Source organism: Panulirus ornatus, chromosome 68 (genome assembly GCF_036320965.1).
Source record: "Panulirus ornatus isolate Po-2019 chromosome 68, ASM3632096v1, whole genome shotgun sequence".
Lineage (NCBI taxonomy): Eukaryota > Metazoa > Arthropoda > Malacostraca > Decapoda > Palinuridae > Panulirus > Panulirus ornatus.
Window position 1 is genome coordinate 13,604,492 of NC_092291.1, and position 144,179 is coordinate 13,748,670.

Genomic DNA, 144,179 nt, shown 5'->3' on the forward strand with positions numbered 1-144,179 from the left:
ACATACCTACACAGCTTTCCATGGTTTACCCCGGACACTTCACATGCCTTGATTCAATCCACTGACAGCACGTCAACCCCGGTATACCACATCGCTCCAATTCACTCTATTCCTTGCCCTCCTTTCACCCTCCTGCATGTTCAGGCCCCGATCACACAAAATCCTTTTCACTCCATCTTTCCACCTCCAATTTGGTCTCCCTCTTCTCCTCGTTCCCTCCACCTCCGACACATATATCCTCTTGGTCAATCTTTCCTCACTCATTCTCTCCATGTGCCCAAACCATTTCAAAACACCCTCTTCTGCTTTCTCAACCACGCTCTTTTTATTTCCACACATCTCTCTTACCCTTACGTTACTTACTCGATCAAACCACCTCACACCACACATTGTCCTCAAACATCTCATTTCCAGCACATCCATCCTCCTGCGCACAACTCTATCCATAGCCCACGCCTCGCAACCATACAACATTGTTGGAACTACTATTCCTTCAAACATACCCATTTTTGCTTTCCGGGATAATGTTCTCGACTTCCACACATTTTTCAAGGCTCCCAAAATTTTCGCCCCCTCCCCCACCCTATGATCCACTTCCGCTTCCATGGTTCCATCCGCTGACAGATCCACTCCCAGATATCTAAAACACTTCACTTCCTCCAGTTTTTCACCATTCAAACTCACCTCCCAATTGACTTGACCCTCAACCCTACTGTACCTAATAACCTTGCTCTTATTCACATTTACTCTTAACTTTCTTCTTCCACACACTTTACCAAACTCCGTCACCAGCTTCTGCAGTTTCTCACATGAATCCGCCACCAGCGCTGTATCATCACCGAACAACAACTGACTCACTTCCCAAGCTCTCTCATCCCCAACAGACTTCATACTTGCCCCTCTTTCCAAGACTCTTGCATTTACCTCCCTAACAACCCCATCCATAAACAAATTAAACAACCATGGAGACATCACACACCCCTGCCGCAAACCTACATTCACTGAGAACCAATCACTTTCCTCTCTTCCTACACGTACACATGCCTTACATCCTCGATAAAAGCTTTTCACTGCTTCTAACAACTTGCCTCCAACACCATATATTCTTAATACCTTCCACAGAGCATCTCTATCAACTCTATCATATGCCTTCTCCAGATCCATAAATGCTACATACAAATCCATTTGCTTTTCTAAGTATTTCTCACATACATTCTTCAAAGCAAACACCTGATCCACACATCCTCTACCACTTCTGAAACCACACTGCTCTTCCCCAATCTGATGCTCTGTACATGCCTTCACCCTCTCAATCAATACCCTCCCATATAATTTACCAGGAATACTCAACAAACTTATACCTCTGTAATTTGAGCACTCACTCTTATCCCCTTTGCCTTTGTACAATGGCACTATGCACGCATTCCGCCAATCCTCAGGCACCTCACCATGAGTCATACATACATTAAATAACCTTACCAACCAGTCAACAATACAGTCACCCCCTTTTTTAATAAATTCCACTGCAATACCATCCAAACCTGCTGCCTTGCCGGCTTTCATCTTCCGCAAAGCTTTTACTACCTCTTCTCTGTTTACCAAATCATTTTCCCTAACCCTCTCACTTTGCACACCACCTCGACCCAAACACCCTATATCTGCCACTCTGTCATCAGACACATTCAACAAACCTTCAAAATACTCATTCCATCTCCTTCTCACATCACCACTACTTGTTATCACCTCCCCATTTACGCCCTTCACTGAAGTTCCCATTTGCTCCCTTGTCTTACGCATCCTATTTACCTCCTTCCAGAACATCTTTTTATTCTCCCTAAAATTTACTGATAGTCTCTCACCCCAACTCTCATTTGCCCTTTTTTTCACCTCTTGCACCTTTCTCTTGATGCTATCAAAGGAAAATGTGAGACTGCAAGAAAAATTTTGTCTTTACCTTTCAAGGTTTACACATACAATTGGGCATTTTCATACTTAAACATGCACATGAATCAATGTAGGTAAGCTTAATGGTGGTTTTGTTGCTTATCACCATCTTTCATGTGTGTCATTGACATTGCTAGGGGCATGGCATTCATCATATGTCAGGCAATCTGTAAAACTATATCATTCAATCCAGAACACTGACGTCTTGAGAATGCAGCCTTGGGTCTATTCATATATCTGTATTAAATGCAATTCTAGCACTGTTACCTCATTGTTACATTATAATTTCTGGTTACATACCAGTGAATATCAAAACAAAGGCTTAAACATCTATAATGAGTTTACAAACATTAAAAAAAAATGAATGTAAACTGATGAAGCCTTTAAAGGCATCAAGTATTCCTAATAAGAGGCAGAAAATAGAGGCCAAAAATTATAGTGCTACCCATTATACTGAGGATAGCACTATACAGGGGTATAGTGCTATACCCTCACAAGTTATACTGAGGACTGTGGATGACCATGTTGTGGTATGTATTGTCAATTAAATCATAAACATGTTTGGCACTGGCAGTGAGCAACTGAGAGTCATTGACACCCAGGACAAGCTGGTGCTGTTTCACTGTTATTTATCCTTATATCTTAATATTCACATTTGAATATGAAAAAGAATTACGCGAGATGGGCAATTATCAGAGCTCATGCGCCCAGAAGCAAGATGGGTGAGGGAGAGAGGCATAAGTTTTGGGAGGAGCTGAGTAGTGTGTCACCAAATACTGTGCAAGGGATCAGGTAAAGTATCAATGATGAGTGATTTGAGTGCTAGAAAGGGTAATGTAGCAGTTGTGGGTATAACTGGGGGAATGGGATACACACCAATGTGAATAAAAATTGTGAAAAGTATGCGAAGCTGTGTGCCAAAAAAGGCCTGGTGATTGGGAACACAATATCTGGTTTAAAAAGAGGGACATACATAAGTATGCATGGGTTAGTAAGAGAAATGGCAAGCTGGCATTAATGGATTATGTACTAGTTGGTGAGAGGCATGCAAAAGAGAGATTCTTGGATGCGAATGTGCTGAGAGGGGCAGCTGGTCAGATGTCTGATCATTAATGCACTTGGTGGAGGTTTGAGGGGTGAAGGTTTGTAGAAAGTTTTGAAAAAGAGGAAATGAAATGGATGAGAAGACAATGGTAAGAGTGAGTGACCTTTGAGAGGAGGCTTGTGTGAAGAGAAACCAGGAGAGATTGAGTGAAGAATAGGAAAAGGTGAGAGTAAATAAAGCTAGAGGTAGAGGGTGAGGAATGGGAAGTATTTAGGGTGACAATCCTAACATGTGTGACATGCAGGTAGGTGGTCATGTGAGAAAGTGTACAGAGTGGTGGGATGATGAAGTTAATTTTGATGAAATTTATAGAAAACAATGAATAGCTACATTCTTTATAAAGTAGAAATTATAAACTTTTACTTATGATCATTAAAAAATATTAATTTCTCTCTCACAATGTGATTTCATACAAAAATATTGATCATCTATAAAAGTTTATTTCATAGTAAATCAGTATGAAGTCTTCAAGATCATTCTGGATAAAAAATATTTGTACCACAATAAGAAAAGATTTTGTTGAAAAACATAAATGTATTTGGCACTAGCATAAAGTACATTCTGGGACCCTGAGTGGGTAGGATAGTCATTCAGCCTAAGCCCTGTGAGTGTGAAGATATGGCAAAGGAAAACGAACAGACTGAAGATGGATGAAGTCTAAGGAAGATATAAAACTGGGAGTAAATGAAAATAAAGGATGGTAAGCTGTGGCAGTATGGGTACCAGGAGAAAAGGCTGTGATGGGAAGAGATTACTTTGGACTGATGTGAGTTAAGGTGAGAGCAAGTATACAAGATTGTAAAATGTTACATGGCTAAGGAGGAGTAGTACTACGCAGCTATAATATAAGAACTGTTACATTTGATATTGACATATGAGCAAAAAATATGTATCACTCACTAAAAATGCATATACTTTTATTGGTATTTGAAAAATACAGACATTTAAAAATCATTACTCTGAAAGATTTACATCAAAATCTTTTCTGAAAAATAAATAAATAAATGTACAGTATTTTCTTCTGCATGCTATATTTTTGGATTTTCTTGTCTACAAAGTTACAAAGAAATTTTTCTAAAGTTAGAATACAAACCAGGTAAAGTCATAAGATAATGGTTTCAACAAGGCACATTAAAGTGTTTCCTTGTAACACTCCTTGAGAACTACACAACACTGGTTATCTATATTTGAACATCAAGACCTTCATATTTTGGTAAAACAAATCTTGTTTTACCTTATAAAATCTATATCAAAATACAAGAATAATCCTACTATCTAATTCAACCAAATATGATATTTTGGTACTTCAGTGAAAAATGCACACAATTATACATATTGTTTTATCATTTAATTTAGCTTACTGCGCTGCTCAGTCTCACATCAAATTTTCTTTGTAATTTTGCATTTCTGCATGATACACACTGAACAAACTACATATGCTAAGTGTTCTTTTCTAAAATTTTGGTCTTAATACTAAAACCCTGCTATTTCTCCTGGCAAATAATACCTAATCCCTGCAACATGTATGGTTTTCATTCTTAAAACCTATTCTATATGGTTTTAACACAAACTGCACTGTATGTAAGCTTACAATTTTTTATAAGGAAAAAGAAATCGTTTAATTTCTTGGTTTTCCATTTCTCATACAATAAAACAATATCATTAAAAAAGCCTATAAAGAGGAATTGTTACTATATGCCCCTAGAACAGCACTAGTATCAACATAAGAAAATCATCTAGATTACACAAATTAAGTATTTACTTTCAAACATGTAATTATCCATTATATGCCCTTCATAAAGCCTGCCTGATACATACAAGCATACTATCATCAGCCACGGTAGGATGGTCAGTATTTCATAATTTAAAGCACCAAGAAACATGGGAGGGGACTTGAGTACACTGACATTATGACAGTATGAATGTTATACAAGTGGAAAAGGGATTCTAATTCCAATAAAATCTTCATTTAGATCCACTTGGAAAAATTCTTATTGTAAACAATAATGGTAATAGCAAAATCGATAACAGATTTAATTTCCACTCTTGTTGTGTTCACATCACTGTTTGAGATGAAATGTATATTCTAACAGATAAATGGCTAAGCACCTCAGACCTCATCCTTACCTTGCTGGCTATATGGCATTCAAATATCATGCATGGTTTCTCATTTGCTAATCTAATAAGTTTTGTCATAAAAGTTAACTGGAAATTAGGCAAAATTCTCTTGTCTACAAGGGTCATACAAGGGACACAGTCACATCAGCATTAGCACACTAGTGCTAGCATTATGAAGGAAAGAATAAAAAAATCTTGATATTCCTGTACAATTATTCCTGTATGAATTACTGAATGTATTTCTCCTCTTTTGCATTGATTTTAATATAATTTTTCATTCACATTCTAACACTAACCTTCCACCATAACAAATAGCAACAAAATATTTGGTCAGTGATAAGAGATCCTAACATAAATTGCCCTTTCATCCTTCATGACACAACTCTAATCTCTAACCCCTCTATCAGCATCCCTTCATTTATACACAGCAGCAAATCAAGGGCTTCAAGAATAATATATAAGACTGGAAAGCATCTCAGCAAGGAAGATACAAAATCATCAAGTCAAGAATAATACCGAAGAAAATGCCAAAACGTTACCTGTCAAAAACATACAGAAGTCCATGAAAATATTACACAACTTATTCAAAGTAAAACTCAATACTACAAAGAAATATACTTGGAGTAACTGCAGGAACAATACAGTTGAGGTTAATCCCTGATGGACCATGGATATATCATTATTTAAGGGGCATGACAGAGGAGAGAAATAGTACTATTCCTCAAGCAAGTCATGGTAAGCACTATGTGCTTGTACTGCCTTTCTGGCAAAATCTCATCATAGGTGCTTATAGGCATCATAACATTTAACTTTCATATCAATGAGTATACTAATATTTGTTTGTTCATAAAAGAAGGGTGAATATGAAGCAGTGTCTGATGATATTGTCAGTATGAGTGGAATGAGTATGTTGCAGTGCCTGGAGACAAAACAAACATAAGGGAATGCAGGAAGAATGGGCTGAATATGTGACAGCGCCTGGACATACTGCAGTGATGAAGTGAGCATGTATGAGCAGGCCAGGTACATAGCTATGTCTGAAGATAAATGGGGGATGAAGCATGTCAGTATAAAAAGGGCAAGTATATGGCAATGTTGAAGATAAATGAAAGTTGAAATATAGAAGTACAAGTAGATGAATAAATGGCAGTGTTTCTATATACACAAAGGATAGAGTATAGTGTTACGAGTTGTACAAGTATCCGATCATGTAAGAAAATACTTGGAGGATAAAGCATATCAGTGGGAATGGCATAATTCTGGGGCAGCATCAAAAATTACAAAAGGTGAGATGTAAGTGTAGCTGATGCACACATCAACATCTGGATACACAAAGGAAATAAGGTGGCAGTATGGGACAGTGTCTACAGTGTCTAGAGATAAGAAAACAACTGGAGAGTTTACTGAATATCTCATATGAAACTCCCTGCAGTGGAAAGGAATTAACCTTCAATAGCAGCAATATTCCAAATAATGTCTAAAAGTATAAGTAACTTTATATATTAGATCACCTTAAATTAATAATCAAATGCAAAATGAAATGTTAGTATGTTCACAAACCATCATTTGGAAACTTTTGGTTTGAAATGATTAGACTATTTCAGATGAGGTAGTAAATGTATGAACAATTAGACTGACATTCAGAGGAAAGCCAAATGTTATACCTAGAGTGAAAAAAAATTTGAATGTAAATATAGGTACTCCACAGTAAGTAAAATATAAAATAAATCTACAGAAATCTGTTAAAACTATTATTAACCTAGATATATTATAAAAGTAATCCTGCCTCTCTAATGGCAAATTCTGCATTTCTTACAATTCAAGTGAGTTTTATGAACTATCCACAGACACATTCTTCATCATTCTATATTACCTATAACATGAACAAAAGTTATGCTTTTCTTCAAGAATTATTCATTATTATCCAAAATCAATGAAGGATACAATCTATTTCCTAAGAGCTTTACAAAGAATAAAAATATGTATCAACTATAGTACAGGAGGCTTCATAAAAAAGTTGCATTAATGAAAACTATGCATTTATTGTACATATCTGTGCGTGAAACAATTCATCCGTGTCCACAGCTGAATTGTTCATATCTTTATAGCTTTAATTGTATCATTCAAAAAGGTTTTATAGAATTAGTGAAGTCAGAGGTAGTTAACAAATACATTGTTCTCTGAAAAGCAACTGATCCACCAACCTGTATTTCACATAAAGTGGATTTTTTCTTTTTTGTGAAGCATTTAAAACATGTTCACAGCACCATTTCTAAAAGGTTTGTACATATCATCAGCAATAGTTACCTTGACAATCATCATTATACTGGTATAATGCCAGGCCTTTACCTCCAGGAGCTTCAAGCTGCACTACAATCAGTATCATGGAAAGGAAGGACTCCTTTGGAGTGAAAATTCTCAGATGAGATTGTAATCAGATGATAGATTCACAATGATATTGAGATTGTACTCTGATGATAGATTCACACTGACAGAGTGACTTTTCATTTTTGGCATAACCATAAGCTGGCAGAGTCCAGTAGTTCCCATTTATCTACAAACTGCATATACATATTTTTTTCATACATATTCGCCATTTCCCATGTTAATGAGAAGGGATGGAAGCGGGGGCTGGAAGTCCTCCCCTTCAGTTTCCACTTTCCCAAAAGAAGGAACAGAGAAGGGAGCCAAGTGAGGATTTTCCCTTAAAGGTTCAGTTCTGTTCTTGATGCTACCTCATAATGTGGGAAATGGTAAATAGGTACAGAAAAAAATTCATAGACACGTGTGTGTGTGTGTGTGTGTGTGTGTGTGTGTGTGTGTGTGTGTGTGTGTGTACAAATGTTTATGTATAGGTCTCTGCCTCCTTGAAGTTCCAATGCAAATGAAAAGTCACCTTAGGTGTATCTGTATCATCACAAGCTGGCAAAACAAAGTACTGAACAGTTTCATCAGAGATCTCACTCCAAAGCAGTCAATTCTGTCCCTTGCAAATAACAAAATAGCCCCTGGATTCTTCACAGGGGTCCTGGGATTATAATATATCTATTTATATTTATCATTTATTTTTTTTTTTTTTTTGCTTTGTCGCTGTCTCCCGCGTTTGCGAGGTAGCGCAAGGAAACAGACGAAAGAAATGGCCCAACACATGCCTTGATTCAATCCACTGACAGCACGTCAACCCCGGTATACCACATCGATCCAATTCACTCTATTCCTTGCCCTCCTTTCACCCTCCTGCATGTTCAGGCCCCGATCACACAAAATCTTTTTCACTCCATCTTTCCACCTCCAATTTGGTCTCCCACTTCTCCTCGTTCCCTCCACCTCCGACACATGTATCCTCTTGGTCAATCTTTCCTCACTCATTCTCTCCATGTGCCCAAACCATTTCAAAACACCCTCTTCTGCTCTCTCAACCACGCTCTTTTTATTTCCACACATCTCTCTTACCCTTATGTTACTTACTCGATCAAACCACCTCACACCACACATTGTCCTCAAACATCTCATTTCCAGCACATCCATCCTCCTGCGCACAACTCTATCCATAGCCCACGCCTCGCAATCATACAACATTGTTGGAACCACTATTCCTTCAAACATATCCATTTTTGCTTTCCGAGATAATGTTCTCGACTTCCACACATTCTTCAAGGCTCCCAGAATTTTCGCCCTCTCCCCCACCCTATGATCCACTTCCGCTTCCATGGTTCCATCCGCTGCCAGATGATCCACTCCCAGATATCTAAAACACTTCACTTCCTCCAGTTTTTCTCCATTCAAACTTACCTCCCAAATGACTTGACCCTCAACCCTACTGTACCTAATAACCTTGCTCTTATTCACATTTACTCTTAACTTTCTTCTTTCACACACTTTACCAAACTCAGTCACCAGCTTCTGCAGTTTCTCACATGAATCAGCCACCAGCGCTGTATCATCAGCGAACAACAACTGACTCACTTCCCAAGCTCTCTCATCCCCAACAGACTTCATACTTGCCCCTCTTTCCAAAACTCTTGCATTCACCTCCCTAACAACCCCATCCATAAACAAATTAAACAACCATGAAGACATCACACACCCCTGCCGCAAACCTACATTCACTGAGAACCAATCACTTTCCTCTCTTCCTACACGTACACATGCCTTACATCCTCGATAAAAACTTTTCACTGCTTCTAACAACTTACCTCCCACACTATATATTCTTAATACCTTCCACAGAGCATCTCTATCAACTCTATCATATGCCTTCTCCAGATCCATAAATGCTACATACAAATCCATTTGCTTTTCTAAGTATTTCTCGCATACATTCTTCAAAGCAAACACCTGATCCACACATCCTCTACCACTTCTGAAACCACACTGCTCTTCCCCAATCTGATGCTCTGTACATGCCTTCACCCTCTCAATCAATACCCTCTCATACAATTTACCAGGAATATTCAACAAACTTATACCTCTGTAATTTGAGCACTCACTCTTATTCCCTTTGCCTTTGTACAATGGCACTATGCACGCATTCATTTATATATATATATATATATATATATATATATATATATATATATATATATATATATATATATATATATTGTGAAAGAAAGTTAAGAGTAAATGTTTATAAGAGCAAGGTTATTAGGTACAGTAGGGTTGAGGGTCAAGTCAATTGGGAGGTAAGTTTGAATGGAGAAAAACTGGAGGAAGTAAAGTGTTTTAGATATCTAGGAGTGGAGCTGGCAATGGATGGAATCATGGAAGCGGAAGTGGATCATAGGGTGGGGGAGGGGGCGAAAATCCTGGGAGCCTTGAAGAATGTGTGGAAGTCGAGAACATTATCTCGGAAAGCAAAAATGGGTATGTTTGAAGGAATAGTGGTTCCAACAACGTTGTATGGTTGCGAGGCGTGGGCTATGGATAGAGTTGTGCGCAGGAGGATGGCTGTGCTGGAAATGAGATGTTTGAGGACAATGTGTGGTGTGAGGTGGTTTGATCGAGTAAATAACGTAAGGGTAAGAGAGATGTGTGGAAATAAAAAGAGCATGGTTGAGAGAGCAGAAGAGGGTGTTTTGAAATGGTTTGGGCACATGGAGAGAATGAGTGAGGAAAGATTGTCCAAGAGGATATATATGTCGGAGGTGGAGGGAACGAGGAGAAGTGGGAGACCAAATTGGAGGTGGAAAGATGGAGTGAAAAAGATTTTGTGTGATCGGGGCCTGAACATGCAGGAGGGTGAAAGGTGGGCAAGGAATAGAGTGAATTGGATCGATGTGGTATACTGGGGTTGACGTGCTGTCAGTGGATTGAATCAGGGCATGTGAAGCGTCTGGGGTAAACCATGGAAAGCTGTGTAGGTATGTATATTTGCGTGTGTGGACGTATGTATATACATGTGTATGGGGGTGGGTTGGGCCATTTCTTTCGTCTGTTTCCTTGCGCTACCTCGCAAACGCGGGAGACAGCGACAAAGCAAAAGAAAAAAAAAAATTGTAACCTATATGTTTACAAAGATGTTAAAAAAATATGTACATAAATTTTGGTATAACAATCAACTGTTTCACAAGAATGTAATGTTAAGCTTGCAAATATCTTGATTTTCCAGGATTTTTATTTAGTATTCACCTCAGCTACAACTTTGATTCTGGAAGAATTTATGTCAATTAATAAAGAACCAATAGTATATAAAACTTAATCTTTTAAGGTCATCATATATGTTTCACAAACATTGGCACTAAGCTGTTTCTGAAAATCTCACCTTAAAAAAAATTCAACAGACCTATCATGAATATTTCAATATTATCTTACATACATTACATGCATTTAATCAAATCTGGCCAAACTCAAAAGAGGTTGTTATGTAGGAGGGCAAAAATGGATATGTTTGAAGCTATAGTAGCACCAGCAATATCATATGGATGCAAGGCATGGTCTATAGCTAAGTCTTTGCAAAGGAGGGTGGATGTGTTGGAAATGAAAAGTCTGAGGGCAATAAATGGTGTGATGTGGTTTGATCAAGTAAGTAATGTGGGGGTAAGAGAAAGGTGTTGTAATAAAAAGCGTGTGATTGAGAGAGGTGAAGAGGGTGGGCTGAAATGGTTTGGACATATGGAGCAAATGAGTGAGGTATGGTTGACAAAGAGGATATATGTGTCAGAAGTGGAGGGAACAAGGAGAATGTAGATGACCAAATTGGAGATTTGGCATTTTGATGGGTACTCACCAGTTGAGTGGAAAAAATATGGATAATGGATGTGGAAACATTGTCTTTGTTGCCAGTAATTGTTTTCTAACCCACTGCTACTGTACTTACTGCACTCAGGAATTCTGGAAGCTCCAGAAAGTATCTGATGCTCTTACAGTCAACTACCAGAAGTATATCATACTGTATTCAGCACATTAGGAGTCAATCGGTTAATATTCTCATTTTTCCTTATCCATTTTCATCACCTTTAAAACTTTATTTCCATGTGTGGCAAGCTTTCAAGATGAATAAATGTTCAGGCTGCAACATTACTAGCCATATGATAAAATCCTTCCTTATGCCATAATATAAACACACTTCAATATATAATTATGTTATAATCTTCCATTTTCCACAGATATATGTTGTGTCATTTTCATTATTCATATCACAAATCTATATACATTATCTATATATAATATCCACTGATGCCTTGCATCAGATGAATGGAAAAAATACAGGCAAAGGATGTGGAAACAATGTCTGAGTTGCAAGCAATTATTTTCTGACTCACTATTCCCATACTTACCACAGATGGAATTCCTGGAAGCCATAGATTGCACATGGCATGCTTGTAGTCAACTGCCAGAGGCACACTGTACTATATACAACACAGCAGTTAGGGGGTTAACATCCTCATTTTTTGCCCTATTCATTTTCTAACCAATATTCTAATCTCACTAAAGCCATTTCCACACCATAGACTCTCTCCATCCATGTAAACCAATGTTTCATTCCCATAAATCATATCATAAAACTTTCCAGCTGACATACTCTACCATACCTAAAACTTGTATCTTTACCTCCATGAGACTTTCCTCATAGTGCAAATAAGCTGTTTACCTTCAAACAGCTTCTCAATATTTTGCCATTTCTTCATCTATCTTTTCACATCACTTGTCCTTCATTAATAGTGTTACATCTTCATTTACATATTTGTCTGACTTATCTTGTAAGCCTGAGATGAAACTCTTCACTTCATTCCATTCAGAAGTCTCACCCACTTTTAGTCTTCTCCTCCAGCACAAAGCTTATAAGTTTTCCTTTCTAATGACATATACAAATTTCAGCCTCTTACACTTCACTTCCCTATATGGACTTGTATCTCTTTTTGAAAGAAGTTTCAGGTAAGAAGCTTTCATGCAGGACCACATGTACACTTTGAGGTGAATATGAGCAAAATCTGGGTCCCCAGCCAAAACCTTGCAGGAATGCAAGAATGTCAGGAATGCTTGGCTTCCTAAAATAGACTTGTTACCCTGCTAGTCACATTTTCATGTACACCAAGTACATCAGCAAACTGTCTATTTTTTCATGAGCCATTCCTTTTTGCAATATCATAAATCCATGTGAATTCATCATTCCTCACTTTATCTGGACTCAAACAACAATCTCAAAATATATTTGAACCACATGCACTCAATGAGTCAAGACACTGTTACTCAAAAAAATTACACAGAGCACAAAAATACCTTTTGATTTCAGGAATACTTCTGCATTCCTCTTGATACGAAATACCATTCCTTCTCAAAAGATCTTGGAGTGTTTTGATGTATACATCTTGGGCATAGCTGTAAGTGCGGTACCTTTCCACCTCTTGCTCTGCAAGATATCTGTTTTGCTGCTCCTCAAGCAATCTTTTTTCTCCAGCCCTCTTAACTTTTATCACCATTGCTGAATGAAAAATACAGAATATAAGGTTATAAATTAAAATGTATGGTTGGAAAATGAACAAGCACAGTTGGGACAATAACATACTTAGCAACTAAACTTCAACCAAAAATACAAGACATAAGTGCTTAATATTCACATCATAACTACTTGTTACTAGTAACAAAGAGGGATATGTGTAAGTAATGGATAACATAAATATAGCAGGGATTCAAAAGAACTTGGCAGAGCAGCTCAAATAAAAACTTACCATTTTGTATATGAACTACTCTCCACAGCCGCAGTACTATTATGAGACCAACCCCAGTATGGGCATCATGGGAGTGAAGGTAAACAGCATCAAGGAACAAAGCCACTATTACAACAATGGCATCAAATACATCTCCCTGAAAAGTGATTCTAAATTACATTCAGGCCCAAAATACCATTAAATTCATGGATGAGTGGTCCACCACATCATTTCCTTACAAAACCAATAAGTAAGTTTGCTATATAAACTCCACTAAAGGCTTCATTCTGGTAAGCAACCCAATGCAACAATATATGAATATTCATTTCTATGTCAAATGAGATAGCATGAACGACTGAATTCCATGATCAAGGTCATCTGATTACTGCTACCTCACTGAAGCAGGAAACTGCGATCAAGTATTATAATAATAATAATAATAATAATAATAATAATAATAATAATAACAATTTTTTTTTTTTTTTTTATACTTTGTCGCTGTCTCCCGCGTTTGCGAGGTAGCGCAAGGAAACAGACGAAAGAAATGGCCCAACCCACCCCCATACACATGTATATACATACGTCCACACACGCAAATATACATACCTACACAGCTTTCCATGGTTTACCCCAGACGCTTCACATGCCTTGATTCAATCCACTGACAGCACGTCAACCCCGGTATACCACATCGCTCCAATTCACTCTATTCCTTGCCCTCCTTTCACCCTCCTGCATGTTCAGGCCCCGATCACACAAAATATTTTTCACTCCATCTTTCCACCTCCAATTTGGTCTCCCTCTTCTCCTTGCTCCCTCCACCTCCGACACATATATCCTCTTGGTCAATCTTTCCTCACTCATCCTCTCCATGTGCCCAAACCACTTCAAAACACCCTCTTCTGCTCTCTCAACCACGCTCTTTTTATTTCCACACATCTCTCTTACCCTTACGTTACTCACTCGATCAAACCACCTCACACCACACATTGTCCTCAAACATCTCATTTCCAGCACATCCATCCTCCTGCGCACAACTCTATCCATAGCCCACGCCTCGCAACCATACAACATTGTTGGAACCACTATTCCTTCAAACATACCTATTTTTGCTTTCCGAGATAATGTTCTCGACTTCCACACATATGTTGATAATAATAATAATAATAATGGACTGAATCAGGCATGTAAAGAGTCTGGAGTAAACCATGGAAAGGTCTTTGGGGCCTAGATGCAGATAGGAAGCTGTGGTTTCAGTGCATTACACATGACAGTTAGAGACTTAGTGGGAATGAATGTGGCCCTTTTTTGTCTGTTTTCCTGGCGCTACATTCCTGAGGCAGGGGGTAGTGATGCTGTTTCCTTTGGGGCGTGGTAGCAACAGGAATGGATGAAGGATGAATGTATGTATATGTCTGCATATGTTGATATGTATATGTATGTATATGTTGATATGTATATGTGCGTATGAGGGTGTTTATGTATATAAACGTGTATGTGAGTGGATGGGCCATTCTTCGTCTGTTTTATTCATCATACTCAATTGCTGTTTCCCACATCAGCGAGGTAGCATCAGGAAACCTAGCTTCTGCCAGGTACCCAATTTATTATCCAACCCATAGGGGAATATAAACAGCTGGATTGACTGTGAACCAGATGCTGCAACAAGGATTCAGTCCTAATGCACTCAACCCCAGGAAACTTGTAAATGCATCATGGTCAGCAATGCTAGCCAATACACCATGGAGGTCCATAAATGAAATACTGAGGATTTGAAAAGAGTAAGCCATCAAAACTTAAAAAAGTGAAAAAATATATATATATATACAAATTTCCTTGGGTAATGGGACTCATGATGTCAAAAAAGGAGGTAGCTAGGCGTATGTTGGTGGATGGTAGACTCTAGGTTAACAGTGGTTACGATCAAAGATCAGCACTACGTTGGTTTCACATAATGAGGATAAGTTGTTTTTGCCAGAGATATTTTACTATGGAGCTTGTTTCTCTCTTTATTCTTATATTTTTAGGCAAAAATGTAGGCTCTGAGCATCTGAAAAGTATGTGTTTTAACAGACTTTTTACCAGACCACAATCATGTGGTTCTCCAAACAAAGCCATCCAATTCAAGGTGAGAAGGTTGGCAAACACACACCTAATAATGCCATCAGATATTAGATTATTTTTCAAAAAATTAGCATTATAAACACAAAGACTACTGGTTTGCACAACATGGTAACACATTTAAGGGAAGTGGCAAAGATATTCACAAGTTCATTCAGGGTCTGAACATTGAATACTTTTCAAAAACAACTGCACTGATGCCAAAGGCAAGAAGATATAATAACCCTTTAGTAATAATTGCAGTATTGGTTTTGAAAAGAATTTTTCAAACAGATTTCCAGGATGTATTGGCCTTACTTATGTCCTTGCAATTAGTATGACCGTGGTATTATCAACTATGTTCATCTATCTTACTGACTGGAATTAGAAGGCTTTATCAGGAGCACTAACTTATCATGGACAAGTGAGGAGGTTGGCTCAAAACATGTGGCATACCTAACCCAAGTAATTTGTGGCTCTAATGTCCAAAAAAAGTTAAAATCTACTCTACTGAAATTCTTAATCTTTATTCAAAGCCTATCTACTCATTTCAATTACTTTCCAAAACTCCTGTCTGCCTATTTCCACATACTCTGCCTAACTGTTCATTACAATTCTTCTCCAATATACCAGTCACTGCTTATTTCCATATATTCTGATGTCATATATTCAACAACAATGGACAAAATATCTATCAGGTTTTTCTCTACACTATGAAAGCAAATATATATACAAAACTGTTACAATATAGTAATAATTAATGAAATGAAACAAATAAAAGGTGAAAGCTTATGCCACCAAAAGGTTTATCTTCATTAGCCTTAACAGGAACTAAAATCATATATGTGAGAGCTCAATGCAAAGCAACAAAAAAGTTTAAGTACATAAGCTAACATGCATATAAAGAAACCTAAAAATACTACTATCAAGAGTTCTAAAAAAAAGTACATATTTCATATTTCTGTGCTTTAACAGTGAAGAATGTAGTGTACATACAAGCCTTAGATTATTGCTGGCAACAGATCTAAACACTAAAAAAGAATATGTACTCATTCTGCATTACTTTGTGAGTGAAGAAATCAAACTGGTATGCATATATCTTGAGTCCTGTTTCAACAATGAAGAGTGCCAGAACACTAAGGGAGAGAGTGTGCAAAACAAATGGTATGGAAGAGGAAGCCCCATTCATCTCCAGGTCCAAAAGCAGCTCTGTGATAACCAGCATTGTGTCCACTACCACCAAGGCAACCACTAGTACCTATCAAAAAGTAAACAAAAAAATATTATACAATCTATATGTGCACCTGATCACACATCCATGCATACGTTTGCACACAAACACATACACACAAATCTGATGAGGTCTGCATGGACTTGATGAAGTCTCTCCATATGTGCTCAGGGAATGTACACATTTGAAAGGCTGTTGAAAAAAGTCATGGGGAAGAGGTTGAAATGCCAAGGGTATGGAAGAAAGAACATGCTGTGCCTATTTTCAAGTATGGAGATCAGGAAATTGCAGTGAACTTCATGCCAGGATCTCTAAAAAATGTGATCAGTAAACTGCAAGAAAAGATAAACAGAAAGCAAATGAATTTTCTCTTGCAAAAGGGAACAAAACTGAAGTAAGAGGCAACACAGGTTCAGCAAAAAGAGGTTATGCATAACAAATCTTTTAAACTTTCATGATGGAATAAGCTCTGTTTTAGATGGATGAACAAACTGTATGATCTTTGAGAGCTAGATGGCACCTGATGCTGCCCTACACAGGAGGCTGTAAACAAGTGGATCATCAAATCAGCAAGAGGAAGATTCCTTTGATATTGTAAATCATCCTAGTGGTAAGCAGAAAGGACCTAAGAACACATCATATGAACTTTTTTTTGATTGGGTTGGGGTTACCAATGGTGTGCCACAGGGATCAGACTAAGGGCCATTAATGTTCTTTATCTATGTAAATTACATACCAGAGAGACTAGACTACATTCACAGATGATGAAAAGGTCATGAAAGAAGTGCAGAATGCACATTAACTCACAAAGGAACTTAAACAAGATCCACAGTTGGTCTGATATATGGCTGACGAAGGTCAAACCAATCAAATGTATAGTAATGAAGATATTGCCAAGTGAAAAAGGCCCTCACAAGACTACATTCTGGTATGAAATGGGGGTAGACATTGCACCTAACCTATTACCATGACACCAAATGAGGAAAACAGTAAAGGAGGCAACCAGTTTACTGGTCTTTATCATTTACATCTGCATTTCAAGGACAAGGAAAAGGAGACATTCAATGTGCTAGTAGCAAGCTATATTAGACCTTAATTAGAATAATGTGTGCATCTCTTGCTATGTCAGCTCACTTGAGGAAACATAAAGATCTAACAAAGAAGGTCCAGGGAAGGGAAGCAAAGATGACACCTAAAATAACTGAACTGAACTACAGGGAGAGGTTGGAGGTTAAAATATACCCATTTTGGTAAAGAAATGAACAAGGGAGACTTGATGACAAAATTCAAGTTTCTAAGTCAATGTGACAATAAAGATAGTCCCGAGGAGGGCAACAAAGATGATACACTAAGAAACATAGCTCACTTACAGGGAAAGTCCTGATGTTATAAAGCTGCCCATCATGGAAAAGAGAGCACGAGGTGACTTGATTACAATCTTAAAGTATATGAATCAATTCAACAATGTCTACAGTGAACATTTCTTTAACAGATGCACAGATAGAACAACCAGAGGTCACAGCAAGAAACTGAGGAAGAAACAAGTTAGAAAGGAAGTAAAGAAGTACTTTTACAGTATCAAAGCAGTGGACGAAGAGAAGAATCTCAGTGATGTACCGGTGGTTTCAGACAGCATACAACTTTAAAAAGGTGTATGATAGTAGAGAACGTTCAAGAGATGGAGCCCCATGAGTATAGAGCTTCCTCTCTATACTCTACAAATATTAAGTAATTACAGCCTATTGCCAGAACACCAAATCAGAAAAACTATTAAGGAGGCAAATCATCTGTATGATATAAACACCACATTTTAGTTTACGGATAAGAAAATGCTTAAACTATCAGAGCACATATGAGACCTAAATTACAATATGCATCTCAAATTTGGTCACTTCTCTTGAAGGAACATATAAATTAGATAGAAAAGGTCTAACAAAAAGCATCAAGAAGAGAGGCTTTCAAGCCTCTGAATCAAAGGGACAATGTCAAGAGTAGACATTATTCTGAACTCAGCAAAGAGAGACTGATAAGTCATGGCAAAACAACTAAGCAAGAAACGTACAGTATCTGAAAGATGAATACAATAAGCTACATGATGATACTGTGAGTGCAAAGAGTAGCTAGAAAATGAATGTTATATGATAATGAAGAAAGTTTATGCAGCAATAAACTTTTATGAAAATTTCTGTTAGACCCTAAATTTAGTCTGGTGGGGTCCAAAGGGTCCTTTAGATACTGAAGTCCATTAGAAAGGGGGTTTACTGTATCATAAATGAAACATCTTTCATATTTAGCGAAAAAAAATCCTTCTGAAGTTCATTCACTTCATATTTCATCCATTATTTGCAATAAAGTTAAATTTCTTGGATTCTACCTTTTCTGAAGTAATGCAGCTCATTCCTGAAAAGGTCTTATAATGCCCCTAAAATAGTACTTCTGATTTTCTAAAATAATTCTGCCTTTCCATATGCTTTCAAAGGCAATGTCCCATTTACATTTTATTAGTCATCTCTCTTTTGCCCTTGATTATCACCAGCAGGTGTCTGGGTATGGGAATTGGCAAGGTTTCTCAAGAATTCTACATCCATGTTTGGTGTCCACAGGGTCTAGATCTCCTGGATGATACGAAGCACTGATAAGGTGTTGCAGAAAGCAGCAACCTGACTGTGCATTCTGAGCATCCAGTGCACTTAAGAAATCTCAAGCATACCCACATTTTCTTGCTTCCAGGCAAAAATTCAGGCTTTCTCCACCACAGAAATGTAGGAGCTAACCATCATAAAGCACAGGTGGAAGAAATGCAGCCCCCAGAGATGAAATTCATAAAATGAACTGGCAGCCTGGAAGAGTAAAGAGAGAAAATGATTCTCTCAAGATGGCTTGAAGCACACTGATGTGGGGTTGACGGTACTCACACCATTATAAACACTAGTCTCTGTGACTAGATGCATGATGAAAGCATCATATGCTTGTACCCATAATAAACCTTAGCTGCATATTGCTTTTGAAAATATATGAGGAAGGACAATGTTTTTTGCAGACTTTATATCGCGTGTTATAAGTGGAAAACAAAATATTCTAAATAGATAATGTTCTCTCACATCTTTACCATATCCATCTCTGTATCCTAGAAGTTTGATTGTTTAATGATTGACATTAAGGGTACCTGACATCGAGTGGAGCGTATAAAATGCTGCAACTGCTGTCTCACTGAAGTTCGTGATCTTAGGGCAATACCATCCGAGGAAGTTGAGTCAAGACTAAGAGTGTCCTGTAGTCCCCGAGGAGGTTCATCATCTGTTCCTTCTCCACATTCTAACTCACTTTTGTTTCTTTCCATGATCTTTTCCTGAAAAAAATTACAGTTCATTCTATACTTCTGCCATTTTAAACAGCAAGAACATCCTGCAAAAATAGTAAAAGCTATGTATAATATGTTGCATGCAGTAACACACAGCTACAGCTAAAGGATATGTTTCAAAGAACCTAAATGAAATCCTGGGGATTCAAATCAACTGAAGTAGCTCCCTGTAAAAGGCAATATGAAAGGATAAGTGAAAGGGTGAGTTGAAGACTGATTAGAAGGAGTGGAGAGAATGTATGGTTTCAAAAGAAAACCAAAATGGTGCAAGTATATATAAAACGTTTGCATCAAGTTGTCCACAAGTTGCGTATGAATATTCTAGAAGCAAGAATTGCTGTATGTGGAACAGGGACAAGAAAAATGGGCTAAAAAAGGGCATAATAAATCTGTTCTTCACAGGACAAAATTTAAGTGATAAGAATAGGATAAGTAGTCTGCTTCAATTGACAAAACAGTTGAATGAGAGTTTATCAGTTTTTATAACAATATGCAGGTCATCGTATAGTCAAAGACTTCATATGTATGTGAGAAAGCACAAAAGATAAGAGGTGATACAATGAGAAAAGTATACAGCTCTATCAGCTCTAGCAGAATGTAAGGAATCCACTGCAACCATTTTCATCAAAATCAAACAACTACAATTTATGCATCTATCATCTCAAAAACTACCTTTGTTTCAGCTTATATCATTCTTATAAGCATCAATAATGTATACTGACTAGAAAGGTATGCCATGGAACACTAGTGTCCTTTCAGTTCAGAATAAAACTCTGAAGTAAAATAACACAAAGGGCATTAGTATTGTTCGGGAATATCAAAAGCTCCTGAAATGAATTCCAGGGACAAAGATGCAATTTTCTTTATATTAGGAGCCAAGTTCTAATCAAGTTAAACCCTAAAAGGGAGGGGGGGGGGTGCTCAGGTAAAATACAAACAAGTTATAGGTCTTAAGCCATTCACTTCTTTATATCTTCAACTATTCAGTTTCTTAGATGCTAGGAAAAAGCTTAAAGAGTATATGATCTAGACTTTTCAATGTGACCACGATTAAGTTCCATGTTATGTGCAAAGACACAATAAATAAAAGCCAATAAGAGACTCTAAAGGTGAAGTATGATGCCATGGAAATGCCATTAGCAATTTTTACTGATAAACATGTGAAACTACTTATTTCACTCAGAAGAACAAGTTCTGATAGGCATTATAGATATCTGAAGCAATTTTCTCATTCAGCATAAGTTTCGTGAGAGAAATGAACGATCAAAGAAACATAATCTAACGCAACAATGTAGCCCAACCTATGTAAATGCAGGAAGGAATTCTTTCAACAAAGTAAAACAGTCCATTACATTATTACTCTTGTTAATACGTCAATAAAGAATAGCACACCTTTGCAATGCCATCACTTAAGTAAATGCACCAACCACTCACAAAGTAATTGCTATAATTACCGTTGATGAGCTTTAGTTATGCAGGTATAAGTATTCAGTTACACAAAGAAATACTTTGACACGTCTGCTGCACAAAACAGCGACTGTACTTCAAGACCTATAATTAACTTGTCTAAATGTGCACCTGCGTACTTAAATGTTTACCTCCAATATTTACTTAAGCTCTTACGTATCTTTGATGTATGAAGAACTATTGGAGAATAAATATCTTTTACTATTCAAAGGATATTTAAATAAATTCCCTTGGAATAATTCAACATAATCTTTTCAATACCATTTGTACTAAATGGCTTTCCGTTGTTGAAGATTTAATGTATATGAATGTGTTAATAGCCACACTAATTATATTAATAGAATGTCTATCCTCAAGTTTCTGTTTTTCATTTCTTACAAGAACGAAACTTAAGACGTCATACTTGACATGATATGTTTATAAACAAGACGGTGGTTGCCTAGCACTGGGTTATACAGGGTCACATTTTATAAAAAAAAAAAGATTTCTATTTGAGTAATGAATTAAATCGTCTTTTTTTTCTAATCTAGCCTTTTTAATTTATCTGTTCCTTTCCAAGTTTTCACATACAAAATATGAAAGTTAAATCAAGGGCTTCTCACAGCCGAACTCGAGAGTTGTTTGACTGGTTAACTGTCGAGTCATTCAAGTAGATTATGTACGTGGCTGAGGTATAGTATTATATCCCAGAGAGTTAAGTCAATTCAAAATATGCCTGCACTTTATATATATATATATATATATATATATATATATATATATATATATATATATATATATATATATATATATATATATATAATGTGCATGTTTTTTACTCATATTTCTAATTTAGTCCACTCTATTTAGGTTACATTTTTTCATTTCTATTTTATCCTCTTTCAGGTGCTCTTTGTAATTTCTCAAGTAGCATGTTCCAGTTTGGATTAATGACCAGTTTCTCATATTTAATTCCAATTCCAGTTTTCAATGGGTAGAGCAGGAACATATTACTTAAAATATAATTATGCACATAACCTATGACCAGTGTTTTATATTTTCTTTTTGCACAGTAAATAGCATCCATTCAAACCACTTACGTACACAAAATACTTACAGTTCATCCAGTCCTCACTTATGCCCGTTATATCATCCAAAATTTCCTTAGCCTTAATTACTTCCCTCACTGAATCTATTCATTTCTACAGCAGTCTTGTCTCTACTTGCATTCCCAATTGTTTGACTGTCACCTTGAATAGCCTATCATCTGTGGTATCTATGTTATACATATAATTACCATCCAGAAACTTTCATTTGTGCGTACTCCTTCGCATCCTAAACCCAATTGGCTGTTTAGAAATAGGAGGTTTGTATATATGGTTTTAACCTTAAATTCTAATCTTACACAGTAAATACTATCTTGCATATATCCCCAACTTGTGCCACTTGTGACAAAGTAAATTTTTTCCCCTACTCCTACAATGTTATAGAATAATTCATTTGCACACTACCTTGAATCATGAGATCAGACATACATTTACCTTCACATAGCCAACCATTAAAGGTGAATCAGCCATGCAGCAAATGAAGTTGCATCCCCTGACCCATCAAAAAACATAGGCCTACCACATAGATGTAGGAAAAATAAAAGCCCTTCAAATTGGGCGGAGTGAAAGACAAGAGGATAAATAGAACCAAGAAAACAGTTTATATCAGCTTAAAGTTAGTGGCAATGCAAGAAGAGTTGGGGAGATCAACTACCAGGAGGCACTTTTTAGGAGGAGGCATTTGAGGTACTAAGTTTTATGATATAGCCCATCCAGCAGCAACCAATGTATGTCATTTTTTTTGTGTGCAAGAATTGTTCGGTGGAGCTATAATTCACAATATTAGGATCATGCATAGTTATACGCCCATCTGGATCTGTCAGACCCAGGCCTATCAGGAACTTAATTTGGCTTTGCCAACTAAGCTCATGAAACCCTTGCAGTCAGAATAAGTACTAATCGTTCCTTTTTGAAAATTGAATGCATACCAGTATGTTGTATGGTTCAGTATTTTGAATGTGGTCAGACTCCTGTAATTTCTTTTTAATTATGTAGTTTGCTTGTTGAATGAGATTGTGAAATACAGCACATTGTTTTATTTGGATTGTAGCTTATCACAGATCAAAGATATATTCGATATATTCCTTTGGCATAGAATGCGAAGGTGGAGTTTACAACGATTCTGGTCATGGCTTCTGTCACACTTGGGCTTTACTTGTGTCACTCCAGTGGACTGCCAGATTCTGGAAACAGCTTCAGCCTTACAACAGGTATTTTCTTAGATTAAAGATTTTTTGGTCTGTAAGCTTGTTTATGATTCTATAATCATGTTATTTGTAACTTGATGTACTAGATTAATTTAAAGGATACAGTTATAGTGGTACGGAGGAATAAATATTATGAATTAAAAAACATATTCAGTTGGTTTTACAAAAGATCATTACAAAATGAATTGAACTTTTTAAAATGCTATTTGCATATATGGTGATAAAGAAGTAGTGGATTCTACCTGTCAGACAGCAGAAACATTACTTCTTCTCCCCAAAATTTATTTCAAAAGGATTATTTACCAAGATTCATTTGATAATGTAAGCCTCTGCACCGTAGTTTCAGAGATAATCATTATTGATTATCAAATGCTGTGGTATCTCATAGCATGTGTTAAAAGATCTTGATTGCTCTCAGATGGCCTGAAAATATACAGTGCTTTTCATAACTATATAGTATTTTCTCTAATACAGTTTTTCACAAGTTTAAACTGTATAGCCCTGTGATGTTCTGAACATTTAATCCCTTTGGTGCACAGATGAATTTTTCAGTCTTCTGCTGTGTACAAAAATAAGTTTTTATGAAAATGTTCTCTGTAATGTGAAAATATAATTGTTCCATAAAAATCATGTACCATTTTGGCTATTACATTGCAATTTTTTCTGTTAAAATGAAACCCTTTTTTTCTTATGCTGGAAAAGGTAAGAATTTTGGTTTTATGAAAAATACATTATTTCCTGGATTGACCAATCCTAAATAAGGTTGGTATGGATGCAGCATGGCTGTTGGGATTGTGGGTAGGAGACTGAGAGTCACCAGAGAAGTGCACAGCTGCCAACTGTAGTCACTTGCAGATTGCTAAGGCCTCCAGGCAGCTCCAGCAACTCATCCTTTGTTTGGGTTGCCAGTTATGGCCAGCTAACAGAGCCCACTAGATGCATAAATCTCAACTTGTAGCAAGAGATTACTCATGTAGCTTGGAGGAAGTGGCACCTTCCTATATAACAGTAGACTGACATCCATATCACACTGAAATGGTTGAGCATCGTTTATTTTCTCCACACATTTTGCTTACATGTGTGCCATTATCACTGCTTCAAGCTCTGGAGTTTTATGGAATTTATCTAGCTCTGTTATTGGGTCCCTTAAAAGAATAATGAAGAGTAGAGGAATAAGTATGGAAGTGAAAAAAAAGGGATCAGTAGAAAGCATAGACCTCCCAAGCCTGACCTGTGCTGCCAAAACATGAACATGAGTCATAGAGATCAAGAATTAAGGCTGTGGAAATGAGCTATTTGAGAGAGGCATGTGGTATGACAAGATGGAATGATGAAAGTAATGAGGGTGTGTATGAGAGATTTGGTATGGCAGGGAATGCAAAAGGAATTAATTTGGGAGCATTAGAGAACCTGAAACTTAATACTTTGAGGTAGTTTAGGCACATAGAAAGAATGCAGGGCAGGGAGTTTATAGGAATGTATGAAAGTATGATTAAAATGGTTGGTATGAGAGGAAGACCACCTGTGACAGGGAAATAAGGGAAATTGAGTGGTAGAGTACTGGAGGGAGAGAAATAGGGGAAGAGTGCATGGAATGGTGTATGTGAGGGAGGCATGTAAGGGCAGGGATAAGTGAAGCCTCTTTTGCCATGGCCACCCCCTTGATGAGAGTTCCCAAAGGAAAAGTGCATCAGAGATATAGAGATAGATACACATTTCTATTAGTAGCAGTCATTCCTTTTACCTAGGAATTCTTATGCTGTGGAAGACCTGTTGTTAAAGTTACTGTATTTCACTGATAGTTATGCTAAACCTTAGGTGAAAATTCTGTTCTAGCAGAGTGCCAACTTTGCTTCATTTTCATGGTAAATTTCTGCACCTTTAGGTTTTTATAAGTTTACTGTTTAATGTTTGATTTGATTTTTTTTTAATTCTTGTCATGATGATCACAAAGTCTCACAGTTTTATGGGAATTTTTTTTCTATTAATGTAGGTCTTTTGCTATAGGATTTTGTCTTGGTGTTTACTTGCTTGATGTTTCACAGCACCCAAGTTAGAAAACTATTTCACTCATAGGAAGCATGATTTTGAAAATCAGATAACTAATTTATAACTTTTAAAGACAGGCACAATATTAAGAGATGACAGAACTCTAGCATATTTTTATGAGTTGCAGGTTCAAAACAGTTTTACTTTTTCGAAGTTATTTTTTTCTTTCTATTCAGTAAATTGGCTGTAGATTGGAACCATGTCTGTTGCAAATCATTATTGTTTTATTAAAGTATTAAGTAAATCCAAGGATTTTTAGGGTAAAGTTTGCTCTCCCTGGATTGTCACTGCTTGATTGATAAAACTATAGATGTGATACTGAAATTTTTAGTTAATTTTTCTTATTTGGTATAATTCATACATTTTCAGAAAGAAGATGAATGTAAGGGAGAGGCAGACACTGTTAAAGCAAGTAAGTTGTAAATAATTATCAATAAGAATACTACATTCAGTTTTGTAAAAAAAGAGGATTATTTCTCATATACTACAGTGCCATTGCGTTGAGAAAACTTTTGTTAAAAGTGCAAGATTCACTTATTGTGCTGTGATAAACTAACTGTATTCTAGAGAACAATATTCTTATGTATTTTTTTCTGTACCATCTTTTAGTAGGCTGAGGTTTCATAGCTGAGAAAAAATAGTGAACCTAAAGAGCTGAATAGACTGTATGAAAAGAGTACTAAAGAATATAAACACCTGTTTTAACTTAAAGTTGAATGTTGGTCAGGATAAGTAAAATTTGCATGAAAATATGAAATAAATAAAAAAAGTTACCTAAACAGCCACAGCCTTTTAAAACAGGCTCAAAGAGAAAAAAAACAGACAGAACCCTCTGTGAACTCAGAAAAGAAAAAAATTATTTGCAAATGCCTCAAACCATCAGATATTGGAAGTTAAATTGATGTCCATCATGAATAATATCTGACACTCTGGTGACATGGACATCTTGATAGGAAGAATTAGGGAATCAGCAGTTACGACGGTGTGCTGGTAATGTGCAACACCTTACCTAAAAAAAAAAAGTGGGGGGGTGCCCCTTAGGAGGTCTATTATGACTGTGGAAGAGGACATTTACCCAAACAGAAACTCTTTGGAGTGCAGCGTTACCAAATTGTTGGGGGAGGCTGAAAAATTAAATTTTCTCTAAATATTCTTAAATACTCTCCAAAGGATGCAGCAAAAGCAAGTTCTGGGACTGCAAGGCAGTCACAGCCTTTGCATAATCCAGACCTTTATTATTGGGGAGCAAGAGAATTTTTCCAAGTACTCTAGTCTATTCCCAACCATGTAGAGATTGTCTGGGAACTGAATGGACTTTGTCTTGGTTGTGATAAAACCTGTTGTATGAAATATCTCAAATACTTAAAATTCATATTTGGCACATTGTACTATTTAAGGTTCCTAGACCATGAAATCATTAGTTTGAGGAGTAGGTCTGTGACTCCTCTGGAACAAAAATCATGGGGCTTTGCATTTATGTAATAGGCATCACCAGGAACTGCAGTATAGATGTTTCCATATTGAATGACATGCAAAACTCATTCTGGGTTGTTTTGGAATTTGGTTATAGGCAACCTTAAAATTGAGACTGATTGTCCAGAATTCTAATTCAAACTGTTAGATGCTTTATAAAGCTGTCATCTTGAATTTTCCATTCATAATGCAGATGTTCAGAAGAATTGATATTAAAGTAATGCTTTTCCTCTTTTTTTTTAATCTGGAATGCAAAAGGAGAATAAAAAATTGGCCCCACTGCAAAATCTTTGTCACATTTTCTTAACATCTCTTCCAAGTAATCGTATACCTTAAGAGTTTGGGGTGTTGTGGAAACTTCCCAAGACAAAAGTTGTTGAGATTTCCAATTCCACCCCCTGACACTTGAAGGTAATGGATGCAACCCTTGACCAGCCAAAAGCTATTGTGAGGAACTTTTACTTGAAAGTCCAGGTCGATGGCCCCAAAGGGGATGTCTTAAAGGGGATCTTTGCCTTTGGTAGAAAAAGATTCTGATGAACTTTTTTTAAGGAGATAATGAATGGAGTGATGAAGATGTCTTGGATAATTTCCTTTATTTTAAGAGTAACAGAATCACCAACTGACAGCCTCTTCCTCTAAGTAAGTTAATCAGAAACAGGATTAATAACAAGGATATCTTAACATTACTGGTTCTAGAGGATCTAACTTTATGGACCTTCTGAATAGCTTCATGTGGAAAGGGGGAGTCACAGAATGTAGAAGACTGGAATAACTCCTCTCAATCACTGTTCTCAAGGGAAGTCATACCCTGTCCCCTGCACTCTTGCTAAAGTATCAAAGCCTGCACAAGAACTTTTTCGCAATGAAATGAAAGTTATTCTAAATCATGCAGTATGACTCTCCCAGTGAGCTCCAATCTAACTGAATGTTCAGTCAAAGAGGCATAGCCTTCACATAAGGCAGAAATATCTGAAGAAAGATTAAGTAGACTGTCCTGCATGTTAAACAGGAGAATGAATCAATTAACAGGTGAGTTAAGTGACTCCAAATTTTGTCCTCTAGCTCTGGAAATGCTCTCAAGATATTTAAGTCAGATTATAGCATTCCCATTTGCAAAGGTAGCTTTAAACAATGTCAAAAAAGGAATCAGATTTAAACATTTCATGGGACCCTTTAGCATGACAGGATTTGCTAGAAATTCCTCCATACGAAATAGGTAACCAGAAAGGTTGAAGAATAGCCTTTGCCTTTCCCCAAAGGCAGATCTGGCAGTCTGGGTTCTTGGTTATATTCTCAAAGCAAAAACCGAAGTCACTGGGATAGAACCCAGATGACAAAGACGAGAGCAGGCGACGCTCATGCCTGGGATAGAAACCAAGGGTTGAAGCAGTATCTCTGTTATGCAATAATGTGATACTGTTCTAGTCTCTACCTCTAAAATAATTTCCCCTATATGGGACTCAGCTTAAAAAGCCTCAAGAACCTGAATGATCAAATGCCACAAACACATGCAGTACAGAAAAAACAGATGGGGGGAGACTGAAGGAGTGAGGTAAATATGTTTGAAACCTCTGCTTCTCTCCCTTTTCTCAGAAACTACCTGCCAGTTAAGCCTTTATAAAAACCAATTATAAGAAACAATCAGACTTGCAAACACAATTTCTTCCATTCACAATGGCAAACATCCTCAAATGGATATGTAAGAAATTAAGATTTATAGGAAACTGCAAGGTAAGATTGGGTGGAGGGAGAGGTGTGGCCACTAAGTGAATCTGCAGTTCACCGAAACAAATAGTCTAACATTTGCTTTCTTCCTCAATTATCAACTTTACTTAGTAGCCAAAGATGATTTAATATACAACATAGACAACTTAAACATGGATAATAAGAAGCAAAAGGGAGAAATACTAATCTTAAAAAGAGCTAGCAGTCCTGTTTGGAGGAGCATAGTTCATATGCCAAGACCAAGGACAGCAGGGGTTGGTATGGTCAAGAGGCTACATGATGGGAGGTACTCACTGATAGAGGCAACTTAAAGTGAGGAAATGGCCCTAGTCGAATCATAATTCAGTCAGTGAGTATGCTAGAACTGGAGTTCATGCCAATTACATGGGGTTGAAATGATCAGACCCCAATCTTATACACAAGTAGCATCTCATTTTTTCATGAACAGACCACAAGAGAGCAGATAATTTTCTCCTTAATCATCCTCATAATTCTGAATTGTCTTTCTAGTAAATGTCACTTTCCTTTCATTTTCTTTGTTCACATATCATGAGATCCTTACTTCTCTTGATTAAAGAAAAAAAACAGCAAGCCATTTGTTGTGAGTGGTTAGCATGTTTTGAATACTGTAAGCTTACTTCATGACCAGTACAGTTAGTTTATCAGCATTCAGTTGCTTACCATTAAATAAATAAAAGTGCTTAGAGTCCTGTGTTAAACTATATGCACATTAGGAACTGGAAATATATGCTTGGTTACATCCACTTTATATTTACTTTGTAAATTTTTCAGGATTCGGAAAACGCCATGAGCTCATCATGTTGTTATTCCTGGGATTTGCTGGTGTTTATGCCATGCGAGTTAATCTGTCTGTTGCCATTGTTGCTATGGTGATACCCAATCCTCACAGTCACACAGAAAGTAAGCAAGCTGATGATATTTGTCCACTACCTGTGTATCAGCAGGGAAGTAATGTCACATCAGAAAATGTAAGTATCTCTTGATTTGAATTAGAAAAATTATTTTAGATATTTTGCTTAATTTTTCCATTTTTTTTTCTACTCTCCTGATTATGGCAAGGAGGTATATAAAAATGTTTATCTGAGTTATAATGAAAATGTTAGTATTTTTCTTCAGGTATTTTTGATAACCTGTTCAAACTTTCAAGAAGACACACATCTTTTATTTATCTCATTCGTGAGATAGTGGTTAGCATCACTGATTATGAATCATGTAAAGGCCAACTAAAGTTCAAATCATTGGTGGGGCACTTGCCTCACAGCCAATCCAGCTGTTCATCCTACACTTGGAAGTGACTGATTAATGGGCAACTGCCATAGGCAGCTTTTTCTCTAACTCTCTTCAGTATCTTCTTACATGACCTCTCATCACCTCCTGCAGACCATACTGTGGAAGTTTCTCATATGCAAATGACCTCACAATCACATCTCAGCACCTGACACTACTCAAGGAACAACAAACATGCAACAATATACATCATGAAATTAGAACACTGGCTCACTCAAAACAGAATATGTGCATCACTACAGAATTCTAGTAGTGCTCTATTAATCTTGGACATGAATCCAAACTCCACCCTCCTATCACCCTGAATTGTCTGTCACTCCCACTCAACAAAACTCTGGCCACACTAGGAATCATGTATGACACACACATGACATTTACTCCCCATGCCACAGATATAACACCAAGGTCATAAACAATCTAAACATCCTAAGAATGCTTACTTCTACCACATTTGGACAAGAAAAAGATTTGAAAGTATCCTCTACAAAAAAAAATCATCTGCTCCACTATATGCTGCACATCGTCTGCTTGGTCATCCATTCTAACAAAAGTGAATATGATAAAGCTGTAAACCACAGATAACAGACTACACAGAAAAATTACCAGCTTCCTAGCAACCACATGCATCCAACACCTGTACAGCGAAACAAATATACTTCCCGTATTATCTCCCCTCAATGTGTTGGCTCTCAGTTCTTTTCCATCTAAACCTCTCCACAACCAACCATCAACCCCAAGGAGAAATAAAAAGTTTACTTCTGCTATGGAGTTCAACAACCTACTGTAAGTATGACATATATTCTGTATATGCAGTGAGAGCATTATTCATAAATGTACACATGAAAAGAAATATACTGACTGTCATTACCAAAAACCTCTTCATCATCTATAAAATGTTCTAGTATTGTGTAAGGAAGCAAAATCAGCCACTAAAGCTGTGCAATAAAAGTAATAAGACTACTAAAAGTATCAGTTTTGTTTTATTGTTATCAATGTGCAACTCCTGTAGTAAACTATAGTTGTCTATCAGAAAATCAATTTGCCGACTGGCTACACTGGAGTGAAGACATAAGTGGAGGGTAATGTATTCTCTTTTTTACAAAATACTGTATCTCTGAACATTTTGTGGAGTGTTTTATTTAGGTGTATTCTATCTGTAACAGTGCATGGTGAGGCTGAAATTAATAACTGAGATGATCTAGTAATATTTTGTGTGGGCCACATTACTTTTAAATGTGGAAAGAATATTTGCATGTCTGGAGATTAATATTTTTTCTCTTTCTGCTAATATTCTCATTATACAGTGAAAAGATCAATGAATTCATCAAGTTTGTATGGATACATCATTATATTTCATCTCATGTCAACTGACAATTAACTAAAGAAATTTCTTCACAGAGAGGAGAATTTAATTGGGATGAACGAACCCAGGGAATGTTACTTGGGAGTTTCTTTTATGGCTACCTTTTGACCAACTACCTGGGTGGAAGACTGGCTGACAAACTAGGAGGACGTCTAATCTTTGGTGTTGGAGTGATACTCACAGCATTACTTACTATGATTTCACCTCTGGCAGCCAGACATTCTATTTTTGCATTTGTCATCATACGCATATTGGAAGGAATGACTGAGGTACATTTCATTATTAACTTTTTGAGGAAATTTTGATATTAACCACTGAGTTAAATTCTTTTCATCATTCCACCACCTCAGTTCCCCCTTCTCCTTGTTTCTTCCACTTCCAACAGGTATACCCTCTTAGCCATTCTGTCCTGTCTCATCCTTTCCATGTGTCGAACCTTTTCATTGCTACCCCATTAGTTCTTTTATGAAAACTTTTCACTACTGCACTTCTCTCTTACCCTATTATTTCCTATTTGATCAGCCCTCCTCTGCACATTTCATTTCCAATACATCCACCTTCGACTGTACTTGGTTTATATAGGCCTATACCTCACATCCATAAAATACATTACAAAACTTTGCCCTCACAGGCAATGACTCTTTTTCAACATACTTCTCAACATGTTCAGAACCTTTGCTTACCCCCCAGTGACTCACTTCAGCTTTCATGGCTCCATTCACTGCCATGTCCACTCCAAGTTATCGAAAACACTTCGCTTCCTCTAGTGTCTCTCCATTCAAACCCCGCACTCCAACTAACCTGTCTCTATTATAAACCAAATAACCTTGCTTTATTTATATATTTATTATTACCTTATTATTCAAATTATTATTATTATTATGCAGTCCCGGGAACTTCTCGAAAAGGTTCTATAGCTATAATACGAGGACCATTTATTTAGAGGCTCCTACTGCTCTGAGGTTGTGTTACACTCAGTAACATGGACTGTTGTTTGTTTGTTCCTGGCACTATCTTTCTAAGGCAATAGAAGCAATCTGGTTAAAAAAAGAAGCTTATGAATATTAGCATTAAAACTTTGTAACCGATTCAACAGGACAAAAGCCATTAGGCCACTGGTATTTGGATTGAATTATGGATGAGAAAGGAGAGGAGTCAGTTGATCCATTTCTCTGTGAAATCAGTTCCCAGAAATGTTACATACTTGGAACATTGCTGGAATGTTTCCATTGCAGTTTGGACAAAAGGTCATGTTAGCTATCCAGAAAGCAAAGCATTCTTTGTGAAGGTTTCAGGAGTTAGCTTTTATTGTAGTTAAGTATTATGATAATTGGATCCCTTCAATTAAGCTTGCAAAATTTTGAAAGGATGACATGATTTCAACTTCTTTCTAGGGTGTGACCTTTCCTGCCATGAACGTTATGGCTTCATATTGGATTCCTCCCCAGGAACGTGCACGTTCCCTAACACGCATTGTAGGAGGTACGTTTTTATGCTTCTATGTTTTCTGTTTTAATCTGTGTTTATGTATCATGAGACTTTTATGTATCACAGTACAAAAAATGTATTCTCTATCTTTTTCAACAGTGTTATGAATCAAGTCTAGTGTGATGTAAAGAGATATAACCTTTCAGATAGACATACAATTATAGTGTGATGTTAAGAAAGTATAATTTAATCAGTAGTCAGGACTGTATGTTACATATTTAAGCTAAGCTGTTGTAGTATTGCAGTTATTTTTCACAGTAGACCAAAAAGTTCCTTGACGTAATGCCTTCATGTAAACCAAAATCACCACAACTGATATTCACCAGTTCTCTTATTGAGTGGTTTCATGTGTTTTCCTGCTTAAATGCAGGAAGAGTAGTCCATGACAGATAAACAGATCTGATAATATTTTTCAGGATGCCAGATTGGAACTGTGGTGACTCTGTCAGCAAGTGGGTGGCTCACTCAAACAAGTTGGGGATGGCCATCTATATTTTACATTTTTGGATTATATGGTCTTGTTTGGGGATGGTTCTGGTTCAGATATGCATCTGACTCCCCTGATGACCACCCCACCATCTCTGTTGCTGAAAAGCTTTACATCAAACATGGCATTGGCGAGCACAGAAGGAATGAGGTTAGTTTTTTCCTAACTTTTGAAGGATACAAAAAAGGCACTCCTGTTCAGTCAAGATAGTTAAACTCTGACACAATAGCCTTATTTACCCCAAGAGTATATCAGCCTCTTCCCAGGTATTGCAATCCATTTTACAGAAAATTAGAGTTTGTAAATTAGATATATATCGGGTCATTCACTTCATACTGAGAATGCATTGAGATTGCACAAAGCTCATACCTTATACACAAACCAATTGAAAGTGACAGAAAGCTTTCCTTTTCATACATCAGGATACTGTAATGATTATACAAGATATGAGGATTTAGAGCCAAAGTTTTCCCAACTGATTACAGATCTAATTCTGTTAGATCAGCTAGTATACATATTTCCATGAATGCTGTTGTCTTTCTGCTTAGTTAAACATGAGTCCTTCACTCTTTTGAAAGCAGAAAATTGATTCCCACTGAAGATGCTGCAATTAAGTTGATAGAGCAAGGCTTCTATGTTCACGTTTTTTTCTACATAAGTAAGATATCTCAGATGCAGATGTGTTTTGGCACTGTATTTTAGCTTCATATGATTATTAAACTTGATTTTTTTTATTCTTCATTGATAGGTAAATTCTTTTTTGTGTGTGTTTCTGATTATAGTATTAGTATTGTATTATGTATTAAAATGCTTTTCACTCTTGTACGTTATATCCATTTCAATAACAAGTGTCTTGATGTACCGTGGCGATCAATTTTGACATCAACCCCATTCTTGGTGGTGATTGTGGCACACATTGGACACAACTGGGGTTTCTACTGTCTGCTTACAGAGCTTCCCACATACCTCAAGAACATCCAGCATTATGATATGAAGCAGGTATATATGTATGATTACCTTGGCATGTAAACCGATTACTGATATATTGATTGTTTGGCCACTGTTTGCAGCACTTGTACTTCTCCAGTAAACTGCATGATTTGGTATGACTTTGTCATGAGCATCTTTTATGTTGTATCTTGAATGTAACTCTTACAGTGCACATAAACCTGTATCTACTTCAAAATGTTTTTAAGAATTTTCTTCTTTCACACATCATTTCTTCATACTTCTTAACTCTGTACCTACTACATCTTACATCTCTTTCACAATTACACATCTCAGTTCTCTTTTTATTGCTGTACTTTGTATGAGATAGTCAATAAGGCTTGAGCTATTTTGTAGTTAGATTTCTTTCATGTCAAACCTGCTTTTTCTTTTAGACATCATAGATATGTTCAATCTGTCTTTTGTTCAGTTTCAAAATTCCATTAATATTTTTGATTAATAGCTTCTTAAGTCAACAATATACATGAATAGACTTTAAACAAAGCTATATTCATAACATAGGTCTGATAAACAAAGCTAAATGGCATTCTCCATTTCCATACTTACTTTAAACAAAGCTATATTCGTAACATAGGTCTGATAAACAATGCTAAATGGCATTCTCCATTTCCTTACTTTTCTATGCTAACTTAGATGCCTGAAGTGAAATATTCCAGATTAATTGCTTAATTTGGTCCTTCCGTGTGATTTTGCTTTCATTTCCCCATTTCCATATAATTCTACAGTGTATAAGGTACTAATATGCCAGCTATTATATAATGGAAGAGCGATCACTTTTTCCCCTTGTTTACCAGCTGTTGACACTATGATTTTTCAAGTATGTTTTATTTCATTAGATATACTTTTACTCCACTCTAATGATCTTATCTTTTTCTTTTAACAACTCCATAACTCCTCATAGTTATTCTCACCTATATAAAGTATAGCTACTGTTCCTTATATATGAATTCTTTTTAAATACAGATGATGACTGGGGCATAAATTCAATCATGCATGGCATGAATTCAGCATAAATGCTTCCAGAGAAGCATGTACTTAGATATAAATTAGAAGATTGATGGTATTTTTGCACTACTTATTGACTTGATTTTCTATTTCCATCTTCAGAGAAATCTTAAATTCATCATCTGTATAGGTAGGTAGCAACCAACCAGGGAAGTATGATATCAGAAGAGTTAGTGCTGGCTCACTATGGAGCCATCACTTCAGTGGCTGTCATGTTATATTCCTCTGACCCAGGTAGTTATGTTATCTTTCTGCCTCACCTACACATGGCCTACTGGCATTCTGTCCACAAACATACAATCTCTCCTTATTACACAAAACACTTGACAACAACTCGCATAATTCAATTCAAAACTTTAGAATTTTACCGCGGTGAGCACTATGCACTAGCCCTGCCTTTTGCCAAAATGGCAGGAGTAATATATGGAAGTAGTAGGTATGAGTATTACGTAGAAATGTTAGGTGGGAGCATTAGGCAGAAATGATAGGTTATAATATTAGGTAGAAGTAGTTGGTAGGATCATTAGAAAACACTGCACTAGAGTTGCCCTCTGCCAGTTGCCAATAAAGAGTGAGGCACAAAAGGCAACACTAGAGTTCACCAGTTATAAAGACTCTTTTACCATGGCCACTACCTTGAGGGTGTACCTGACTCTTTTGCCGTGGTCACCACCTTGAAGGAGTGCCCAAAGGGAACAAGCGTCAGAGATGTAGATAGATCTGTATAGCAATATCATGGTTACTGTTCCCTGATATGCTGTAAAGAAGTGAATAATTCTTTTATTTTGGTTTTGAGACTTTATTGTTGTGGGATTTTATATTTCCTTAATGATATGCAAAACTCCTTTTTAAGTTCTACTCTTAATCTGGCTTCCCACTTGTAACTTAAGCCTTCTTTCCTATTCACCTGTTCTTTTCAGACTTGCATATCAAAATCACAATGCTCGAAATGAAGTAGTATGAGTAAATTTCATAGCTGGCACTTTTGTGTTCTTGTGAAAAAGGATGAGTTAGTTTTGCACCAACTCCATAGTTCTATCAAACATTTGTATAGAGAATTTTTGCCTTCAATAATGCCAAATGTCAGTCATACTTCTTTGTTCCATATCTTAAATCATTAGTTAGGGGTGTTCAAAATCTCATTTTTCAACTACCTATTTTTGACTCCATTGAGTTATGAGTCACAACGGTATGAAAAGTGCTAATGAAGTAAAGTCCATCTTACATTCTCTCAGCAGGTTGTCACTTTGAACTACATAAATACGAGCACTAGACCTTTATATAACATACCCCCATTCTTGTATTACCTGTTAGTGCACCTGCATCAACCCCAGTTGGCCACTGACTTTTTTTTTTTTAGGCTGTCTTATTTTTTTTTTTTTTTTTTTTTATACTTTGTCGCTGTCTCCCGCGTTTGCGAGGTAGCGCAAGGAAACAGACGAAAGAAATGGCCCAACCCCCCCCCCCATACACATGTACATACACACGTCCACACACGCAAATATACATACCTACACAGCTTTCCATGGTTTACCCCAGACGCTTCACATGCCTTGATTCAATCCACTGACAGCACGTCAACCCCTGTATACCACATGACTCCAATTCACTCTATTCCTTGCCCTCCTTTCACCCTCCTGCATGTTCAGGCCCCGATCACACAAAATCTTTTTCACTCCATCTTTCCACCTCCAATTTGGTCTCCCTCTTCTCCTCGTTCCCTCCACCTCCGACACATATATCCTCTTGGTCAATCTCTCCTCACTCATTCTCTCCATGTGCCCAAACCATTTCAGAACACCCTCTTCTGCTCTCTCAACCACGCTCTTTTTATTTCCACACATCTCTCTTACCCTTACGTTACTTACTCGATCAAACCACCTCACACCACACATTGTCCTCAAACATCTCATTTCCAGCACATCCATCCTCCTGCGCACATCTCTATCCATAGCCCACGCCTCGCAACCATACAACATTGTTGGAACCACTATTCCCTCAAACATACCCATTTTCGCTTTCCGAGATAATGTTCTCGACTTCCACACATTTTTCAAGGCTCCCAAAATTTTCGCCCCCTCCCCCACCCTATGATCCACTTCCGCTTCCATGGTTCCATCCGCTGACAGATCCACTCCCAGATATCTAAAACACTTCACTTCCTCCAGTTTTTCTCCATTCAAACTCACCTCCCAATTGACTTGACCCTCACCCCTACTGTACCTAATAACCTTGCTCTTATTCACATTTACTCTCAACTTTCTTCTTCCACACACTTTACCAAACTCAGTCACCAGCTTCTGCAGTTTCTCACATGAATCAGCCACCAGCGCTGTATCATCAGCGAACAACAACTGACTCACTTCCCAAGCTCTCTCATCCCCAACAGACTTCATACTTGCCCCTCTTTCCAGGACTCTTGCATTTACCTCCCTTACAACCCCATCCATAAACAAATTAAACAACCATGGAGACATCACACACCCCTGCCGCAAACCTACATTCACTGAGAACCAATCACTTTCCTCTCTTCCTACACGTACACATGCCTTACATCCTCGATAAAAACTTTTCACTGCTTCTAACAACTTGCCTCCCACACCATATATTCTTAATACCTTCCACAGAGCATCTCTATCAACTCTATCATATGCCTTCTCCAGATCCATAAATGCTACATACAAATCCATTTGCTTTTCTAAGTATTTCTCACATACATTCTTCAAAGCAAACACCTGATCCACACATCCTCTACCACTTCTGAAACCGCACTGCTCTTCCCCAGTCTGATGCTCTGTACATGCCTTCACCCTCTCGATCAATACCCTCCCATATAATTTACCAGGAATACTCAACAAACTTATACCTCTGTAATTTGAGCACTCACTCTTATCCCCTTTGCCTTTGTACAATGGCACTATGCACGCATTCCGCCAATCCTCAGGCACCTCACCATGAGTCATACATACATTAAATAACCTTACCAACCAGTCAACAATACAGTCACCCCCTTTTTTAATAAATTCCACTGCAATACCATCCAAACCTGCTGCCTTGCCGGCTTTCATCTTCCGCAAAGCTTTTACTACCTCTTCTCTGTTTACCAAATCGTTTTCCCTAACCCTCTCACTTTGCACACCACCTCGACCAAAACACCCTATATCTGCCACTCTGTCATCAGACACATTCAACAAACCTTCAAAATACTCATTCCATCTCCTTCTCACATCACCGCTACTTGTTATCACCTCCCCATTTGCGCCCTTCACTGAAGTTCCCATTTGCTCCCTTGTCTTACGCACCCTATTTACCTCCTTCCAGAACATCTTTTTATTCTCCCTAAAATTTACTGATAGTCTCTCACCCCAACTCTCATTTGCCCTTTTTTTCACCTCTTGCACCTTTCTCTTGACCTCCTGTCTCTTTCTTTTATACTTCTCCCACTCAATTGCATTTTTTCCCTGCAAAAATCGTCCAAATGCCTCTCTCTTCTCTTTCACTAATACTCTTACTTCTTCATCCCACCACTCACTACCCTTTCTAAACAGCCCACCTCCCACTCTTCTCATGCCACAAGCATCTTTTGCGCAATCCATCACTGATTCCCTAAATACATCCCATTCCTCCCCCACTCCCCTTACTTCCATTGTTCTCACCTTTTTCCATTCTGTACACAGTCTCTCCTGGTACTTCCCCACACAGGTCTCCTTCCCAAGCTCACTTACTCTCACCACCTTCTTCACCCCAACATTCACTCCTCTTTTCTGAAAACCCATACTAATCTTCACCTTAGCCTCCACAAGATAATGATCAGACATCCCTCCAGTTGCACCTCTCAGCACATTAACATCCAAAAGTCTCTCTTTCGCGCGCCTGTCAATTAACACGTAATCCAATAACGCTCTCTGGCCATCTCTCCTACTTACATAAGTATACTTATGTATATTTATGGCTGTCTTATATGGTGACATATTTCCCCAACAAATGAGTGCTCCTGTGCACTTATATATCCATTTTGGACAGACATTTAATCACCTTAAGAAATGCATGGCTTTCTTGGGGCAAAAATTAATATTGTACCTTGCCTCTTCAGAATGGAATATTGTCAGCTGTGCCCTATTTAGTGATGTGGCTATTTAGTCTGGTATATTCATCCATCATGGACCATCTTCTGGAGAAGGGAATTTTCTCTACGAAGCAAATCAGACGGTTTTCTATGGTTGTTGGTAAGCAACTGCACTGTATTGTTTGTATAATTTTACTATCATTGTATAATTTTACTATCAGTCACTTTTCACTGTTGTTTAAGTACTTTTCAAACATGTTCTTGATCAGAGTAATAAAATTTAAAGAAAAAAATGTGAATGATTTTGAATAGTTTAGGTATGGAAGTATTAGGTTCATGTTAACCAGACTTCTCATGTCTGGAAACAAAGACTACTGTTACAAACTTATGGCCAGGCCACTTTAACAAATTTGTTACACACAAATGGCAACTTTTATGAAAAAAAATCATTACTATAATATTTGAAGTTGGTTTACATAGTGTGGATTCTAGTGCAAGTTTAGGAGATTGCTAAAATGCATGTTGTATCTCAGGCAGATGACTTGTGACAATTTAGTGAGCTGGAACCCATAATACAGAATTCTGATATTTTGTCATTGTATCTTTTCCCCACCTTTTCTACTTTTTGCTAAAACATAGATTCCCAAGTATTTAATTGATGGACACCAGACTAGTTACCTCAGAGAGAAATTGGTAATAAACTGACTATAGTCATCGTCAGTCATCTTTATGTAAATTCAAACCATATTAGCATGGCAATTTTTACTGGTACATCATGTATAAGAAAATACTGATCAATATTTTTTATTCAGTGTAGTTAGTATTTTCCTTAACATTGGTTTTTAGAAACATTTTCTTAATACTTATTTGCCTTTTTCCATGTTAGTGAAGTAACACAAATAACACAAAAAAATACATTTGCTAAACTCCACTCTAGCTGTCATTGCATAATTGCTTCAAAATAAGAACCCCACTATCCATAGCCACTTCATATGTCATGGCTCAGCCCACTGACAACACATAGCCCCCTAAGTGCCACATCACTCCAGTTTGCTCAGTCCCATACATGCTCCACACCATTTTGCATGTTCTGGCCTTGAATACTCAAAACATCTTTCACTCCATCCCCTGATCTAATCCTTGATCTCCTCTTTCTCCTTCCACTTTTGATGCACATACACTTTAAGTCAATCTCTTTTCACTAATCCTCTCCATTTCAGAACACCCTGCTTTGGTCTCTCAAATATACTCCACATACGATCACACCTCTCTTTCAAAATGTCATGCCTTTATTGATAAACCCTCCTTGCAGCAAATCTTGCGCTCAGGCATTTTTTTCTAGCACATCCACCCTTTTCTGTACTTTTGCCTTCAAGGCCCTGGATATGCATCCATACAGCAATGCTGGGACTACCATGCCATCAAAAATACCCATCTTTGCCCTCACCAACAGTGACCCCTCTTTCTACATCTTTTTTTTTTTTTTTTTTTGCTGTCTCCCGAGTTTGCGAGGTAGCGCAAGGAAACAGACGAAAGAAATGGCCCAACCCACCCCCATACACATGTATATACATATGTCCACACACGCAAATATACATACCTACACAGCTTTCCATGGTTCACCCTAGACGCTTCACATGCCCTGATTCAATCCACTGACAGCACATCAACCCCGGTATACCACATCGATCCAATTCACTCTATTCCTTGCCCCCCTTTCACCCTCCTGCATGTTCAGGCCCCGATCACACAAAATCTTTTTCACTCCATCTTTCCACCTCCAATTTGGTCTCCCACTTCTCCTCATTCCCTCCACCTCCAACACATATATCCTCTTGGTCAATCTTTCCTCACTCATTCTCTCCATGTGCCCAAACCATTTCAAAACACCCTCTTCTGCTCTCTCAACCACGCTCTTTTTATTTCCACACATCTCTCTTACCCTTACGTTACTTACTCGATCAAACCACCTCACACCACACATTGTCCTCAAACATCTCATTTCCAGCACATCCATCCTCCTGCGCACAACTCTATCCATAGACCACGCCTCGCAACCATACAACATTGTTGGAACCACTATTCCTTCAAACATACCCATTTTTGCTTTCCGAGATAATGTTCTCAACTTCCACACATTCTTCAAGGCTCCCAGGATTTTCACCCCCTCCCCCACCCTATGATCTACTTCCGCTTCCATGGTTCCATCCGCTGCCAGATCCACTCCCAGATATCTAAAACACTTTACTTCCTCTAGTTTTTCTCCATTCAAACTTACCTCCCAATTGACTTGACCCTCAACCCTACTGTACCTAATTACCTTGCTCTTATTCACATTTACTCTTAACTTTCTTCTTTCACACACTTTACCAAACTCAGTCACCAGCTTCTGCAGTTTCTCACAAGAATCAGCCACCAGCGCTGTATCATCAGCGAACAACAACTGACTCACTTCCCAAGCTCTCTCATCCACAACAGACTTCATACTTGCCCCTCTTTCCAAAACTCTTGCATTTACCTCCCTAACAACCCCATCCATAAACAAAGTAAACAACCATGGAGACATCACACACCCCTGCCACAAACCTACATTCACTGAGAACCAATCACTTTCCTCTCTTCCTACACGTACACATGCCTTACATCCTCGATAAAAACTTTTCACTGCTTCTAACAACTTGCCTCCCACACCATATATTCTTAATACCTTCCATAGAGCATCTCTATCAACTCTATCATATGCCTTCTCCAGATCCATAAATGCTACATACAAATCCATTTGCTTTTCTAAGTATTTCTCACATACATTCTTCAAAGCAAACACCTGATCCACACATCCTCTACCACTTCTGAAACCACACTGCTCTTCCCCAATCTGATGCTCTGTACATGCCTTCACCCTCTCAATCAATACCCTCCCATATAATTTACCAGGAATACTCAACAAACTTACACCTCTGTAATTTGAGCACTCACTCTTATCCCCTTTGCCTTTGTACAATGGCACTATGCACGCATTCCGCCTATCCTCAGGCACCTCACCATGAGTCATACATACATTAAATAACCTTACCAACCAGTCAATAATACAGTCACCCCCTTTTTTAATAAATTCCACTGCAATACCATCCAAACCTGCTGCCTTGCCGGCTTTCATCTTCCGCAAAGCTTTTACTACCTCTTCTCTGTTTACTCAGTGCAAACAGGACATTTGCCCCTCACCAGCCCCATGGTTCTCTTTAGCTCCTATAGTTTCATTCACAGTATGTCCACTCCCAGGCATCTAAGACAACTCACTTCCTCCATGTTCTATCTACTTAAACTAAGCTGTTGCTCTTCCCTACTAAACCTCATTACCTTACTTTTGTTCACATTAACTCTTAGCCTCCTACCTTTGCACACTCTTCTCAGTACAGACCCTGGCTTCTGCAGTTTTTTAATTAAGTTTGCCACCAGAGCTTTGTAATGTGCAAACAGCAGCTGACTAATCCCCCAGCAGATTGTAAAGCCACCCTTGTCTCAAAAAGTCTCATATTTACCTTCCTTACCACCCCATCCATAAACAGATCAAACAGCCATGGTGACATCATACATCCTTGATGCAGATCCTTCTTCACCTGGAATAACTTACCTCCTCTTCCCACATGCACAAATGCCTGGATTCATTAATTTACATGTTCAGTTATTTCCTGTGTGGTGGGTAGCGATAGGAATGGATGAAGACAAGCAAGTATGTATATGTACATGTGGATATACATGTATGTATATGTTGATATGTATAAGTATGCATATAAGCATGCACGTATATAATTGTGTATATGAGTGGAAGGGCCATTCTTCATCTGTTTCCTGGCGCAACCTCAATGACGTGGGAAACAGCGATTAAGTGTAATAATAAAAAAAAAAAAAAAAAAAAATATATATATATATATATATATATATATATATATATATACATATATATATATATATATTTTTTTTTTTTGCTTTGTCGCTGTCTCCCGCGTTTGCGAGGTAACGCAAGGAAACAGACGAAAGAAATGGCCCAACCCACCCCCATACACATGTATATACATACACGTCCACACACGCAAATATACATACCTACACAGCTTTCCATGGTTTACCCCAGACGCTTCACATACCCTGATTCAATCCACTGACAGCACATCAACCCCGGTATACCACATCGATCCAATTCACTCTATTCCTTGCCCTCCTTTCACCCTCCTGCATGTTCAGGCCCCGATCACACAAAATCTTTTTCACTCCATCTTTCCACCTCCAATTTGGTCTCCCACTTCTCCTCGTTCCCTCCACCTCCGACTCATATATCCTCTTGGTCAATCTTTCCTCACTCATTCTCTCCATGTGCCCAAACCATTTCAAAACACCCTCTTCTGCTCTCTCAACCACGCTCTTTTTATTTCCATACATCTCTCTTACCCTTACGTTACTTACTCGATCAAACCACCTCACACCACACATTGTCCTCAAACATCTCATTTCCAGCACATCCACCCTCCTGCGCACAACTCTATCCATAGCCCACGCCTCGCAACCATACAAAATTGTTGGAACCACTATTCCTTCAAACATACCCATTTTTGCTTTCCGAGATAATGTTCTCAACTTCCACACATTCTTCAAGGCTCCCAGGATTTTCGCCCCCTCCCCCACCCTATGATCCACTTCCGCTTCCATGGTTCCATCCGCTGCCAGATCCACTCCCAGATATCTAAAACACTTTACTTCCTCTAGTTTTTCTCCATTCAAACTTACCTCCCAAATGACTTGACCCTCAACCCTACTGTACCTAATAACCTTGCTCTTATTCACATTTACTCTTAACTTTCTTCTTTCACACACTTTACCAAACTCAGTCACCAGCTTCTGCAGTTTCTCACATGAATCAGCCACCAGCGCTGTATCATCAGCGAACAACAACTGACTCACTTCCCAAGCTCTCTCATCCACAACAGACTTCATACTTGCCCCTCTTTCCAAAACTCTTGCATTCACCTCCCTAACAACCCCATCTATAAACAAATTAAACAACCATGGAGACATCACACACCCCTGCCGCAAACCTACATTCACTGAGAACCAATCACTTTCCTCTCTTCCTACACGTACACATGCCTTTGCACCTCGATAAAAACTTTTCACTGCTTCTAACAACTTGCCTCCCACACCATATATTCTTAATACCTTCCACAGAGCATCTCTATCAACTCTATCATATGCCTTCTCCAGATCCATAAATGCTACATACAAATCCATTTGCTTTTCTAAGTATTTCTCACATACATTCTTCAAAGCAAACACCTGATCCACACATCCTCTACCACTTCTGAAACCACACTGCTCTTCCCCAATCTGATGCTCTGTACATGCCTTCACCCTCTCAATCAATACCCTCCCATATAATTTACCAGGAATACTCAACAAACTTATACCTCTGAAATTTGAGCACTCACTCTTATCCCCTTTGCCTTTGTACAATGGCACTATGCACGCATTCCGCCAATCCTCAGGCACCTCACCATGAGTCATACATACATTAAATAACCTTACCAACCAGTCAATAATACAGTCACCCCCTTTTTTAATAAATTCCACTGCAATACCATCCAAACCTGCGCGCAATGTAGCACCAGGAAAACACAACAAAGGCCACATTTGTTCACACTCAGTCTCTAGCTGTCATGTATAATACACTGAAACCACAGCTCCCTTCCCACATCCAGGCCCCACAAAACTTTCCATGGTTTACCCCAAACGCTTTACATGCCCTGGTTCAATCCATTGACAGCATGTCGACCCCGGTATACCACATCTTTCAATTCACTCTATTCCTTGCATGCCTTTCACCCTCCTGCATGTTCAGGCCCCGAATGCTCAAAATCTTTTTCCCTCCATCCTTCCACCTCCAATTTGGTCTCCCATTTCTCCTTGTTCCCTCCACCTCTGACACATATATCCTCTTAGTCAATCTTTCCCCACTCATTCTCTCCATGTGACCAAACCATTTCAATACACCCTATTCTGCTTACTCAACCACACTTTTTATTACCACATCTCTCTTACCCTTTCATATATATTATCCCTGGGGATGCGGGAGAAAGAATACTTCCCACATATTCCCTGCATGTCATAAAAAACGACTAAAGGGGGAGGGAGTGGGGGGTTGGAAATCCTCCCTTCTCGTCTTTAATTTACCACAAAAAGGAATAGAGAAGGGGGCCAAGTGAGGATATTCCCTCTAGGGCTCAGTCCTCTTTTCTTAGCGCTACCTCGCTAACGCGGGGTGGTGGCGGGATTGGATGAAGGCAGCATGTATGAATATGATGTATGAATATGTACATGTGTATATATGTATATGTGTGTATGTATATGTATGTATACATTGAAATGTATAGTTATGTATTTGTGCATGTGTGTGCATTTATGTACATATGTGTATGTGGGTGGGTTGGGCCATTCTTTCGTCAGTTTCCTTGCCCTACCTCGCTAACGCGGGAGACAGTGACAATAATAAAATAGATAAATAATGAGATGGCCTTAAAGCTTCATTTGCCTATTCTGTCTCACCTAACAAAAAATTTACAAGTTTAATTATGGAAACTTTTTTCCTTATTAGATGTACCTTTTCTTGGCTTCATTCACTCATACTTGAATATAATGTATTAAAGATACAGTTCATAAAACTAGGTAAGTCAAGTGGAGTAAATAGGAATAAACATAGTAAACATGTCACAGCATATGCTGCCACATGAGTGAGCAGGTGGCAACATGCATTGCCAAGGGATTCATAGCTCTCAGGTTCAGAACAGATGGCAACATGCATTGCCAAGGGACTCTTAGCTCTCGGGTTCAGGTTCTGAACTACATAATATGAGTCGTCAGCCAGTGAAAGATTGCGAAGTTACGGTACCAGGGAGAAATTCTCCATTTGCCATTCAGCTTTGTGTCCTAGAAATGCAAGAAACAGCATAACTCGTAGAGAAACGGCAAAGTCTTAGTACTTTCAGTGGCTCTTGAGCACTTGACTGTGTGGAATGGCTAGTAATGAAACCATGACTAGATTTTCAAAAATATCATAATACTTTGGTTTTGGAAACAGCTTTCTTCATTTGGAGAATTGATAAAAGATTCCAATAATTTCTGTTGCAGCAAACTACATTCCTATGGTGTCAGTACTACTCGTCCCTTGGGCAAAATGTGATGGTCGGCTAGCAGTACTTCTCATTTGTGTTGCTGTTGGAGCAACAGGAGCTTCATTATGCGGAATGCACTGTGCATTCCAGGTTAGTTAGTTTATTCCATGTTGTATCTTAAATGATAGTGTAAATTATGAACAAGAAACAGTTAGATAAAAGGCAGATACAGAAAACAAACAAATAGGTGTTTTAAGGATTACTAAAGAAAGGCTTGAGCTTCAGAGAAAATTCAATACTAAACTTAATATACATAAAAGGATGCTCTGGAAAATTACTGAAAAATTTGACAAGCAGCAGAGTTAAGAATTTTGTGACATAAGTGTAGAGTTATAGCACATGTAATAAATAATAAATAAGTGTACTGCTACCAAAACCAAGGAATATATATATTACATTATATTATATTTATTTATTTTATTATACTTTGTTGCTGCCTCCCGTGTTAGCGAGGAAACAGACGAAAGAATGGCCCAACCCACCCAAATACACATGTATATACACACACACGCACATACATACCTATACATTTCAACATATACATATATATACATAGAGAGGTATACATATATACATATGTACATAATTCATACTGCCTTTATTCATTCCTCATTCCTGTTGCCACCACGCCACACATGAAATGACAACCCCCTCCCCCCTCACACGCACGAGGTAGTGCTAGGAAAAGACAACAAAGGCCACATTCATTCACACTCAGTCTCTAGCTGTCATGTATGATGCACCAAAACCATAGCTCCCTTTCAACATCCAGGCCCCACAAAACTTTCCATGGTTTACTCCAGATGCTTCACATGCCCTGGTTCAATCCATTGACAGCATGTTGACCCTGGTATACCACATCATTCCAATTCACTCTATTCCTTGCATGCCTTTCACCCTCCTGCATGTTCAGGCCCCGATCGCTCAAAATCTTTTTCACTCCATCCTTCCACCTCCAGTTTGGTCTCCCACTTCTCCTTGTTCCCTCCACCTCTGCACATATTCTCTTTGTCAATCTTTCCTCACTCATTCTCTCCACCTGACCAAACCATTTCAATACACCCTCTTCTGCTTACTCAACCACACTCTTTTATTACCCACATCTCTCTTACCCTTTCATATATATTATCCCTGGGGATGCGGGAGAAAGAATACTTCCCACATATTCCCTGCATGTCATAAAAAACGACTAAAGGGGGAGGGAGTGGGGGGTTGGAAATCCTCCCTTCTCGTCTTTAATTTACCACAAAAAGGAATAGAGAATGGGGCCAAGTGAGGATATTCCCTCTAGGGCTCAGTCCTCTTTTCTTAGCGCTACCTCGCTAACGCGGGGTGGTGGCGGGATTGGATGAAGGCAGCATGTATGAATATGATGTATGAATATGTACATGTGTATATATGTATATGTGTGTATGTATATGTATGTATACATTGAAATGTATAGGTATGTATTTGTGCATGTGTGTGCATTTATGTACATATATATGTGTATGTGGGTGGGTTGGGCCATTCTTTCGTCAGTTTCCTTGCCCTACCTCGCTAACGCGGGAGACAGTGACAATAATAAAATAGATAAATAATGAGATGGCCTTAAAGCTTCATTTGCCTATTCTGTCTCACCTAACAAAAAATTTACAAGTTTAATTATGGAAACTTTTTTCCTTATTAGATGTACCTTTTCTTGGCTTCATTCACTCATACTTGAATATAATGTATTAAAGATACAGTTCATAAAACTAGGTAAGTCAAGTGGAGTAAATAGGAATGAACATAGTAAACATGTCACAGCATATGCTGCCACATGAGTGAGCAGGTGGCAACATGCATTGCCAAGGGATTCATAGCTCTCAGGTTCAGAACAGATGGCAACATGCATTGCCAAGGGACTCTTAGCTCTCGGGTTCAGGTTCTGAACTACATAATATGAGTCGTCAGCCAGTGAAAGATTGCGAAGTTACAGTACCAGGGAGAAATTCTCCATTTGCCATTCAGCTTTGTGTCCTAGAAATGCAAGAAACAGCATAACTCATAGAGAAACGGCAAAGTCTTAGTACTTTCAGTTGCTCTTGAGCACTTGAATGTGTTGAATGGCTAGTAATGAAACCATGACTAGATTTTCAAAAATATCATAATACTTTGGTTTTGGAAACAGCTTTCTTCATTTGGAGAATTGATAAAAGATTCCAATAATTTCTGTTGCAGCAAACTACATTCCTATGGTGTCAGTACTACTCGTCCCTTGGGCAAAATGTGATGGTCGGCTAGCAGTACTTCTCATTTGTGTTGCTGTTGGAGCAACAGGAGCTTCATTATGCGGAATGCACTGTGCATTCCAGGTTAGTTAGTTTATTCCATGTTGTATCTTAAATGATAGTGTAAATTATGAACAAGAAACAGTTAGATAAAAGGCAGATACAGAAAACAAACAAATAGGTGTTTTAAGGATTACTAAAGAAAGGCTTGAGCTTCAGAGAAAATTCAATACTAAACTTAATATACATAAAAGGATGCTCTGGAAAATTACTGAAAAATTTGACAAGCAGCAGAGTTAAGAATTTTGTGACATAAGTGTAGAGTTATAGCACGTGTAATAAATAATAAATAAGTGTACTGCTACCAAAACCAAGGAATATATATATTACATTATATTATATTTATTTATTTTATTATACTTTGTTGCTGCCTCCCGTGTTAGCGAGGAAACAGACGAAAGAATGGCCCAACCCACCCAAATACACATGTATATACACACACATGCACATACATACCTATACATTTCAACATATACATATATATACATAGAGAGGTATACATATATACTTATGTACATAATTCATACTGCCTTTATTCATTCCTCATTCCTGTTGCCACCACGCCACACATGAAATGACAACCCCCTCCCCCCTCACACGCACGAGGTAGTGCTAGGAAAAGACAACAAAGGCCACATTCATTCACACTCAGTCTCTAGCTGTCATGTATAATGCACCAAAACCATAGCTCCCTTTCAACATCCAGGCCCCACAAAACTTTCCATGGTTTACTCCAGATGCTTCACATGCCCTGGTTCAATCCATTGACAGCATGTTGACCCTGGTATACCACATCATTACAATTCACTCTATTCCTTGCATGCCTTTCACCCTCCTGCATGTTCAGGCCCCAATCGCTCAAAATCTTTTTCACTCCATCCTTCCACCTCCAGTTTGGTCTCCCACTTCTCCTTGTTCCCTCCACCTCTGCACATATTCTCTTTGTCAATCTTTCCTCACTCATTCTCTCCACCTGACCAAACCATTTCAATACACCCTCTTCTGCTCTCTCAACCTCACTCTTTTTATTACCACACATCTCTCTTACCCTTTCATTACTTACTCGATCATACCACCTCACACCACATATTGTCCTCAAACATCTCATTTCCAACACATCCACCCTCCTCCACACAACCCTATCTATAGCCCATGCCTCGCAACCATATAACATTGTTGGAACCACTATTCAATCAAACCTACCCATTTTTGCTTTCCGAGATAATGTTCTCACCTTTCCCACCGTTTTCAACACTCCCAGAGCTTTCGCTCCCTCCCCCACCCTGTGACTCACTTCCGCTTCCATGGTATATCTCTATACACGAAAGACCAAAGAGGACTGGAAAGGAGTCCCACTCTAATTTGGGAGTAATCCCAATGATAATATGTGGGTAAATCCATCATCTGCCCCTAAGGACTGGGTCATTTTGTGCTCACCACCATCTCCTCATCAGATGAACACTTATATCAAAGATCTAAAGCCTCTCTGTATCCAAATGAACACAGCTGTCATTATCTGCTCTGTCTTTAACCCAGCAACTTACACATGTATTGAAATTAGATCATGGGCTTTCCTTGAAAATATAATCCTTAAATGGTTCTTATGATGATGCTCCTGTAGAAAAATGTCTACTTGTTAAATAATAATTTAATTTTTCCATTTTTTCTTTAGATATCTAGCAGCTTAAAGAGGTCTCTTCCATTGCCAGAAAAGCAAGGGGAAATTTTTGCTTTCCTTATTACCTTTATAGCCACCATTACAGATTCATGGTTGTCAATGAGTGGGCCCTGTGTATATGATGACCCTGCAGAAAATATGTAAACTGTTGTATGAATGAAGTGATAAGAAGGAACACTTATCTTATGCATCAGGTGTAGAGGAGAGCAAACAAATATAAAGCAAGAAATATGTAGAAATAAGCGATGTAGAGTGTAACTTTAGTGGAATTACATGAAGAGGGGAACAGCATGGGAGATATCTCCACAATGCTTACTTGAGCTTGTTCAAGTGGAAGTCATGCAACAAATGCACCTAATTTTCTCTGTGTGATCCTGAGATGATGAAGAACTACGATAACAGACGATAGGTATATTATCTCTCACCCGCACCCATATGCCTAACCATTGTGACCATTTTCCTAATATTCTGGAACTATTTTTCACCTCTTAATCCTTCGCACAGCAACTAAACACTCTCACCCCACTTGGTTAATATGCCCTAACTCTTATAAATGTCTTTATTCTAATGGCATCATCCCCTTCTACATGTAGATATTTGCACCTCAACAAAGCTGGGTGGAATCTATCAATCTATATAATGCTTGTTCCAATTAGAACTTCCTCAAAGGAGTGGCCACAGCAACAGTCTCCATAACTAAAGAACTCCACTGCCATTTCTAAGCCTTTAGTGCCTCACGTAAATAGGCCTCTGGCAGAAGGCAAGTCTAGTGCTGTGTTTGCAGAGGCTCCTACCTAATGCCTACTTCTACCTAATGCTCCTGCCTAAATGTTCCTACCTACTACTTCTATCTACTGCTCCTACCATTTTGCCAAAAGTCAGTTATAGTGCATAGTGTTCACTGCAGGAAAATTTAGTTGCAAAGAATGAGCTGCATGATTTAAGAGTTGTCAAGTGTTATTTGTGACAAGGAGAGATTGTATGTTTGTGGACAGAATGCCAGTAGTCCACATGTTAAAGGCAGAAAGAAAATTCTTATCTGACTTTCCTTAAATAAGCTGCTGTCTTATGTAGTGATGCTTATGTCTCTGCCAGATGCATATCAAGGTTACTGTTATGGGAATGGAAGCAATTTATCCCCTCTTCCTCCAAGACAACCTTTTTCATCCAATCCATCATTGAAACATTCAGTTAGGGATCAGGCATATTGGGCTTGGAAAAACTCTCTTTGATCTGACTCCCACTTAGTATTTATCACTGCCCATAATTACTGTATGTTATCCATGAGGCTAAGCATTCTTCATTCAAAGAAAGTACAATAACATCTTGTCATCCATAGACAGGTCTTTCTTGCCATTAGTTAAAGTCATAGTTAACTTCTGTGGCTCTACCTTTTCCTTCACTTTTCTGTTCTGACAATACTATAGCTATCTCTCCCATATACAAAACAACTGTCTTTGGTTCCTGATTCTCCTCTAACTCTACCTTGAATGGCTCTAACATTCCTTCACCCCCGAATGCTCCTTTTACTAATCCTATGACCCTTCCCATAATCTCTATTGGAAATTTAAAAAAGGCTTCTCTTTCTAGACATAAGGAATACTTATGGTTCTGATGGCATCCATCCCCTTGTGCTCAATGTGCCTCTGAACTTGCACCTGTGCTTGCTCATGTTTAATTTAAAAAACAGAACTTTTTCCTTCTTAGAAGTAGGTAGTGGTACATCCTGTGCCTAAAAAGGGTGACTGTTTCCAGTCTTTGAATCCTTCCTCAATTTTCGTATTTCACAGTCTTCTCTCTGGCCACCAGTATGGCTTCCATAAGGCAAGATCCACTGGTGTAATTCTTTCCTATCTTATTAATGTCTGGTCATCATCCCTGAAAGATTTTGTGGAATCTTGCATAGTTGCCCATGATACATCCAAAGCATTTGACAAGGTTTCGCACTGGGGTCTTCTCTCTAAGCTCTTCTCTTTTGGCTTCCCTCCCTCACTTGGATCAGTCCCTCCTCTTTTCTCCATCCATCTAGGTTCTGTCCTGTCTCTGACACTTTTCCTCCTTTTTATCAAGGATTTCCTTTCTTCCACAAAACAACCAAATGCACTCATATGGTGACAACACTGCATTCTCAACATCTTTCAATTCTGCTCCTTCTTGTCTAACTCGATCAACATTTTGTCTTGTCACAACTTCCATAATAAGTTCAGACTTAGACAATATATCTCCATGGGGTAGACAAATCTGGTCGTTTAATGTCTTCACGACCCAGTTTCTTCCAATCTTTCTATTGAAAATTTCTCAGCACTTTCCTCTCTCCCTAACAGTTCTGTAATTCCACTTCTTGATTCAATGAACATACTTGGTATGTCTGTAATGTGGGGTTTCCACTTTATCTTGGAAACCCCACATTAAGGAAACTGGGAATCCTGTTTAAATGTCAAAATTTCTTTTCTTCCAAACAGTTGCTTGATTTATACAAAGGATTGACCCATCCTTGCATGGAGTACTGTCACATCTGGGATGGTTCTAGCTCTGCATCCTTACTTGACAGAGTCGAGTTGAAAGTTGTCAAGACTCATAAAACTCACTTAGGCTAGCTTCAAAACTTGACTCACTTGCCGTGCACTGCAAAGATGGTTAATTTTCCTTCTATAGGTATTACTTTTGTTTTTGCTCCCAAGAACTCACTGTTTGTGTGCCCCAACCACTAGTTAGACCAAGCAATGATACTTGGCAAGCTACTGTGTCACATGAGTCCAGTGTGGCCATTGGTAACTCAATATTAATAACTGTTTCCTTCCCCACATTTCAAAGTGTTGGAACTGTCTACCCTCTCATGTCTTTCCCAATAACTATGACCTGGCACATTTTAAAGAACAGGTTTTCCACTTCCTCCAGACTTTGTAAACACTTTCCCTTGTCACTTCTTTTTCCCTTGCATTGGCCTGTACATATATCAATTAAGGCTTGGACCTGAAGTGGAGTTTTGTCCGTGACTGGAGCCTCCAACAAGGAGAAAAATCATCTTGAAGAAAAAAACCTTCCCTATGATTGCCATCATTCTCCTTCATCCATATTTAAGGTGGCTGGTTTCATACTTCTAGGCATATTTATGTTATTTGCCACCAATAATGTAGTCGAGTATGACAGAAGAGTATGAAACCCAGGTCAAGAAAAAAAAAATCAGTATCCTCCCCAAGCACATACCAGTCATTCTCCCTCATCCCTGATTTTTGGTAAGGGTCATGTAATATTGCTAAATATGGTATGCCTTTGTATGAAATACAATTAAAAGTGTGTGAGCCACAGAAGGAGAGAGAGAAACAACTCCATGTCCTTCCATCAATAATTATAGGGAACTGTCAAACATGTCAACCCCACTAACCTCCTTCCACGCCTCACTCAGGCCAGGCAAAAGGTATTTTTATATATCTTTCTCATTATTTTCTCCTTCCTTTACATGACAGTTTATCATTTTAAATGGGCGATTACTTTTTGGTGCATATGCAGATGGACACTGCAGTTAATTACATTATGTAGGAGTTATTGGGAGCCATAAGTCCAGTGTTCTCAGAAATTTTTTAAAAGTGATGGGATTAAAGGCACAATTATGAAGACTGAAACAAGGCTGTTATTGCATTCCCCCTATTACCATAGATTGTGCAGTTACCTATTTATACTGTACGGGGAGGGACTTTTACACTACTGAGAACCCATTTCATGAAAAATGTTTATTATAAAGCTTCTTAAATTTCTGTGTGCAGTTTGCATTAACCAAATCTACAGTCATTTTAGTCATCAGCCACTCATACTATAAAAGTACTTCTTCCAGTCTTTTTTCATAAGTTTCCAGCTAAATCTCAAGCTATGTCCTCTGGTTGTTCTATCACATCTCTCATAGAACTTTTCACAATCTGTGCCAAAGATCTGTTTTAAAAACCTTAAGGTTGTGATGAGATCATCACTGTACTCTCTTCAAGGTGGACAAATTCAAAATCTTCAACCTTTTCCTGTGATTCGACCGTCTTATTTCTGGTACCATCTTTGTTGCTCTCTTCTGGATTCTCTATTAGCTCTTCATGCTTCTTTAAGTGTGATGGAGGAGAGGGTTTGAGTATTTTGAAGGACTGTAAATGTGTTAGATGACTCGGCCAGCAAAAGTGGGTGCTTAGGATATGGATGTATTTAGAGCAAGAGACATGACATGTGGTTGGGTAAAAAGAAGGGGATGAAAGCCTTGTATAAGATGAAGTGTGGCAAAGTGACTGGGATTGCAGTTGAATTTTGCAAGATAAGAGGATAGCAGTTTTAGTAATTGTTTAATTAGGTTTGGATTGCAGTTGAATTTCACAAGATAAAGGATTAGTTTTATGGATTAGTTAATTAGGATTTTCCTTCTCATACACATCTTCTGTTGTGTATAATTATGCAAATCAAAATTTGATTGAAATTTTGAAGAGCTGGACAAATGCTTTGTTCCTTATTGCAATTTTTGTTTTCATTTATGTGGGACAGATGAAGTACATATCCCATGATATATCCAGTGTAACTATGTAGACATTTTTTCCATACTCTCATAACACTTCTTATTTATAACTCTCCATATGTAACAGAACTAGTTATCAGGTGTAACTCGCTTTTATTTATATTTCCACCTTTGCATCACAGATCTTCTATCAGCCTTTCTTCTGCCATAAGTTCTCCAAAGCCTTACTGTTCAAATAAGCTTTCATGTTTTTGCTTTCTGATAACTTTTCAAAAGTCTCTCATCATTTTTTCATCACTTTGTGCTCACTGTTTTCAGTACACTATGCAGAATCTCAATTTTTCTTCCTTTTTTGAAAATTAAGGTTCCAATATATTTTATTGAATTTCATATGGTGTTAATTTTTTTTTTCTTGAAGGAGTTGGCACCTAACTTCTCAGGGACATTAACTGGTATATCCAACACCTTTGCTACTATTCCTGGGTTCCTTGCTCCTGCCATCACAGGAGCCATTATCAATAACCAGGTATAGTTGATGATACTGTTTCTTGTTACAAATGCTGAAGAGAAACTGCTTTATAAAGCCTTATAATATAGTACATTATACTCTTCATGATTAAATCATTCATATTAATTTAAGAAATGTATGTGATGTGCCTTGTATCCTTGCTATTCTTTATTGGCCACTGTTGGTACAATCAAGTTTTGATGTGTATATATATATATATATATATATATAATGACAGGATTGGATCATAATATGCAGTACTGTATTATCTTTATGAGTAATTGGATAAAATCTTAGTATATTTGCTCATTCTGTGAATGCAGGTGGATATACATGAATTAATAGTTCCACTACAGCAGTAGTAGTGTTCTGACAGGTGAAATAGAGACTGATTATTGTACTGTACCAAGTTATCAACTTGTTAATGCATTAGTGAAGGTTAATGAAGTCATTGGAATACAGGGAGCTTCACCAATTGTTAGGTCTATTGGCTCATTTGCAGCAAAATAGCAACAGCACAGTATGGTTTCTTTGTTAGATGTGACAAAAATATCATAACTCTTGAATATCCATTGGATAACTCATAGCTCATGCAAGATAAAGATTTCTTTTGATTTTTAGCAAACTCTAAGTCGGTGGAAGGAAGTATTCCAGCTAGTATCGCTTGTGTACCTGGTTGTGTGCTCTCTCTACCTTATCTTCATGTCAGCTGAGGTCCAGCCCTGGAATGAAGGGAGTACTGAAAAACGGTAAGATTTGTATGTAATGCAGCTTTTTAGGAATAATTAATAATTTGCAAATGATATAAACCTCTTAATGATTTCTTTGTAAGTATCATTTGATAGGCTCTCGTACAGAATCCCTCTGAATGTCAGTCTTCATGCATCATCACTCTCACTAATGTTCTCCATTACTTTCCTTCCAACTTGCTTCCTTTTATCCTTTTATCTGTTTCCACTTATCTCACTTAAGTATACCTTTTTCTTCTTTCTACATTCATTCTCACCCTCCCATATAACCTGATTATTAAAAGTTTTAGTAACCACTCCATTATACCATAGCCCCACTTATTTCTTCATTCCTCAATTTGTCCATTACCTAAACCTTTACTTCTCATCGAGAATACATGTGAAAATGAGCACTTTCTTTCTTTATTTCAGAATAAAACCTCTTAAAAACATTGTTCAGCTGAAAACTGTGTAAGGGAAGTATTTGATTTCTGTAGTGGTGTGTTTGTTTTATTGTTACTATGATAATGTTGTTAAAATTCTGTTGAGTGTCATAGAATATTAATTGACTGTTGCACTATCAAAGGTTTATGATGTATTAAAAATAGATGTAGAAACCACTTGTCTGTCTCACACGAGTGGGAAATGAAAGTAAGGGATGATAGTGAGAAATTAGTTATAAGTATGGTTTTGTGTATTTGCATTTGCAGATTTGAATATTACTGGTAGCACCTGACAGCATAACTAATTGGGTAACATTACAACTTCGCATTTTAATCTGGAAAATCTCCTTATTCATAACTTTAGAAACTTGGAAATGTCTTTACTTTTTTAAAACATACCTGCTGTAGGAGTTCCTTCTATCTTTATGAGGCTCCTGCACAGCTACAATATGTAAATGAAGAAAATATTCTCATATTGATTTTTTCATTTCACTGATCATGTTAAGTAAATATGAATTATGATAAATAGCTGAGTACAGGAAACTGTCAGGTTGTATGTCTGCACTAATGAAGTCTGTAACATTGGTGAAAAGTTGTTATGCATATGTACAGAGTATATTTATTTATTCATTTATCTTGCTTTGTCGCTGTCTCCCATGTTAGCGAGGTAGCGCAAGGAAACAGATGAAAGAATGGCCCAACCCACCCACATACACATGTATATACATACACATCCACACACACAAATATACATACTTATATATCTCAACGTATACATATATATACACACACAGACATATACATATATACACATGTACATAGTTCATACTGTCCGCCTTTATTCATTCCCATTGCCACCCTGCCACACATGAAATAACAACCCCCTCCCCTCTCATGTGCACGAGGTAGCACTAGGAAAAGACAACAAAGGCCACATTCGTTCACACTCAATCTCTAGCTGTCATGTAATAATGCACTGAAACCACAGCTCCCTTTCCACATCCAGGCCTCACAGAACTTTCCATGGTTTACCCCAGACGCTTCACATGCCCTGGTTCAATCCATTGAAAGTACGTCAACCCCGATGTACCACATCGTTCCAATTCACTCTATTCCTTGCACGCCTTTCACCCTCTTGCATGTTCAGGCCCCAATCACTCAAAATCTTTTCCACTCCATCTTTCCACCTCCAATTTGGTCTCCCACTTCTCGTTCCCTCCACCTCTGACACATATATCCTCTTGGTCAATCTTTCCTCACTCATTCTCTCCAGGTGACCAAACCATTTCAAAACACCCTCTTCTGCTCTCTCAACCACACTCTTTTTATTTCCACACATCTCTCTTACTCGTACATTACTTACTCGATCAAACCACCTCGCACCACATATTGTCCTCAAACATCTCATTTCCAGCACATCAACCCTCCTCCGCACAACTCTATCCATAGCCCACACCTCGCAACCATAAGACATTGTTGGAACCACTATGGTATATAAAAACAAAAAGACTACCATGGTGGTTACTCCTGTGCTCATTATAATCCTGCAAGTCTCTCTTACCTTCTTTCAGTTGCCTGTTTGTAGAAAAAAGAATAGTTTACCCTTGTGGGACCCTGTCAAAGAATTTTTTTAAATTTCCTAATAATTTTGTGAGTCTCAACACTTAGCTTCCTCCATTTACTGAACACTGCATTCCTATGGTAATACTTCTTATCTTTTTCTGTCCTGTTTCATACTTGTTTTCTTACTATGGTCTGTGTTTTATCTCTCTGTACTATTTAAAAGGAGTGTACATTGTTAATATTATCACAGTCATTCAGAATTTTGAAAGTTGTAATCCCATCTACTTTGATACTTTCCTCTTTCACTGCTAAGTCTGTACCACTAATTTCTTCATAAATCAACTCCATTTCAGGTACAATTCCAACTATTTAAACTTCTCAGGTCTATGTTTCTTCAAGTGAGAAGACTTAATTTGAGATGGTTTTCTTAAGCATGTCTAAGACATCTTGCATATCTCTTCATATACATTTCTCTGATGTAATTCTCATACTGTATCAAGCATGAAATAATTTGACTCCATAACAAATCTCCTGATGTGGTGTACTACCAGCAAACTGAGTGCTGTGTCATTCCCCAAGTCACTTTCTTGCTTGGATTCAAATAGTTTGTAGCCTGAAAGATTATAACTTTGCCCACTTAGATTTTGTCCTATTTCATTACTTTGTATATGGTTAGGCTATATCTGACCTATTCTGGAACCCTTAGAAGACTTCACTATTTCACAGGGCCTTATCTCATAAACTATTTGTCAGACAATGTGTGTCTGTCTCGCTGTCTGCTCCTGTTGGTCTTTATGTTCTTCAAGCTGTGACTGTGAAATATATATTATGTCATTGGGTGTAGTCCACCATAAATTCATTAAGGATTGGCATACAAATGACAATATATGCAGGCAAATTACACTGATCTCATTGGTATCTGAATTATTTTCTTAATTCTTGTATTATTGATAGTATTTTCTTCCTTTACTTCATTTAAAATTTTGTCTTGTGCAGAATGTTATCCATATTCATTACTTCATTGTTCAGCATAATGTTCTGTATATTAGGAATATTTTAACATTAGCTAAGAGTGTGGTTTACTATTATTATTATACTTGATCACTGCTTCCTGTGTCAATGAGGTAGTGCCAGGAAACAAAGAAAGAAAGACCCATTCACTCATATGTACACATTTATACATACACATTCATATACATACACAGACATATATATGTACACATGTACATATTTATACTTGCTCGCCTTCATCCATTCCCAGTGCCACCCCGCCACACAGGAAACAGCATTGCCTCCCCCTGCATCAGCAAGGTAGTGCCAGGAAAACAGACAAAAAAGGCCATGTTTGTTCACACTCAAGTCTCCAGCTATCATGTGTAATGCACAGAAACCACAGCTCCCTTTCCACATCCAGGCCCCACAGACCTTTCCATGGTTTACTCATGATGTTTCACATATCCTGGTTCAGTCCATTGACAGCATGTCGACCCCAGTATACCATATCATTTCAAAGCACTCTGTTCCTTGCATGCCTCTCACCCTCCTGCATGTTCAGGCCCCAATTGCTCAAAATCTTTTTCACTTCATCTTCTGCCTCCAATTTAGTCTCCTGCTTCTCCTTGCTCCCTCTCTGACACATATATCCTCTTTGTCAACCTTTCCTCACTCATTCTCTCCATATGTCCAAACCATTTCAACACACCCTCTTCTATTCTCTCAACCACAATCTTTTTGTTACCACATATCTCTCTTACCCTTTCATAACTTACTCAATCAAACAACCCCACATCACATATTGTCCAAAAATATTTCATTTCCAACACATTCACCCTATGCCATACAACCCTATATATAGCCCATGCCTTACAACATATAATATTGTTGGAACTACTGTTCTTTCAAACATATCAATTTTTGCTCTTTGAGATAATGTTTTCTCTTCCCTCACATTCTTCATTGCTCCCAGAACCTTCACCCCCTCCCCCACCCTGTGACTCACTTCTGCTTCCATGGTTCCATTGGCTGTCAAGTCCACTCCCAGATATCTAAAACACTTCACTTCCTCCAATTTTTCTCCTTTCAAACTTCCATCCTAACTAAATTGTACCTAAACCTTGATGCACCTAACGACCTTGCTCTTGTTCACATTTTCTATCAACATTCTCCTTTCATGCACTTTTCCAACTCAGTCACCAATTTCTGCAGTTTCTCACTCGAATCAGCCAACAGTTCTGTATCATCGGCGAACAACTGACTCACTTCCCAGACCCTTTCATCCCCAACAGACTGCATGCTCACCCCTCTCTCCAGAACTCTTGCATTTACCTCTCTAAACACCCCATTCATAAACAAATTAAACAACCATGGGGACATCACACACCCCTACTGCAGATGGACCTTCACTGGGAACCAATCACTCTCCTCTCTTCCTACTTATACACATGCCTTACATCCTTGATAAAAACTTTTCACTGCTTCTAGCAGCTTACCTCCCAAACCATATACTCTTAAGATCTTCCACAAAGCATTTCTATCAACCCTATCATATGCCTTCTCCAGATCCATAAATGCTACATACAAATCCATTTGTTTTTCTAAGTATTTCTCTCACTCGTTATTCAAAGCAAACACGTGATCCACACATCCTTTACCACTTCTAAAACCACACTGCTCCTCCCCAATCTGATTCTCTGTACATGCCTTCAACCTCTCAATCAATACCCTCCCATACAATACACAGTCCTCTGTCCATAACGCTACCTTGCTAATGTGGGAGAGAAAGGCAAATATGCAGTCTGTTGTGGATGAGAGGGCTTGGGAAGTGAGTCAGTTGTTGTTTGCTGATGATACAACACTGATGGCTGATTTGAGTGAGAAACTGCAGAAGTTGGTGACTGAGTTTGGTAAGCGTGTGAAAGAAGAAAGCTAAGAGTAAATGTGAATAAGAGCAAGGTTATTATTAGGTACAGTAGAGTTGAGGGACAAGTCAATTGGGAGGTAAGTTTGAATGGAGAAAAACTGGAGGAAATGAAGTGTTTTAGATATCTGGAAGTGGATTTAGCAATGGATGGAACCATGGAAGTGGAAGCGAGTCACAGGGTGGGGGAGGGGGCGAAGGTTCAGGGAGCGATGAAGAATGTGTGGAAGGTGAGAATGTTTTCTCGGAGAGCAAAAATGGTTATGTTTGAAGGAATAGTGGTTCTAACAATGTTATATGGTTGTGAGGTGTAGGCTATAGATAGGGTTGTGTGAAGGAGGGTGGATGTGTTGGAAATGAAATGTTTGAGGACAATATGTGGCATGAGGTGGTTTGATCAAGTAAGTAATGAAAGGGTGAGTGATGTGTGGTAATAAAAAGAGTGTGGCTGAGAGAGCAGAAGAGGGTGTATTGAAATGGTTTGGTCACATGGAGAGAATGAGTGAGGAAAGATTGACAAAGAGGATGTGTGTGTCAGAGGTGGAGGGAAAGAGAAGTGGAAGACCAAATTGGAGGTGGAAAGATGGAGTGAAAAAGATTTTGAGCGATCGGGGCCTGAACATACAGGAGGGTGAAAGGCGTGCAAGGAATAGAGTGAATTGGAACGATGTGGTATAACAGGTTGAATGTGCTGTCAATGGATTGAACCAAGGCATGTGAAGAGTCTGGGGTAAACCATGGAAAGTTTTGTGGGAATGAATGTGGAAAGGGGGCTGTGGTTTCAGTGCAATGCACATGACAGCTAGAGACTGAGTGTGAACGAATATGGCCTTTGTTGTCTTTTCCTAGCGCTACCTCGCGCACATGTGGGGGGAGGGGGTTGTTATTTCATGTGGCGGGGTGGCGATAGGAATGAATAAAGGCAGACAGTATGAATTATGTCCATGTATATATATGTATATGTCTGTGTGTGTATATATATGTATATGTCTGTGTGTGTATATATATGTATATGTCTGTGTGTGTATATATATGTATATGTCTGTGTGTGTATATATATGTATATGTCTGTGTGTGTATATATATGTATATGTCTGTGTGTGTATATATATGTATATGTCTGTGTGTGTATATATATGTATATGTCTGTGTGTGTATATATATGTATATGTCTGTGTGTGTATATATATGTATATGTCTGTGTGTGTATATATATGTATATGTCTGTGTGTGTATATATATGTATATGTCTGTGTGTGTATATATATGTATATGTCTGTGTGTGTATATATATGTATATGTCTGTGTGTGTATATATATGTATATGTCTGTGTGTGTATATATATGTATATGTCTGTGTGTGTATATATATGTATATGTCTGTGTGTGTATATATATGTATATGTCTGTGTGTGTATATATATGTATATGTCTGTGTGTGTATATATATGTATATGTCTGTGTGTGTATATATATGTATATGTCTGTGTGTGTATATATATGTATATGTCTGTGTGTGTATATATATGTATATGTCTGTGTGTGTATATATATGTATATGTCTGTGTGTGTATATATATGTATATGTCTGTGTGTGTATATATATGTATATGTCTGTGTGTGTATATATATGTATATGTCTGTGTGTGTATATATATGTATATGTCTGTGTGTGTATATATATGTATATGTCTGTGTGTGTATATATATGTATATGTCTGTGTGTGTATATATATGTATATGTCTGTGTGTGTATATATATGTATATGTCTGTGTGTGTATATATATGTATATGTCTGTGTGTGTATATATATGTATATGTCTGTGTGTGTATATATATGTATATGTCTGTGTGTGTATATATATGTATATGTCTGTGTGTGTATATATATGTATATGTCTGTGTGTGTATATATATGTATATGTCTGTGTGTGTATATATATGTATATGTCTGTGTGTGTATATATATGTATATGTCTGTGTGTGTATATATATGTATATGTCTGTGTGTGTATATATATGTATATGTCTGTGTGTGTATATATATGTATATGTCTGTGTGTGTATATATATGTATATGTCTGTGTGTGTATATATATGTATATGTCTGTGTGTGTATATATATGTATATGTCTGTGTGTGTATATATATGTATATGTCTGTGTGTGTATATATATGTATATGTCTGTGTGTGTATATATATGTATATGTCTGTGTGTGTATATATATGTATATGTCTGTGTGTGTATATATATGTATATGTCTGTGTGTGTATATATATGTATATGTCTGTGTGTGTATATATATGTATATGTCTGTGTGTGTATATATATGTATATGTCTGTGTGTGTATATATATGTATATGTCTGTGTGTGTATATATATGTATATGTCTGTGTGTGTATATATATGTATATGTCTGTGTGTGTATATATATGTATATGTCTGTGTGTGTATATATATGTATATGTCTGTGTGTGTATATATATGTATATGTCTGTGTGTGTATATATATGTATATGTCTGTGTGTGTATATATATGTATATGTCTGTGTGTGTATATATATGTATATGTCTGTGTGTGTATATATATGTATATGTCTGTGTGTGTATATATATGTATATGTCTGTGTGTGTATATATATGTATATGTCTGTGTGTGTATATATATGTATATGTCTGTGTGTGTATATATATGTATATGTCTGTGTGTGTATATATATGTATATGTCTGTGTGTGTATATATATGTATATGTCTGTGTGTGTATATATATGTATATGTCTGTGTGTGTATATATATGTATATGTCTGTGTGTGTATATATATGTATATGTCTGTGTGTGTATATATATGTATATGTCTGTGTGTGTATATATATGTATATGTCTGTGTGTGTATATATATGTATATGTCTGTGTGTGTATATATATGTATATGTCTGTGTGTGTATATATATGTATATGTCTGTGTGTGTATATATATGTATATGTCTGTGTGTGTATATATATGTATATGTCTGTGTGTGTATATATATGTATATGTCTGTGTGTGTATATATATGTATATGTCTGTGTGTGTATATATATGTATATGTCTGTGTGTGTATATATATGTATATGTCTGTGTGTGTATATATATGTATATGTCTGTGTGTGTATATATATGTATATGTCTGTGTGTGTATATATATGTATATGTCTGTGTGTGTATATATATGTATATGTCTGTGTGTGTATATATATGTATATGTCTGTGTGTGTATATATATGTATATGTCTGTGTGTGTATATATATGTATATGTCTGTGTGTGTATATATATGTATATGTCTGTGTGTGTATATATATGTATATGTCTGTGTGTGTATATATATGTATATGTCTGTGTGTGTATATATATGTATATGTCTGTGTGTGTATATATATGTATATGTCTGTGTGTGTATATATATGTATATGTCTGTGTGTGTATATATATGTATATGTCTGTGTGTGTATATATATGTATATGTCTGTGTGTGTATATATATGTATATGTCTGTGTGTGTATATATATGTATATGTCTGTGTGTGTATATATATGTATATGTCTGTGTGTGTATATATATGTATATGTCTGTGTGTGTATATATATGTATATGTCTGTGTGTGTATATATATGTATATGTCTGTGTGTGTATATATATGTATATGTCTGTGTGTGTATATATATGTATATGTCTGTGTGTGTATATATATGTATATGTCTGTGTGTGTATATATATGTATATGTCTGTGTGTGTATATATATGTATATGTCTGTGTGTGTATATATATGTATATGTCTGTGTGTGTATATATATGTATATGTCTGTGTGTGTATATATATGTATATGTCTGTGTGTGTATATATATGTATATGTCTGTGTGTGTATATATATGTATATGTCTGTGTGTGTATATATATGTATATGTCTGTGTGTGTATATATATGTATATGTCTGTGTGTGTATATATATGTATATGTCTGTGTGTGTATATATATGTATATGTCTGTGTGTGTATATATATGTATATGTCTGTGTGTGTATATATATGTATATGTCTGTGTGTGTATATATATGTATATGTCTGTGTGTGTATATATATGTATATGTCTGTGTGTGTATATATATGTATATGTCTGTGTGTGTATATATATGTATATGTCTGTGTGTGTATATATATGTATATGTCTGTGTGTGTATATATATGTATATGTCTGTGTGTGTATATATATGTATATGTCTGTGTGAGCTTCAAACTTTTCATTTCACTTGACGGAACTACCTTTTACACCATCAACCTGAAGACTATAGGAACTGAACTACAACAATGACAAATGAACCAGCCTCCAGTATCACAGCCTAAAGACTGTGATACTGGAGTCCATTATAAACTACTGCAGTCCACCAGCTTGGAGAATTCAACATATAAGAGCAACACGCGTATTCCTTTGTTCTGTTATACCGTAATTATTGATGAATATGCAGAGAATGATGTAATGAAGTTTTTTCACAAAGTTTTTTGAAGAAGGCCAGTGGGAGAGACATGATGATCAGCAAGATGGCACTACTGATGAGTCATTCAACCCTGTAACATGGTACATTAGAGTGATTTTTCAATCTCCCTCCTAAATATTAGCTTCATTTTTATACATAAAGGAAAAACAAATAATTTCTGCCTACATGTAGCTATACATTATAGATTTAATGGTTCAGCTTATTCAATTTATAGTACTATGGAAAGAAAATAAAATTCAGCTGTTTTATGGAGTTAACCATCAGTTTGAGATTTGAACCATGACAGACCTTTATTCTGCTGGTAGCATCATGAAAAGCTTATTTCATTTTCATTATCCTTCTTGCCTCTGTTTGAATTAGCTTTGAAAATATTGTATCTCTGAGGGAATTTTATTTGTCTAAAAAATCAGGAATTTTCTAATCCTTGATTTTATTTTCATTAAGCTGAAATTCTTTAACCCTTAAACTGAGCTGCAAATCAACAGACAAAAACACATAAGACTGAACACACTAATGTTTTACTACCACTCTTTGAACTGTCCACCTCCAAGGAGCACATACAGGGAAGTCAGGTGACTGTTGGGCACAGCTTGTGAAATATCACACATCATGACCACCAACAGATTGTCATAAAGAGTGCAAATATATCATTTCACCTTGATAAAAGATTTACAACTGGCTATTATAGTCAAATTTTGAATAAAAGTGTTTTTCATGAAAATAAGATTATTTGTTCATTTATTTTTCTCAGTAAAGTTCTGGCTGTGTGAGTGAAATGTATCTATGTAAACATAAAAATACATGTATGCAGAAAAATTAACAACTGATGTGTTATGTGAAATATGCCTGAACAAAAATCCACATATATGCCTACAAAACGAATCATAATTATTATACAGTTACATAAATAACGACTGGAAGTCATGTTTAGATGTTAAAATTTCTCCTCTTCTAAACAGCAGCTCCACTTGTACAAAGGATTGATTCAACGTTGTATAGAGTACTGCTCTAACACCTGGGGTGCTTCTAGCTCTGCATCCTTACTTTAAGTCAAGTCGAAAACAGTCCGACTTATAAACTTTCTCAGGCTAACTTCAAAACCTGACCCCCTTGCCCTACTCTGCACTTCAAAACCTGACCCCCCTTGCCCTACTCTGCACTTCAAAACCTGACCCCTTTGCCCTACTCTGCAATGTTGATTCACTTTCCCTTTTCTAAAGGTAGTAATTTGGTTTTTGCTCCCAAGAGCTGGCCACTTGAGTGCCCCCACCACTAGCTAGACCATGTGATACTCAGCAAGCTGCTGTGTCACATGTTTAACCTGTGGCCATTGGCAACTTAAGGGTGGGCCATTTTGATAACTGTTTCTTTCCCTACACCTCGAAATTCCAGAACACTTTACCTTCTCATATCTTTCCCTATGACTATGAAATGACACATTTTAAGCTGGGTTTTTCTCTTCCTCCACAATTCTTAAATACTTTTCCTTGTCTTTTCTTTTTCCCTTTCATAATCCTCTCTATATTCTAATTAAGGTCTAATCTTGATGTGGACTTCTGTCCATCACAGGAGCTTATAAAAAAGAAGAAGAAAGAGAGAGAAAGAAAGAGGGGGATGAGGGGGTCTGGTTGTAGATATGGGACTGCAGTGTCAATACACTGCACCTGAAAGGTAGAGTATGGATGTGAGCAAATTCAGCCTTTCTTCACCAGTGCCTGGCACTAACTCATTAATGTGGGAAACAGCAAACAAGTATAAAAAGAAAAGAACATCCATGCTACAAAAGAAAGCCCTTCCTGAGTAGCATATTAAGAATTTTTATTCCTCCTTTCTACAAGGTCATTTCAAATGCCTCCATACTATCCAGCTCTTGGAAAATTTAACCCCTTAATGTCCAACTAAAATATCCTATCTAACCCTCAAAATCCACCTTTTTCAATCTGTTTAAAAAAGTTTTGTAACTTTATAATTTCCAGATATTCATATTTATTTATTTATTATACTTTGTCGCTGTCTCCCACATTAGTGAGGTAGCGCATGGAAACAGACAAAAGAATGGCCCAACCCACCCACATACACATGTATATACATACATGCCCACACATACACATACATACCTATACATTTCAACGTACACAAACACAGACATATACATATATACGCATGTACATATTCATACTTGCTGCCTTCATCCATTCCCATCGCCACCCCACCACACATGAAATGGCACACCCCTCGCCCCGCACGTACATGAGGTAGCAATAGGAAAAGACAACAAAGGCCACATTTGTTCACACTCAGTCTCTAGCTGTCATGTGTAATGCATCCAAACCACAGCCCCCTTTCCACATCCAGGCCCCACAAAACTTTCCATGGTTTACCCCAGACGCTTCACATACCCTGGTTCAATCCATTGACAGCACATCCACCCTGTTATACCATATCGTTCCAATTCACCCTATTCCTTGCACGCCTTTCACCCTCCTATATGTTCAGGCCCCAATCGCTCAAAATCTTTTTCACTCCATCCTTCCACCTCCAAATTGGTCTCCCACTTCTCCTCGTTCCCTCCTCCTCTGACACATATATCCTCTTTTTCAATCTTTCCTCACTCATTCTCTCCCTGTGACCAAACCATTTCAATACACACTCTTTTGCTCTCTCAACCACACTCTTTTTATTACATCTCTCTTACCCTTTCATTACTTACTCGATCAAACCACCTCACACCACATATTGTCCTCAAACATCTCATTTCCAACACATCCATCCTCCTCTGCACAACCATATCTATAGCCCATGCCTTGCAACCATATAACATTGTTGGAACCACTATTCCTTCAAACATACCCATTTTTGCTCTCCGAGAAAACATTCTTGCCTTCCACGCATTCTTCAACGCTCCCAGAACCTTCACCCCTCCCCCACCCTGTGACTCACTTCCACTTACATGGTTCATCCACTGATAAATCCACTCCCAGATATCTAAAACACTTCACTCCCTCCAGTTTTTCTCCATTCACACTTACCTCAAAATTGACTTGTCCCTCAACCCTACTGAACCTAATAACCTTGCTCTTATTCACATTTACTCTCAGCTTTCTTCTTTCACACACTTAACCAAACTCAATCACCAACTTCTGCAGTTTCTCACCCAAATCAGCCACCAGCGCTGTATCATCAGCGAACAACTGACTCACTTCCCTAAGCCCTCTCATCCACAACAGACTGCATACTTGCCCCTCTCTCCAAAACTCTTGCATTCACCTCCCTAACAACCCCATCCATAAACAATTAAACAACCATGGAGAAATCACGCACCCCTGCCACAAACCAACATTCACTGAGAACCAATCACTTTCCTCTCTTCCTACATGTACACATGCCTTACATCCTCAATAAAAAATTTCACTGCTTCTAGCAACTTACCTCCCACACCATACTCTCTTAACACCTTCCACAGAGCATCTCTATCAACTCTATCATATGCCTTCTCCAGATCCATAAATGCTAAATACAAATTCATTTGTTTTTCTGAGTATTTCTCACATACATTCTTCAAAGCAAACACCTGATCCACACATCCTCTACCACTTCTGAAACCACACCGCTCTTCCCCAATCTGATGCTCTGTATATGCCTTCACCCTCTCAATCAATACCCTTCCATATAATTTCCCAGGAATACTCAATGAACTTATACCTCTGCAATTTGAACGCTCACCTTTATCCCCTTTGCCTTTGTACAATGGCACTATGCATGCATTCTGCCAATCCTCAGGCACTTCACCATGAACCATACATACACTGAATATCCTCACCAACCTGTCAACAACACAGTCACCCCCTTTTCTAATAAATTCCGCTGCAATACCATCCAAACCTGCCGCCTTGCCAGCTTTCATCTTCAGCAAAGCTTTTACTATCTCTTCTCTGTTTAGCAAACCATTCTCCCTGACCCTCTCACTTCGCACACCACCTTGACCAAAACACCCTATATCTGCCACTCTGTTATCAAACACATTCAACAAACCCTCAAAATACTCACTCCATCTCCTTCTCACTTCACCACTACTTGTTATTACCTCCCCATTAGCCCCCTTCACCGATGTTCCCATTTGCTCTCTTCTCTTACGGACTTTATTTACCTCTTACGGACTTTATTTACCTCCTTCCAAAATATCTTTTTATTCTAAAATTTAACAATACTCTCCACCCCAACGCTCATTTGCCCTCTTTTTCACCCCTTGCACCTTTCTCTTGACCTCCTGCCACTTTCTTTTATACATCCCCCAGTCATTTGCACTATTTCCAAGCAAAAATCATCCAAATGCCTCTCTCTTCCCTTTCACAAACAATCTTACTTCTTCATCCCACCACTCACAACCCTTTCTAATCTGCCCATCTCCCACCTTTCTCATGCCACAGGTATCTTTTGTGCAACCCATCACTGCTTCCCTAAATACATCCCATTCCTCCCCCACTCCCCCTACATAATTTGCTCTCACCTTTTTCCATTCTGCACTCACTCTCTAATGGTACTTCCTCACACAAGTCTCCTCTCCAAGCTCACCTTACGTGAGTCTCACCACTCTCTTCACCCCAACATTCTCTCTCCTTTTCTGAAAACCTCTACAAATCTTCACCTTTGCCTCCACAAGATAATGATCAGACATCTCTGCAGTTGCCCCTCTCAGAACATTAACATCACGCACCTATCAATTAACACGTAATCCAATAATGCTCTCTGGCCATCTCTCCTACTTACATGCGTATACTTATGTATATCTCTTTTTAAACCAGGTATTCCCAATCACCAGTCCTTTTTCAGCACACAAATCTACAAGCTCTTCACCATTTCCATTTACAACACTGAGCACCCCATGTACACCAATTATTCCCCCAACTGCCACATTACTCACCTTTGCATTCAAATCACCCATCACTATAATCCAGTCTCATGCATCAAAGCTGCTAACACACTCACTTATCCCTGGGGATAGGGGAGAAAGAATACTTCCCACGCATTCCCGCATGTCATAGAAGGCGACTAAAGGGGACGGGAGCAGGTGGCTAGAAACCCTTCCCTCCTTGTATTTTAACTTTCTAAAAGGGGAACAGAAGGAGTCTACGGGGAGTGTTCAACTTCCTCGAAGGCTCAGATTGGGTTGTCTGTATGTGTGTAGATGTAACCAAGATGAGAAAAAAGGAGAGATGGGTAGTATATTTGTAGGAAAGGAACCTGGATGTTTTGGCTCTGAGTGAAACAAAGCTCAAGGGTAAAGGGAAAGAGTGGTTTGGGAATGTCTTGGGAGTAAAGTCAAGGGATGGTGAGAAGACAAGAGCAAAGGAAGGAGTAGCACTACTCCTGAAGCAGTTGTGGGAGTATGTGATGGAGTGTAAGAAAGTAAACTCTAGACTGATATGGGTAAAACTGAAAGTGGATGGAGAGAGATGGGTGATTATTGGTGCCTATGCACCTGGTCATGAGAAGAATGATCATCAGAGGCAAAGTGTTTTGGGAGCAGCAGATATTCATATAAGAATAAAAAAATATCCCTTCAGAAGTATTTTTCATCCTCTATTTTCACTGTAATATCTGTTGAAGATTTTTTGGGGTTTCAGCACAATTCACTGTAAAGTGCAAGAGTACTGCCTGCAAGAGTATTGCCTGAGCGTCCAGTGAGTTATAACTCACGTTTCCTCATTTATTTTACATAGTAAAATACTGCTTACTGATTACCATGTTTTATTGTATATAACAAACCTTTTCTTGCTATAATCAATATTGGCTCCACTTTTGCTAGAAAATGCTTTCCTTTCTCATCTTGTTCAACTTTTGATCCTGAAAGAGTCAGTGCCCATAAAGTAACTCTCCACATGATGCTATAATCCCAGATCATCTTCTCCCTACTCCTCTAAATATTGCCAAGAGCTGTTAGATTTCCTTCCTAGAAATTCAAAAAAATGTGCTCCCACTGGCATGGCTGGAGGACGACTGACTGTACAGAGACCATATTGTGCCCTGCCACCTCAGCCATCAACCAAGCTCAGTGAATGGCCATGAAACTGAGGTGCAAAACTTGACATGTAAACAGCAGCTTACAGGCATCACTCAGCTTGCATAAATATCCATCTATTGGGATTAAAGGGTTATAGAAAGTCAAATTCTTTCATTTTTAGGGCCTCCTAAGAATATCAGGTTGCAACTTGACAACCACTGAAGTGGATTGGGAAATAATTTTATATTTTTGAGAAATTATATTTTTGAGAAAGTTTGGTTTCTTCAACTATTACCTGTTGTCTGATGTGTTTCAGGTCTGTGCCTTTTCAAGGGTGCATGCTCAATCTAAAAATTACCTCAATTGCTAGTCCAGATGTCAATAGTTGGTTGGTTAGCAAGGCTTTAAGCCTGTTGACTCCCAGGCTTATCAAGACTGTCAAGTTATAATCACCTCTGGAAAAATTTGTAACACCTTTCAGTGATAAATATAATTCCAAGCGAACTTACACACTCATTATGTATGTAGCCCATGAGTTATATGTTTATGCATGCTAACCAGTTATATCTTTTCATTCAACTGAAATTATATCTTTTCAACTAAAATTGGCTTTTCTTTTTCTCCTTAGTCTTTTTATTTCAGACCCATGATTGCATGTCAAAAAAATCTTCAATTTCATAAAGTTATGTCATTTCATTTTTTGTTTGTCTATGTATTTGCTTGTGCCTCTATTCATGCTTGATTTGGCACCACTTATTGAATCTGATGTAAGCTTTATCAGATTTTTACATTTTCCTTACAAAATTACTTATGCATAAAAGGGACGAATACCCCTGTGCCTCCTTGTGTCCCAACCACCACCAGCACTTTATCCACACCTAAAGAAACATAACTCAATCATAAATTTTCCATGTCTTTAGTGTGAAACACATAGAGTAATCACAAATCTTTTATCACCCTTTCATATTTTGTCACACTGTTTAATGATTTATGAGTGTTCGAAGAAGACTGCCGACTCTTTGAAAGTTTGAAGTCACATAAGACAGATGACTAAACAAATTTTACATTGTTTGAATGTTATATATGCAAAGAGAGGTTGGACAAAATCCATTTTGGTGAATGAAGGCTTTCTCCCTATGAGTGTCATTTCAACATGACAGGGAGGTTCCCCCTCCCCTAACTCTTCTTTTCAGATCTAGTAAATCCATTTTCATGACCAAGAACTGGGTGGCTATACTAAGTCTCAAAGTCATTTCAATGTCTAAGACCAAAACTCACTGTACTTTTTGAATGAAGTGAAATGCATAGCACTATGTAATTGCATACAAAGCTAGTGTACTGTAATCAACTTTCAAAAGACCTTTCCATTCTATAGAAAAAGGAAAAGTAAGTCACTCTTTTAACCACTCTCAGATTTCCATCCAAGAAAACCCATAATTTCATTGCCAAACTTTCTTAGCATCAGTGTCACACAGTGTACAATAGTCAACCTGAGAGTCATTCCACACCTTTTCTGTGTATTACTCTATACATTACTTTTACTTATGAGGACAAGCTTTCCATGAACTAGGTTATTTAGTTACTACAGGGTGACTTTTTACACTGTTAGATTCTGAAAAGTACTATGAACATACCTTCTTTATCCTTAAGTTCATTCCAGGGTTGTACCTTGGCAGTGCCAAACAGGGTAAATACAGTGGCACATATAACATTGGTGACAGCTGTTATGATGAATACAGTTCTCCATGCATGCAGAGTTTGCTGGGGTGAGAATAAAAGAAAACTTAATTCTGTTTATCTAATTCTAGCTCAAGCTAATTCTGTTTAATTCTAGCTCAAGATTTACTTATGTGTTGGAAACATTTGATTTAAGAAATATAACAATCTGTGTAATGATCTGAACTATAAAATTGTGAAGCTTAGATTCTAGATTTCTTAATTCATGACCTTTTAAGATTTCTCATTTTCTTATCATTATACCGCAAACATCAAAAACAGAAAGGAAAATAAACACTCATAGGTAAATTGAGACTGACTTTGCCATTTATGATGACACCAGTGACACCAGGAGCCAGGAAGCCAGTGGCAGCAGATAGGGTGTTGGTGATTCCCTTCAGCGACCCAGCCAGGTTAGGAGCGATATCCTGCTCAGTAATCATAAACCCACTACTGCTAGGCCCATTGGCACTCACAGCCAAGCTCATCAACACAAAGGCCACATCAGCATCACAGTTTATCCAGCACATGATAATCAGAGCAACTGCTGGGATGTATAGTGCTGGATAAGAGAGAATAACATTATCAGAGAATTCTTATCCATATTCAAGTTCTCATATAAGCTAGGCTGAATACTGCTAGATACCGGATTGAGGGCATACACACACAAAACACACACATGCACACCTGGCATTGGCTATTTTCTTTGTGTGTGTACATACATAGGAAGAAAGATATGGTACATACATACTAAATTAAGAGACATGGCAACATAAGAGTAAAATTCTCTGCATAACACACAAACAGTAATCACAAATTCATCAAGAGTCAGTAGTCATTTAAAGAGCAGCTAATCAGCAAAGGACTAAGCAGGAAACTGTAATGATATGTAAGGAAGTGAATAATAAGTTCAAAAGTCCTTTAATATTGGAAGACAGTAGTTCCAACACTCATCACATGGAATTTGGAGGAAATTTTAGAAAACTTTGAGATAACTAGAAAAGACATTAACAGAATAATAAAAGGTCTTGACCCATACAAGGTTCACAGTCCTGATAAAATATCACCATATGAGCTGAATATGAGTGCAGACATGCTAAATAAACCTCCTGAAACACTGTTCAAGATATCACTGAAGAGGGACAAAGTATGAAGAGAATGGAAAAGGGCAAACATCGTATCTACCTATAAGAAAGGAGAACAAGAACAGAAACTGAATTACAGACCAGTCTCACTTATGCATGTGGCCTGTAAAGTTCTGGAAATGAAAGTTAGAGAGAAAATGAATGACTTGGTAGTAAGTAGTTAGTAAGCCACCACCAACAAGGGAGCTATGTTGTTGCTGCTACCCACCTGAGTATTGGGAGGGTTAGTGATGGCTGTGTAGTGAGCCAGCACTTCAGTGGTTATTAATATGCACTTCTCTGACCCAGGTAGATGTTTTTTTTTCTTTCTGTCTCATACACATGTGGACTGCTGTCATTCTGCCCACAAACATACAATCCCTCCTTGTCACACACAAAACCTGACAACACAACCCACAAAACTCATTCTTCATGACTAAATTTTCCTATGGTGAGCACTATCCACTAGCCCTGCCATTTGGCAAAACATGTGGAGGAAGAGATAGAAGTAAAAGGTAAGAACATTAGGTAGAACTAATGGGTAGGAGCATTAGGGAGAAGTAGCAGGTTAGAACACTAGGCAAGAACATTGGGTAAGAACCTCTGGAAACATTGCGATAAGAGTTACCTTCTACCAGTAGCCTCTTAAGGGTGAGGCCTAAAAGGCTAGCAAGTAGCACTAGAGTTCACCACCTATCCATCTGTATCTTGGACCCCCCTTGAGGGGTCCAAGATATAGATAGATACACAAATAGAAATGGATGACATTTTACAAAGGGGAAATTACCAAAATGAGAGGGCACAGTTTTAGGGGGAAGAGGTCATGTCTCACAAACTTCTCTAGTCTCAACAAAAGAATAAGCTCTGTCTTAAAAAAAAGAAAGGCACCGTCTTGCACAGAAGGCTGATTAAGAAGTTGAATCAATGAAGGAGTGATGTAAAGGTCATGAAGGAAGTGAAGAGTACAAGCAGCCTTGAAAGGACCCAATGATATGTTGCTGTTTGAATTCCTTTGCATGTAAGAGCAAAAAATGCTAAAGACAAGACCAGTTGCTGGTATGCATATGACCAAATAGTGGTATAAACAAGACCATGCACTGGTATGTAGAGTCCTAAACACAGATACAAACAGGACCAAGCAATAATATGTACAATAATATTATGAGGCAAGGTACTGACTGATACATACAATACTAAGCACTAGCAATTATGAAACAGACACTGGCATAAATCTATTTAGAGAGCGTACTCCTGTATGCATATGCAAGACGAGACATGAAGATTTGGAAGACTTTTCAATTACATGCATCAGACACAATAACAGTATACATGAGACATCACTGATGACAATAAGGAGAGCCAATATATTGCCACAAGGAAATTATTACTATCATTAGTATACTTAATCACTGTTTCCCACGTCGGCGAGGTAGTGCCAGGAAACAGACAAAGAATGGCACATCCACTCATGTACACACATATATATATATTATTTTATTTATCATACTTTCTTGCTGTCTCCTCACTAGCAAGGCAGTGCAAGGAAACAGACGAAAGAATGGCCCAACCCACCCACATACACATGTATATACATACACACCCACACACGTACATATACATACCTATACATTTAAACGTATACATACATATACATACACAGACATATACATATATACAGATGTACATATTCATACTTGCTGCCTTCATCCATTCCTGTCGCCACCCCACCACACATGAAATGGCACACACACACACACACACACATACACACACACACACACACACAAACAGACGAAAGAATGGCCCAACCCACCCACATACACATGTATATACATACACGCCCACACACACACACACATATACATACCTATACATTTCAACGTATACATACATATACATACACAGACATATACATATATACACATGTACATATTCATACTTGCTGCCTTCATCCATTCCCGTCGCCACACCATCACACATGAAATGGCACACACACACACACAACCCCCTAATTTTGCTACAGGTTGGAGGATAATATGTCAAGGTGAAATACTTGCCGCAATGATGACAGTTTTATGAACTGCTTAATACTACTGCTAGGAAGCTCAAAAACAACGAATGGAACATACATTACAAAAATGACATAAATATGGTATTCATTTCAAATTCACATGGGTCAAAGCACCATTCCTAAACATTTCATTTCTTGGTAACTCCTGGGATTGACTTTATCTGTCTACCATTTGTGAAATGCATCGCAGCTAGCTAACTGCTCAGCAGTTGCATTAAGTGAACCATGACTCACCTAAACCTGTTGAGATTTTCCTGGCCATCTCAACAGTGATTTTGTTTTTGGTGATAAGTGTGTCCACGATGGCTCCCCACCCCAATCCCATCAAGCACTGCAATGTATACGGCACTGCTAACATCAAACCACTCTGTAAAAAGAGTGGAATCTCAGATGTAATCAACTGATTTTTGGGTGACACCATCAAATCTGAGGAACATTTAACTCACTGTGCTTTTGTCTGCACTTTTGTGCATACATGTACACTTACCAAAAACTTATTGAGCCTCTGGCCACACTAGATGTAAAAATGATTCAATCATTGCTAATTACCTTGGAATGGTTGGTATGCCTGATTGTGATAAGCACTTTAAACCTATGACACTGGTATAGGTGCATTTCGTTATATTAAACACTTATTCTTTAAAAAACTGAGTTGAAATATAGCCCTGAAACCTGAATGTGCATTATTGGGTATATCATCAGTATTGACGTGTAGTTCATAGTATAACGTGACCGAATGGTGTCATATATGCATGAACAATGACAGAGAAGTGATATGCCAAACAAACATTTCATTTCCAACACATCCATCCTCCTCTGTACAACCCTATCTAGAGCTCATGCCTTGCAACCATATAACATTGTTGGAACTACTATTCCTTCAAACATACCCATTTTTGCTCTCCGAGATAACATTCTCTCCTTCCACACATTCTTCATCGTTCCCAGAACCTTTGCCCTCCCCCACCTATGACTCACTCCCGCTTCAATGGTTTCATCCGCTGCTAACTTCACTCCAAGATATCTAAGACACTTTACTTCCTCCAATTTTCTCCAATCAAACTTACATCCCAATTAACCTGTCCCTCAACCCTATTGTACCTAATAATATACATACTCTATATGAAAAATCAAGAAATGTATAGGATAACTTTAATGATTTTGCAAATGTAACATTAGCCAGCCTTCACTAAAATCTTATCCTACTATACCACAAATAGAAATGAGGATGTGAAAAACTATGTAATGTTTCTATAACTACCTATTAGTAATCACCCACTTAAAAGGGAAGACTTCTACACTTATAAGGTCCTATCTCTTAAACTTTGCCATACATAGCTTTTAAAGCATTTTTGGACTGCTGGGATTCACACTTTTGTAGTTTAATCTGTTCCAACCATTTACCATCCTTAAACTCATGCTAGCACCTTTTCATATTCTTTTGAAAAAGGTTCATGCCTAGCATCTTCTTGTGGCCTATGGTTACAATGGTATTGCATCTCAAGGAAAAATTATCACTATCAGCTTTGTCGCAGATTTTGTCTTTAAATGTTTTCCTATCAACTACAACCATCTTGCTGTAAACTGAGTGAATTGGTTACTATTTGATTCAATTATCATGAGGGTGCAGAACTTTTCCTCCTTTTCATTAACATTAATGATCACTGAAAGGTGGGCAGATACTGGTGTAAGCTGTGGTGTAAAATGATGAAAAGAAGGGAAAGACTGTGGTTTTCACACTGAAGTTGATGTGGTATTACACCAATCTTTCTAAACAATTCATGAAGGTTTCACCCAAATCCATGAGCTATACATTCTATGGTGGAATGGCCAGGGGCCATAGCCACAAAATTTTGTATTGTCCCACAAAATATATTTTGTTTTGTGTTCCTGTCTCTAAATAAAGCACATATTAGATACTGTACCTATTGTTAGTTACAATGAGGTTGTCTTTACAGAAGCATTTGTTAGAATTGATGCTGTACCTTGTTAAGTTACCTTACCATTGACAGGTAGATCATCTGAAATTGAAGTTCAGTTGTTCAATGCAGCCATAAAGATTTTTAATGTACCTCCCAAAAATATTTGCCTAGTTCCCCAAATCTCAAACTCTAGAACTGAATATGGTCTTATGTTGTCTTGGGATTATTTGAAACAATATTTGATACCTACCCCTATTAAGATATAAATAAAACATAAACAATAAAAAACTCACTCTAGAAATACTGAAAAGGGTTGCTTAATATCAAAATGGACATTTTTTTGAGGACAAAATCCTGTTGTATCTTTCATACTTTTGGATATCTGAACCAAGAAGCTACATACAAGCCTGATGTCAACACTCACCCTGCTAACGTTAAAATGCAGGATGTTGCTGAAGAAAGTCGGCAGTTCGGTGAGGAGAGTGTGGTACTGGAAGTCGTAGCCATAACACGTCAACATTAAAGTCCAAAATGGTACTGACGTTGCCAATGCACGCCAGGGAATGGCCATTGCCTAGTGGAAATGAAATAATTAGTAGGAAGGAGACAAAAAGTGGAATGGAGAGGGTAAAGGATGAAGAAATATGAAGACTGAGACAAAACCATAAGACCAATGCCAGAGGCTATGGTCTAACTAGTGTTCTAACCATCAAGGATGCTCCTGATCCCTCCCTAAACATAAAGAAGTTTACTGGAGTCCAACTTTGATGTAACTAGTCTGCATTTCTTAGTGAAACCAATATACTTTATAAGATATACTGTATTCTTGAACTACATTAACTTATCTCTAAAAATGTGTGGAGAGATCTATTTATCATTTTCAATGAGGAAACTCACTGCCAATGATTTTTTGTTGATGTGGCAGATAATCATGAATATAATCAATCAAACAGATCAAAAATTACATGAACTGTACAATACCTTATTTCTCTTGACAAAGCTCCTGTTGGTTAGGATGTATTTGAGTTCACTGGGGGATATCCTTGGGTGATCTTCAGGCAGATTGTGAGCGAAAAGGAACCAGGGAATACCCCAGATCACACCAACAGTTCCAAACAAATAAAATACTAATGGCCACCCGCCCAAAAATTCCATGTTGCTCAGCCAACCACCAACTAACAAGGATATTATCGTTCCAAAATGCATACCTGAGCAGAAGAAATGGAACAAGATACAGTATTACTATACGCAGATGTTATGCTATATGTTTGAAGTGGATTTCATAAATATACGATGTATACATAAAGAATATGCAGTTTTAGAAGTGGTAGAGGATGTGTAGATAAGGAATTTACTTTGAAGAGTATATATGAGAAATACTTAGAAAAACAAATGGATTTGTATGTAGCATTTATGGATCTGGAGAAGGCATATGATAGGGTTGACATTGATGCTTTGTGGAAGGTCTTAAGAAAATAAGGTGTGGGAGGCAAGCTGTTAGAAGCAGTAAGAAGTTTTTATCAAGGGTGCAAGGCCTGTGTATGAGTAGGAAGAGGGGTGAGTGATTTGTTTCCAGTGAAGGTTGGTCTGCACAGGGGTGTGTGATGTCCCTATGGTTGTTTAATTTATTTCTGGATGGGGTGGTTAGGGAAGTAAATGCAAGAGTTTTGGAGAGAGGGACAAGTATGCAGTCTGTTGGGGATGTGAGGGTCTGGGAAAAGAGTCAAGTGTTGTTTGCCAATGATACAGCACTGGTGGCTGATTCAAGTGAGAAACTGCATAAGTTGATGGCTGAGTTTGGAAAAGTGAGTAAAACGATAGAGTTGAGAGTAAATGTGAATGAGCAAGGTCAATAGGTTCAGCAGGATTGAAGGACAAGTAACTTGGGATGTATGTTTCAATGGAGAAAAATTGGAGGAAGTGAACGGTTTTAGATGTCTGGGAGTGGACTTGGCAGCAAATGGAACCATGGAAGTGGAATACGTCACAGAGTGGGGGAGGGTGAAAAGGTTTTAGGAGCAATGAAGAATGTGTGGAAAGAGAGAACATTATCTCAGTTAGCAAAAATGGGTATGTTTGAAGGAATAGTAGTTCCAACAATATCATATAGTTGCAAGGCATGGGCTAAACATAGGGTTGTATGGGGAGGGTGGATGTGTTGGAAATGAGGTGTTTGAGGACAATATGTGGTGAGAGGTGGTTTGACTAAGTTATGAAAGGGTAAGAGAGATATGTGGTGATAAAAAGAATGTGGTTGAGAAAGCAGAAAAGGGTGTGTGAAAATGGTTTGGACATATGGAGAGAATGAGAGAGGAAAGACTGACAAAGAGGATACATGTGTGGAAGGAACAAGAAGCAGGAAACTAAATTGGAGGTGGAAGGATGGAGTGAAAAAGATTTTCAGTGACTGGGGCCTGAACATACAGGAGGGTGAAAGGCATGTAAGGAATAGAGTGAATTGGAACGATGTGGTATACTGGGGTCAAAGTGCTGTCAATGGACTGAACCAGGGCATGTGAAACATCTGGGATAAACCATGGAAAGTTTTGTGGGGCCTAGATGTGGAAAGGGAGCTGTGGTTTCGGTGCATGACAGTTACAGACTAAGTGTGAACAAATGTGGCCTTTGTTGTCTTTTCCTAGCACTACCTCGAGTGCATGTGAGGGGAGGGGGATGCCATTTCATGTGTGGCGGGGTGGCGATGGGAATGGATGAAGGCAGCAAGTATGAATATGTACATGTGTAAATATGTATATGTCTGTGTATGTATCTGTATGTTTACGTTGAAATGTATAGGCATGTATTTGTGCATGTGTGGGCGTTTATGTATATACATGTGTATATGGGTGGGTTAGGCCATTCTTTCATCTGTTTCCTTGCGCTAACTCACTAGCACGGGAGACGGCGATAAAGTATAATAACAAAAATATATATACTTTATTTATTTACTTACTTTGTCGCTGTCTCCTGTGTTAGCAAGGTAGCGCAAAGAAACAGACAAAAGAAAGGCCCAACCCACCCACATACACATGTATATACATACATGCCCACATGCACATATACATACCAATACATTTCAATGTATACCTACATATGCATACACAGACATACATGTAGATACACATGTACATATTCATACTTGCTGCCCTCATCCATTTCCATCGCCACCCTGCCACACATGAAACCAAAACCTTCCTGAGAACACCAGCACTGCCTGCCTTGCAGTACACTTCATCAAAGCTGAAAATATTGTTATGCTATCTAAAATTTCTTAAACACACCCAGACTGTTATCTTTCCCCACTCAGTATTGTAAGGCTGGGAACAGACTGGGCCCTTGTCCCTTGACCCCATAAGTGCACTGCCCATGGACACCACTAACAGCCTCTATGCGCTATACTATATCAAAGGTTCCTCCCTCACATGAAAAACTTTCAGAATTAGCATTCATGTATATGGTGAGCTAAGCAAATGAATTAATGTTAAGACTATGAAAATCTTGTCTTGTTTATCTAGATGATGTTCTTCATAACAAACAGATCAATACTGCATCCAAAAGTGCAAAATATTTTCTGGGAAGCGAAAAGAACTGAGGACATTCATAAAATATTACTTTCAACTGGGTCTCTAATGGAGGATGCCTTCATGCATTTCCCAAATTATAGGGTGGCTTCCTCCTTCCCTTAGCCCCATCATCCCTAAACAACTTACCAGATAAGACAAAACTGCAGAACTTTGCCTTGTCCTTAGGCGGAATCCACCCCGACATCATAAAGTGCAGGGACGGGAAGGTAACTCCCTGTGAATATTGGTCACAGGTCAAGAAACATATGTGAGATTCATTATACAGTATAATGTAACATGTCATGTTTGTGAGAAATGATCAAACATCAAACAAATCATAAAAGACATAACAGATCAAGGGACTTGTATGTAATATCACAAAAGTACAGATATAATTACTTTTTACCACAGGAGTCCCTTCCATCTTTATGGACTCCTGCAGAGCTCAGGAAGAAGGCCACATTCACTGGTTAGGACAATGGGTCATACAGTGTATTGAAGTGTGTGCATCTATGTGTCTTTTGTCATAATTCCATCATGGACATGAAGGGCCTTAAGATATGTTGTAATGGTTTTACAGTGTTGCATGGATGGGTGATGTCCAAAACACATGTAAGGTGAGACTTATGCTTGTCTGGGGAATGTCACTTCTGAAGGGTGAATGTCTGGTGGGAAGGAGTTTAAGATTGAGCTGGGAGGGAAGATGTTTTGCACTTGAAGGTTATCTCAGCATTTGTGTTTTATCTGTGTTATTTATGTCTTTTGGGGTGGGGGAATCTATGAGCTGAGGTTGCTGCAGTTTGACGAAGGGGTTAGCTTTTTATCATCACCAGGGGGATGGTGGTTAGTAATGGAGTAGTTTAGATGGGAGGGGTCTAGTTTTGTTACACAGAACTGAGTGCTGAGCATGTTGAGGTGGAATTGTATTGGGAAGACTTTTGTTTTACAGAGTAGGAGTTGAGTGTTTGTGGTACCTAGGCACCAAGAGATTGTTCTAAGAGCACAAACTGGGTAGTCTGCAATTGTTATGTTTGCTTTTGAGAAGGTGGAAGACTACATGTGAGGCAGAATTCTGGGTGAAAGCAGATGAATTACTTGTCCAAATCCAGTACCAGTAAGTGGTTTGCGAACATTTAGTTGGTTTACTGTTTTTATGTCAGTTTGATATTGTAGGGAGTAAATGTCATGTGACATACATTATGCCAGACCCATAGCTCACATGCATGACTTACACGCTTTTACCTTTGAGACATGCACGAGGCTTTCATGTGTGTAATTTGCCACACTCTCATCTGTATACTGACTTAAGAGCCTTATCTTTGTGGCCACCTGGGTCTCTCCCATGTGTTGCACACAAGTCTTATCAGCTGCACACGAGCAGCTCATGCAAGATTCTGCTCCAAATCTCACTTATACAACATATGTGAAAGTCATATTTGCCTATCACACTCTGGTAAGCCACAAAGGGTTTACACAACTTCTGAATGGAACCTGTGTGACAAACCTAAGCCCATCTGTGCAACACAACTCACAAGTAAAACTGTGTGGACTTAACACATGACAATGGCACTTGTACACAGCATTCAAGAAACTCACTTGTGCTACACCCTCCAGAACCCTTAGTGTGATGAAAAGCTCCTTGGAGATGGAAACACATAGAGGGGAGAGAAGCGATAGGAATGAAGAGATCACCACACCTAGACCAAACACTATTCGCCCTCCAAGGAACTCAGCAACGCGTCCACCCAACAAGTTGCTTGTAGAGTAACCATAGAAAAAGGCGCCCAACACCAGTCCTTGAGTCTTCCCATCCCAGTCAAAGTCTCCTTCCTGGTGGTGAGAATGGCAAGAGTTAGAGCAGATCTCGGGTTAGCAGATGGTACTGAGGGTGGGGCAGGAATCAGCAGATGGTTATAAGAGTGAAACAAGGATCAAAAAGTGGTGGTGAGGGCAGGGCAGGCCCAGCAGGTGATGGTGAGGATGGGAGATGGGGCATGGGTGACCAGGTGGTGGTGAAGACAGGGCAGGACAAGGAAGTTGTGAAGGTAGGGTAGGGGTCAGCAGGTGGCAGTACAGGCAGGGTAGGGTTTCCATCCTGTAACAGGTAAGACATGGATGGAAACAACAGCAAGTAAGACACTGATGGACATTGCTACAGGTGAACACTAAAGCAAGTAAGACACAAGCGGACACTATTACAAGTGAGACACAGGTGGACACTACTACAAGTGAGACACAGGTGGACACTACTGCAAGTGAGACACAGGTGGACACTATAGCAGGTGAGAGACAGAGGTGGACACTATAGCAAATGTGAGACACAGGTAGACACTACAGCAGGTGAGAGAGAGGAGGTGGGACACCGAGCTAGACGCGACGTAGGCGAAGACACTCACCAGAACATCATCGTTTGAGTAATTGTAGCGGGATTGGCAGACGTCGGTGAGGTTGTTGGTGTGGTTGTTATTGGGTGCCGTGCCCACCATGGATACGATGGTGATAGAGAGGCTGACCCGCGTCAGGTAGAGCACCGAGCTTCCTAAGAACCCCAGGAGCCCCAGGGTATGCCGGGCACCCCAGCAGGAAACCCCTAGAACAGATAACCAGTGTTGCAAGTAACGTTTTCTGTTCCAACCTGTTTCTACATCCCTCTCGTCTCTAACAGCTCAGCCTTTCTCCCGGGAATAATTTAAGTTTATAGCAAACATCTGATAAATAATCATGAGTTTAATTAACTTCTGATTAGTTTCAGATTGAGAACTTTATTTGAAAAAATGTTACCTCATATGCCTCTTTAGTCTCATCAATCGAAAATGTAATTGTTAATATCATTCTGATTTATATTTTCAGATCCACAAGCCTAAGACACGAATCTTACGAATCATTGACAGAAAAGCCTTGCCACCATAATCAATTGTTGATTTTCGGGTTTCGAAATTTACTATGAGCACCGATCTGTAGCTCATTACGTAAAGTTAAAAGGAAATCTCCTATAGTATGGAAGCATAAGAGACTGTTGGTAACATTAAGTTGGATTTTACTTAAGGAGGAGCCACACTAACATTCCTTTCGTCAATTTCCTGAATCCCCTAATTCTATTATGCAGTCACACATGAATTAGAAATAAGAGGCCAGTCATTTCATTTACATAAACAGGCAAATTAGTGTTTACTGTCCCACAAATAACAATGAGACCCTAAATACATATATAAGGCTGCAGTCTACTAACTTACTTGCTCATAATGTGGAGTGGAACCTTGCGCGGGTAGGGCAACCCACGTCTAGGGTGCCAACGTGGCGTAAATGTAAATAAATCAAATGAGTTGTTTTCAAGCTCCTCAAGGCTAATATAATAAATTTGATATTTAGTTTTTAAAGATTTTAAATAAAGGTACATCATGGATACAACATTAATCATTTTGAACGATCATCTATTTTATGAAAGGGAAAATTTGCACCCACGAGTATAGATCTTGAGTAACAAAACTGAAAACTTATGCGAGCAAGATTAATTATTTTCTTTTATTCGATGGATCCCGAAATCGACCTAAAATAATCAAAAATGGCGACGTTAAATGTACACAACAAGTGCTAATATAACGCCAACTTTAACCTTATCTGTGCGTAACCGAAATACTATATTTTTTGGCTCATGCGGAAAAAGTAAAATACTCTTCTTTTTCAACCATTGATTGGGTACATACAAGATACAAAAGAGATCTTTGTGTTCTTATGTACTGAGAACAAACTGTATGTTCTTGAACATGTGTTTGAATTATTCGGATGATAAATACAATCTCTTAGTCGAGATTAGATTATCATGATAACGGCGACCAGTTTTTTATTGATATATCTGTGTATATCATGGTATAAAACAGCTGATATTATTTATCAAATAAGTCTTGTTCAATAGAATTAATCAATATGCTTTTAAATGAAAGGGTAATTTCATTTTAAACATGTCAGTGTTTTGTGAAGGTGAAACTGACAGTGGTGATTCCAGTAATAATCTAGATAAATATCTGAAATGATCATATATATATATATATATATATATATATATATATATATATATATATATATATATATATATATATATATATATATATATATTGATTTAGTATATCGTATAGCTCTGGGGGAGGGTTACCTCCACACCCCGCTCCTCTTGGATATCTCCCTCAACAAAGTTAACAGATATCATGCTGGACAATGTCAAACCAGGTCAGTCTACACTTAAAGAGGCAAGATATGGTAAACGACTCCGTTTCATATGGACAAGTTCTTCAGTTTAGGAAATAATCTTACGACTACAGAACACTGTAGGAACTCAGGATGCAGAATGCAAGACAGTTTCATGAATATCTCTTTAATGGCAGGTTTAGACTTCTCTCAAGCAGATTACGTGAAGAGGAAATCTGGATGTATGAGCAATGAAACACCTGAAGAGAATATCAGTTACATGAAGAGATGGGACAACGAGTTTATACTTTGACCATGAACAGTGGGTTAAGATATGATAATATAATGATGATTACTAGACTTACCTCCCGCAACCTGCTCGTCATCAGACTGGCCAAGATAATGTGACGTATCGACTTTGCAGCTTCCCTCCTCCTGTCTTCCTGTATCACACTCCTCTTCATAGTCTAGAGCTTCGTTGACTGCTCCAGAAAGTTGCTTGACTCTCTTACGCGATCCCGTGAGAGTCACTCCATCTGTCGCGCCGATATCAGACAGAACAGAGCCACCAGGGTAAACCATTGTCATGTACTGATTCTGTGCGTGGGAGAACAACAGAACAATTTTAGTCCATGCTGAGGTTCCATGATCATGAAATACTTTTGAAAACGAAGTTGATGTGAAGAGTTCGGATGATGTGCGTAATAAGTAACTGGCGCCGGTGTGGTTGGCATAGGATGAATAACCTCTGCATTATCAAACATGTAGGACTACAAGTATGATGTAAACATTCCTGTATCATCCTTGATATTAGAGAGGCTATCATACCAAACCCTGAAGCATATCTAAACCGGCTTCAGCATTCTTTACGGGAAGTGAAGTTTTTCGAAAAAGATTCTTACCTTTCCAGCAGGAGACCTTGATGTTTCATTTAAGTAAATTCTTTTCTAATAGAAATAAGATTGCTAAAATCAAATCATCCAAAGGTCGTCCACCTTAAAGATTTTCAGAGTAGTTATAGAATACTTCTGTGTGAAAGTTTTCCAGGTAAAACAAGTGAGAAAAATACTTACAATTATCAATAATCAAGTACTCCGTATGGTTATATAATGTTGTTAATGGACAGCAGTAACAACAGGCAACCGTCTGCTATTTCACGATATTTAATTTGTTCAGCTGTCTTCTGTATTTCGGTACTATTTCACATCACCACTTTTCACTATTACTAGCCGAGGCCGGCTGCATTTAAACAATAAACAGTGCTTACCACTATCATGTCAGATAAAGGAGCGATATGTGACACTATCAAAGCATAGAGAGAGAGAGAGAGAGAGAGAGAGAGAGAGAGAGAGAGAGAGAGAGAGAGAGAGGAGAGAGAGAGAGAGAGAGAGAGTAATCAAAGATCACTTGTAAAATTTATCTTTTCAAGGTAATTGTAGTGCATAAATATCATTCCTATTCAATACACTAAGTATATCATGGCGTATGGCTTCAAAAGCAAATTCCCAAAATCTATGACGACTTTAGTCTCTTTACTTTTGTAACATGCACTTTAAATTTACGTTAGTAAAATTATGGACACGTTATGTTGTTTTCAACCCTTTATTCTTACAATGACTAGTTCAGTCTGTGTTACCTATGTTATTTCCTATCTGATGTCCAGTTCTAGTGGAAAATCGGGTTTACACTTACGAATTAAGAGATAGTATATGGGTTCAACAATGCATATCTAAAAGTCATCAGTGAAAGCCACTAATTCAATATCTTGGTAAGATTCGAAGGGCACAAAATTCTGGTTGGCGTAGGGTCCCTTGATGCTTTATTCCAGCCTGTATTTCACTCTTGATTCTTTTAATCATTTGACTTCAAAATAGACGTTTAAGGTTTAAGGGAACTTGTTCTGTGATGGATCTCAGCTTTCTTATGTCTCATTCTTTTTTTTCGAGTTTGGCTGTCAGTTTTAAAGGTTTTAGCTTAGGTTTCTGGTGGCTCTGATACATCTTATCGTACCCTTAACCTTGACGAAGCTCTGTTGTCAGCCATGTTGTGGGTTAGCTGTTGATTCAGTTTTGTTGTGGGCTTTGCTCTGTTCTTGCTCAGTTTTAGTCTTATCTCAACCCCATTCTGGTTTGGATTTCCTCATTCTTTTCTAGTCTGAGACCCCAGCTCTTAATATTTCTATCCTTGACAGGAAATGCATATATCGTGAATTTCAACTTTATCATAGTAAAATTTCTGAATGTATATGATCCCAATACTCATTATCAGATTTTCCTTTACACTAAAATCTAATCAGCTATATAGTCGATCACTCACCATCTTTCATACTATTCGCCACTTCCCGCGTTAGCGAGGTAGCGTTAAGAACGGACGACTGGACCTTTGAGGGAATATCCTCACCTGGCCCCCTTTTCTGTTCCTTCTTTTGGAAAAAAAAAAAAACGCAACGCCACTGGTGTAACTCATAAGAAAACGCGTTATTTTCTTGTTATACCTTATGAATACCTGTTAACACAGTGAGAGATCATTACAGCCACTTATTCTTTATAGTGATACAATGATATATGACTAAATTTATCTCATCCTTTACACTATTACTGTATGGTGCCCATACTAAGAATGATGAAGTTCAAGATATTGGGCTGAGAAGTGGTTAGCAGATGGGTTAAGCACCACAGTCCTCGTCCATGGCCTATAGGTGCATTTTACTCGACAATATTCTTTCTTACCATTGTTTTTCATTGTGATTCTAGAATTCGTAATAATGTTTCTGTGAACAAGAACCTTATAGTAAAATTTAAAATTATAGTCAAGGTGGATCGCGGCTGGTAGGGGAATACCCTTTTTTCCATCCCTCTCGTACCCTTGCCACTGCCTCTTAAATATTCTGTGCATTTCTCTAGGCCCATTATCTACTGACCGATCCTTAGAACTAACCAAGGGGTTACATTTACTATCAATTGAATGATTCTGTTACTATATAGTTAATGGGAAAATGGTCCTAAAAACGGTAAACCTTTTCTGATATATGGAAATGAGAAAAATATTCAAATGGATTTCATTATTACGGAATAAAATGCACTGTCGACTTTACCTTTTGCTGATAATTTTGTGCATCCGAAATGTTTAGGCAATAGTTGAGTTGTTCTCCCGACAAATGTGCGCTGCCGTGTCAACAGGAAAGAGGATGGAACACAATACTTGCTTGACACCAGAGCGAGTCGTGGCACAGAAAGATGCCAGAACCATTTTCTGAGGTAATTCTTTGCATTTTAACGAATTTTTTGAAATCATGTGGGTGGTGGTTATCTTGCAGTTAAACGGCAGCAGTATGTGACATGTGCAACCGACAGCCAAAGAAAGAGTCGGCCCTCAGGACAATGCGAAAGGCAGCAATCCGGGCCGATAATCACTATGACCTATCAACGTAAGGTTAAGGGAGAGTTTGAATGCTGATTAGGGTGTAAAATGGTTTGAAGTGCTATCTTGACACATTTTTCAGTAAGGTAACTGTACTCGGTGCTGCTAACACTGATTCAGTAGAGTCCATTAAAAAGTAATGAATAAAAAATCATGAGTTATGCGAACAGAAAGTTCATTCATTAATCTGTAGTGTTCACATGTATGTTAATTCACATTCTGTTATTTACTATCAGATCTTTAAACTTCATTTCTAGTGTTTGCCATGAGTAGTTTTTGTTAATCACTGTTTAAAGCCACTGAAATTATGCATTTAGCGTTGCATTTCTTTTTTTTAGCATCTGACAAATATTTTCTTGGAAGAGTTTTATTTTGGACCTCAACTCGCCTAAGAAAAATTCTTTTGAGAAATATAATTTCAGTTCTGTTATTGTGCACACAAATGATAGCTGAAAACTTAGCACGAGATAATCTTGACCTCAAATTATTGTACCACACCCAAAAATTAAAGTAAAAAATTAAAGGAACATGTTTAACTGACATGAATAATGTAAATAAATTAAAGGGGATCTACCTTATCATGTTAATTATCATGCTACATATATCCTTTGCTTGAACATATGTTCATTATGTATAAAGGGTAAAATCAGTTGCTTATTTTCCACATACAGTAAGGAAAGTAAACCTTTTTTGTTTTACAAGAATGCCTAAATGCATTGGTTCATTTACTAACATTTCAAGAAATTAAAGCTGTTTAGTTATACTTGGTAATATTCTTTAATGATAATGATCAGATGTATCAGTTTATGGTAAGCATTCTATTACTTTGTGTGTAAGGATAATTTTTTCACAATTCCAATGTAAATTACCTTAAAGTAGGGCTAGTGAAATGTACTTGGTTGAGAGGGGTCATTACAGGATGCTGAGACTCTTGTATTTATAAAAAGTTTCTGCTCAGAAACTTGGGTTGAAAAGCAGCCTAGTTGGGCCCCTTGTCTGTTATTAATTTTCATATGTGCATATTTGAAGTATTAATTACATTGATAAATAAAGTTTATGGCTATATTATTGGACCCCCAAGGCATATATAATTTACCATGAATTGCATTTTTATTGATTTATCAAGTAATTATGTAATATAGCAATTATTGAATAATATGCTTTACAACGTTCTTGTTTTACTGCTTTCAAGCATCTCTAATACAAGTTAGTAGTAGTGACATGTAATTGATATAGCTTAGCAACACTGCTTATGTAACAGTGATGAGTGATTATTACTGTGTGCAGTGGGGCCCAATCCACTAGTAGACATTGCATGTGGAGGACCCCTTCCACCTGTAGACAAAATACATTATTGACACTGCATATGAGGGCCCTTATTCCTCCTGTAGACAGCACATATTACCCACATTAAGTGAATATATGTAGGGGTCCCAATCCACCTTCAGACATAACTCACACTGTTTATGTGGAGGCCTCGTTCTCATTGCAGATATTACCCATACACAGCATTTGTAGATGTTTTCCACCTGTACATATTACTCACAGGCTGCTTATATATAGGGCTCCAGTTTACCTGCAGATGTGTGCCAAACAGTCATAGAAAAGATACGTATAGCCCTATTTTGAGGGAAAACACAAAAACATTGAAGATAGTCCTCAGTTCTTCTTCGACAGCCTTCCAGCAGGGTTCAACTTAACATCTGAAGGGGCTTCAAAAATTTCTAGGGCGGTACAGATTTATAGTGCAAGGTATTCCACTCCATCTACCTTAGACCCTTAGGTGCTACATTCTGATATACTTATCTTTCAGCATTTGGAAGCTCAGGCTAGCATCATACTTCATCCTGGGTCACGATATCTGCGTATAGGCCGTCCCTCAGACTCTGTTCCTCATACTATTCTGCATGCCATTGCTCGCAAGAGACGAAGCGGCGTGCCAACTTACAGTGATCCATTTTTAGTTCCTCAAGCCAAGTTGGTGAGTATGTTTATGTGTATTATTGCTGTAGTAGGAAATGTAATGGATGTGGTAAGTATTATCATCAGATACATATGTGGCTCTTGTTTCAGAAATTTGTTCCATTTGTAGTCTCCTAGAAGGTATTTGATGCTAATGATGAGGAAACACATTTTCCTGTGGTTTTTTGCATATAATAGATCATGCATACCACTGTGACATCTTGCAATATTCTTTCATCTAAGGCTCAGTCCTCTGCTCTTGACGCTACCTCGCTAATGCAGGAAATGGTGAGTATGTATGAAATATATATATATATATATATTTTTTTTTCCAAAAGAAGGAACAGAGAACGAGGCCAGGTGAGGATATTCCCTCAGAGGCCCAGTCCTCTGTTCTTAACGCTACCTTGCTAACGCGGGAAATGGCGAATAGTATGAAAGATATATATATATATATATATATATATATATATAATTTTTCATAAATATTCACCATTTCCCGCTTTAGCAAGGTAGTGTTAAGAACAGAGGACTGAGCCTTTGAGGGAATATCCTCATTTGGCTCCCTTCTCTGTTCCCTCTTTTGGAAAATTAAAAAATGGGAGGGGAGGATTTCCAGGCCCCTGCTCCCTCTCTTTTTAGCGTCTTCTATGACACGCAGGGAATATGTGAGAAGTATTCATGGTCAAGGTGAAGTGAATGCCAGTCTTATGGAATTTGTATCTCAGAAATAACTTCTGCTATAGACTCTGTCAACATGAATCGTGGTCACTTCAGGCATGGATTTCAAGGTCAAATGATTGCTATTTTCATGGAATTTGTATATCTTGGCCCATACATTTTATATAAGTGGAGATATTGATATGTGTCCATGTCTGCTGTCCTTTATAAACAATTTTCAGGATCAAAGGGTTTATTGTAATATATATTTCTGTTCTTTTATCTTTGGTTTTTCAGGATGGAGATGCTATACAAGAGTTGGAAGAGTGCCGTCTGAAAGTGAGTCATATCCTTCAGTCATCTCTGATGTCTGATGGATCCAGGCGCTTTGCTACACCACCTCAGCAAATTGCAGTTTACAATAAACGCATTCAACCAATGCAAGATGAAGATGCAGAACCATCACCAGTGTGGGTGTACAAAGACAAGGATTACATAGTTGGTGATGAGGTAAAGAACTTCCTTAACTTGGTAGTGCATTTATAAGATGAGAATTACAGTATAAATATTTTGTTTTAAGCATCTTTAAAACACTTTGATGGTATGAGATGTTAGTTTTCCACACTTTGGTGTTCGTAGAATGTTACACTACTATGTTATGAAAGTGCTGCTATTGTCCAGACATCCATATTTTGCCTCATTCCATTATTTGTTTTTTTGGATCCAAGGTAGTTGTGTTCCATGCTTTCCCTTGGTAATTTAAGTATTTTGCCCTTGTGATGGCCTCCTGATAAAAATTCCTTACTAAATTGTGTAGCATTCCTCCCACATCCTATGTTTTTAGTGTCTTCCAAAGTGCATCTCTGTCAACCGTCATATGATTTTCCAGATTCATGATTGCTATATACAGGTCCCTTTTTTTTTTTCTAATTATTTCTTGTACATCTTCAAAGTAAACACCAGATATAATCATCCTCTCCCACTCCTTAAAGCACATTGCTCCTTCCCAGTCTGATGCTCTGTGTACCACTCTCCCAAATGACTTAACAGACTTATAACACTGTATAGGCAGACTGCAAGCTTTCAGGCACCTCACCATGGGCCATATATACAATTAAAATCCTAAGCAGTCAATCGACAGTACTTCATTCCCTTTCTTATAAAACTGATCTGTGATCCCTGCCACTATGACACTTCACATAATGCAAGGATTTCACCAATTCCTCTTTTCATCAAACCATTCACTATGACTTTCTTCTTACACCACCTCACTCCAAACACCCAACAGTAAGACACTTTTAATTAGCACTGTTACATTGTTTATGATTATGTCAGGATTGTCATACTGAGGGATTAAGATTCGAGGTATTTGTGTTGAAATGTTTATGGTATAATTACTAAGGTAAATATAAACTGAATTTTCTGTATATACAACAGATGTGGATACCCTTAAATGAAGAAAAAATCTTGCTTTCTTTCAGATCCTGTCTCTACACCCAAGTTTAGAATACAACATCCATTTTCCCTTTGTACGAGGAGACCTGAACATTCATAGTGGCTTAGGTGGCTCAGTTAGTGCTGTTTTAGCTGATTTGGAGACTATATGGGGCCACTGTATTTCAACAGTTCTCAATGTTCCACTCAAAGATCTGAAGGTGTGCCATCTGTGTATTTGTGTTATCCTTATGAGATAGGCTGAATAAAAGGAAAAGAGTAAGTTCATCTTATGCAATAGAATAAGTTAAATGAGTAGGAAGGAATTTGAGTGTACAATTCAATGAAAGTGCGTTGTTTTGGTGTAAAATGAACTGAATTTGTAAATTTGCAGATATGAAAGGATTTATTGTAAAAAGTGCTAAAATCCTCTCATTCATATTCAAGCAAGGCATAGGCTTAGAGCAGTATGATGGCAAATATCATTCAAGCCTTTGAAATATATTTAAAGAAGAGGATGTATTACTTAAAGAAATGCAAGAGTGAATAATGGGAAAAGGTTTGTTGTTCTTGAGATTTTTAAACTGCAGAAAATTTGTGATAGGAATTACTGCACCAGGTGAGTTTATGTCTGAGGAGATCAAATGCAATAAGTAAAAACTGAGAAATTACCCTTCAGATGAAGCAAATGAGGATGGATATGCTAAGCTGGATATTCCTACTAAAGATGGGACTTGTTTCTAGGGTTGATACAAGAGATACAGTGAATAGATATGATGCTGATATTAAGTACCCCGACAATAAATGTAGAATGAGTAATACTGAACAATTTGTATTCTCATCAAGGATATTTCTTTCAGTTTTACCGGGCTGTGTTGATAATCCCAGACATATACAACCGAGACCATGTAAAAAAGTTGACCAACTTGCTGTTGAATGGCCTTGGGTTTGGTGGCTGTTTTGTACTACAGGTAAGTGTATTTACAATCTTTATATCCAGTGTGATGAACTTTTACTTTTTATGCCTTCATCTTGTCATATCTCTATTTGCAGTGTGTTGTGTAGTGCCAACAGTAGCAATTCTTTGCTGAATTGTAATCTTGGATGTATGATACTTTTTTGAGTCTGAACTAAAGATTGGGTGTTGCCAAACAGATCCTAAGTCAATTATATTTATAAATGAAAAAATTAAAATTGATTAAAAATGGTGTGATTTTACGTTAAAGAGAGAAAGCAGATAAGATGTAGTATGCATGAATAAGGTTAAATGACATTTATATCCCTTTCTTGAATTAAATGATTATAATGTTGAAACAGAGCAGTTGCTGCTTTTCTTTTGATTGTTTAATCTGCTTCAGATATGGCAGTGTTCAGCACAATTACTTTCATTACAGATTGATTTTTATTAACTTAGAGTTCTATTGATCATAGTTACTGCTTTATTTTGTACAACTTCAGCATGCTGCACCATACCTCTGGTAAATGTGTACTTGTAAAAGGCTCATTTCATCGAGTTATGTACATGTACTTCACTTTAACTATGCAGAGCTTGTGTTAAACACAGCCTCATCTCATGGGGACAGTGTGCTGACTCTGCCCTAAACCATGGCATATGAAGTGGCCAAGATAAATTTATAAGCAATATGTAGGGCTTGGCTCTGGATGGTGTGTGTGTGTGTGCCTAAGGACTGGCAAAATGCCTGTATAGTGCCACTGTATAAAGGCAAGGGGAACAAAGATAAGTGTTTGAATTGCATCAGTCTGTTGAGTGTATTAGGTAAGTTGTGTGGAAGATTGGCAATTCAAAAGGTGGTGGCATGCACAGAGCATCAAACTAAGAACAGTTTGGTTTTAGGAGTGGTAGAGGGTGTTTGGATCAGATATCTGCTTTGAAGAATCAAGAAACAGAAGGATTTGTATGTAGCATTTATAGTTTCTGTAAGGTCATCAAGTCCTATGAATGAATACTTGCTGGCCTCACACATTTTAATGATTTAAGAGGTTGAATCCTGATGAATATACACTTTTTATTCCACTATCGAGTCAGTGCTCTCTCAGATTCTCATGGGACTTTGCCTTTGGTAATTATTTTTCATCTTCAAAACCAGCATTTTCTTACTACACTGTTAAAGTTTTCTAATTTTTGTGTTAAATGAATGCCAGATTGTTTTAATGATTTTCATGCATGATACAATGTCTCAAGACTGGCAACTATATGGCCAAATAACTGTTGGACTTTGGAATTTAAGAGATTTTGAATATCTTTTATGCCAGATGGACCTGATATAAGATTAAATACTGAGAGTCCCCGAAATATGAATAGGTTTCATTCTTGGACCCTGTACATGAGTTGAATGGTTCATAGGTCAGAATATAAAAAATAACAAGTTGCATAAAATTCGAGTAAACACCTATACCTGCCTGTAATAATGTAATATGTTCTGAAGTGAATATAATTAATAAAACATATTAAGCAAAATTTAATAAAAACATGCACATTTAAGTAATTCTGCAGTTTGTAAGTATGGGTTTTTGTTTATATCTTGGATTAGGTATTAACTATTATATTTTGGAGCTTGTTTGTAAGTGGTGCATGTGATTGTAGATTGAATGTTCATGAGTTCAGGACTCCCGTTACATTATAACAACCTATAATTTTCATCTCCCGTATATAAGGATATACAAGTATTAACCAACGCTACAACAGTAATTATTTACTGTATTTACCAAAAACTCTTCCTTGTTTCTGATCCTATATAAGGCAACATAGCAGTAGGTGATTACAGTACTTATATATTGTTGGAATGGCATCTAGCTCAGGTGAGGTTGCTCCATGCATTGTCTTACGCTGAGCAGTGCTCTTTTTCACATCACTATCAGCACAGAACTTTTAAGACTTTTTATGTCATTTGTTTTTGTCATAGGCAACTGAAAAAAACAGCCACACTGGGTATCCACTGGTGAACCCATCCTTAACTTTTGTGAAATTTTCATTTTTAGAATTGTAAGGAAATGTGCAATCTGTTTGAGCCATTACACTCATTACTGTATTTTGTATAACGCTGTAAGGGCAAAATACTGAAATAATGAATGCAGCTGATGTGATCATATGTTCAAAACAGCCACCAATGTTCTCGCTCCTCAAAGGTGTTTAGGCAGCATCTTGACAACAGAGCTGCACCTTTTGCAAACACAAGCATTTCACTGAGCACTTCAGGGACTTTGTTGTGAGTCGAATACTTGTAGATAATAATTCAACCTGTGGAGTTGTATTTTCTCAATACATGTTTAATAGGAATTAAAACTTTAGTTATTTACTGTACTTAAATGTACAATGTCGACTAAGGTAGTAACAGGTGATTACCTCGAAGAGTAAATGCTGGGGAATTTACTGAGCACCATTAATTACCCATGCAAGTGCAAAAAATTGGAGGTTGCCAGTTTTTAGAATGCTGGATTTGAGACATTCATCTGTATGTTACTGTTTTTTTATGCTTAGAGGGATAAGTTTGCTTTGTATGAAGTGGCAACAGTTCATCAGTTGAACATCAACTTCATTATGCCTGTATTATACAAAAGAATATTCCATGCAATGAAAATTCATCATTACCGTTAGAATTATGTATTCTTATAATCTAATTTGTAAAAAGTAATTCTAACGGTGTTGTGATTTAGATTACTGCATTCTTACTGTGATCTTTGATCCATGAATCATTAATTCTTCACTTTATGGGTATCTGTAGTTAGTTTTAACTATGGATTGGTAACGGTAATATTTTGACATGGGAAGTTGACTCGTTTTCGTGGTATACCTGTTGGTCCTTTGGCAAGTTCACAGAATCCAGCCATGAATATGTGGCACCTTGTACTTGGGTTGCCCCAGTATCCTTCATACAACAGCCAGTGCCTGTGAAGATATTTGAATAGTTACTGTAATAGATTAAACATTTTTAGTGTTTGTGTTAAAAGAAATTTTTTGTAGTGCTTATTTATTGACTAATGCTTTAGATATTTGAATAGTGTCTGCAAAGTAAGTTGTTTTATGATATAATAGATAATTATGATATAATAGATAATTTCAGGATCTGTATGAGGCAAAGCACAACACCAGTAACAGTGATGTAGCTCACTATGTAAATTTTTTATATAGCATAACCCTTTCAATCCTAGACACGTATATCTCTGGTGTCCGTTGCCTTTGGGAACTCATTCAAGTGGGTGACCAAGGCAAAAGAGTCTCCATAACTGATGAACTCTAGTGCCACTTCTTAAATACATATTTAATACAGACAGATTTCTTACGACCAGTATAAAATGACCTTTGAATTCTATTGTATTGTGCTAAACATGTTAGTTGACCATAGCATTTGAAACCAAATCATGAACACTTTCAACTTGATTTTTATATATTACCTGTGTGGCCTTGCCATTGCCAGTGAATCTTTTAAGTGTATGAGGTCCATATTGAGCCATGTCTTCCATGCAGTTCCCTTGCCTGTTTTATCTTGAAGTAATGGTAAATTGCTGAACTGATGGATACCTGAGATAAATATAGATTTTAAGTTCACAGCTAGATTGCAAAATCAGTTTGTTCTAATAGATTGTAGGAATAATATACTCTTTATGAAAACCAGAAATGTGTCCACAATGAAACATTAATTTGAGCATAATCTTAAATGCAGACTCTTAAGCAAATGAACATGAAATGCAAACATAAAGTTAAATTTTCCAAAAGAAGGAACAGAGAACGAGGCCAGGTGAGGATATTCCCTCAGAGGCCCAGTCCTCTGTTCTTAACGCTACCTTGCTAATGCAGGAAATGGCGAATAGTTTGAAAGAAAGAAAAAATGATCAAGACTAATAATTAGTTACAGATCTAATTTAAAACTTGGATGCTAAACTTAACTGCATTGTAATGTGTTCAGACTGAATACCAATGCTCTGCTGGCAACTCTTGCATCAAAAGCTCTTCAGTAACCTTTCTGACTTTTTCACAATGCTATCAATCTTTACAGGATGTGAAGCAAAATGGGTGCTAAAATGAGGGAGTCTTCCAATACCTTTTTTGAATTTCATCGGTGAGATTGATGTATCAAATATTTTTTTATGAAAATATATGGAATTAAAGGAAAAAGGGGTAGATGCATTATGCACCAGAAATTATGAAAATATAAGTGTTGGAAAAATTTACCAGGAGACCCCCAAAGGCCATGTGATCCTTGTGCAGCATAAAGGACTGGGTGAGACTCTGTAAGCTGTACAGTCTTTGGATAATTGGGTGACATTGGGATGCCCTTTCTGACGTCTTCCCTAGCATAAAGGAACTCATGACGATAAGCATCATAAGTGTAGTAGGCTCCAAAGGTGTGGGTTGATACGTACATCTGTATTGGTGTGCTGCCCTGGAATGATATAGTAGCAATGTCTGAGACAGTACATGGTTCAGTAGAATAAATGGCACATAAGAAAAGACAATAGATGCTTAATGAGAAAATCTGCTGAACATGAAAGCAGGAAAGAGAGAAATGGGCAATTAGTTTTAAAGGTGAAATGTAATGCAAAGTATCTGACATATAACCACATTGGGAATTGTGTGAATGCTCTACAAGAAAAGAACCATTAATTTCCAGTTTTGTGGGACTTACAGATACACTTCATTACAAAATAATGATAGGATTAGTTTACAAGCCCATCACATAGACACTACAGGTTACCAGATATTGATAATGACAATGAATATGATTCAGTAATAATGGGAGCTTTTATCATATCTGTATTTAATTGGAGAGAATCTCCTCACATACACTTGGAGAGAATCTACTCACAATAGCCCCAGGCATTAACTCCTTCTAAACTTGCATAACAAGTGCACTGATACAACTCTCTGAGAAACATAATTGCAACATGATCATATTAGATTTACTTCCCAGCATATAAGATGCACCAAGATTTTAGGAAATATCTAAAAAAAAAAAAAAAAAAAATAGTGAATATAAGTACTTCATTTTTATTCTTGTATTACACAGTAGATTATCAATGCAGCATAAAATGAAATAAAATATGATACGGCATCATATTGGCTGAAACAATTTGAGAAAATTATTGACTCAAGCATGAGTTTTGGTCTGTTTGTGTGTCATATACAGTTAAGGATGAGTGCTCTGGGGCTACCATGTGTTTTGGATATCTGAGATGATTATTTGGAGGCAAGCATGAGTTTTGGAGAGTCTAGGATGAGTACCCCTGTGGTTGGCATGAGTCTTGGAATGTTCACATACAGTGAGCTACAAGAACCTTATGGGTGAACCTGGCAAATGATTCTTGTGATTCTCATTTATCTAACATACTGTTTTAGTAATTCACATACGCACAACAATAATAAAAGGCAATGATGGAAAAATTAACTCAGAAGCTCCAAGCTGTTGAATGCATATTAAGTCATTGTCAGGGCTACAGAGTCAAGGTGAGTAAAAGAATACTCTCTTACAAAACTAAATCTCAAACCAACAGAGGAACAATCCCCGGAAAAATTTTCTACTTTGAATAAGGTGGTATTAACATCATGGAAATGTTTAAGAATGAACTTGACACATATTATTTGCTTCAAGTCCATGACAAGCATTATTTGTTCCTCCTTAGACACTTAAAAAAGTTGATGAATATTTCTGATGAATATTTCTCATTAAGTTATCTGTTTGCCTTCCTGCTTTTATCACAGTAATCACCATGTCTCTGAGCTTTTCCACTATCACAAACAGACTTAAAAAAAAGGTCACAGTGAGCCAGTTGCTGTTTGTATTCTTTTGCATTTATATTTTCGTGCCATTGGGAAAATAAGAGGGCACCAGTAAGAACATTAGTCTTATATCAAAATATGTGTGGACATGCACAAATACATATGACAATGCAAACATTGTACTGCTCTGCATATTCTAGTTGGGGAAATCTTCATGCTGGAATAACCTTTAGTATATTTCTTACCATTGCTTGGCAATGTGAGAAGCAAATAAGAATATGAAAAAGATGGATACACCTTATGGAAGATTTCATAAGTAGGTAAACACAGGAAAGTAGGAAATATTAAAAGCTTAATTACCTTAAACTGTATTGAAACATGCTCCCAGTCTCCTACATGGTCCCCAAAGGTCACTTCTTCTCCATGACAAATGCCATTTACTCTTGGTTTAAAGACACGTCCCATGAAGTATCCCAAATTGGTTGAGCATATGCTTTTGCCCCTGTTGTAGGGATAAAACGTCCAGTAGGTTATGGTAAAGTGTTGTTGATAAGGCTCTGCTTCATCTACAGAAGCATTTGTTGTGTGGCGTTTTTTATTACTATGGTACAGTTCAGCAGCATTTTGGATGTGTGAGGATTGTTGATTAAGAGAAGTGACATTGTTTTGTTTGAAAGGACCTGATGAAGTTTCGAAGTGTGAGACCCCTAATATTTTAGTTGGGGCTGTACTCATGTGTTTTGTTGTTTGATGGCCCCTTTGTCTTTCTCTTTGTAAGGGTAATGGATTTTTATTTTTGCCATTATTACTCGGAAAGTCATAGTGCTCAAAGTCTAAGCCATAAGTGCTTCTGCTTTCTCTCCTGGTGGGTTGCATTGAGCAGGAATGGATGATGGCATAGACTGAAGGAGAATCATGTCCATCAGGTTTCTTACCAAAAAGAAATTTAGGTAAAGGGCAATTGGAACATCCTGGAAGAAAAATGTATCATTATTAGCATGTAAATTTCTCATTTTGGAAACAGACTTCATCATTATTAGCATGTAAATATTAGCATGTAAATATTGGATACTCATATCCACAACAGCATAAAGAATGCTAATCCCCAGGAGATATGATAATAAGAACATGCTCTTGATCATATCTCACCAAAGTCGTGTGAAGCAAGAAGAAAGGATCTTCGACTTGGCTTTCCTACTGGAAGTGATGACATTAAGGTAGCTGACTCATCTCCATCTACAGTGTTCCAAGACCTGTTGTTGGCTGCTTTGCTGGAGAATAGAGAAAATGTATTTTTATTTGAAATATAAATGGTTGTTTGTAAATCATTTAAACTGATGTATTTGTTATCTCTGCATTAGGGCAATCAAATTCGAGTTTATATATATTGTTAGTTTGTACCGGGAAGTCATCATCCTTGCATAACAAGTTACTATCTTCTGAGAAGTCGCCATGCTTACCCAGAAATTGCCTCCCTTACCTGGAAAGTATTGCACCCTTATTCACATAGTTGCCTCTTTAACATGAGAAATCCATACATGCTGAGGAAGTTGCCAAGCATCTCAGGAAGATTACAATCCTCACCAGGAAAGCCACCACACTAAACAGTGAGGCTGTCATCCTAACTTAGGAAGCTCGTACTCTCACAGCAGAGGCTGCCCTGTTCAATTTGGAAGTTACTAGCTTCATAAGGGTAGCCTCCAGACACCTAGACTATAGCCAGCTATATCTGAGAAATTGTCAGCCTTAGTTGGGAGGCTGCCAACCTCACCTATTTACTCATACACAGGTTGGCACCTAAATTTGGAAAGCTACAAATCTGCACTTGGAATATTTCCACCATCACCTATGTTCTCATCCTCTTAGCAAGGTTTCTACCTTCATCTGAGAGGCTGCCTTCCACTCTTGTGAGACTATCACACCATCATTTTGTGGATAGTTGCTATCCTCACTCAAGAGACTCCTAATACTCACCTAGGAGATGGCACTATCATTTTGTAAGTTGCCATCCTCATAAGAAGTTGCTAGTCATATTAAGGAGTACAATAGCAATGACATGTGAAACACTGAATGAACTACAGAGCAGTTTAGGGAAAAAGAGCTGGAGCACCAAAGTATACCAAACACACTTCATTGATATTTTTCCCCTCCAAAGTGTTTCCAGAAGAACCAGCCCCACTGAAACAAGTAGTAGTTGGAAAGGATTTTTTTTAAAGTTACAATGACTATCATGATTTTTACCCATGGTTACTTCCAAAATATTTACGATATTTTTGTTTACATTTAATAAGAATAGCATATGGGTGAGACTGGTGTAACAAATCCCTCTCTTACCTTGGTTTAACATGCTGTAGAAAGTCATTTACAGAACTTGGGAAGAAATTCTCGTCAGGATGAAGCCACACAACTGGTGCCCACTGTTTAGCTGCTTTCTCTCGCTCTAAGGGCAGAGTAGGAAAATGTTTTTCTATCCAATCATTTATATGTGGGACTCCTTTTACTTCTAAAGGCATGTAATTGGCCAGATTATGCAGAACCATGTTCTAATGATAAGATTATAAGATATTAACATTAGAATGTGTTTATGAAAGTTAATGATACAGTTCTAACACAGGAATCCTCAAAGGGAGGGGACAATGAGATACCATCAATACTGGATCATATTTTCATGTATAGCTGGTTGGAAACAGAGAAGTGCATATCAAAAGCTTTGCTTTGAAAAAGTAGTAATGCAGGAATCAAGTTTGAATTAAATGGTAATGGAGAATTGTCAAAGAAAGCAGAAATGATTATCAAGAATGATTACAAATTCTCTCTTTTATATCTTTTAGTTTCGTGCTATTTCCATTCATACAATGGTTTAAATACATACAAGTTACATACCTTTTTATTAATTTATTATATTATACTTTGTCACTGTCTCCCACGTTAGCGAGGTAGCGCAAGAAAACAGATGAAAGAATGGCCCAACCCACCCACATACACATGTATATATATATACACGTCCACACACGCACATATACATACCAATACATCTCAACGTATACATATATATACACACACAGACATATACATATATACTCATGTACATAATTCATACCGTCTGCCCTTATTCATTCCTGTTGCCACCTCGCCACAAATGGAATAACAACCCCCTCCCCCGCATGCGTGCAAGGTAGCGCTAGGAAAAGACAACAAAGGCCACATTCATTCACACTCAGTCTCTAGCTGTCATGTATAATGCACCAAAACCACAGCTCCCTTTCCACATCCAGGCTCCACAAAACTTACCATGGTTTCCCCAGACGCTTTACATGCCCTGGTTCAATCCATTGACAGCACGTCGACCCCGGTATACCACATCGTTCCAATTCACTCTATTCCTTGCACGCCTTTCACCCTCCTACATGTTCAGGCCCAGATCACTCAAAGTCTTTTTCACTTCATCTTTCCACCTCCAATCTAGTCTCCCACTTCTAAATTTCGGTTTGTGTGTGTGTGTGTGTGTAAACAGAATATGGATATGAGGAGTAAGTTGAAAATGAATCAGTGCAAAGAATGATGTATTTTTTGATGCTAAAGGCATTAGTTACACCCTCCGAAACCCACTCATCATCTCTCCCCATGTCCCACAAGGTAACTGATATACCGATCTTTGGCAAAGTGACAACTACTACTTGTTCTATTTCCTGTGAGAAGGGTTAGTTAAAGGTCGTGGGGTAACTCAGTTCCATGTGAGGAGAGTTAGCTGAAGGTCATGGGATAAACCAGTTCCATGTGAGAAGGTTTAGCTGAGGGTCGTGGGGTAATATAAATTCATTGTGAGAAAGTTTCTGATGAGGGTCGTTTGGTAACACCAGTTCCATGTGTGGAGGGTTATTTGAAGGTCGCTTGGTAACACCAGTTCCACGTGGGATGGGTTATTTAAAGGTCATTTGGTAACACCAGTTCCATTTGAGATGGGTTAAAGGTCGTGGGGTAACCAATTCCATGTGGGATGGAGTAGTTTAAGGTCGTGGGGTAACACCAATTCCATGTGGGATGGGTTGGTTTAAGGTCGTGGGGATATACCATTTGCGTTTGAGGTGGGTTAGATGAAGGTCATAGATGGAACGTGGACAGCTTAGGAAGTTTGCAGTTCGACCTCTGGAACGATTCATCTGTGGCTGAGTCCAAAGTAGTAAAGGTTCGGTCGTGGCCTGAAGGTACACCTGATAAGTGATAACACAGGTAATGACCACTGGTTGATTGTAGCCCAAGTGAACATATCAAGTGAAGTTTTTCAAGTGTTATACAGAAGTATTATTTATTATTTACAAAGGTTTATTAGTGATATCGTTGCATTCCTCACGTGATTAACTATTTGAAAAATTTTGATATTACATCATAAATCAACTTCATAAATGTTCGTGTGTCCAGACATCTCATTCATAATCAGGAAATGATCTGGAAAGTGATCTGGAAATAAAGATCCTACACCATGTAATTATAATTTTTTTCTCCCAGAACTTTTGAAAAGTGATTTACCTCGCTGATAACGCATTTTTTTTTCTCTCGTCCAAGTGTAAACTGATAATGTCTGTCTGCAACAGTCTGGGTGATAAACAAATAGTAGTTGGGTAGGTGGAGGAAAGCTTCAAGCGCACAATGTACGCTTCAACATGGGAGGGTGACAAGTGGGCCCATTTATATAAGTATTTCTCGCGTTAAGAATTGAGGACTGAGCCTTAGAGGGAAAATCCTCACCTGGCTCCCTACTCTGTTCCTTCTTTTGGAAAGGAAAAAAGTGCTCCCTTATCTGTTCCTTCTTTTGGAAAAGTAAAATCGAGGGGAGGATTTCTAGTTCCCGCTCCCTCCCCTTCTAGTATCCTTAGACACGCAGGGAACACGTGGGAGGTAGAATTCTTTCTCCCTTATCTTAGGGATAATATATATATATATATATATATATATATATATATATATATATATATATATATATATATAGTAGTAATCACAATGATGCGCGATCTTCTGCTACTTTACGATAACCTGTCAAGTAGCATTCAACCAACGCAGTTCAAAAGTATTTTGAGACTAGTTATTGTAAATTGATGAGCTTTTTATATGTAAATACAAAATATATAATTTTATATTCATAGTATTAAGTTTATAGATACATTTTAAAGGCCAAATTACATTCCATATAAATGGTTTTGAGGTCTTGGGATACCTTTTCCACGTTCGAGAGCATTTGTGATTACATTTTCTATGTTGCAGTTCGATTAAAAAAAGGTAACATGTCATGAACAGCATGTATTTATCTTATATATTTTCAAACTCCGAGAAGCTACAATGAAATGCAGCTTCTCAATGATTCCGGCTTATGCAACAGCGGATGCGAAAATGCCACCCTTTCCTTTACTCTTACAATGTTGCACTCATTGACGGATATTTTTGTTTCACGGTCAATTTCATTTGTTTTCTTTCTGTTCTTCATTCGGATTTGCTGAAAGCATATGGTAGGGTCGACACAGAAGCCTTGTGAAAGGTGTTGCGAATTTATGAGGTGCATGGAAAGTTATTAAAGGTTGAGTCTTTATCCTGAGAATAAGGTGTGTGTTTATGTTGGAAAGGGGGAGGGTAACTGGTTCCGGTGATGGTGGGTTTGTGTCAACTGTACATGATATTACCGTGGATGTTTAATCTGTGTATGGATGGTGTGATCAGGAACGTGAATACATGGGTCTTTGAGTGAGGAGTGGGTCATGGTATTTTGCAGATGACAGATCTGGTGGACAAACTCCGGGGAATACCTCCAGAAGCTGGTGGCAGAGCTTGGAAGAGTTATAAGGGAAAAGTTGAGAATGAATGAGAACAAAAATAAGATTATGGGGTGCAGCAGGGAGATTAGACAGGATAGTTTGAGTGTAAGTCTGAATAAGGAAAACTTGGAAGTGTGGAGTGCTTCAGGTAACGGAATGGACATCGTAGAGGATGGAACAGTGGCTCTGGAAGTGAGCCATACGGTGGCAGACGAGTCTAGGTCCCTGGGCACATTAAGGAGTGTGTGGAAGGAGATGATCACACGTTTAGCTGGCCGAAGATGAGTAAATTTGATGAAGTAGTCACAATACTATTGTATGGATGTGTTGTTATAAGCCATGAATGCAAAAGAAAGTACATGGGTGAACGAGCCTTGATGAAATGCCTGAGGACACGTCGATTGAATAATAAATGACAGTGAAAGGGAAAGACTGGCAGTAAGTGAATCTTGATGAAAGAGCTGATCAGGGTGTCCTGAAAGGGTTCAGACATATGGATGAGGGAGGAAAGGGTAGAACTAGACCACGGAGATGGAAGGTTGGAAAAGGAGGCTTTGAGGCATCATAGCCTCAATATAAGATTGATAAACTATATGAGGAATAGGGGCATACTGTGTGTATGTGTGTTTGGGGATGGTCTTGCTATGGATGACAGGTTTGGTTTCAGTACATTAAGCATGACTGCTAGCGAGTGGCTGTGCAACTTTTTTTTTTCTACATGTTGAAGGCTCCAGTCACGGACTAAAGTCCATATCAAGGCCGGACCTTAATTGAAATTTGGAGAGAAGTATGAAACGGAAAGAGAAAAAGACAAAGGAAAGTATTTACGAATTTTTGGGAGTGAAAAACCTGCATGAGGCTCTTGCTCGTTTGCTCTTGATACTACCCCCGGAAGAAGGACGAAGCATTGTTTACACATCTTCGCACATTATCCGAAAAGCTTCCTTTGCAGTACACATGTAATCTACGTCAGATCATGTAAATGTTGGGGATATAAACCTGAAATTGAACTATAAAAAAGGAGGCATGGCTCCAGTTCAGTGAGGCAGTGAAAACACACACTCTTTCAGTGATGGTTTGCCGCTTCTTTGCTCTGTACTTTTGAGTCCACTCTGTCCTAACCCGATGAGCGTTGCCAAATTTCTTTCTCGCAACCGAAACCCTGCATCTTTGGAATCTTTCCTATTTATCCCCTTTGTAATCTTGCTGCATCAAATGTTATTCCTCTACTTAATTTTTAACTTGTGGATTACACAATCGATATCTGCTTTACTGACGTAAAACAACCCAAAGGTACAGTTCTCGGGGAAGTACTTACAAAAAAAAAAGGACTACTCACCAGCTTGCTGCAGCTTGTCGGTGATTCCAATCGCCGCACTCTCTGCTAGACCCAATGTCCCTAGTAGCAGTACTATAGAGAGCATTATAGTTGGGATGTGTTCGGGAATTCCGTCCCCCTAGCTGTGTCGGACGGATGTTTGTTCGGCTTTGATCTGGAGTGCTTGCCGTCTCTCTTCTAGATCGTGAAGCAGTTGTTCCTCAGCCTTAGTCTAGATTTTTGATCCCATGGCTGGAGAAAGAGGATGGTGCTGCTTTACTTTGGGCCTCTTGGTTTCGCTGCAGAGTTCTTTCCTTGGCTAGAGGGGATGTAGTTGGGGGTGTGGCGCCTTCAGTTCTTAGGGAACAAGGTCCTCTTGGCTTGGATGCTGGGTATTACAACTGTAAATGGTAATAACACTAATTTGGTTACGGAATGGGATATCCAACTGTTCTGGTCCTTATTGGGGGTGAGATGTATAGCTATAGTCATGGGATCAGTGCTTACCTTTGACCGAGGGGAGGACGCAGCCGAAAGACGTGGGTGATGACTACTCTAATATTTTTGAGTCCGGAGCGGGAGATAGTGAGCAGGACGAAGTGCGGGTAGCGTCTGTTGAGGGCGAGTGATGGAGGCCCGTGTGTAGTACAGTTGGCCCTGGACTAGTTGACACCGCCTCTGCCGCTGCTGCGTATGTCGCCCAGCTTGTGATGCCAGTTCACATAGTGTTAATGCTTTTCTGTGTTCTGAAGCCGTGGTCGTTGGTCTTTCAGTGAAACACTGCTGCTGAGATTTTTAATGTCATGTGTAACTGAGACCCATCCGTACAGTTGCTGATGCTGTCAGAGTTGTTGCTCTTGTTGGTACCAGTGTAAACCAGTTTACAACATTTGGTAATGGTAATTCTACTGTTTCTAGCACTGCTGCTGATAAGGAATTGTCACGTGGTTTAAATGAGATTTACAATTAAGAGTATGGCCTGATCGGCAGCACTTTGCCAACGAACTCCATGCATATGTTTATGTGTATGTAATACACGTATATTTGTTTTTATTTGTGTGTGTGTGTGTGTGTGTGTTTACGTCCATTGTGTATGGTGCATGTTAACACGTGTTTATGATTGTGAAAACCTACTGATTTTTGAAAATATAGGTAGGAGGGCTATACTACTTCTTGCATTTCTGTCACACAGGTTCTTCAGTTTCTTAAAACCACTTGCATTTACTAATTCAGGTTATTCCAAGTGAGCACTAGTCTGCTACGGGGTTGCTGAAGACGTTTCCTATGTTCTCCCGTACACTTCTCATGCCAAGCCTCATGATCCCTCTTGCTATGGAATCTGATTTGACTCAATTGTATATAGTCATGTATCTACCTTTATCTCCCCTCTCCTGATATATATATATATATATATATATATATATATATATATATATATATATATATATATATATATATATATATATATATTGCAATAGATCACAATGATAGGCGTGATGTGGTTCTTTCTCATAACCACGAGAATATATAAACAAGATAAGCCAAGTGTATAATTACATCGTCAAGATGTGATTATACTCGAAAGTGCACTCGGCTGATTAAGTTTCTCACGTGGTTATCAGCAATGCGCGCGCACGAGTGCAGTACTAAGGTGAAATGTGTACACGGCCAGGGTGAAAGTGCGTGCTGTGTACCTTTGTCTAATACATAGATAGCATCTGTGAGTCAGCTCACAGGAACACATGATCTCGCATCTGAATTGTTGTTCTATTGGTAATCAGTAAAACCAAATCAATAAGGAACACTTAACTGTTCTTGTTTAACAAAGTTAAGAGAAAAGAAACAGGAAAATGCATATTGAAGCTAACGTTCAAAAATTATTTTAGGAAAAAAAAATGATTCAGGGAAGTGATTTACCCGTGGCAGGCCAAAAAAATTTAAGCGAGTCTGGTCAGTTGCGCCGCCCAGTCTGGCTGGCGACAAAAAAAAAATAAACCATAACCATTACTGCATCTGGTGTCACGTTCCTCGAGACGATCCCGGTAGCCACTCCCTCACACTCCCCATTTCTTCCGCAACCCCGGTGAAAGTGAAAGTTTATACTGAGTAGCAACAAGGCTTGAGGGATGGGTGCCTGCAATGCTGGCTCCGCTTGGAGCCTAGTCGTGGTGGGATGTTGTTTTGTCTACAGAGGAAGTTGAGCGATATGTTGTGAAATTGTTCACAGTTAGAAGTTTGCGCTCAGAAACAGTGGTATTCAATTTCCAGAAAGTTGCGCTGATTTACTCACCGCTGTTCTTACTCTGTTAGACTCAAACCAGTGTTACAGAGCGGTTTTTGAGATCAATTGGGAACTAAGTTGTCAGACAGAAACATTTCATTACCTTAAGTATCTGATAAATGATCTTACTAAAACGAATCTTGCACGATAAATCACCCCATTGCTAATGACCTTAGTTCATCCCAAAACACTCTTGAAAAAAAAAGTGATGGTTGAAAGTATATTATCTTGATTGTAGCTTCGTCCTTGATGGTTTTATCTTCCTAAAATCTAAGGCACGACTGGAGCTCTGACACCATTTCTATGCGCCTATCCAATTGTTATCATTTCTGTCTGATAACAGTCGTCCATTATCTAGCCTATCTGTCTAGCTGTTTCCGGCTTGTCCTGACTTGTCTGGCATCTGTCACTCTTTTTCTTTCGTTGTCTCGTAAACATCCTCACCCCCCTATTTTTTTGTTTTATCTACAGATTTATTTACCTGTCCTATCCTTGGTACGCACACACTGAGGAATCGCACGTTGTATACGCCTGCAGCCAAGTCATACGGTCACCCTTATTGACAACTGGACACAGCGTCCCCTTACAATGTATACTGTATTGTATATAGTGCTCGCCTCTCTTAAAAATTATCATAGTCCAGCTAAGTCGCCACTATGGCTTGCACAATGATGCTTTGCGTAGGGCAGTACAAATTATTTTTCCCCCGAAAAACGTAACTGCTAAGGACACAGATGCCAAAGCGAGGTCGGCCGGGCAAAGAGAAAATAATGGGTGTCACCCGTCCGTCTGGGAGTCGTCAACACCCCTCCGTGCGAAATGCCTGTCACTACCGTTCCTTCCTTCCTCCATGTCGCAATCTGTGCTTCACAACCTTTCACTGGTCATGTACCGTAGAGTAGTTTTATACATACCTTCCCATGTATACCTTTGAAAACGAGACAGAGAAATGGTTTACCTGCTATGAACTGAAGTCGTTCTTGCTATCTGTCTTTCCCATGATAAGTACAAAGGAGAGGTCTTATTGCACACTTCCGTCGGGTGTTTGACGTATCATCCAGACGTATCATCCAGTCACACCAGATACTCCCTGACACTTGCTAGCATCAATCTCAGATAGCATGGATTCAATCGATGATCCATCCCTTCTTTTCTCTAATGTATGGGTCGTAATTCTTTCGTAGGGTTATGTCGATGGCGGCCGTTATATAATACGCTTCGCACAAGAATGTTTTAGCTTTGATAGATTGTGTAAACAAATAGTGAACGGGTGTCGCGTCGTGCCACAGGCGAAACAGACACGACCTGGATCCAGCGAACTAGTGCAATAGGGATGGGAGCATGGGGGGGAAATAGTTGCGTAACGACGAATAGGGGTTGGGGAATGTGATGCGTAACGGGCGTCTATATCTCCTATTGTTACCACTAAACTGTGCACACCATCCTAGTCGGCAGCCGTATGTTCCTACCGTTATAATGAATGAACTCTGAATACAAATCATATTCGTTGTTTCACTGTTTTTCCTCTCTCGTGTGCTTGATGCCACTCACAGATCATAGGCCTCATGGAGTCTAGGCATTCGTTGAAACAAAAACAATTCTATAAAGTCAGGAGGAAAGAATAACATAATCTAAGACTTCTCGAGCAAGTTTAAAACCTGATTCTTAAAAAGGGGTAGGTCATAGACGTTAGAAAAGGCAAGAGAAAAAAAAAATGTTCCAAAACTTTGCCATGTAATGAACCAAATCACACAACGGCCCACCGAACGACCAAGATAGTCTTGTGACTTGATGACTTGCTGTTTAGCAAATGACTCAGGCAAACAAGGTGCCAGTTTTCGGAAGCAGAAATCAGAGTAATATCAACAAAAGAGGGAAAGAATACAAACATTGTAGGTCGAAGGTTTAGTCTCAGATTGGTGGAGTTTGATCAAATCAAATTGCTTGAGACTAAACGTATCAAGCAAGACTTAAACTTGAGCCTCCTCAAGTAGTAGTACGACCAATCTATTGTGCAATCGGAGTTACTGTTCAAAAGTTCAAAAGAGAAGTATCTTAAAGGCAAACTTAACCAGTGATACGGGAGTTTCCAAGTTAGATGTTCCTGTGGCGTCAGATATGTTTACAGTGTTGAATGGTGGAATTTTATTAAAAAAAAAAAAAAAGGAAATAAGGGTTATTGCAGAAAGGAATTGAAAGGAACATGATTTTAGAGGCACTAAAGTTTACCACTGATGTGTTATCGTACTGGTATGGATTATTTCCTCACCTAATCAGTGTTCTACACAGGTTGATCCTTTGAAGATTCGTAGGAGATGTCTACTCAGAAGCTTCTATTAGGGACGGATATAGCTGTTTGTTTATTACGGGATTTCCTAGACTAATTCAAGGAGTACCAAGTCTTATGTTAAGTGGTGAGATTTTAAACACCGCTGGGGAACGGAACTTGTGAGGAGGTTCTAGAATGAGAAATAGGAAAGAAATGGATTTGGAAAGTACTGATCTAATCACCTGGCATGGAATTACACAACCCCATGTGAGGCGAGGTGGCGATGGGAATAAATAAAGGCAGACAGTATGAATTATGTACACGTGTATATATGTATATGTCTGTGTGTATATACATGTATACGTTGAGATGTATAGGTATGTATATTTGTGTGTGTGGACGTGTATGTATATACATGTGTATGTGGGTGGGTTGGGCCATTCTTTCGTCTGTTTCCTTGCGCTACCTCGCTAACGCGGGAGACAGCGACAAAGCAATATATATATATATATATATATATATATATATATATATATATATATATATATATATATACAGCGTACGACAAAACCGGTAAAACCTACCTTAAAGCCGCTGGTTGAAATTGATGGCACTGCTAACGTGTTGGCTTCATTGTGTATAGCTGCGATCTCCATAGTAAGTAAACAGTTGTGGCAATAAATCATGAATGTTTACTTTGTCCGTCAGCGTTGTTTGTTGCCTTACGACACATCATCTAGAAGTTTGAGAGAACAGCACCATTATCATCAGACATGAGAGTAAGAAAACTATACGTCACATCATCAAGAAGTTTGAGAGGACAACACCATTATCATCAAACATGAGAGTAAGATAACTATACGACACATCAAGAAGTTTGAGAGAACAGCACCATTATCATCAAACATGAGAGAAAGATAACTATGAAAAAATAAGACTTTTCGTGGCATTGTGGTGCCATGGGAAAAGTCCACGGGGAATATGAAACACCCTAGTTCCCAAGTGCACTTTCGTGTAATAATCACATCATCAGGGGAGACACATGAGAGAAATATATGTCAGTTGATATATAAATATATTTGGTTAAGTAGAGCATATTACAGGAGGATGACATATGGATTACTGTGGTATTAAACATCTTGAGGCCAAAAAGGAGTCATCGGCTGATGAAATTCCTGACCTTAATTTGTCTAAATGGTAACTACCGACTAGAAACGGTCATTCAATCTCTTCCAGAGCGAGGGCGTTTAAGAAGTTATGGTATCAACAGGCAGCTTATACCAATACAGTTTTCACAGGTTTATGTAAAACGTTTTCCAAATGATAAAGTGAAACTGTTGCCTTTCTAGTTCGTTTCTGGTCATTCTCAATTATCTGGAGAATAAAAACAAATTTTTTTTAGTATTGTAACCTCTCGATTTTTTAGTATTTTCTCGTAACTCTGGTATCAAATTTATTGCCTTCATTCTGGACATTCTGCTTTGTCGTGGTACTTTTAATAAATTGGCGACTTGCATGATTATATGATAAAGCTGTGGTCTTACTAGCGAGTTACACAGAATACATACATCATTACGAAACCAGGGAAACATATCAACTGGGATAAAACACAGGTAAACGTATCGTGTAATATAAAGATAAGGAAATAAGCCCACTGTTATATCTCCTTTTTTCCACTACAGGATCACGTGGCAGCGACCTTTGGAGCGGGTCTTGGTTACGCTTGTGTTGTGGACGTTGGTGACCAGAAAACGTCTGTGTCATGTGTAGAGGATGCCATCTCTCACCCAGCCACAAGGGTAACTCCTGGACTATTTCATTTGTCATTTGGACCGCACCTCTCATCTTTGTTGTAAACCATACTGAAGTCTTTTACTGACCACTGCATTACCAATTTATAATAATATACTGTATTCCACTTTCTTGTTAGCAATTTCCAGTGTTGGCTTATCTCACATATAACATTGTAAACTCCACAAAGGACTTATGTAATCACTTATAACTTATTCACCCTTGGCTTGTTCTTACATATATTTTGATTTTTACAGCTGCGCTTAGACTATGGTGGTGGCGATGTTACTCAGGTATTTTACTGGCTCTTGAAAAAGTGTGGCTTCCCTCACCAAGTGAATCTCAGCAAGAAACTTGATGCCATGTTACTCAGCAAACTTAAACATGAGTTCTGCCATGTAAATCTGGTAAGAAGTGTGAGGGTAAATAATGCATCCATCCCTATAAACAGTGGATAACCAAGATGACATCAGTCAGCCTAAATGCATTCCCATGTTTATTTCAAACAACTCACTCTTACACATGCAAAAATTAGTTTCTAAACCTGAAACAAGAGTTTAATGACATAAAAAAATCCCCATGTTATAGGATAGTATGATGGAAGACTGAAAAGTACAGACATATGAACATATTTTAGAAATATATAATGTTGTACTAAAAATGCTCTCAGCTGTTTGGAACCATTTTCTACTTATATTTAATACAAACCTCAGAATGAGTGTGGTGCTCAGGAAAAGACCTTCAGTGTACACACACCTGGTGAGATACCCTGCACCTACACCATCCAGATGGGGGATGAACTTATTGTAGCTGCCCTTAGTCTCTTCTATCCTGACCTGCTGAAGATTACAGGCCCCAAGGTTACCCTCACACAGAAGCCAAACCCAGGAGACCCAGATGACCCATTTGACGAGAATTACCTCAGGGAAACAAGTGTGAGTTTCTCGTTAAACTTTTGCTTTAAAAACCAGAATACATATTGTGTGATACTTAGCAATGAATGCCATTATATATTGCTCCTATTTAATGTTTTATCCTTAAATATGGGGAGAAAGCATACCAGTAGTGTATATCCTGTGTCTTGTAGATGGTGACTAAAGAGGGTGGGAGCAAAGGGTTGGAAATCACCCCTGCATCATCAGCTTTTAAAAGTAGGAATGTCAGTAAGAGTCAAGCAAGAATTCTTTTTCTAAAGCTCAGGCTCCTGTTCCTGATGCTACTTACTTAGGTAAGGGAAAGTGGGTAAGTAAGTATTAAGAACAATAATGATAATAATCTTGTACCCTGTTATTCATAGAGAACAATATAATTTCACTGTTGCATGCAGTTTCCATTACTGTAAAAAATACTTCCTTGTGCTGAGTGAACTATCATCTGCCACTTTATTTTAGGCAATAAACCTTTATTTTGATGCAGAGATCCAATTCAGCCATATCAACATAATCTGCTTGTTTCATGTCATTGTAGGGAAAAAAAATTCTCGTGTTCTTTGTAATGCTTACTTCCAAAGCATTTTGTATTTACCTACTTCCTTCCCCAGGAGTCTCTTACTTTCTTATGATGCTCCTGCAGCACCCAGGAGTGTTGTGATGTGTGTGCACACTGCAGGGCACTTGAGTAGTAAATGCTTAGTGTCTTCTTTATGGTAGATGCATCGAGGGCCTGAAGGGTCTTGTGATATGATGAAACGGTGTTCGTAGGGTTGGGTTTTGTCCTGAGGGTAAATGGGACAGTGTGCCTTGAGTTTGCCTAGGGAGTGTGGTTTCTGATGGGTTGGAATTTAAGACAGATGGGAAATTGGTTGTTGTGCTTGTTGGGTTATTTCTGTTTGTATGTGTTTTATCTGTTGTGTTAAATTTGTCAGAGGTGGTGGGATCTGTGAGGAGAGGTTACTGAAGTATGAATCAGGGGTAAGCTTTTTATATGTATAGTGAAAGACCTTGATAAGACAATAATCTGGGAGGGAGCAAGCTACATGAATGTGTGACAAGGACTTGGGAGTCAACAGAATGCCAAGTCCACTGCCACAGCACCAATTCAGGATCATTGTTGAGGAGGCAAATTGTATTATTGGTTAATATCAAATTTGTGTTTATGGTCGTGGATAAGGGAATGTTTAACAAACTAAATACAACTTGCAGAAGGCCAAGATCAAAATAAGCAAGTCTGGTTTGGTTACTAAAATTAAGGAAATATAAAGACCTTTTATCAAAGATGCAAAGGAAGGCATGCAGAGGCCATAGCAAAAAATGAGCAAGAAACTTGATAAAAAGATAACAAGAAGTATTTCTAGTCCAAGAGTTGCAGAAAATGGATTACACTAAGAGATTAATATTCGACTGCACACACACATGCAGGTATGTATGCACAAGGTAGGTTACATTCCTGAGTGTGCAGGATCCTCCTAAAGATAAAAGAGACTCCTTGGGTAGTAAGTTGGAATGCTCTGCATTTATAAGGAAGGGAAAGATTTCTTCGTGTGTTTGCCATTTCCTGCTTTACTAAGGAAGCAATGAAAGTAAGATTTTTATCCATAACAATTAATATCTAAGTCCAGTACTTGCTCTCTTGTTCATATACCTGATTCTTAATCATCCTGTGCTAATGCAGTGTAATACTTCCAGAGAAGAGGTGGTCGGGAAGCAGCAGAGGCAATGGAGGTAGGTGGGGGTGAAGGAGGTGATGCAGGAGATGAAGATATTGTAGTGGATGATCAGCCATTACCTCCAGCACAGGTAGCTCCTTCAGCATCTGCACGCAGTGATTCTTCAACCTTTTCCAGTACTGAAAAGCTTTTGTCATTGGAACAAGCCATTCTCACCAGTATAGATAGATGCCGTAAGTCATTCACCAATTCAGGTTGAATTTAAAAGGCTGCTATTTAAAATTGCTAGCATTTTGACACTGATATTCTATCTCATGGTTTCTATTCTTGAGTGTAAATTTAAGGTGTGCAACTGTTTTGTACATTCAGGGCAGAGTGCTTTATGGGGAGTATTCTCCAAAAGCATGCTTTTTGTACATCTTAGAACAGTCTCCATCTATGTTTTTGTCTCTTGTATTCCTTCCCTTTGTTTCTCATTTCATAGTTCTTCTGTATCTTATTAATTAAGGTTTGATACAAATCCATAACATGTAATTTTCATGACAAAATTTTTGTTTAAGCATTAAAGGCAGAAAATCAGTTTTCTGCTCAGAGAATAATTTCTGTACTATAAAAAAGAAATTTGAAGGATGTGTGCACCTACCACCCATTCTGCCTAACAAAACAAAAAAGTTATGTGTACCATTCACTCAACCTACGATATGGTGCGAAGGATCCTGGCTCTTGTGTGGTAGATATATCTCTGGATGCTGAATAGTTGATAATAATGTCACAAGTGTAATATGGCTCTAGAGAGAATGATGGCTTCATTGGGGTTTTACATTTTTTAAGGGCCATGATGGGATTTTCTGTGGAAGACAGCCTCTTTGCTCTCACTAATCTAGAGTATTCAAAACTCTCCTCAACCCTCACCCTCATAAATACTTAGGAGCTCATTCCCTTCTTTCATATTACCATTGCAACTTTCATGGTGAAGGGCCTATTGTTGATATTTCCTGTGTATCAGCTAGCTTTACACATAAGAAAAAACACATTTAACACAACTATGCTACAGAAAATGAGGAAAATAGATGTGAAAACTAAACATAAAAATATGAGAGTAAAGGGCTCGATGACTGAATACATCAGTGAACAGGATATGAAGATGGTAAATATTATGAATACATTAGATTATAAACTATAATTGTAGGAATGGTAACAAGACATTAATCATAGAGAGAAAACGGATGGAACTATAGACAAGTACATTGAACTGCAAGCTGTGTATAACACATCTCTTAATTGTGGTACCTAACTAAATCTGAGCCCTCTTGCATAAAGTGGAAGGGTATTAAAAGAAAACTAAGTATTATTTTGTACATGGGTTGCAGTTACATGGAAATCTTGCTTATTCTTTTACAGAAAGTGATGAAATGAAAAGGAAAATGTACAGCAGCATTTTGGTTGTTGGAGGAGGAGCAAAATTCAAGAGTATTGGAAAATGGCTACAAAGTAGATTGGCACTGCAGATTCCTGTAGCATACAGACCTGGTGAGGATTGTGTGAATATCTATGCATTATTTATACTATGTTTCAACTAAAACACTGAGCTGGCTACTTTGAAAAGGGGTTTTGAAGGATTAGATACTTTAATAACATCCTAGACAGGATAAGTGTTAACTTTTGTCCACCCTTCACAGTTTTTGAGCTTGCTTATCAGATTATGTCTTAAAAGGAAAGGAAAGACACACGCTGCTACCAACTGATGGTAGTAGGAGTAAAGTGTTCATTTTTAAAAATAATCTTTGTACAACTGTGGATATGGTACAGTCTAGATGGCAACTAAAAGTTAGAGATCCTCATCTTACCCTGTCTGAGCACAAAAATGTCTAGTTCAAGAAAACTTTTTCTGAATATATCAAATGTATCCCTGGAGATAGGGGATTAAGAATACTTCCCACGTATTTCCTGCGTGTCGTAGAAGGCGACTAAAAGGGGAGGGAGCGGGGGGCTGGAAATCCTCCCCTCTCGTTTTTTTTTTTAATTTTCCAAAAGAAGGAACAGAGAAGAGGGCCAGGCGAGGATATTTCCTCAAAGGCCCAGTCCTCTGTTCTTAACGCTACCTCGCTGTCGCGGGAAATGGCGGATAGTATGGAAAAAAAAAAAAAAAAAAATCAAATGTAATGTTAGAGTAAAACACTGTTTCCAGGCTTAATGTTCAAACTGCCAGAGCTCATATTCAGCACAAGCTGTTGAACTAATAATATGCTGTTCTGGCACATCTCCAACCAAAAATACACAAACATTATGGGCTGAGTTTCATGGCCAGTTGGAACGTTGTTTTGTGCTTAGTTTGCACAAACTTGATTCTGTGTCAAGGCCCAAATCCAAGCTAACCCTTCATAGGTCGAACCTATCTTACCTCTGAAAATAAGCAAAAAATTGCCTTAAAAAATGTCTTAGCCATTTGATTAATATCTTAATGCATAGGAAAGTCTGCAGAATATTTCATCATATGTACAATTTGTTGATATTGCAGTCATCCTGCAGGAGCATTTGATCTCTCTCTTATCTAAGGACTAAGCACTGGCTGACTTATTAACTTGAGTTTCCTTAACCACTCACTCTAAACATGTCCATCCTCTTTCCAATGACTGTTCCAATTCCATGGGGGAAATCATGTGCACACAGCCTCTGTTTTATTCATGTCTTCAAAATATGCCCAGTGTTTTAATGTGAAACATAAACTTCCACACCTTTGTTTCTTAGTTTTTCATTCCGTACATAAGTTGATCTGTCTTAAAATAACAATCCCATTCCACTCCTATCATCTTTGCAAGACAGCACTTTCATTTCAAGTAATCCCAAATAACTCCTCAGGAATAATGAATTGAAATATAACTGTGCTTCTATTTGGGAATAAGGGAGAAAGACTGCTACCCACATATTTTTCACATGTCACTGAAGATGGCTAAGAAGAGCACGAGGGGAGGCTGTAAATCCTCCCTCCAGCATGTAATAAAAAATAACTAAGTAATGTGTTTACTGCATAAGCTTTGACCAATTTTTTTCCCTCTAGAACAAATTGAGATCATCACACGTGCCAAGGATATGGACCCATGCATGACAGCCTGGAAAGGGGCAGCGCTGATGACCTGTCTAGAGGGCAGCAATGAGTTATGGATACAGCAATCAGAATGGAATAAATATGGGGTGAAAATTTTGCGGGAAAAATGTCCATTTATATGGTAAACTACCTACATTTGTTTAATATGTTATAATAAATTATATGCACAATTCTTTCTTATGTGATTCTCCAAACAATTACGATAATTACCACAAATTCCTTAGGCTCACATGCCATGACATTGCTTGAAACACTTGAACCTACTAGTAGTGTAATCACATGATTCCTCAGTGTCCATTTGCTAAAGAAAAGCTTAGCATTGGCCATAAGCACCACTACAGTAACACTTGTTCAAGGTATGACACCATTTTAAGAACTCATGTAATGACTTGTAGACAAGAGCTAATTTTGAGGTACCAATTATTCTTGATATTCTTAGCACAGTATACTTCACAATTACTACAAAACTCAGTAAAATCATTCTTTTGCTTTCATAAGTCATAAACACTATACATACTAATTGCTAATGCTTCAGACACTAATGAAGCTCTTGACACACCAGTAACCTGTTTTTATCATCTTAGGCTATACATCATATTTAAGCTTAGAAGTAGCTAGTGCTATCCCTAGAATATCCACTTTTTGATGTTAGAGCTTCACAAAACTCATTATGAAGGCAAAACTGGGAGAAAATAACAGTGCATTGTCAATCTTCATTATCCCCATGACACTAGATGCCAACAACCATAATGAATAATGTCCATAATGCATTCCAATTTAGTGAGACTTTCTCACATATACTAGAAACAAAAAAGTCTTCCCAGATGCAGAATAAGAAAAATTTGACATACATAATATACATAATATACATGTATATACATGTGTATGGGGGTGGGTTGGGCCATTTCTTTCGTCTGTTTCCTTGCGCTACCTCGCAAACGCGGGACAGCGACAAAGCAAAATAATAATAATATAATAATATACAATGCTATAAAGCACTTAATAATGTAGAAAAAATAAAGCCAAATATATTTGCTGGAGCTGACAATGTCTCTCCTAAAACACTGAAAGAAGAAAAACAGCAAATAGCACATATGATCACCAATATATTCAACAAACCCCAGCAAGAAGGGAAAGTGCCACAAGACTGGAAACCTGTTAATGTAACACTTTTTATTTTAAGGAGATAGGAAATGCACTCGGAACTACTGTTATATCAGTTTTACTTTCGTTCTCGATATTCTTAGATAATAAAATAGAATCACGGATCAACAACAATGTTTACCTGCAATTACAAGCAATAAGAAAATAATTCGTACGGTTAGGGAAATTCCAGTCTACAGTCAAAATGATCCGGAAATATAGACACAAACTCAGTAATCTGGCTATCAGATTCACAAAAACTGGATCCAAATTTACGGGAATCACTAAAGACTGACACATGCCAACACCTTCTGTTCGTTATGAGTATCAACGGGGAGAAAAAAAAAAAAACGCAGGTCCATTTTAAGAAACAGTAGTATTTCATTAAAATCAAACAGAGAACCCTATTAGGACCTTAATTCCCCCCCCCCCCCCCCCAAAAAAAAAAAAAAGAGGCTACAGCAATTAAACGTTCTCGAGGAAGTGGAATAACCAAATCCCGCAAGTGGCATGTAAAATATTGCAAATCTACCCTAATCATTCAACACCAAATTTGCTGTTCGTAATACATTATGTTATACATCATGACTCAAAGAAAAAAGGATAAACTCCCTGACAAATGGAAAGTTCTTTTCAGGGGATTAATCAAAGGACCGAATCACACCATGAGTATAAGGAACTGATCCACTAACTTCCAAAATAGACTTGCCAAAGATTCTAATTCGGTAATAAAATCAAGAAATAATTCTGAAATTCAGCCAAGCTGTCCATTAAAAAAGCTCTCGCCCTTGAGCACGATGGTATGATCTTTGACCTAACCCTTTCAAATCAGGTCAAAGGTTAGGCCATCATACGTAAGGGTCATACTAATTGCTCCCAGGGTCGTTCCGTAGTGCTTATGGATAGTATATCCCCGCAGAAGGGGACAAAAACCTAACTGTGAAGTACAAGACGATGAGATTGAATATCAAGAGGAAAATTATTCATATCACTACCGTCTTGCCTTCAAAACTGATCTATGATTTAGAAATATCTACCGCGTCACTCGCAAAGGTTATTAACGACTCTTACCCTCAGGAACACCGCGTTCAGAAACAATAACTGGATGTAGAAAAGGTCGACACTCCTTAGTCAATTAAACTGATAACAATCACCGGAATAAATCTGAGTCTAGCTTAGAGAAAAAGTATCCACTGCTATGATAAAAAAAAAATCGAAAATCGGATGGCATAATAACAAAACTGGCAACTGTTCTCCATGGGATTTTTTTTTCTTCACTGGATCTCAAGATAGATTTGAAAAAGTTGATAGTATTCGCTTCTTACGTGTTACCAGGGCTGCCAATACATTCAATCAGCTAGTCATATGAAGGTGAAATACAATAAAGAATTTCTATCATTCCCATTTACGTAGAGAACTCCACAGACTGTTATATGAATGAAGACAAGGCAGGAAAACAATGTAGTCTAACAAGACCTGAAGGGGTAATCCTCTGAAACTCTATATCAAAACGTGAATGACACACAAGAAATACTGCCAGAACTTTCATGGAGTGACTTTGAACGACATATCCTTCCTACTCTTTGCACACAAATGAATTCATTTATGAAAAAAAAAATTCTAACAGCAAAAATCGTCCTTTAAGAAATACTGGCACGAGAGTCAAAGGTCAACAGGATACGAAAGTGGATAGAAACTGGGTAATGTTTAATAACAGCCAGCTGACTGTGGATGGATCTGAGGACGTCAAGTGGCGCTACAAGCCGGCGAGGGTCTGAATAGCAGCTTCAAACACCAGCTTCCCACTGCTCATCTCTACTGTGCCTGCACGACAGATGACCGGAATTACCTGGAAACAGGCAGTATCTACCTTTCTACCAGGCGGGTAAAACTCTAATGTTACACTCTTCGTGTGTATATATATATATATATATATATATATATATATATATATATATATATATATATATATATATATATATATATAGATAGATAGATAGATAGATAGACAGAGATAGACAGATAGATAAATAGTCAGATAGATTACACCACGACTGGAGTCACCTTTGACGAAGCTGTATCATCGTCACTTGACTACAGAGGTTACGCATAGTCTTGTCAAAGAACTTCTCGCTTGAAAGGAGTTTATCTTGGCCCTGTTACCGAGTGAAGCGCAGCCTTAGAGATTCAGGACCCCCTGGATTGTATAATAATAATAATAATAATAATAATAATAATAATAATAATAATAATAATAGACTTCTTTACAATGTGAAGTTCGACTAGACGAGGTTTATACGTCTATGTTTTAAAGATTCACGTGAACACACAAACACATACACACACACACACACACTCACAAAATGTATGTATTTCCTTTTTTCTTGTGCCAGAACTGTAAGATCCTGATGGCCCCGGATCGGTCACCGGCGGGATTACAGAGCAAATACTAATCAGTGTACCACTGCTGACCCAAACCCCTGCACTCACCAAGCCTTCAGCCGCAGCTCGAGTATCATCGCTCAGCCAAGAGCTAACACTCCACAGGTCCCAGGCTGGAGCATGGTGGGAGAGGGGGGGGGGGGGTTACAGGATTACCCATAATTCCACACACAATAGGACGACAGTCAACCGTCGCATGTGCATACGAACCCTGAAGCATCTGAGTCGGATAGCACACACACACACACACACACACATATATATATATATATATATATATATATATATATACTCTAAGTTGTGGCATGAAACTGTTTATCTAGTACATCATATTTGTGAAAATCATTTTGCTACAAGATGTAATAGTTGTTATACTCGCTGTATACTTGTGATCTCATATAATGCTCAAGGCATCTTGGTCTTTCATTAGTGTCCGCTATGTCATTTTTTTTAATATGTCAGTGATGATGTTGTAATGCTCCCTCATTCGATAATGCCCAGTGTATATATCTCGTCATGCTCGAAACCTATGTTTACCATGCTATCTTACTACACTGCTTGGCAGCCATATCATGTCCCGGGTTTGATGTTTTGTTAGTCGTCCATAATAATACATACATATAAAGACACTTGTTACTCAAGTTATTTCCACGCCAATTTACTGGCAGGGTTACGATGCCCTGACGGCTCCTGAGTTTCTTCTTTTATACAAGCTTACTAAAATGTCTTCATCACTTTTCACAGTCCAGCTCTTCACAATAAACCTCAAGGTCTCTTCATAGATAATTATACAGGATGAGCCTTGAAACGTCAGCGCACTAACATCATTACTTCAAATACTAACCTGTTCTGATCAAGGAATTCAACACCAATGTTTGATCTCATTTTCACGTACAACAGCCTAAAAACAGACAATATTAACAACGGTACCCACTACGGACGTATGATCCCACAATGCTCGAGTTTGGGTATGTGGTTAGTGGGGAATCAGAGCAAATGGAGAGGAATCAAAACCTTATGAGCAACTACAAGTGTGAGATCATTAAAAAGCTGAACAGCTTCTTTACGAACATAAACTACGTCATGGTATTCCAAGCTGAAAAGTATGTAAACATTTTAAGACATTTTTTCCTGTGCTTACTATCGTGTTAGTTAATGGATCTCGAGGGCTGGAGGTGGGGGAAAGAGCACAGAGGTAAAAAGACAAGATTCATCAACCGTTAAAAGACGTCGGAGAGTACCGATGAACAAAATGAGAAGTTTTCACAATACACAGCACCGTAGGCAACATATGAAAGGTATACCAATAAATATTGCCGGAGTAGCCGTCGCCGATATGGTGGGAGGGTGGAGGGGAGGTGCTTGTGAAAGAGAGGCCATACAACGTCCCTAATTAATTTGCGGTGCATTATCTTAACACGCCGGGATTACGGCCTCCCAGGAACTCCCTCCCTGCTCGCCTCACACACGGAGTCACTTGTTGCCACAATACCTTTGACGTGTAAACTTGGCCACTGACTTAGCCCCCCTTGGGTACGATGATACTACCCTTCAGCGCGACGGTCCGACCTTTGAGCACGACGATACGACCCCTTGAGCAAGACGGTAAGACCCATGAATGAAATGGCCTGGCCTCTTGACCCAACCCAAGGGTCGTATCATGTTCCGTGTGGTTGACTTTTCTGAAGGAAAATAAGATGGCGCGGGAGGTTAGAGGCGTGTGTGGTGTAGGGACCCCACAGATACCCAGCAATACTCATCCCAAGCCCCTCAGTAAACAAGATCTTCACGGGGGCGTGGCTACTGGTTTACATCGAGAGCAAACAATTAATCTTCCTTCAGGACGACCAACGCCACACTGAACATTTCCTCTACTGCTACAAACCATCATTCAAAAACACGTATCAGCACACCGATAAGACTGTAAAACAGGAACAATGCAGACCCAGAAACACTTTACAACACACAACAAGACAACTCAGTACTGAGCTACACACACATACACGAGATGCACGCATTCTAGAAGACACAAGAACACTACAATACTAAAACACTCCAGCTAGAAGGCATTTTTCACTGTTCTACAGAACCAAAAACCCACAACACTGAAACACTGTCACGATCTACATCAACACCATGAAACAAACAACTAGTGGCATTAATTTCCTGACATGAACTAAATGTACAAGATCTCTGTCATGATATATAACAGTACAAGATGTGATCTAAGGTGATATATTAATCAAGTAGATGAAGAAGGCCCCGGGCTAGGAACAGATCCGGATGGCGCCACAATGAACAATTATTCCTCTGACAAAGAATAATTAATCCTGTATTCTCTTAACACTATATACACGTCAATACTCTATTCATATTCATTGCACCTTGTCGCTGTCTCCCGCGTTAGCGAGGTAGCGCAAGGAAACAGACGAAAGAATGGCCCAACCCACCCACATAGACAGGTGAATACATACACACACGCCCACACACGCACATATACATACCTATACATTTCAACGTATACATACATATACATACACAGATATATATATATATATATATATATATATATATATATATATATATATATATATATATACACATGTACATATTCATATTTGCTGCCTTCACCCATTTCCATCGCCACCCTACCCACACATGAAATGGCACCCCCCACCCTTCCCCGCGCGCGCGCGAGGTACCGTTAGGAAGACAACAAAGGCCACATTCGTTCCCACTCAGTCTTTAGCTGTCATGTGTAATGCTACGAAACCACAGCTCCTTTTCCACATCTAGGCCCCACAAAACTTTCCATGGTCTATTACAGACGCTTCACATGCCCTGGTTCACTCATTCTCTCCATGTGACCAAACCATTTCAATGCACCCTCTTCTGCTCTCTCAACCACACTCTTTTTATCACCAATCATCTTTCTTACCCTTTCATTACTTACTCGATCAAACCACCTCACACCACATATTGTCTTCAAACATCTCATTTCCAGCACATCCACCCTCCTCTGCACAACCCTATCTATAGTCCATGCCTCACAACCATATAACATTGTTGGAATCACTATTCCTTCAAACATATCCATTTTTGCTCTCCGAGATACGTTCTCGCCTTCCACACATTCTTTAACGCTCCCAGAACCTTCGCCCCTTCCCCCACCCTGTGACTCACTTCCGCTTCCATGGTTCCACAGTCTCACTACAAGCATCATCCATCTTATTTTTTTTTCCATGGTAAAACTGAAATATACTTGCAAGTAACGCACGTTACCTGGCGCTTACAATACAACTGAATTCTTTTAAGATCAGGAGCATCACACCCTCGATAATTCACTTCACTTATTTTGCTTCCCAGTCAGTTTTTGAAAATATGAGCAACAAATCTCCCTTTGACTAGATTTCAATGAAATCGCATGTTTTCAACCTTGTAGAGTAAACGCAGTACATCAGCACGATTGCTGTGGTCGAAGTATGCTCACTGATACAAGTACAGTACACGTAAAGGTACAGCTGTAATGGTTTTAGATTCAGTACATCCACAAACACAGATGTAATGCATGACCTCGACCCAGGCCATTCATCAGACAACTTACTGCACGAACTGGCATGTGTTCAGCACATTTACTGAGACGGTTGTGGTGTACCCACTAGTAACGTAAAGTAATACTTTTGTCAATGTAACACATTCACCGGCGCCGATGTACTACATCCAGAAAAAAAAACAAAAGGAAGTAGGCCTATACCCACGGGAAATGTTGCAGTACATGTACTGATAGTGTTGCATGATAGCTACTGGTGCCACCAGACCTATTTTCATTGGGACGGGTGTAGTGTAAACCACCCGGAAAAAAACCCACATTACCTCCACACTGGTAATGTGGTATACATCTACTAGGGTAGGAGTGTGCTCCTTAGGATAGCAGGTGTTCCGACGGGGTACACCTGCTGCGATAGCTTTAACACAAATACTTGTACACTTAATGCACACCCACTGGTGTAAGGACAGTACACCTGTAAGTACAGTTAAGTAAGCCAACTGGTACAGCTGCAGCACACAGACTGGGACACGCCCGGTACACACAATGGCACTGCTGTAGTAAGCCTAGTCGTACAGCTGCACTACACCCGCTCGTAATTCCTGGTAAGTTTGTAGTACGACCTTGTACAGCGTACATGCCTGTGACACCCAATATCCATCGTCATTGGTACTTCTGTTGAACATGTACAAGAGCTAGTGTCGTAGATGTATTGGCATACCACAGAAGCAAACGTCCCACTGTTTCAAGGTGTGATGCAATCACTTTTTTTTTTACAAATGTGGCATAAGAACTGGAGCAGGTGTGGCGCAAGGGGTCCAGAGAGTATAAAATAATCTGGGACGACATTGCCCGTCTCACCTTACAGTGAGGGAGGAGGCCGGGGTCGCCCGCCCCTCCTGGGCTAAGACTGTGCCAGCCATCGCGAGCGAGGACATCGTTCTCTGGTGGTCTTGAGCGTGATCTTGGCTGTGTTCCTCCTCGTCTCCTTCCCTCTAGCCAGAGGTCAGTGTGCCCTAGGGCTGTGACCACAAGGGTAGTAGGTTGGAGTGGAGTAAAAACAAGAAAAAAAAATGAGGTGTCGTTGCAGATACTCTTGTATTTCCATATTTGTGTGCTGCCGGATGGTTCGACCTGTGCTTAGCCTCTTGTGCATGACGGTGCGACCCTCGAGCACGATATTACGACCCTTGAATACGATAGTACGACCCTTAAGCACGACGGTACGACCCTCGAGGACGAAGGTACGAGAAGATTCTTGGGTATGGATGACCTAGATTTGCCCATGACCCTTCGCTGTCAGCTAAGGCGAAACCATTATACCCTAGAGTCGTACCGTCGTACTCCAAGAGGTTAGGCTTTGTAGAACCCGGAACTGCCCAACCAAAACTGGCACTATGTGACGTACCTATTTTCCATTTAGTTGAATAATCTCATAGTTCACTTTTTTCATCAATTTTTTCATCAATAAACAGTCATTTAGCATTTATAGCAGCGCCTGAAGCCTCATTATACGTCACCCAATTACAAACAGCAATCAATATTTTCTACCAAAAATAAAACCAATTCTTCACGTAAAGAATTACATTAAAAAACATTTTGCTGGACAACCTGCCTTAGAATTACGTAGCTGCACAATTTCCACTGTTGTCACTGGTACAAAAAATTTTGGCCACATATAGATCCATTCACCTTCGGACAAGACAGAAGAGAATACAGACATTTGTCATCAGTTTCCGGGCACAATGAACTGTTATCATGGCTTGCGGACCGGAGTCTTGAGTTATGGTATGCAGACGGTCGTTAACATTTAGCACTGTGATGTTTGATTCCCAGGATGGTCTGCTACTGATGATGCGGTCACAGCAGGACAAGGCAACAGCTGGTTAGGATTCCCCCTTATGTTGTGAGCTTACTGCACACCACATACAACCCCTAAGTGGTGTGAGCTTTCCACATACACACACACACACACACCGTATGGTGATGTCGCCACACACCACGCTCAACTCCCGGTGGTGTGAGCTCACCACACACCACACCCAACCGACTCAAACCAAATCGCTTTGCCACGAAGTGCTTGTAGAGCATCTGAGGTCGAAAATACGGTTAATTGAATGTCTCATAAAAATGTGTCGTGTCGAGACCTGACCTTACTGGAAAATTTCTCAATATTTAACTTAGCTATCACTCAATGGAGAATAAACTGAAGGTGTTTACCTTGTATGTAATTACCTATTTGCGTGGACTATACGTATTATTATTATCATCATTATTATTGTTATCATTATCATTATTATTATTATCATCATTACTATCATTATTATCATTATTACTATTAGCAGTAGCAATTGCTGGTCGAGGGCTGACACATGCGCACAATCGTTGCCATTATCACCCATGTATCGACAGGGCTACATATCTCACACAACGAAACCACGACCCACACAGGTGTACAAGTACACATGCTGTATGCAACGTACCCTATCATCACCAACACAGTTCGTATGTCTACAGACTCCATGTGAACAAAACGTGTACCCATGATCCCCCCATAACCCATGTCGTGAACAACACGTGTACCAATGATCCCCCCATAACCCATGTCGTGAACAACACACCCATGATCCCCCCATAACCCATGTCGTGAACAACACGTGTACCCATGATCCCCCATAACCCATGTCGTGAACAACACGTGTACCCATGATCCCCCAATTACCCATGTCGTGAAGAACACACCCATGATCCCCCCATAACCCATGTCGTGAACAACACACCCATGATCACCCAATTACCCACCAACAGGCCTGTAAGTACACGATTACCCGACTGTGGCTGGCAGGAGTTAATTTACGCAGAAGGAAGAGATATACTAACAGTCCTGGTTATATACGATGAAGCCTGTTGCTTCTATAATTCATATACCAACGAAGCTAACAACATAAATTCGTTCGACAAGATGTAAAAAACCTTTGAACGGGTTAAATGAGTAACCAGGCGTTCTGGTTAATTACGAAGTTTACTGCTTTTCTGAACGAGCAGTTTAGTGGTTACTCAAACGAGAGATTTTTCCGATTAACTGACCTGCTGGTCAACTGGGGTTCTCCCTCTGACTCGATGACAGATTAACAGGTTATGTGAGGCTCGCGGTCTCCGATATGAACCTTTTTATGTCACGTAAAGTCAACTTGTGTCAACAAAATGGCGGTCAACCTCGTGACTCATCGATTTAACTTGATCATTCGCCCTCACCAGATCTGGCGGGGGTCGTCGTCATCGTGGGCGGCGGCAGACGCAGCCGTGGGCGTGCAAAGGGGAGGTGGGGGAGGAGGGACATGCGGGCTTTGGTGGGTTCGGGATGGTGATGGGAGGGAGGGAGAGGAGGCCTGTACTCGTAGGTAGAACTGGAGGTATTGGTGGAGGTGCCTGGGGCCTTGGACCCCTGGGCTCCTGCTCCCCATGACACTGGCTGGGGTCGAGGAGATTCTGGGGGGGCGGGCAGACAACCCCCCCAATCATTGTCCTCACATCAAGACCTGTGGTAACTGGTGCTGGGGCACAGAGCTGGGGGAGAGGGCACACCTCACTCCTTATCGCCGTCTGTCGCAACACCAACATGGCTGGATGCTACCCCTCCTGGGGGCCCCGGAACATTCCCCAGAGGACAAAATACACGAAGACTTATTTTGCCCAAAGTGAAAGAGGGCGGAGTGAGGGCAGGTGACGTCACTGAAATGAGGGTGACGTCATGGGTGTGGGCGGGGTAAGGGAGAGAAGCCCCGCCCCTCCTCGCCCACCGTGGCCGCGGGTGTCTTATGGCGGCGCCCGGAACCTGGGACCCTCACACGCCGACCCGCCACTACCCCGATCACTTCCCCGCGTCCTGCAGCACCTGGTACCTGGCCAGCCTCCACACGCTCCACCAGACACCACCTGACACCGCCTGAGTCGCCCGCCGCCACCTGGCCACCGTCTAAGCCTCCTACTCTTCCACTAAGCCAAAGGTAAGTGAAACCAGCCACCAGCAACAGGTCCTCGGGCGCCACCCGCCAAGTCACGCCAGGTAGAGAGAGAGAGGCCTTCCTCCTTCAGGCACTAATCCATCAAATCTTTCCCCACCAACCAGTATTTGACCTACACTATAGTAGCTTCTTCAGCCTAGGCGGCGAATTTGCAAATTTGCTGAAGACCGTGTACAGAATAGCGGAGTTGAGGCGACGCGCAGAGTCCCCGTGTGACTCGGTTAATATTTACTTGGTCAGTAGCGGTAGAAATCAGTACATGGATATCGGGTTAGGAGGTCCCTCACAAGTGGCGCCCTGGGCAAGAGTCACTTAGGGCTCTTAGAGGCTTAATTCCGATGGCCTCTGAACAAAGTTGAAAATTCTTCGATCATAATTTTCAGTCACTTTGGGCTCTTAAAGGGACATAATTTGGATGACTTAAGAACACGCTGAGCATTTGACGATTTCATTTTCAATCTGTCCCCCCCCCCCCCTTTCCATGAAACAGCAATGAAACTATCTTCGGACAAAATTGATAATCAAAATTATATAAACGCTTTGAAACGCGAGACGGTCTACCCCCGTCTGCGCGGTGCGTCCCTCCCTCACTGGGCGGGAGAGATAGATGCCAGCCGGAGGATCCTCCCTGATGCTCTTGCCGACCTCGCTAACGGTAGCAGGATCAGTCGGTGGCACAGATCTGAATTAGGAGATCAGGTAGCCTGTCACAGGTTGCTTCTCGTACTTAAAAAAAAAAAAAGGAGACTTCATTAGCATTTGTAGTTCATGATTTTAGTCTTTAACTTGAAACTATGACCCGGACATACGACACCTGCAATAGCATTTATCGGTCACGCTGACGACAACCATAGGAACGCACCGGTCCAGGCTGATGAAATTAAAGCCACCAACAGCATGTCACATACGCGTAAAGATTTTTTCTTTTCTTCCGCCCTTCTTGGAAGTGGTTGTCCCCAACGTGCATTCAAAGTAGAGACTCTCTTAAGCCTTGGCAGCGTTGACCGGGAGGCGGATTTCTTTCAGCATAAAAGGAAAGAAAGATTGAAAGGAAAAAGGCAGTGGATACAGATGGTTTCTTGTGTTTTAAACGGCACCAGTCCTAGCTAAAATAAAAATAATATAAAAAAAAGGCCAAGTAGTGCGATCGGGATATTCTCCCACAATATAATAAAAAATAAGAATTTGAGGATGGAAAATTTGAATGAAAAGACAATTTTGAGTATCCTTCCCGAATATGAAACGGCTTATGTCCCAAAATGTGTACACGGCTGACATCCAGTGCAATGTAATGTTTAGTTTTAAGAAAATTAGAACAGCCAATATCAAGAGTTACTGCTGTATGACTACAAAGCACAATCAAACAAACAAAAAAAGAGCCTGACGGTATACAAGGAGACGCCGAAGGTATGTGGAGGAGCGTTGAAAGCCAGCACGGGGCCAGGGGCCGACAACCTCTCTCTCTCTCTCTCTCTCTCTCTCTCTCTCTCTCTCTCTCTCTCTCTCTCTCTCTCTCTCTCTCTCTCTCAACCTCTATTAACAACTTATGAAAAAGATCCTCAGTTAGGACAGGCAAAAGCCCATGACAAAGGCAAAATCACAGCAGCAGATGTTTTTTTTTTAGCTGTGCCATCGTAAACAAGAAAATTAAGTATCAACATGTCTCTATTAAATCTAAGTTGCAACAAAATACATTACTAATTACTCGAATCATTACTTCATACCATATCAAGCGTACACATACAAAGTAGAATCACTCAACACTTTTTATGATTATTTGCAGCTAGAGCTTAATATGAACTTTTTGGACTTTACGGCTACCGAACAGATATGTTAAAAAAAAAAGACTATCATCTTAATCATTATTCTAATGAATGCAATATATCATACCGATAATGAAATGATCATGAAGGTTTTCATCGAAAAGTTAAATGTGAGATTTGAAAAGAAAAGAAAAAGTGACCCTGTCCCTAACCGTCATCGGATTTGTGTATGTAGAAAGTACGAGTAACAGTCATGACCACGACTCACGAAACTATTCTAATGATGCATTATTAACTATGCAATTAGTCATAAAATATTTTTTTCGTCAAGCAGTTATAAACCACAACACTCTTTTTGTTTCTATACAACTTAAGTGAACGTAGCACAGCTATGGTTTTATCAAATCCGCTTACATCAATGGATTAAGCCCCCGCTAGGCTGCGTTTTTTTCATATCAATTATTTATCGTAGAAGTTTGTACTTAAGCATCTCTGTGATGGAGCAGTAAGTCCGTGAAAGAAAATTTTACTAGTATCGCTTATGAGGGAAGAGGTAAGAAAATCTTCAAGGTATGTTTATTACGACCATTCATCTCTCTCATCTTGGGCTTATTTGAATATTGCCGCAATTTATATGCATACTAGAAACTTAATAAATCTACATCGATAAAAAGTTACGTTCAATTGCTTATGAAGAGAGATATCGCGTCCTCTCTGAAAATCAGTAAATTTTCATTAATTCAGCTGTTTAACAGATACGTAAAGTAATTCAATTCTTTTATGAGCGAGTAATGAAACTTTTTGTACTAACTGTCGCTAGGCTGTTTTGTTATAAACACAAGTATCTTACCCTGGACATGAGAGACATCTTGATAATTTTGATGATGTGCCTCATAATTCTCACTATGCCTCATAATTCTAACTAATGTAACTTTCGAGTTATCCGGTGCAACTTACGTAACTGAGCCTAACATGAAAACTTATCTTCACTGATTTCCTCCTACCTCAAGAGTGTTCCAGTGTTTCCGATAGCCACTAAAAGCAACTAATTTTCCACCGGGAACATCTATTTCCTACTAATGATACCGAGGCTGAACCACAAAAGACACCAGGCTGCAAGGTAGGGTGGGATGGGGGGTGCTGATGGAGGAAAGGTGTTAAGTGATCTCCACGAAGTGCAATCTTACAAGGCTAGGAACAATTCTAGACAAAGTGTTTTTAAATCTCTTCACGTCACTGTAATCCCCTAACGTCGTAATTCACCCCGACTAAATCTATATATCTATTTACCATTTATCTAGGAAATTCCTGCGACTTTCAAACACCATCAGTGAACATGATTAACCTTTCGAAAGATAAGCAAAACTTTACGACTCAGCTCATGGCTGTCAGTGTTAATAATATTCGTTCTTGGCTGGGTGGCCGAGCCGGCCTACTCAGCCAACTATAAGTAAAAGAGAATAAAAAGAAATGTGTCTCACCTTCCCTGCTCTGGTTATTCATGGGCATCAGTGGAGAATTCATATATTTGCAACAATATTGGGTGACAATGCCGGAAACTGGTACTGGGGGGCAAAACCTAGTTCTCTCTATAACTGTTTGTGGGGATTGCCTAATAACAATCAACGGGGTCACTGGAAACTAACCTTACTTTATAGACACAAGTATTTTTTTCATTTTCTCATATCGAGACGTATACTGATGTACTTTGACTCGTAATCTCTGAATCGTGTCGTGTGTTTATTACGTGCGGTGTTAAAAATATATATGCTTAATCTCTGTTTACAGAATATGTTAATATTACCTCTCAGATATTAGTTTCAAGTATGTAAGGGGAATTCCTAGCAATCTTGGAAGTGTTCCGGATCTTAAATATACCAATGGACGCCCTGGACATGAAAGCATTTCCTTACCCTAATATTTGGGCAAGTTTACGAGCACCGTCCTCAGAAGGCATGTTACGCCAGAGACTTTGACTATGAGAAATTCTTTCAACGCAACCAGCAATGGAAATGCTATACGAGACTACATTTTAAATTGTGCTTTCAAGGAATATTCATACAGATATTTACAACAAAATAATATCGAGTGGCTGACTAATGAACTGGAATGAGTGACCGCTATGAGACCTGAGCAACAGTTGTCGAGACGGTGGGTGTAGTGATGGTCTGAGCAGATCCTGGTCATCTTCAAAAAAACACAAGCTACATGACCTATCGCCTCCGCCCACACAAAGCAACACAATGGGATTCTAAACACAAACCAGACTTGGAGCGACGGCTGAACAAACCGAGACGAGTGTGGATCACACTAGGCCCAGTGGCGGTTCAACGGCCGAGCGGGTGGATCAGACTTAGCCATTTGAGCGGATCGTGCTCCATCAACGACAGTCGGCCTGAATGTGTGTGGGTCGGATCCGGCCGACGGTACCCTGAAGTCGGCCGGAGGAGAGTCAGGATTGCCCGACCATAGGTCAAACTGCCCGGGCAGAGGTCAAGTCACCGGACTGAAGCCAGGTCACCGCATCGCTTATCAGCACACCAGATTCCCATCCTGGGTCCTTGTATTACATTTCTTATCACCTAAATAATGAAGTTATTACTTTATTCTTACACTGGAGCACAACCGGGGACCATAAACGTTCAGCGAATGCTTGAGTTAATTACATACCATTACCTGGTCATTCACTCTCTCAACACGTGTCTAATCACATCAGACGACTGTCATTTCAGCCAATCAGTATCACCTTAGCTCTCATCAGAGACTGTTGGCCAATCACTGACCATCAACATGGCCAATGAGACATTACTATCCTCGCCAATCCAAAGCAGTGAACCTAGTCAACAAACGACCATTATCTTCACCAATCAACGATGATCACAACTGCTAATCCGTGATCGTTAGACACCCAACTAGCGTTTCTTCCTGTGTGTGTGTGTGTGTGTGTGTGTGTGTGTGTGTGTGTGTGTGTGTGCATATAGACCCTATCTAATATTCTAAACACTGAGATGGGTGTCATACAAAATTAAGACAAAGCATTACTTCCCGAATATGTAAAGACAAAAAATAGACATAAGAGTAACTACACAGAAATATCTCTAGATGTGGAGGATATATAAGGCAGGCAAAAGTAAAACAAAAGGGAAAACATGGGGGACAGCAATCCCTTAAGAAAATGAGGTTAATACCAAATAAAACGTGGCAAACTCCTTCCTAGCAAGATATAAGTGCGGTCCAAGACAAGGTAAACACGCACGACTGATATAGACAAGCAAACAAAGAGCGGAATGATAATCGTAAAGACACGTAAGACTGATAAACCCAAAAAATTATTGGGCAAACAGACACGCCTCCATAGAAGGATAAACAAACTAATAACACGTTTCACGAGAAGTAACTCAGCTTTACAACATAGTACAGCTACATAACGCACTGCGTACACATCCCGTTACATATCAACATTATAAGAGAAGACCTACGTATACACAGTGTTGTATGAAAACATCCCTAACCAAAAAGATTATAGGTGCAATTACCAGATGAACCTGGAGAACGGAAGCCCGCGTACACGTTGACAGGCCAAGACGATGATGCATTCGCGCTGGCCGAACTAGACACCTAAGTCTTCCGTCTGAGGAACGAGAGAGAAAAAGAAAATGTGACCCATGAGCACGACGGAAGGCCTTGGCTTTCGTTCTAACCTTCTCATACCACACATTTCAGGAGCACAGCTAATATAAATATTTGCTCCAGTTTGACTGTTATAGCTGTCATCACACAACATTCCCAGGAGGTAGTGACTAACAGTTCTAAGGCTGGGTGAAGTAGACGACCGACTCTGAGGACCCAGCATCATTACTTCAGGATAATGTAAATATTCAGAGCAGCTGTCATAAACAATTGACACGAACAGGAAACGATGACCGGACTTGGCATCATGTGTGTGTGTGTGTGTGTGTGTGTGTGTGTGTGTGTGTGTGTGTGTGTGTGTGTGTGTGCGCGCGCGCGCGTGTGTGTGTGTGTGTGTGTGTGTGTGTCTGTGTGTGTGTGTGTGTGTGTGAGATACAGCATGGAAAATTAAGTTTTACTGATGTTTTAAGTTAAAAAGTTCTGCCTTACTGTAATAAAAAAAAAAAAAAAAAAAAAAAAATAGCGTCGAGGACTTCGCCCTACATGCTTGCTGTACATACAACAAACAGACACACTAGAGATGTGAATGTTATATAAGCACTTCTCTGTCAAGCTCAATCAAATTCTTATAAGAAAAATTTCTCTATGCTCTCAAGCAGTTCCCACGTTAGTAACAAAGGGGAGACACCTCTCACCAGCCCTGAGGACTCTCTCTCTCTCTCTCTCTCTCTCTCTCTCTCTCTGAGCACTTCCACTGTGAAACCTATTTTTCAAAAGTTTATACTCTACAAATTCGCCACGTAATGACAAGTCTAACTGATAGTAGAAATACGCATATTTCTGGTCTCCATTTTTAAAGATGAATATGACACTCAACCCCTTACCTTCTCCTGGCAGTATGCCTTCATCCAGCTCATTGGAAGATTATATGCCACCTGTCAAGCATATCTGCACACTGCTTCAGCACATACAGAGACACTTCATCAAACCCATGAGCCATACATGCTTATATTCCTATGTATGCGTATGTTTAAGGTATATGTAGCGTGTGTATTAGCTCTGTGTGCATGTGTCATGTATGAACTCCACCACATACCTGCGTGAGTGAGTGTATCTGTCTGTCTATGTATGTGTATTCATGTCCAGATTCGTGCGTTTATATATACACACATAGGCACACACACGAATGAATGTGCATACAAGTGTATATACACCAGGGCGCTGCCCGAGGAGAGGAAGCTGGCGGCTGTCGTCAGACAACAACGCTCCGGACACCAATTGTGTATGGAAATGTTGCCGCTTTTGTGGCCAACTTCGTTGATGAAGAGCCCCCACCCCCACCCTCTGCCCTCCGCCTTCCCAGGGCCAGGAAGACCCGGGAGGCGTGGGGTAGCGGGGAGGAGTAGACGCTGTGCGGAGGAGAGATGCGAAGAGTGAGTGAGGAGAAAGGACCCCGGAGGAGGAAAGGGAAGGTGACGAGGACGGAGTGAATGGCGTGGAGTGCGCCCAGGGGCGGGTGGGACACTGGCCGAGGCAACAGGTGGGTCATGCAACCACCTCTCAATGCTCTGTATACGAGCATGGTCGCACACGTGTATATGTGTGTGCGTGCGTGCCTTGTGCGTGTTAGTACAATCGACTGTGTGTAAGCGTTAGGTTCGGGTGAAGGTACATTTATGCTTCCCACAGGTTATGTGAGACCAACCACACGGAGGAGGACCTCCTCTTTCCCTCAAACACGGAAGATGTTGGAGTTCTCTTCTTTCGTCTTTCCCTCTTACTATAACCTTTCCGCCCTCAAGTCTCGGGTCAGCACATACCTTAGAAGCTCATACACAGTTCCCAGTTCGCTCTGTCATGCTCTTTCACCCCGAAACTGCCATGACAGGAGCACGTTTCTCCCGTGTCCTGTTAACTATCATAAAGAGGAAGAAATAGTAGGGGGGAAAAAATGGCGTTTATAAACTGAATATACACTCCTCTGGGTCATCTTCGTGCAGTGTATGTTGCCTGAGATGTTCCAGTCAAGGTCATGCCAGCACATCATCTCTAAACTGCATGGTTATCTCTCACAGCTATTTTCCGGCTTTTGGATATGCCAGAAGGCGTGTTGGACGGGGAACAGCGTTTCCCTTTACTAATCCTGTTCCCTCCTATGGTGCTGGGGGGTGGAGAAGTCTTCTGCTTTGCTATCCTGTCTCCGTCTACAGTGTTGCTGGAGGGGAGTCTTCTGCTTTATTATCCTGTCTTCATCTACAGAGATTAGAGAAAAACATGTTACTGTTACTGTCATAGACCATTAGGTCGTCCTTTATCTGGCTTTCCGACGTTCACTGCTGTCCTCCAGTAGATACCTCGACATACACTGCCAGCTATCCTGTTAGGTGGGTTTCCCACGTAATATCACAGATGCCCAAAAATCACCAACACATGCCGGTAAGCCACGCCAGTCCAAGCCGATAAATCACTAACCCACACCCGTAAACCATCAACCCGAGCCAGCAAAACCACGCCCGTAAGCCACCAACCCACTCCTATAAACCTATACCCCGCGCCCTCAAACCATCAACCCACGCCGGTAAAACCACCAATCCACGTCCGTAAACCACTACTCCACGCCTGTAAGCCATCACACGCTCGCACGCCCACTGCTTTTAAACATTCCTGTTTAATCGGGGGGTAGGAAGAAAAGAAAACAAGGCGCCATTACCGCGGTAAATAATTTGTGGCGAGGTATGCTATTGATCTCTTAGAAGCCGTATATCATTGCTCCCTCAGCGGCAACAGGCCAGGAATGCCTGCCAATCACAGAGGATCCTGGCATTCGCTAATCACAAGGACGCACCAAACAAAGGATCATGATTGCTGCTGCTGCTGCGGTATACTTATGTTACGAAACTCTGCCCGGATCCACAGACCCATCCTGCTTCTTTTTACGAGGTCCACCACCGCAACTTTGACTCCTGGGATCCGCCAGTAACTGTGTGACACATACATCATGACGCTTGGCATCCCTACTGTGACATATCGACTGCGACAAACACCCCCAACTGTGACACATCTTATAGCAGAACCAGTCAAACATCTGCTGTGACATACACACACACACACACACACACACAAACACACAAAGAACTGATAGAGAAGGTCCAGAGGAGGGGCAACAATGATGGTACCATAATTAAGAAGAGTTGCAGTGTGAGGTCAGAGGCCATAAATCTGGTCACCATGGAAGAAAGAAGAGTTACTTCTAACCTGATCGCAACTTTCAATTTCCTGAGCTAATTTGACGATGTCATACATGCAAAGACACAACAACCAGAGGCTATAAAAAGTAAGGAAGTAATCTATGAGAAAAGAAAACGAGCATTTTTATAGTATGGGAGCAAATGATGAATGGAATTAGTTGTAATGAATCTGTGAATGCTATAGGTGCAAAGTGAGTTTAAATCGTTATATGAATCACAGACAGTTCAAGAGATGGGGCCACTCTAGTGTAGAAACCCCCCCCCCCCCCTAGCACTCTACAAATAAGTTATTACACACGAACAAACACATGAAACGCGAACATCCCATACGAACACACAAACACACTCAAACAAATAAAACAACAACAACAACAACAACAGCAACAACAACAACAACAACTACTACTACTACTACTACTACTACCACTACTTTCACTACCTGTACTATCCAACCGAACAAAACCGTTCACATGACCAACACTAACCCGGTCATACACGGGCCAGAGCCCTAAATTCACTAACAGGTTCTCCAAGTCTTTCCTCCAGCGATTTCAAGAGCGACTATTATTTTCCCCGTGATGAAAATATACACAAGCTGGCCTTTAGGGGCTTAAAGCTTAAGGGTGCATTGCACAAAAATGACTCTTCTATTCGCTGGGAATAATGGTAAAGATGGCCAACGCACGTTGCGGAGGGCTGGCTCCCATCTACACGTCAGATTAGGAGTTGACTGGGATGAGACTAGGGGCACCCTCTATCATGGTAAGTGATTGGAATACACCAAGATGGTCAGATTAGCAGTTTACGAAAAAGAAGGAAAAAACTGGACGATTAAAAGATTGGGGGAGGTGGAAGGGTTATACTACGAAGGTGAAAGGATTGGGGCGGTGAATAGGAATTCTCTCTCTCTCTCTCTCTCTCTCTCTCTCTCTCTCTCTCTCTCTCTCTCTCTCTCTCTCTCTCTCTCCCGCCGCAGCAATCAATATAAAATTTTTTCCTGTAAATCCTCTGCCTCGCGTAAAGTTCCTCAGGTGTAAACAGCCTAAGATAGATCCACCATCATCACGTTTTTCTTTTTTGAAAGAGAAAGAAAAAATAATAGAAAATACTTTCTATCGGTCTAAACTGACATATCAGAGAGTCATTTTTTCCTCTTTTGTCTCTGAAAATGAAAAAAATAAGGTACGATCAGAGTCATGTAGTATATGTCACGCCACACAATAGTTTCACTCCATGTCATACAGACGAAGACATTAGGTCACACAGTAGAGCTGAACTCCAAATACACAATTAGCTCACTCAAATATTGGGTCACAGGGACAGTTTAAGTTCAGGTCACACACTTCATCTCTGGGTGACAGGGTTGATTTTACCTCCAGGTCACATTTGGGTCATAGGAACAGTTTAAGTTCAGGTCACACAGTTCATCTCGGGGTGACAGGGTTGATTTTACCTCCAGGTCACATACTGTAAACTGTTTGATCAAACACACACACACACACAAAAAAGAAAAAAAATGATGAAAGGTCATGGAGATTGGCTTCACTCACCACGGACTTTCTTCGGATCACACAATAGGCTATCCCCAGGTCACACGGTTTTGTTCTATCCTTGGTCAAACAGCTGTTTAACAGCAGGTCACAGTAGACTTACTAAATTTGTGGCACATAAGTCATAGAATAAACAAGCTATGGGGCACATAAAGGTCATTCAGTAAGGCCACACAGGAGACTTAAGTCTGGGTCACAGTAAGGTCATACAATAGACTAAGTCTGGGTCACAGTAAGGTCACAGAGTAGACTAAGTGGGTCACAGGAAGGTCACACAACTGACTAACTCTGGGGTCACGGTAAGGTCACAGAGTAGACTAAGTCTGGGTCACAGTAAGGTCACATAGTAAGCAGGAAAATACAAGATGCCAGCGATAGGGAACGACTCCCCAGGAAATTAAATTGGTATTTTCCCCCCCAAGACGACATCATATCTAGAGTATTGGATATTTTCTTCTTTTCTGACGATAACACATTTGTTTTAGATAATAATGAGACACTGCGTCAACGTCTTTATGATTCATGTCGTTACGCTTTTCTTCCCTAGATTTTCTGCCTGATGTTATTTTCTTTTTTTCCCCCCCCCATGGCTTCCGTTTTCTGTCATTGGTGATCCTGCTGATATTCGTAATATTTCTGGTGTCACTTCTTTCGTTATTTTTTCTGCTTTTATCTAAAAAAAAAAAAAAAAAATGTCTTGTCTCGTGGTATCTCGTTCACTATATCTTCCCATGGTTTACCCTTATTCTCTTTGTTTATCTGCATTGAAATTTCCTCAAGCTATCTTCTCTGTCTCTTGTCTATCTATCGCCATCTCGCACATACATACGAGAAAGCTTAAACAACGGGGCACCACGGGTGTATAATTCCTTCCCCGTACAATACAAATAAGTATTTACACAGACGCAGAAACATAATCGCACATACTTCCATCATAAGACACCCACACACACACACACACACACACACACACCCACATGCACACACACACCCACACACACACACACACCGGAGCATCCTCTTCCGGTCAGTTTATTGCTGCTGGGCCCTACGGCTTCTCCCCTCATTACATATAATGCACCATTATAAATAATTCTTTTTTTTCCCATTTTCATGGCAGTGGGCGTTCTTAGCCAGTGGGGATTAACCGAGACGCATCTGACCCTTGCCATTTACCTGCTATATAACAGAAGTGTCATGATTATAGATCATATCTCCAGTTCAGTTCACGGAAGTCTTATAATGGATGAGATCTTACAAACCTAAGGATTCCGCCATGTTTATCCTCTAAACCATCTTTGCCGTTACAAAACACATAAAAAAAAACACTTTCGTCATCAACTCTTGCCATAACTCGCTTGATTTTCCTGTATGTGTTTCCGTTACATGCTGTTATATCAATTTTGGTACATATCGTTCGTCCATCACCTCATTTTGATGTCATCTCACGAGATAAACTGCTTCGGTGACCCCTTGACTCGACCACAACTCGTTAATAAATATAATCAATCGGCAGCGAAAAAAACGAAACCTCAAAACAGAAATATTTCCACGATCGGCTGCCAGAACTCACAGGGTTTGACATCGTTAGATAAAATGTGTTGAAAGAGACCGGGACTAAACTGTGTATCATGAGTGCAGTATCTTGCCCCCTTTTTTTTTTTCTTGTCTTCCCCGGAAGCTGCGTTGCTCTGCATGTGTCCCCGGCAGTCGGGAGGTGAAGTGTTTACAGCGCGACCTCAAATGGCTGAAGTTCGCGGCTTAACTCGCAACAATCCGTCTCTCGAGTTTGTACTTTTATTGAGATTCACTGACTCTCAAGTGGCAGCTTGAAGCGTTTAGACCCTTCAGATCAATTATTACTTTCATATCAGAATTTAAGTGATATACCCCTCAGACCAAATCCTCTCTCTCTCTCTCTCTCTCTCTCTCTCTCTCTCTCTCTCTCTCTCTCTCTCTCTCTCTCTCTCTCTCTCTCTACACCAATAAGAACAAACTATAACAATAACGATTAAAATTTACAACAGCAGGACTTACTAAAGCGAAATATGGGGACTTAATTCTCAATACACGAAGATAGCAATTCAACAGCAAACTTAACCTTTAAGACAAAAGGTGTTTGAGAAAATGGACTTAATAAACAGGGGCTTAAACCAACTTAACCAGTGAGTCTTCAGCAACAGGACTCAATTTCTTGGACACAACAGCTAAACATAAACTGAGGCACTTTCCCCATGAAGACTAAATCAAACACTGCGAGTTAATATCCATAAGTTCATTCATATGAAATCATGAGTTCGAGTAAAAACAAGCAGAACAAATGAAGTCTCAACACAGACACTGAATAGCCTGAAATACTACAAGTCACTCAGTGGACTTTAGTTCATTAGACTTAGTGGATGGGACTTGTACAATGGACTATGAACAACGAGACTTCAAGACTATGAGACTATGACATATGCAGTCTAACGTATTCACTGATGACCACATACCAGTCAGTATGATCACAAACCAGTCAGTATGACCAGAGATCAGTCAGTATGGCCATACACCAGTCAGTGCGACCAAAGATCAGTTAATATGACCACAAACAAGTCAGTATGACTATAAGCCAGTCAGTATGACCAGAGATCAGTCAATATGACCACAAACCAGTCAATATGACCATAAATCAGTCAACAGTGCTCAATACCACACAGTATAATTATGAACCAGTCAATATGATC

General features: G+C 38.8%; 6 protein-coding genes across 19 annotated transcripts in view; 3 read left to right on the forward strand and 3 right to left on the reverse strand.

The window, feature by feature from the left end:
* Window positions 1-10,758: 10,758 nt before the first annotated feature.
* Window positions 10,759-21,758, reverse strand: LOC139747386 (voltage-gated hydrogen channel 1-like). Of its 3 annotated transcripts, none has more exons than XM_071659673.1 (6): window positions 21,608-21,758; window positions 19,815-19,997; window positions 16,481-16,675; window positions 13,339-13,474; window positions 12,890-13,091; window positions 10,759-10,817 (listed from the first exon to the last, which is right to left on the reverse strand). In XM_071659673.1, the coding sequence occupies exons 2-6, from the start codon at window positions 19,986-19,988 to the stop codon at window positions 10,784-10,786; spliced, it is 741 nt and encodes a 246-aa protein (XP_071515774.1). In that variant the 5' UTR covers window positions 19,989-19,997; window positions 21,608-21,758; the 3' UTR covers window positions 10,759-10,783. The 3 variants fall into 3 exon arrangements, with proteins under 3 accessions (XP_071515774.1, XP_071515772.1, XP_071515773.1); XM_071659671.1 differs by lacking the exon at window positions 21,608-21,758 and adding an exon at window positions 21,464-21,601; XM_071659672.1 differs by lacking the exon at window positions 21,608-21,758 and adding an exon at window positions 21,402-21,553.
* A 147-nt stretch (window positions 21,759-21,905) lies between these two features.
* LOC139747385 (sialin-like) lies at window positions 21,906-57,247 on the forward strand. Of its 2 annotated transcripts, XM_071659669.1 has the most exons (13): window positions 21,906-22,147; window positions 23,658-23,772; window positions 26,188-26,230; window positions 29,812-30,008; window positions 31,726-31,959; window positions 33,085-33,172; window positions 33,595-33,815; window positions 34,515-34,664; window positions 39,772-39,904; window positions 46,921-47,054; window positions 55,859-55,966; window positions 56,570-56,697; window positions 57,109-57,247. In XM_071659669.1, the coding sequence occupies exons 2-13, from the start codon at window positions 23,659-23,661 to the stop codon at window positions 57,149-57,151; spliced, it is 1,593 nt and encodes a 530-aa protein (XP_071515770.1). In that variant the 5' UTR covers window positions 21,906-22,147; window position 23,658; the 3' UTR covers window positions 57,152-57,247. The 2 variants fall into 2 exon arrangements, with proteins under 2 accessions (XP_071515770.1, XP_071515769.1); XM_071659668.1 differs by lacking the exons at window positions 55,859-55,966; window positions 56,570-56,697; window positions 57,109-57,247 and having other exon boundaries at window positions 21,908-22,134; window positions 46,921-47,385.
* On the reverse strand, window positions 23,708-87,997 carry LOC139747384 (sialin-like). Of its 10 annotated transcripts, XR_011712384.1 has the most exons (12): window positions 87,793-87,993; window positions 87,085-87,316; window positions 84,934-85,127; window positions 84,134-84,367; window positions 82,685-82,772; window positions 79,956-80,182; window positions 79,399-79,548; window positions 77,287-77,419; window positions 74,178-74,419; window positions 73,776-73,902; window positions 66,088-66,210; window positions 56,105-56,670 (listed from the first exon to the last, which is right to left on the reverse strand). XR_011712384.1 is itself a non-coding variant. In XM_071659663.1 (11 exons), exons 2-11 carry the CDS (start codon window positions 87,305-87,307, stop codon window positions 23,723-23,725), a joined length of 1,641 nt encoding a protein of 546 aa, XP_071515764.1. In that variant the 5' UTR covers window positions 87,308-87,316; window positions 87,793-87,995; the 3' UTR covers window positions 23,708-23,722. The 10 variants fall into 10 exon arrangements, 9 of the variants coding, with proteins under 9 accessions (XP_071515764.1, XP_071515759.1, XP_071515766.1 ...); XM_071659663.1 differs by lacking the exons at window positions 56,105-56,670; window positions 66,088-66,210 and adding an exon at window positions 23,708-23,745 and having other exon boundaries at window positions 87,793-87,995; XM_071659658.1 differs by lacking the exons at window positions 56,105-56,670; window positions 66,088-66,210 and adding an exon at window positions 49,156-49,250 and having other exon boundaries at window positions 87,793-87,997.
* A 1,855-nt stretch (window positions 87,998-89,852) lies between these two features.
* On the forward strand, window positions 89,853-120,278 carry Arp8 (Actin-related protein 8). Its single transcript, XM_071659755.1, has 11 exons — window positions 89,853-89,976; window positions 91,953-92,120; window positions 93,059-93,271; window positions 94,243-94,416; window positions 95,056-95,166; window positions 114,286-114,402; window positions 114,652-114,801; window positions 115,108-115,329; window positions 117,019-117,232; window positions 118,401-118,529; window positions 120,058-120,278. Exons 1-11 carry the CDS (start codon window positions 89,956-89,958, stop codon window positions 120,228-120,230), a joined length of 1,692 nt encoding a protein of 563 aa, XP_071515856.1. The 5' UTR covers window positions 89,853-89,955; the 3' UTR covers window positions 120,231-120,278.
* Window positions 97,802-108,718, reverse strand: LOC139747422 (uncharacterized). Of its 2 annotated transcripts, none has more exons than XM_071659756.1 (8): window positions 108,561-108,718; window positions 108,075-108,454; window positions 103,266-103,371; window positions 102,081-102,202; window positions 101,292-101,902; window positions 99,387-99,597; window positions 98,609-98,735; window positions 97,802-98,102 (listed from the first exon to the last, which is right to left on the reverse strand). In XM_071659756.1, the coding sequence occupies exons 2-8, from the start codon at window positions 108,157-108,159 to the stop codon at window positions 97,949-97,951; spliced, it is 1,416 nt and encodes a 471-aa protein (XP_071515857.1). In that variant the 5' UTR covers window positions 108,160-108,454; window positions 108,561-108,718; the 3' UTR covers window positions 97,802-97,948. The 2 variants fall into 2 exon arrangements, with proteins under 2 accessions (XP_071515857.1, XP_071515858.1); XM_071659757.1 differs by having other exon boundaries at window positions 108,075-108,305; window positions 108,561-108,692.
* A 10,802-nt stretch (window positions 120,279-131,080) lies between the features above and the next one.
* Window positions 131,081-144,179, forward strand: part of LOC139747458 (uncharacterized) — a 30,206-nt gene continuing 17,107 nt past the window's right edge. Inside the window, exon 1 of the mRNA XM_071659815.1 lies at window positions 131,081-131,244. The gene's annotated coding sequence lies outside the window, so the exon portion shown is untranslated. The remainder of the gene's footprint in view (window positions 131,245-144,179) is intronic.

Excerpts from the sequence above, each read along its gene's own strand:
- LOC139747386 (XM_071659673.1), bottom strand. The coding sequence starts at position 19,988 with ATGGAAAGAAACAAAAGTGAGTTAGAATGTGGAGAAGGAACAGATGAT. Across the intron at positions 13,092-13,338 it reads AGTAGTTCATATACAAAATG|CAATGGTGATAAAAGTTAAG; the intron begins GTAAGTTTTTAT and ends TTTTTCATTCAG. Across the intron at positions 10,818-12,889 it reads AGTATTCCTGAAATCAAAAG|AATCAAAGTTGTAGCTGAGG; the intron begins GTATTTTTGTGC and ends AAATTCTTCCAG.
- LOC139747385 (XM_071659669.1), top strand. The coding sequence starts at position 23,659 with ATGCGAAGGTGGAGTTTACAACGATTCTGGTCATGGCTTCTGTCACAC. Across the intron at positions 23,773-26,187 it reads CAGCTTCAGCCTTACAACAG|AAAGAAGATGAATGTAAGGG; the intron begins GTATTTTCTTAG and ends ATACATTTTCAG. Across the intron at positions 33,816-34,514 it reads GCGAGCACAGAAGGAATGAG|TGTCTTGATGTACCGTGGCG; the intron begins GTTAGTTTTTTC and ends TTCAATAACAAG.
- LOC139747384 (XM_071659658.1), bottom strand. The coding sequence starts at position 87,307 with ATGACAATGGTTTACCCTGGTGGCTCTGTTCTGTCTGATATCGGCGCG. Across the intron at positions 73,903-74,177 it reads GTGTCATCATAAATGGCAAA|CAAACTCTGCATGCATGGAG; the intron begins GTCAGTCTCAAT and ends TTCTCACCCCAG. Across the intron at positions 49,251-73,775 it reads TGAACTTAAGGATAAAGAAG|CAACACAAATGAGAAGTACT; the intron begins GTATGTTCATAG and ends TTGCTCCAACAG.
- Arp8 (XM_071659755.1), top strand. The coding sequence starts at position 89,956 with ATGCCAGAACCATTTTCTGAG. Across the intron at positions 92,121-93,058 it reads TAGTTCCTCAAGCCAAGTTG|GATGGAGATGCTATACAAGA; the intron begins GTGAGTATGTTT and ends TTGGTTTTTCAG. Across the intron at positions 95,167-114,285 it reads GTGGCTGTTTTGTACTACAG|GATCACGTGGCAGCGACCTT; the intron begins GTAAGTGTATTT and ends TTTCCACTACAG.
- LOC139747422 (XM_071659756.1), bottom strand. The coding sequence starts at position 108,159 with ATGCTCTCTATAGTACTGCTACTAGGGACATTGGGTCTAGCAGAGAGT. Across the intron at positions 102,203-103,265 it reads CTACAGCATGTTAAACCAAG|CAAAGCAGCCAACAACAGGT; the intron begins GTAAGAGAGGGA and ends TCTATTCTCCAG. Across the intron at positions 98,736-99,386 it reads TGGCCTTTGGGGGTCTCCTG|GTATCCATCAGTTCAGCAAT; the intron begins GTAAATTTTTCC and ends TATTTATCTCAG.